General features: G+C 43.7%; 1 protein-coding gene across 1 annotated transcript; it reads left to right on the top strand.

Annotated features, from left to right (window-relative positions):
* Positions 1 to 33,016: 33,016 nt before the first annotated feature.
* ZNF608 (zinc finger protein 608) lies at positions 33,017 to 139,690 on the top strand. Its single transcript, XM_027605920.2, is given in 18 exon segments — positions 33,017 to 33,149; positions 34,169 to 35,268; positions 82,985 to 83,240; positions 130,040 to 130,127; positions 130,632 to 130,888; positions 130,891 to 130,956; positions 130,959 to 131,003; positions 131,006 to 131,281; positions 131,284 to 131,340; positions 131,343 to 131,389; positions 131,391 to 131,472; positions 131,475 to 131,608; positions 131,611 to 132,264; positions 132,266 to 133,090; positions 134,957 to 135,374; positions 135,985 to 136,157; positions 137,521 to 137,674; positions 139,605 to 139,690. Coding segments are annotated over 17 exon segments (4,533 nt in total). The 5' UTR covers positions 33,017 to 33,149; positions 34,169 to 34,353.
* The last annotated feature ends 4,489 nt before the right edge of the window (positions 139,691 to 144,179 follow it).

The following is a 144,179-nucleotide window of genomic DNA, read 5'->3' as shown; positions in this document are numbered from 1 at the left end:
CAAGCAAAGAACTCCCCTTTGATTTTACAAACTCCTCCAAATATGGTGTTCCAGTTCCCTCTTCCCTCTCAGAACCAGACTTCCTCAGAACATTATCTGATCTCGTGATTTCCATTTTCTCACTTCATATTCACTCTGACACCGTGGAAACCTCTTTTGGCAAGTTCCCCAATGGTTTTCTTAGTGCCAAGTTCAAAGGTCGTTCCTTGGACTTCTTCTATCTCTCTACCACGTTAAGAATGTCTTCTTAAAATGCTTTTCTTCTGTTAGTTTCCAAGATACCATGCTCTTTTATGCTTTGCCTCCACATTCACCCATTGCCTCTTATTCTCTTTTGCTGAGTACCCCCCCCCAATTCTTGATGCCAGAGTGCTTTGGGGCTTGGTTCCAGACTTTCTCATTCTCTTTCTAGGTGAACTTACCTGGTATCATGGTTTTACATACCATGCTTTCCACATGTGTACCTATCAGCCAAGACCTCTCTCCTGAACTTTTGACATAAATGCAAGTAGAATTCCAGTATCCACATTGGGTATCTTTCAATCATCTCAGAGCTCAATCTCTACTTATCATCTTAATCCTTGCTCTCTCCTAGTTATCTCTGTGGTAGGAAGAAGTCTGGCCCTCTCAAATATGTGCACATACGGGGCACTTGGGTGGCTCAGTCGGTTAAGCGTCTGCCTTTGGCTCAGGTCATGATCTCAGGGTCCCGGGATCGAGCCCCACGTCGGGCTCCCTGCTCAGCAGGAAGCCTGCTTCTCTCTCTCCTCCCTGCTAATGGTATCTCTGTCTCTCTCTCTTAAGTAAACAAATAAAATCTTAAAAAAAAAAAAAGTATGCATATTACTACTGCCTGGAACCTGTGGATATGTTACCTTCTGTGGTAAAAGGAAATTTGCAGATGTGATTAAGATTGAGGACCTGGAGATGGGAAGATGATCTGGGATTATCTGGAGAGCCCCTACGTGATCACAAGGGTCCTTAAAAGTGGAAGAAGGAGGCAGAAGAGAGGACCTGTGACAATGGAAAAGAAAACTAGAGATAACAACTGTATGATTATCCACATGGGCCCAATTTAATCCTTAAAAGCCAAGAACTTTTCCCAGCTACGGACAGAGGGAGATGAAAAGATAGAAGAAAGCTCAAAGAGATGACATGCAGAAGAAACTGGATGAGATGAGCCAAGAAATGGCAAGGAAATAGATTTTCCCCTAGAGCCTCCCGAAAGGGACACAGTGCTGCCAACACTTGATGTTAGCCCCCTGAGACTCCTGTCAGACGTCTGACCCATAGAACTCTAAGATCATAAATTTGTGTTGTTAGAAGCTGCTACATTTATGATCAGTTGTGACAGCGACATTAGAAACAGAATATGGTCCTCATCTCTGGAAGTGGTACCCGAATCCACCCAGTTGTCCAGACCAAATTGGTGTCATCCCTGAGCTTTCCTTTGGTCTACCTTCTACCCACCTAATCCAGCACACATACTGACAGTTCTACCTTCAAGGTAGATCCTGCATCTGTCCATTTCTCTCTGTCTTCTCTTCCCACAGCCTGGTCCAGGCTGCCATGATCTACAGCAGCCTGCTAGTGGTCCCGTTGTTTCTATACCACCCTGCCCCTCCCGTTGGTTAATTTGTTATGCATAATGATCTTTTGAAAAATGCATGTCCCTTCTCTGCTCGACCCTCTTCAGTACCTTCCCAACACGATTGGAGTAAAATCTAAGTTTCTGAGCATGACCTACAAGATCCTACATACACTGGATCCTGCTTACTTCTTGGATTTTACCTTGTACATTTACCCTAACTCATTTTGGTTACTAGTGGGATTCATTTCTATTCCTGACAAAGGACAAACTCAAGTCTTTGTATCTGTTATTCTCTGCTCCAGTAATTTGCTTCCCCAAGACTGAACTCAAATATGATCCACTTAGAAAGGCCTTCAGTAAGCCCTCCAGCTAAAGCACCCATACCCCTGACTTAGGCACTCCTGGTCAGATAAGCCTGTTCGTAACAGTTGCTTGCTTGTTTGCCCCTCAGTGAACACAAGCTCCCTGAGGCTTGCCTAGCTGATTCAATACGACATCCCCAGGCCCTACCACATTGCCTGACACGTAATCGATGGTAAATAGATGCTCCTTGAAGTCATAAATGAATGAGTCAAGGGAGTGAGTAAATAATGCAATCACAATTTTTTTTTCATCGAGGTAAAGTGCACAAAACATAAAATTAACAATTTTAAAGTGAATAATGCAGTGGCGTGTAGTACATTCACAATGTTGCTTAGCCACCATCTCTAGCTAGTTCTAAAACATTTTCATGGCTCCAAATTCATTCCCGGTACCCACTAAACAGTTACATCCCAGTCTCTCTTCCCCCAGCCTCTGAAAACCACCTGTTTGCTTTCTGTGTCTGTGGATTGACCCCTCCTGTCTATTTCATGTAAATGGAATCCTAAAGTACATGACCTTTCCTGTCTGGCTCTTTTCCCTTAGCATGTTCTTGAGATTTATTGTAACACGGATCAGTACTTTTTTTTTGGATGACTGAGTAATATTCCATCGTGTGTGTGTGTGTGTGTGTGTGTGTGTGTATCCAATTTGTTTATCCATTCATCTGTTGATGGACATTTGGGTTGTTTCCACTTTTTAGCTATTGTGCATAATGCTGCTATGAACATTCACAGACATTTGTCTTTATTTGTTTTTAAAGATTTCATACTTATTTGAGAGAGAGGGTGTGTGCGGGAACGGGAGGAGGGCCAGAGGGGAGAGGGAGAGGGACAAGCAGACTCCACGCTGAGCGCACAGCCCCCTGTGGGGCTTGGTCCCACAACCCCCCCAAGATCATGACGTGAGCCACAACCAAGAGTGGGAGGCTCAACCATCTGAGCCACCCTGGACATTTGTTTCTAATGGTTTGAAACTCCCATTTTGAAATTTAGGATAAAGGCAATGATTTCTAAAGCCTAAGCCTTATTCAGTTCTCCCCTGTTTCTGATTTTCTACATATTTCTCATGCTGCAGGATTTCTCAGAGTCATTGAGAATAGCTTTCTGATCATATCTGCTTAATCATCATAGAATTCTTAATCACATTGTTTATTGTATGGATTAATACAGCAGGTTCCGAGTTAACAGAAGTGGGGTGGGTGGGAAAAGATTAAGGAGAAGAGTGGTAGGTGTACTTATAATGATGACTTTTTAAAAAGATGCACATTACAAGATAATCAACTTATTCAACCAGTAATGAACTCTGTTTCCCTCAGAAATGTTAGTAGCTGCCAATGTTTTCTGAATTAGGTACTTGGAATCCCTTGGTGGTACGTTCAGTGCCATCTCTAGTGTTCAAAAGTTTTAATCTGCAATTAGATATATATTAAGCCATTAAAATATCATTGCATTTTAATGATTTGAATCTATGAAAGTATGTAAATTAGTAATGGCTTATTAAACTTTATAGTTTTGGGTTACTGCACGAGAAAGATCTGTACATATGAAATGTTAGGGGGGAAAAGCCTTTTGTGTATTTTATGACATCATTCTTCAGTGAGGATGACAACAATGAAAATGTTCATGCAATTAATAATTTTCCAAAAGAAATACATCCGCTCTCACAAATGGAAACTCTTTCGATGCAAGCTGAGTACAAACAGTTGTTTGGGTCTAAGCACTTTATCCTGGTCCCTGGCACTCTGTTTTGTGCTTTGGAAAGCTCTACTCAATTCCAAACATAGATTTGGAAAAGGCTTCCTCCCTGGAATCCTCTGAAAGCCTGTAGTTATGGTGGTGACTTAAATATTATTTCCATAGCTACACTGGCTTCCAGCCACATCTGAAATGCATATCAACAAGCCTGGTGTGAAAATGGGAAGGGAGGGGAATTAAAAAAAAAAAAGAGAGAGAGAGAGACAGAGGACACTAATTTTCCTTCTTTGGAGTAGGAGGTATAATGTCTTTATAAAGTAATAATTAAAAGAAAAACAATTACTGGAACCTTATCTGGACCATGCAGCTGTGTTCGCATTAGCAGTGTTTCTAAGGTTATGACAAACCATGAAAATTGCATCTTTAGAGGAGTTTTATTCCTTTTCCTATGATTTGATTGAAACAGACAGCTACATTTTGTGTATATATAATTAGGCAGTAAAATAGGCTTTGAAGGCAGGTTTCCATTTAGTATGTGAGTCACACGCATAGGAGCCTTTCATTCACCAGCCAGAGACTGATCTTTTTAATGCCTCAACTGGCTCGACATGTCTTCCGAATGCAACATCTTGCACCGAGGCGGGGGGGGGGGACAGGGGAGGGGGGAAAATCAGCTTTTAGCCCATATTTCTTTCTTTTTTCATCTCCCTTCCAAAGGAAACAACAATCTGAAAAGCCAATCTTAGAAAGTCTTTGGTGATTTAACCTCACGACAAACTGATTTTTATCGTCCTTTTTCCAGATTGTCGTGGGGACGCCGGGGAACGCCGCACCAGCTCGCGGCCGTATCTAATCCTGCTCATAAAAGGCCATTGTGGCCATAAAACTGAGACCAATAGCTTTTCCATTCTCCACCTCTCAGCTCTCCAAAGTAATGGCACTGGGTCTCCTCATCTTGTTTTTCTTTTCAAATGCATAGTTTCTCCCTTTAACAAGGTTTAAAAAAAGGTGGGGGGGGAGGAGGGAGGGTAAGGGGGGAATCCAATCCCATTTTCTCAGTGCAGTCCCCTTATGTGGTGCTAAGTGATTTCTTCTCCGCCCTCCCCCCCGAACTTAAATGAGGAAGAGCATTTGAGATACAGCCTTTTTTTATGAAAGAGATTTTTCTCTGCGATTTTGAGTACAATGAGAACAACCCCGGGTGTATTTTTTCTTTTCCTCGTAACAGAAAAGCAGGCCTATCTACTGTACATCATCAGGCCTTATCTGATTATAAAGCAGCCAGTCCCCTATTAATCTCTGTCCGTTCATCTCATGTATGCCATTTGCTATCTCCTGTGCTATTCAGGCCAACCCAATGACCGAGAGAAATAATATCAAGCTCCTTGGCTGATTTATGCAAGTGATAGTTTGTGTTTGTAAAATGCCTTTCATCTGAGGACCTCAAAGGGCTTTGGGAACATTATCACATTGACGGGGCCCAGCTCCAACATCAACGGCACAGAATGGCCATAGTCATGTAAATCTCCGGTTTTGGAGTGATTAGTACCCTGGTATCCAAGAGAGATGAACTAGGTTCTCATTTTTGATGTGAAACGCAATGTCCATGCAGGAATTTCCATTTCCAATGCAGGCCGCATCACCAGATCAACCACTCAGTATTCAATTTACCTCCTGGGATGTCCCCCTGGGGAGTCGGCTCCCCAAGATGAAGGGCTTTCCAGGACAGGCAGGTGTATATATTTCTTCAATTGGCCTAATCTAATAAAGCTGGACATGATTTATATGTGCAAAATGTTGCCGTGTTAAATAATTCAGAATGAAACTGCCTTTCCTAGTTGTGCTACAAATAGATGTCAATCTGCATTTGATGGGGCCCAGGTCCCACCGGGGCTTTGGATCGACGGAAAGAAAATCCATTCCTTGGGCTGCATCTGAGGAAACACACCGGGGACAGTTCCCCTGACTGAGCCTCTGTGGTCTGGGTAAAAACTCTGCGAGGTGTCTCAAAGTGGACTGTCCTTGCTGGTACTGTTGTTGTGAGCAAAGCGGCTTCCAGCGAAGGCGGGGGTTGACCTGATACCTGGACTTGCCTTGTAAGAAATGCATAGAGAGCACGAGAGGGAAGAGGGTCAGAGGGAGAAGCAGACTCCCCGCCGAGCAGGGATCCCGGGACTCCAGGATCATGAGCTGAGCCGAAGGCAGTCGCTTAACCAACTGAGCCACCCAGATGCCCCACACTGTGCATTTTTAATTAAATTATTTATTTATTTATTTATTTATTAAAGATTTTATTTATTTACCTGAGATAGAGCAAGAGTGAGAAGAGAGAGGGCGCCTGGGTGGCTCAGATGGTTAAGCGTCTGCCTTCGGCTCAGGTCATGATCCCGGGGTCCTGGGATTGAGTCCTGCATCGGGCTCCCTGCTTGGCGGGGAGTCTGCTTCTCCCTCTGCCTCTCTCTCTCTCTGTCTCTCATGAATAAATAAATAAAATCTTTAAAAAAAAAAGAATGAGAGAGAGAGCACAAGGAGGGGGAGAAGCAGAGGGAGAAGCAGACTCCCCGCTGAGCAGGGAGCCCAATGCGGGGCTCAATCCCGGGACCCTAAGGTCATGACCTGAGCCAAAGGCAGACGCTTCACCAACTGAGCCCCCCAGGCGCCTCTACACGGCAGATTTTTTTTAAAGCTTTTTTTTCATGGAAACAGGATCTTGAACCCAATTTTTATTGCAGCTTATTTCACATCAAGTTACCAGTCATCATTTTGCCTTCATTGTTTCCCTACCGACCACAGGGATGCACGGGGGGGGGCGGGGTGGGGGCGCTGAGTTTGTGAAAACAAGGTCTCCACGTTTTCGTAGCGTTATTCCTCTGAACCGGAGCGATGGTTTGCATTCACATGACTCAGCCTAACTGGCCTTATCTCCCCCACTGGAGCCTCGCTGCCTATGGAAAGGAGATGCCAATGTTATGAACATGACCCAGCCCGCATCGAGAGTTTGTTGATGATTTCAGAATGCCAGTTCGCTGTTAACAGCTTAGCCTAATTTTATCTGATGGGTATGATAAGACAAAGGAAATGTATGTCCTGTGTCTTAATTTGGAGCTAACCAGTCCACAGCAGTCAGGTATGTCTTCTGTCTTTAACAGCAGATTGGAATTCCAACGTTGTGTCGCCCCAAAGAGGCTGCAGCAAATGGCCAGTGATGGAGTGGAAAATGCCAAGGTAGCCTTACTCCTGCGCATCCCTTGGTCACACAGAACCAAGACGTGGTTTTCCTGGGGCTGGTTCTCTTTCAAATGGGCAGTGCTTAGTTAATATTCCCTTTACTGCAAGTGTATTTTTGGTGCCAATTTTAAACTCGGTACATCGTCTTTGTTTAGGAAAGATCTTTCTTGGTTTTTAAGGAAGGGGTTGGGGGCATCATGTTCCCTCCTATCGTTTTCTTCTGTTTTCTTCATAACATTGCCGACGGGCTGGCTCAATCGGTAGAACATGTGACTCTTGATCTGGGGGCTGTAGGTAAGAGCCCCGCAGTGAGTGTAGAGATTACTTCAAAATAAAATCTTTTTTTAAAAAGATTTTATTTATTTATTTGTCAGAGAGAATGAGAGAGTGAGAGAGGCAGGCTGAGGGAAAAGCAGGCTCCCTGCTGAGCAGGGAGCCCGACACAGGACTCGATCCCAGGGCCCCGGGATCGTGACCTTAGCCGAAGGCAGACGCCTAACTGACTGAGCCGCCCAGGCATCCCCAAAATAAAGTCTTTTAAAAATATGTTCTTACTATCTGAAATTATCACGTGTATTTACGTATTTACTTTCTTGTTATTTCTCAGCTTCACTAGAATACACATTCCATGGCAGCAGGTACGTTGCTAAATGTAACAGATATACCTGCTGCCTATAACAGAGCTCGACTCACAAGAGACGCTCAATAAAGATTTGTTGAAAGATTGAAGGAATGAATAGATGTGGGTAATATGATAGATGCCCAGAAATAGCTTCTCCTAAAAAGATATATCAACAATTGATACATTTCTGGTTCTGTAATCCTATAAATATTTAACTAGTGTAGAAATGATCTGATGATTTTGATTGTTGTTTGGTGCACATCTTAGTCTACTAGGATTAATTGCGAGCCTATGTCTACCTGCACTTTACATCCACTTTATCGTGTCTACGCTAAAATGAAAAATCATAGACATCGGCATAACACCACATCAGTGCAGGACGCAAATGTGAAATGAGAATTTTGAGACAAAGTTTTGATGTAGGTTCTGGGGAATTTATTGTATTCGGATCCACTGATAGTTTGTGGAAGCCAGACGCTGCAGCCCTACAAGCTAATTTAGGAGTCAAGGACTGGTATTGCTAAACCCAACACATGTTCTCTCACTGTCCTTCCCTTTTTTTTGGAGGTCATGGACCACTGTGGTTGAGCATGTGGATTTTGGACTAATGCAAGCCAGGCTTCAGCTCTCCCACTCTGCCATTTCTTCCTCCCCAAAATGGGATAATGCTTCCTTTTGCAATTTTGTGTGTATGTGTAAGATTTTAAAAAGAGAATTATGTTAAAAAAAAAAAAAAAAAGCTTAAGGGCGCTTGGGTGGCTCAGTCATTAAGCATCTGCCTTCGGCTCAGGTCATGATCCCAGAGTCCTGGGATGGAGCCCCGCGTCGGGCTCCCTGCTCAGCGGGGAGCCTGCTTCTCCCGCTCCCTCTGCCCCCCCCCCAGGTGCGCTCGCTCTCTCTGTCTCTCGCTCTGCTCTTTCTCTCAAATAAATAAAAATTTTTAAAAAAGCATTAAAGTTAGCCATAAGGAGCAGTAGTAGCTGTAGTAATAATACAGTGGTAACAGTATTATCATTATTCTCTTATTGTTAGTTTTCCCAAGTGCATTTTGGGTAGCCAGTCTGAACTTGTAGAATCTATTCCTCATGTCTATATTGTCTCCAGCCCAGGGTCTCTCTTCGGGTAGCTTGTTTCTCCTCTAGAATTTGTTTGACCCACTTTCTCTTCTGTGCTAGAATGAATCATTCAACAAATCTGCCTTCGCTCATGGCTGTCCCTGAGTTTTATGTAGTCTCTTAGACCAATCACACTGGCAATATCCATTTTACCCATTTCTGAAATCCCAGATTCTTAATCTGCTCCCCCTTTGAGCCAGTCTCCCACCTTGGACTTGGAAAATGGTTTCAGAGATAGCTCTGAGTAACCAGGATGTTAGAATAATCTTGCCACTGTCTCAGCTGTGTGGTCTTGGACAAAACACACACAGGCTGAGTTCCATGTTTTCAGCTGCAAAATTAAGGGAGTTGGATTAGAATATTCTCTAAGGTCTTCTCCAACTAAAAATACTTGATTCTAATTATGTGGCATTTCCTTTCATACATGTTCGGGTTAAAACTTCAAATCCTTTCTACTGTCGCAAAACACTCAACATCACTATTGCGTTATCAAGCGTTAAACTAACTGATCTAGATGGTCTGTTTGTTGTTAAGTCTTTATCTCAGCATCTCCTATAGCCACCAGTCTCTGGTATATCTGTTTGTAACACAGTCTTAAGCTTATACGTATAAAACTTTTTGTCAGTTCATACTGAAAATGAGCTTAACACTGGAAATATAGTTTCAGTACATAATATTAGCAGATGTATTTTACCTGTTTGTATGACCCACAATAGTCGAGGTGGAGTATCGTCCAGCCACGGGTTTATTTGATAGTTTCACCAGTCAACATAGAAAATGAAAATGCATCGCGTTGACAGAGGGCTTTATCTTTTAAAAGTACATTCATACACATTAACTCCTATGACCCTCGCCACAAACTAATGAGGTAAGTAGAGCACGCCTTATTGTCCCAATTTATAACAAGAAAAACTAGGGCACAGCAGAAAACTGAAGTGGCTTGCCCTAGGCACCACAGTTGATTAGTGACATCTAGGACAAGAACTCAGGATTCTAACTCTGAATCCAGGATTCTAACTCTTTCCATGGTGCCTGCCCCCATTCTCAGCCAGCTTACTCATTCCACTAATAGCAAATCCCCAAATCCTCTTCTGCCGTTAGAGATCTCTCCTACCCACGGACCATATTGCTTTTTGGGGGTAGAATTAGTCAAGGAATTATTGCCTAAAAATAGGAAAGTATATGGCTGCACTTAACATACATGTGAAAAGCTGATATAGGTAGTTCTGGTTTTCAATTTTAAGATGTGATAGGCTGCTTGAGATAAAAATTCTGGCCATGCTTGGCTTATTGCCTATTGCCTCTCCTGGTATGGATCCTGGTGTACAGATCATTGACTAATCAACTAAAAATAACAAGCAAACTCTAGGATTCTAGTGAAGAAGGAATAGCATTGCTGGTTATGGAAAGCAGCGAAAAAGGCTTACCATTTGAACTGTGGGGTCGTTTCTGTTTACAGCCCTGAATGAACTGTTAGGTCAGATGTTTACTCTTGCTGACTTACATTCACCTTCCCAATTTCATTCCTGTAACGTCAGGGGCATCGGTTTGAATCTCTTTCAGCTTCACAAAGCCTCGATATGTTCATTTTTTATTTTTATTTTTGTAAGATTTATTTATTTTCGAGAGAGTGCACACGAGTTGGGGGAGGAGCAGAGGGAGAGAGAGAATCTCAAGCAGACTCTCCACTGAACGTGGAGCCTGATGTGGGGCTCGATTCCAGGACCCCGAGATCATGACCTGAGCTGAAACCAAGTTACTTAGCGGACTGAGCCACGCAGGTGCTCCAAGCATCAGCACGTTCAAATGTTGCCCTTACCAGCTTCTCCCGCTCTCCTCTTTCCCACTGGTGAGGCTTCCCAGTTGCCCTTCCATGTCTTCTGATTTGCAAATTTTGTAAAACCAGGTTCCATTTGTGTATTGCTCAGTCTACCACATGTCTAGTCACAGCCTAAGCCCTGTAAAAGAAACATGAAAGAAGTAGAAAGTACTGTCTGTCCACGTGAAGTCTAGAAAGATGAGGTACATTCAAGAAGGCACTAGAGAAAAAAACGGATGACAACTTTTGGAAAGCGAGATCACGTAGAACACAGTGCAAAGAAATAATGAAATCAGAGAAGGAAAAAATTAGTTAAAATTAAGCATACCTCTGTGAGCTGAAACCCTGGTGGGTTTTGGTTTACTTTTTTAAAAAAGAATTTTTTTTTTAAGATTTTACTTTTAAGTAATCTCTACAACCAACATGGGGCTCAAACTCAACAACCCTGAGATCAAGAGTTGCATGTTCTACCGACTGAGCCAGTCAGGTGCCTCTCAGTTTACTTTTTTAACCTTGGAAGAGTTATAGGATCTGGATTGCGGAAACCAGTGAAAGAAACAGTGAATTATAGGTACAGTCGCATGTTGTTGGTTGTGGAGTCATTTTAAAAAGGGTGGGGAGGAGGGGCTTTGGCCTCATGTGGACTGCGATTCAAATTCAAACCTGGTATCTTTCTCGCTATGATAATAGTAGCTACCATTTAAATGCCCCGTTTTGTGCCAAGTATCATGTTACATGCATGATTTCATTTAATTCTCCAAACATCCTCGCTACTCAGTGCCTGAGAGCCTTCCTGGCACATAGTAAGAACTTGATAAATATTTGTTAATTATTTAAGGCTACAGCCTGTTCCTTATTTTCTTTACAAGGATACCAAGGCTCAAAGAAGTTATGTTATTTGCACAGAGCCACACAGCTAACAAAGAATAAAACTGGTATTTGAACAGAATCTGTCCAATTTAAAAATGGGGGTAATAATTTTCTGGGTGTTATGGGTTCAGTGAAATCCTCTGGCTAAAGGTTTTAGTAGAATGCCTGGCACCCAGAGAACACTTAAATAAATATTAGGACAAAACATCTCACAGAAGTAAGCTGATCTGGGTTGAATAGGAACAATGAGGAGAACAGTAGCACAACGATTTTTGGATTCCAACAGTTTAAGGCAATATGTTCAGAGTTGATAGAACTTCAAATGACCCGTGTAAAGCAAATATTTGATGAGACGTTTGCCTTCATGCTCAGCCATGGCCACTGTAACTTAGTATTTTCTGTCTAATAATTTTAATCCCAAGCATAAGAGAGACAACTAAATGGCTTTTCCTGGAATGGTGTCCATTTTCCATATTTAATAGTGGTTTCAGAATATTTTCTATAGTGATAGAAAATGTTATTTGATACTCTCGTTTCAGATAATACCTTGCTAACTCTTTGAGGGGTTGAAATCAAAACATAAGCTCTCTGGAAAGATCTAACTATCTGTTCTTATTCTTTTTTTTTTTTTAAGATTTTATTTATTTATTCATGAGAGACAGAGAGAGAGAGAGAGAGAGAGAAGCAGAGGGAGAAGCAGGCTCCCAAGGAGCAGGGAGCCTGATGCGGGACTCGATCCCAGGACCCTGGGATCATGACCTGAGCTGGAGGCAGACGCCCAACCATCTGAGCCACCCAGGCGCCCCCTATCTGTTCTTATTCTGTCCAGGCTGCTATCACAAAATTTCATAGACTGAGTCGCTTTAAAACAAGAGAAATTATTTCCCACAGTTCTGGAGGCTAGAAGTCCAAGATAAAGGCACCACCTGATTCAGTGTCTGGTGAGAGCGAGCCCACGTCCTCCCTGAAGTTCTTCCTCACTGATAGCTGTATTCTCACTGCGTCTTCACAGGGTGGAAGGGGTAAGCTAGCTCTCTGGGGTTTGTCTTCCGAGGACATTAATCCCATTCATGAGGGCTCCACCCTCCTGCCTGACCTAAGTGCCTTCCAAAAGTCACGTCTCCAGATACCATCACATTAGACATCAGGATTTCGATATAGCAGTTTTTGAAGGCACATAAATCTTCAGTCCATGACATCCATCAATTGGAGCACTGACATAATAAATGACAGTATTTTCATGCTAAAGATATTTTGCAGCCATAAAAAGAACGAGGTTTTTTATACCTACTGACTAGGGCAAATATTTATCATTTATTTTTTAAATGAAAAAGTCATTGGGGTGCCCTGCTGGCTCAGTAGGAAGAGCAAGCAACTCTTGATCTCAGGGTCATGAGTTTGAGCCCCATGTTCGGCGTAGAGATTACTTAAATAAATAAAACTTTAAAAAAGAAGTTTCTTTTTTTTTTAAATTTTATTTATTTGAGAGAGAGAGAGAGAGCACATGAGACGGGGGAGGGTCAGAGGGAGAAGCAGACTCTCCGCCGAGCAGGGAGCCTGATGTGGGACTCGATCCCGGGACTCCAGGATCATGACCTGAGCCGAAGGCAGTCGCCCAACCAACTGAGCCACCCAGGCGCCCCCCAAAAAAAGAAGTTTCTACTAGAGAAGGGAGTGTGGTCAAGAGGACATTGACAGGAAGCATATGCCTTTTTGCTTTATATACGTAGGTATTTTATGCTTTAAAAAAAAAAAACTTTTAAGATGAGCATGATTATTTTTATTTCTTCCATTTAAAATTAACAGGGATTATATCACGACGGAGGCCTAAGCCTACCTCTTTCACTCCCCTTACACCCAAAACTCCCCTGAAATGACAGAAAATAACCTTTAGGGGTGCCGTGAAACAACGAGAGTTACCAAGAGAGGCCATAGATTTTGAGAAATTCCTGGAAAATAGACACCAGTAGAGAAAAACATGGATAGAAGAAAGCCACTAAACCTGTCAGATCATTGGGGCCGTACCATCAGTCCCGACAGTGACCTAACCTGCACAAGGGCCCACAGGGGTCCCAGCAGGATCCTCAGGGCACCTGAAGAACCACATTTGAAAAAGCTATACAAGTAGGGTCTAACTCCTTGCTCCTTTGCCTCATGAACTGGACAGTAGGAAACAATGGCTTTCTACTTCGAGATTATTACCCTAACTGCTTTTGAAACAGAATTAGAAAAGGATGGTGACGGTTTCAATAAGGAGTTCAAGCAGGAGCGAAGCCCTGTGTAACCCAAGGTCTACTGAGGTGGGAAATACATGCTGCATTCAATTGCTCTCCTTTCCTTTTATGTAGCTTTGCTATTAGGATCAAACCTTGAGCCGGGGTCCCTGAAGTGGGAGTTCTTACAGGTACATGCTGGAGGTTGCACCCCGGTAACTTACAGACACCAAGAGGAGGCCCCAGCCCAGAAGACAAGGCAGCGGTACCCTCCAATGGCGAGATATCACCAACACATGAAGAAAATCACTTTGAAAAAGAGGCTCCGAATTCAGGAAGCAGAACTCAGTCCTGAGGGAAAATTCTCAAATAATAGAAGCACCTTTTTAAACTAGAAAAAAAAATAAATCTATTGTGAAAGATTCAAGAGAACGTTGCATCCATGAAAGAATAGGAAGATCCGAAAAAGAAACATTGGGATTTTTGGAAATAAGAATGATGTTTATTGAAATTAAAATCCTCAATAAGAGAAATAGCCGAATGGATGTGCTATGATCCAGTGAAGAAGCAGGAAAATTGAGCCCAGGGTTTCTATCAGAACACAGGGCAAAACGACAGTGTGATGAGTCCGATCTGTGTCCCCCTAAAATTCTTGTTTAACTCTAACCCCCAGTACCTCAGAATGTGACTCTCTTTGGAGGAAGGGCCTTAAAGGAGGTAATTAAGGTTAAATTAGGTCATTTAAGTGGACCCTAATGAAAACTGACTGGTGTCTTCATACCAAGAGGAAATTTGGACACACAAACAGAAAACCAGGGATACATTCCCACAGAGGAAAAGCCATCTGGGGACACAGCAAGAAGGCAGCCATCTGCAGGCCAAGGAGAGAGGCCTTGATCTTGGACTTCCAGTCTCCATAACTGTGAGAAAATAAATTTCTGTTGTTAAGCCACCCAGTCTGTGGTATTTTCTTATGGCAGCCCTAGCTAACTAATCCGGACAGAAACATGGCAAGTATGAGAGAAAGTAGTTACAAAACACAGAAGATACACCCAGAAGTTTTAACATTTATTCAATAAGCCCACCAGATGGGTAGAACAGAGATAATGGATGGCTGGCTCAGTTGGAAGAGCAGGTGACGCTTGGTCTTGGGGTTATGAGTTTGAGCTCCATGTTGAATAAAGAGATTACTTAAAGAAGACTTTTTAAAAAGGGGGAGGGAGGGGCGCCTGGTGGCTCAGTTGTTAAGCGTCTGCCTTCGGCTCAGGTCATGATCCCAGGGTCCTGGGATCGAGCCCCGCATCGGGCTCCCTGCTCCGCGGGAAGCCTGCTTCTCCCTCTCCCACTCCCCCTGCTTGTGTTCCTGCTCTCGCTGTGTCTCTCTCTGTCAAATAAATAAATAAAATCTTAAAAAAAGGGGGGGGGAGGGAGCACCTGGCTGGCTTTGTCGGTAGAGCATGCAACACTTGAACTCAGGGTTGTGAGTTTGAGCCCCATGTTGGGTGTAGAGATTCCTCAAAAATAAAATTAAAAAATAAATAAGTAAAAAGAAAGGAAAGAGAGAGAGAAAGGAAGGAAGGAAGGAAGAAAAAATAGTCAAAAAGATTACCAGAAATGAAGACAAATAAAAATCTGCTAATTAAAAGAGTTTCAGGTTTGCTGAGCAAAAGTCATTAAAAAATGACCCACAACTACACAGACTGAAATTTAATAAATGAATCAGAAGAAAAAGTGATGCGAGGTTCTCTTTGAATACAGTCATCTATATGCAACCTAGATGTACCAACAGTGAGTTCAGTACACCCCAAGCAGAGTTCTTGATGCCTTTTCTGTTTCCCATTGATAGAATCAAAGTTTAGAGATAGATCAAAGTTTAGAAGTTGCTTTCTACAAATCTCTTATGTCTTTGCAATAAGGAAATTGAGTCAGAGAGATTAACTGGCTGGGTATTTTTATTTTATTTTACTTATTTATTTATTTACTGGAGAGGGGGAGAGAGAGGGTGTGGTGGAGGGGCAGAGAGAGAGGGAGAGAGAGAATTTAAGCAGGCTCCACGCCCAGCCTAGAGGTTGATCTCACGACCCCGAGATCATGACCTGAGCTGAAAGCAAGAGTTGGACACTTACCCAACTGAGCCACCCAGGCGCTCCTGGCTGGGTGTTTCTAAAAACACAGTTTCAAATTCTTTGACATTCTCTCATAGACCTCCCCAGAGGTCTGTGTCCCCTCCCCTGAAATCTAGGTGTGACCCCTTGACTGATACAGTATGGCGCTAGGGTGACCAAATGTTCTGGGTTTCCTGGGACTTGGTTTCAGCACTGCAAGTGTCCCAGCAAAGTCCTCACAAGCAGACAAACCAGGATGGTCCGTCACCAGACAAGTGACCTATGTACGTTTCAAGGTTGGATCATAAAACGCCAGGCAGCTACCACTTCTTTTACTAGAACAGCTTCTCTTGGAGCCTTAAGGTGCCAAGTAAGGGATAGAACTATCCTGAAATGATCAGGCTGGAATGGCCATATATAGACACTAAAGTTGACAGTCCCTCCAGGCACTGCCTCAGGGTGCCAGAAATGTGAGTCAAGCTGTCTTAGACCCTTTAGAGCAGCCCATGCTCCAGCTGAGTACCACCAATGAGCCTCACCGACGCCACACGGAGCAGAAGATTTATCATCAAGTCCTGCCCTTATTGCTGATCCTCAAAATGATGAAATACATGAAATTGGTTATTTTAAGCTGCTATGCTTGGATATTGCTTGCTACATAGCTTTAGATAATTAGAACAGTGGCTGAAGTTTCCAAGATTCTCAGGTCCTTTCAGTTCTGGTCCAGTGTTTGGTCTGCTATAACTCAGCCTTGTGATTTGTTTGCTTGTTTGTTTTTTTCCCTTTGGAAATTAGTGTAGATTCTCTTAAGCCATAGCTTTTCAACAATTAGACGTACTTATTGGTCCATAGTAAGTGGATGTTAAGCTCTCTGTTGATATGGGAATAAAGATTCTTTTAAAAAACAGATATTTGGGGGTGCCGGGGTAGCTCAGTTGTTAAGCATCTGCCTTTGGTTTGGGTCATGATCTCAGGGTCCTGGGATCAAGCCCCGCATCGGGCTCCCTGCTCCGCGGGAAGCCTGCTTCTCCCTCTCCCACTCCCTGCTGTTCTGCCTGTTTGTGCTCTCTCTCTCTCTGTCAAATACATACATAAATAAATAAATATTTAAAAAATAAAATAAAAATAAAAAGCAGATATTTCTGGCTCATGTTATACTTTTATCAGTTTGCATCTAATCAGAGAGAGAAATCAGATAGTCATTTGAACAGGGAAAATTTAATATAAGTGATCATTAAGTATAACGGGATTGTAGTAAGTATAACTTATTTATTAAGTAATAAGGGACTGGCTACTAAGAAGTTAAGAGAATTCTAAAGAATATAAGAATCACAATATGTAATATCATATCAGATCATATCAGAAGTAATACTATATATATACACGTATATATACATATATATATATAACCACCATCCTCAGTGCTGAGATAAAGCACCCAAAGAAGAGTTCTCTCTCCCCACACGCCCAGGGCTGAGATCCAGACCTTTTTGGAGACAACATGGCCTTGGGTCATTGGATGGCAAAGAAGTCATTGTGAAGACAGGCCAGCAGACCTTTCAGGAAATCCACGCCCTAGGAGGTTGGAGAAAGCTCCACACAAGAAGTTCTCTCTTAAGAGGTTTTTAGCTACTAGACTGGCCATGGGGGTGCCTTGGAAGATGCTGGTCCTTGTACGCTGCAGAAGCAGACCATTAGGCTCTAGGATCTTGAAGAAGCCACTCCTGCCATGGGAGCCTGCCAAGTAGATATGCTAGAACGGGGATGCAAAACCCTTTTCTTCTGCGGTGTCTTTCTAGCACCTTCTACTAACAAGGCTTTACATTGTGCAATTGGCAAGGAAAAGTATTTCAAGGGCTCAGATCCACTTTTACAAAGTGGGCAGAAGGGAGGAATTCAGAGCTGAGTGGCCTTAAAAAAAAAGATAACTGTCATAATTATTATAAGCTCTACATCGGGAGTTTACTTTATCATACCTTGAACTTCTCCTATCAAGTTCTGTAAAGGATTATCCAGATGTTTCCAGAAGGTGAATGTTTTAGATGGTAAGGGTCATAGGTTTTAATATCAAACTCATTTTCCAATCATGACTTTTATGTGAATACCATTTTGTAGAGTACCAAATCATTAAATGTTTTTCTGAAATTGTTATTAAAAACCCCATTAGTGGGGCACCTGGGTGGCTCAGTCAGTTAAGTGTCTGCCTTCGGCTCAGGTCATGATCCCAGAGTCTTGGGATCAAGTTCCGCCTTCAACTCCCTGCTCAGTGGGGAGTCTGCTTCTCCCTCTCCCTGTGCCCCTCCCTTCCCTCCTTTCTCTCTCTCTTTCTCTCAAATAAATAAATGAAAAATCTTAAAAAAAAAAAAAAACATTAGTGACTATAAATAGGCATAAGGTTTCTCTTTAGGGTGATGGGAATATTCTAAAATTATGAGGGTGATGGTTGCAAAATTCTGTAAATATACTAAAATTCATTGAATTATATGCTTAAAATGGTAAATCTTATGGCACGTAAATTATATCTAAATAAAGTTGTTTTTAAAAAATAATCAGACACTAGTTATATGCCAAATTTTTCACATGAAAAAATAGAAGTGAGATATATTTAAAGATATGAAAAACCCTAGGTAACCTGTTTTTCCATGGCTAATTCATTTAATGGTTTTAGTACTATTATCAGATATTACATGCATATCCAGTTCGTACATTTTTCTTTTGTATCGTATTTTTCCAGAATGATAATATTTCATGACTTCCATAAATCTTTTCTGATTCCTCTTGAGAGTGATATGTCATTTCCAATTATTTTTTTCCATTAGAGTATATTTGAATGTTTGGGGAAAGATTTTTAGAATATTTGTATAATCATTTTTAATTATATACATTGATTCTTCTGGCCTCAAAATGATCTTTAACATTCTAGGAACTTTGCTCTTTCTAAACTATTCTCTTGAATTTATCTATCTATTTATTTTTTAAAGATTTTATTTATTTATTTGACAGAGAAAGAGCTCGAGTGGGGGGGTGGGGGCAAAGGCAGAGAGAGAAGCAGGCTCCCCACTGAGCAGTTAGCCTGACATGGGGCTCAATCTGAGGACCCTGGGATCATGACCTGCCTAAGGTCTGAGGCTCTGACTGAGCCACCCAGGCACCCCTAGAATTTACATATTTTTAAAGATTTATTTGTTTGAGAGAGAGAGTGCATGTGCACACGGAGGGAAGGACAGAGGGAGGGAATCTTCAAGCAGACTCCCTGCTGAGCACGGAGCCCACCACGGGGCTCACCTCAAGACCCCGAGATCATGACCTGGGCTGAAATCAAGAGTCAGCCACTCAACGGACTGAACCACCCAGGTGCCCCCATTATACTGAATTTGAATTAATTTTCTGAGATGGCTACAGAGGTTATAGGTATTTCTATTTTGTTTTCTTCTTGAAACAGCCTCCTGTTGTGTTTTGTATTGTTTGTGTTTGTGACCTGGTCTTACTTGAAGTTTTGACAAGCTCAGTTCTGGAACTAGACATCCGGTGCCCTGTTTTCTGATACTGACCTCTGTTTCCACTAAGGGATGCAGGGAGTCCACTCATTCATTTCTTGTTTCTGGAGTGCAAAGCTTCATGACTTTGTAGAGTTATGTTCATCCCTAAGAGACCATCCAACTTAAAAAATATATATATTTGAAAATAAAATATTAAAAAACGGGTCCTTTTCAAGAATTAACCCATAAAGTATTTTGTTTTGTTTTGTTTTTATCAAGTCTAGCATAGCATATGGAATATAGTTGGTGCTTAATAAAGGATATTTAAGTAGATGAATAAAAGAGCAATATAAAATAAACTGGTGAGATTTTTATGTGAGCAGCTTCACTTTGCATTGAGGCAAGTCCCTCATATGTGGATCGATGACAGACCTCACTTTTGCCTTGACTGTAGCTGTCCAGGGCCATACAGAAGCCTTTCACTTTAGACGGTAGGATATAAAGTTGGAGTGTAAAGTAAAGCCCTAAAGTTCCTTCTTATTTTTGTCAGCGAGACCGTGTTAAAAATGGAGAGACTAATTTAAGACAATACATGTTAAATTTTTTATACTTTGACAAGACAGATTTGTTATAATAGCCCAAATGAAGTTTCTTTTCCCCTTAACTCATCAGCTTCCCAGAACATTACTGGATATACTGAATTATTAAGAGCTTTAGGTGTCCAAATAAAAAAAAAATTCTAATTATTTCAGTGTCTATTCATATTAGTTATTTCACCTCTGCTGCCTTGCTGGGACTGTTCGGGGCTCCACCAATGTCCTTATGCTCCTGGTGCATGAGGGGCAGCTGTCTTGTTGAAGCAGCTCCCAAGGTCTCCACTTTGTCCCCCCATTTCCGGTTTCCTGTGCTAGACATCCTGGCTCGCTTGGTCATGACTGATTGTCTCGCGGTAGGCAAAACTGAGTTGTCTCCTCCCCTTCCTCTTCTTCCTCAGCTAGGACCATCAATGCACTTCTGAAACTTCAAATTATTCTCTCTACTGACTCTTTTCTTTCAAGATGGATGTTGAAGGCTGTTTCATACTAGAAAAATACAAAACAACAACAATGAAAGTCTCCCCACTCCAACCCCACTCTGTCTTCAAACTCTCCTTCTCTATTCCCCTTCAACAGCAAGCTCCTGAAAAGAGTGGGCTTCGTTTGATCTCTCCATTTGTCCCCTCAGTTTCAGTCGTGAAGCCATTGGTTTTTGCTACCCATCTATTTACATGGCTGCTTCTAAGATCACGAAGTCCTTCCCCCAAATAAAAGGCAGTGGAGGCTTTTCGTCTTAAACTTACTTGATTTCCCTGATGCATTTGGAATTGTTGGTCATGCTCTTCTCAGAGGTATCCCTTACCTAGTTGGATTTGTGTGTGTGTTGTGGGGGGGGCTGGTTTTAATCTCTCTGCTCACTCACACTCATTCATCATCCAAGCAGTTGTATTTTCTCCTCCAAACTTAGATGTTGGTGTTCCCCAGAGATTCCATTTTTGACCTTATGTTCTTCTTGTTGACATAACTTGTGCTTCAGTCGACATGTTTTCATTCATAAAGACTTATCTTTCAACAATTTTTCACTCATAAAGACCCCTCCCTGCTCTAGTTGGTTGATTTAATGTGGCTGTAGAGTATTCTTATAGAACTTGTACTTTCTAAGCTGACCGTTTCTAAATTCAGAGCTGGCTTATTACATGTTTATCATTCTTGTTTGTCCACTGAATATACTCGCTGGCTGAAATATTATCTGACTAGACCTTGAGGTGCTTGTTTACCTTTAATGTCCCCTACATTTCTGGGGAATCTTTTCTATTCTTGCATATAGAAGTTCATTCTAAGTTCATTAGTTTAAAAAACATTTTTGAACATTGCACTTTCCAAGACCTTAGCCAGGCCTGGGTAGTATAATTCATTCACTACCTCCTGGACCTTTTCTGACTACCAAGCCTTTATATTTGTATGACTGTCAATTAATTTATAAGAGATTTGTGGGTTTTCCATAGTCCTACTAGAGTTAGGCCATCCATTGACTTGTGATAAACTCACTCTTCTTCTTCCAACCGAGTCTGGCTGAGAGTATTTTTCAGTACATTATAAAAGGCTGCCCTTTTTAGGCTGACACAGCACAGAGCATATAGTGGGGTGAGCAGAGCATGAGTTGGATGTCAGCTTCCATTGCTCCCTCACCAAAACACCTTTGTGCGCGTTCATAATGGCCCAATCTACAGCAAGGCTTCAACTTATAGCTTAACCACCATTCCTTCCCTTCAGGATCCCTAAGATCTGGTTAAGCTGGACCGACATGGCTCTCCTATTCTTTTTTGCTATGTTCATCGCATTCCTCTGCTTGGCATGACCGTCCTCTGTCTCCATCCTAATACGGCATAATGACTTGGCCCTACTCCTTCCCAGGCACCTATACCGGTTCCTTAGGTGAAGTTAGCTTTTCTTCTTCCCCAAAGTGATACATTGGTACTTTTTATCACAAATCCTTTTTGGAGTTTGGCAAGTGTCTTTTTTTTTTTTTTTAAGATTTTATTTATTTATTTATTTGAGAGAGCGAGAATGAGAGAGAGAGAGAGAGAGAGAGAGAGTGAGCACATGAGGGGGGAGGGTCAGAGGGAGAAGCAGACTCCCCGCTGAGCAGGGAGCCCGATGCGGGACTCGATCCCGGGACTCCAGGATCATGACCTGAGCCGAAGGCAGTCGCCCAACCAACTGAGCCACCCAGGCGCCCCAAGTTTGGCAAGTGTCTTATCTCAGCTTTGAAACTGGAAGCATTGTAAGAGCAGAGATGATGTCTTATTCCTTTTTGTATCTTCTGTGAGCCTGTATAACACAATAGAGGTTTTTTTGAATGAATATCTCAAACTTCATCACAGGAAATGAGTTTATATTGGTAACATGCATAGCATAGTGTCTTTCACATAGTGAAATAAGGGTGCCGTACAGGTGTTTGTTAAAAAATGAAAGGTTGATAGGACACATTTGGATTAGAGAAGACGATTGTTATTATAATCAATGATAATTGTGTCCATAATTTATTAATAGGCCCCAAAATACTTTTTTATCACTAGGCTTTTAGTAATGTGGAACCATGGATAGAAACATTGCTTTCTTTTTATATTCTATTCTTTTTTCTAATTACATATCATTTCTCTCGCGGTGATGGTTAAATCTCATTATATGTAATGATTTATCCATTTTCTTCTGTAACAGTTTTATCAGTGACTCCTTGTGTTATAATCTCATTATTTCACAGAATTATATCCTATTTGTTAAGAATAGGAACTGTTACCATGATTTCATCTTCTTCAATGCTCTTTTTAATCTCAATGTCATAGTCTTCTTTGTGAAAAGATTAAACAGTTTTTCTCTTCATTTAGTCTAATTCTGTTCAATGTTGCTTATATTATTTACTTTTTTTTCACTCTATGTTGCTATTTGATTTAAAGAGTTAAATTCTATGACTAAACCATTGGTTTAATTTTTACAATTCTATTTCTTTCAGTAAGATGGGAAGCATTGTAGAAATCGAAAATTACCATTTCTTTCTTTCTTCCAATGTATAATATGCCTATAGTGAAATATTGAAACTTTATTCCTTAATTTCTGTTGAATATATTTCTATATGGGATTGATTATTTTCCTTCTTGATTGAAATACGGTTTAAGAAAGTTATAAAGTGTTGAACTGCATCTCCTAAGTGCATGTATAAACAGAACATTACAGATCTTCTCCATAGATGGCCCAGCAAGTGAATTGGACCTAAAACAAGCAAACAAATAAACAAAAACCTGAGGAAGCAAATGGTAGGAAGCAAATATAATCTGCTGTTTGTTTGTACACTTAACAACGTCATTTGAGACAATTTCACCCTACTGGATTCATGCCAAAAATATTCCAAGGGATAAACTGTTTCTGAATCTCTTCTTCCTTCTCCCAGATGTAGCTTATTTTCCTTTTGGTTTTTAATACAGAAACATCCAAATGTATGTGTATATTACATAAAGAATAATTATGATCTTAGTGTATGTACCACCAGTTTCAGTAATGATCAGTCTCATGCCATTTTTTAACCTCGCTCTGCCACCCATTATGGTAATTTTTTTTAGGTTTAAAATTTTTCAGTTGAGTAATAACAAGAAACTGTTATTATTTTTTTAAAATGCTGAGTCCTAGGTGTCATGTCTGCTGCTTGGCATAATATCGATCCCTGGTAGAAAAATGACCACAGGGGCTTTTCTTTGAATTTTTCTTTAAATTCATTATTCTTCTAGGAAGAGAAGTCACCGGCCACCTGCGAATGTTTCCACAGTCAGCAAAATGGGTGGAAGCCATATTTTGGTGGCCATCCAGAACAGTCTCTAAGTATCCAGATCCAGGGTAGGCTTTCTACATTCAGTCATGGCTTCACCAAGATTTGGCTGTGATACGTGAGAAATCTGCTTATCATTTCTGCCCACCATCTCATCTGATGATAATATTACCTGGCACTGCTAGGAACGTAGATTAAGTGAATTAATATGTATGAAAAGTTAAGAAACATTTCTGGACCATGTATGGTAAGGCACACATATATTGACCATTATTATTCAGTTTTTTGAATTATAAACCTCTTTTAAGTTTGAAAGAATTGTGCATCCTTAAGACATTTGGGGGTCTTTGGGGATAACAATGAAAAATTTTAAAACACTTTAAAATTATAGATAATGGGGCGCCTGGGTGGCTCAGTTGGTTAAGCGGCTGCCTTCAGCTCAGGTCATGATCCCAGGGTCCTGGGATCGAGCCCTGCATCGATGATCCCTGCTCAGTGGGGAGCCTGCTTCTCCCTCTCCCTCTGCTGCTCCCCCTGCTTGTGCTCTCTCTCTCTCTCTGTCAAATAAATAAATAAAATCTTTAAAAAAATAAAATTATAGATAATGTCTTAGCTATTAATACATTGTTTCCTTTGCTCTTAAAAATGGTCTGACAGGACTACTTTTCAGTATTCAATTAACAGTGTTTTAATTTAATATTTCAAATTTTACAAATCTCAGAGAAATTTCTAGTCAGGACAGATAATGAGAAGAATATATAAATTAAAGAATACGCTAGAACAATGTGTTGTTTTAAGTTTTGTGGGAGTCCTCTAAAATCCAAGGAAACACCGTTAAGAACCCAAAGAAACAGAAAACATTAAAATATGATTAGAATAAATGTCCTCATACCTTAAATTCTATTCCTAGCAGTTCCTCGGGATGATCATTACAATTTAAAGGTGTTTTTAAAAAAATAAAAGGTGATTCCCTAGATGAGGTGAAGAAGCTGAAGAAAAGAAGACAGAAGAAGAGAAAGGAAAGGAAAAGAGCAGGAGAAAAGAAAAAAGCAGGGAAAAGAGTAAGTGATTAAAATATTTTTGGAAGAAGAGTGTCCACAGAGCAGGCTGGCTTGCAGTGTACGTTGAGCTGTAGAAACCTGAACATCCCGGCCCAGGAGTCAGCCAATTACGAGGCTGAGAAACACATTTCCATAATGATGATTGGCTGGTGGCCTGGAGGCTCCACTGAGCTGTGAAGATGGGTGGGAAATGCTCTGCTGAAGGAAATAGCAAAACAACTTTCTGGCTTTCTGTTGTTTATTGCATGGTCTCCAAACGATTTTAGTGATTTATCCTTTAGGAAAGCTTGTTTGGAAAACAAAAGAGGCACAGTTGTTCACAACAAAAGTGATACTCAGCAGCCAAAGAGCTGAATATAATGGTACTCTCGATTTTTCTTAAAATCAACTTTGGTCTCCTGATTTTTCGAACCAAATACATTAAGACTTCTTAGGAGATGCGTCAGGGTTTGATTTAAATTAAAATCAGACAGAGGTTACTATTTCTGATAAGCGTCTTTGCTTTAGTCGTCCGTCAGCTCTGTGAAACACGCACAAATGGAATGTACTTCGTAAAGTGTGGAGAAATCTTTGAATTCCAGCGCCAAAAGTACATGAAATACGTTCACGATTAAGGGGATTCTGTTACTGTTTCCAAGAAGAAGCTGTATTGGGAACATTTTTTCTTGCAGTCATATATGTGTGAAATGTAGCGTTACGTTTGCCAATGTATTTTGTATTACTCTCACAAAATTCTACACATATTAAAAACCCACTGTCATTAAGTCCTAGAGATTTTTAAAAATGGCAGGAAGGGGAGCTGAGAAAGCGAAGCAAGGGACAAAGATGCAGTAGAACAGAATGGCTGTATCTTGGCCGTTTTTTGGCCCTTTCCTGTGTGGTGGTATTGTCTTTTGTTGGAGTTGTTGTTTTCGATTCGAATAGAGCAGTGACCACATCTCACCTACAAGGTTTTACATTGAGTTTAACCATCATTCTTTCCACAGACCATCTTTCTGGAAATGAGAATAATTCTATAATGCAGATTAAGCAGAAGTATTTTTCAGTCTCTCCCAGTGACCATTCCTTGGCTAGCTAACAGACCAGCCATTCAGAAGCAATTTTCTTCAGGCTGAAATTATGTGCTGACCGTAGCAGAACACTTTCCATAATAACCCTTCCCCCACCCAACGCTAAATACAATCTGTCTCCTACTCACTGTAATAATGTGCAAATGACTGTAATTTTGCAGACAAGAAACAGCCCAAAGTGAAACGTGTCTAAACAGAGGTCGATTTGAAAAATCAGGGCTATTACCTAAATCTGAAAAATACATATTGTAATAAAACCAGCAACAGCAATCTCCAATAAGTAGTTTTAAAAAAACTGTTGCTTGTGTTTTGATCTTCTTTATGGGCCCAGTCTCCGCTGGCATAAAAGAGAAATCCTTTTCCAGAAATGGTTTCATTACATGCGATGTAAATTGTCTTCCTTTGCTAACTGATCCGCAAACCTTGCTTGGGCACGGGTTCAGATATAGTAGCTCGCCCCACACCGCAACGGCCTGCGCCAAGCGGAGGTAAGATTTCAGACACTTAACACTGACCTACATTGCTGTTCTCTCAATGTGAGCTGTGTACAAATGTTTTCCTTTAGAAGAATGCACTGTTTTTGCCATATTTGCTAGTTTCTCTAGAACTGCAGGGCATAAAAGGGACAAGATTTGCTGTTTTTTCTTTTTTAAGTTTGAATATTGGGAGAAGAAGGAACAGGGGAAATATATACACCTACAGAAGGAAACATCTTCTTTAACTTTCTATTTCTTTACTATTAAACTTCACTGGAGTCTGAAATCAGAGCATGGAAATTTTGCTTTATATCATTTCAGTTTGTTTCAACAAAACTGTGAAGACAGCCATTCATCCCTTTCCCTTCAACATAGGGTCCCTTTGTTATACTCTCAGGACTTTAAATTGAAGGTGAACTAATAATATATAGAAGTGACCTGAAAAGTTAAGACAGCTGTGTTACACAATATGTGTAAATGTCCATTTTCACGAAATGTGTATCAGAATGACCCCAAGTCTTCTGGGGCGGGGTGAACACCATCAGGGTCTTTCCTCTGTAAATCCCACCCCATCCCACCCCGCCCCACGCCACCCTGCCGCTTGTCCCCAGGAAAGGACCTGAAATGTTTCTGTGTACAGGTCCCCTCTCTCCACTGGACATCTGCTTCTTGTCACTTTATTTTGGTCTGGTAGTATTTCAGGATATTGCGAAAACGTCAAATCTTTAACGGAGAATACTGCTCATCTCTTTTTGGTGACAGTTGTCTAGAGATGGATATTGTTAAAAATACTCCACAGAAACTTGAGTTGGGTTTAGTAAGCATTTATAAAAAGGCAGAGAAAGGGTTTTCTCTAATAAAAGACCTTTTGCAAGTGAAAAGCTAGGATGTTACCCAGAGGTAAAAAGAGTGAAGACCTTCTAGTGTTTGTGTGGGTGTTTAAATCACCAACTCTACATTCCCTAGAAACCAGGGCAGGTCACCTGCCCGCTGCCTTGAGGCAGGTCTGTTCATAAATAACCTCAAACAGATAAGAATCTTTTTCCACAGTCTTCTTGGGCAGCCGCAGAGTTTCTCATTATGTCTAAATTAAGTTCCCTTTCCCATAAATTAAGCCCACTTCCAGGTAGGTTTTATTTTTTATAACTTTGCTTTCCACTTTTGCACTTGGTCCCGAGTACATCTCAAGTGTCAACGTTGGCAGAGATTTAGAAAAACGAGGACCAGGTACATACTCCCTTCCAAATAAACAACAGCTCAAGAATTTTTTTCTGATCCCCTAATCACATCCCACCATTCAGAGGCAAGAGGTACCAAAGACAGACTACTTTGGTTTTTTTCTGTGTTACTGCTTGAAGACCCTGGCCTCCTCAGCCTTGGGCTCTTTTGCCTTTAAAAAAAGGTGGGAAAGTTCGTGTCAGGATCTTCTGATCACCTTGTAATCAGTGCAGAATGTCCTGCGGCAGGGCTGTTGGTGATGGTGACTGGAGAAGGGTAACACTCTTGAACAGCCCCTTTGACATTGTCCCCTCGCTTGCTTCCATCCCCTTCATTCCTTCTAGACTCCTTTCTGGCTGGCTCCTCCCCTCTACCACAGCTCTGAGGAGACAGGCACTAAAATGTAAAATTATAAAGTGCACATATTATCCGATAGTGTACCAGTGTTATCCAGTTTGTGCGTGTGGATGTTAGTGTGGAGACCAGTGTGTTCCTGGTATCCCAGAAGAGAAAAAGATAAAATTTTCTTCTCCCAAATCGAGAACCTCCCAATTTTGTGAGGGGAATAGCTCTGATTTTCTAAAGCGGGTAGTTAATTATCTTAGTTTCACTCATCAATTAGCTGATAGCCCTCTGATGTCTCTTGATTGCCCCCTTTGTCAAACAAAACAAAACAAACACACGCAAAGCCAGCATAACAACTCCGGCTTATTCAAATCTTCGGGAAGAATGTGGAGGGCAGGCGATGGGGGTGGGGTGCAAATGGAGTGTGGCGCTCTTGGAATGGGAGGAAAATGGTTTGGGTTAAATATGTTGACTGAGTTTGGCAGAAGCCTCTATCTTTAGCCAGTGGGGCTTCCTTAACAAAAAAGTTTTAGATTTAGGATTAGGTGTTAATGTTAGGGTTAGATCAGATTATTTGAGTGTTAGGAAGCCTGAGCTTTGGTTTTAGTTATACTCAAATCTATGCTGCAGGCCGTGTGATTTGCTTTTTACCAAGGGAGTGTGTTGGAGGAATGCTTGTACCCTTTCCAAGTTCAGAGCTTATTTTCTGCGCTTTTTGAAGTCCAGTTGTTATAAGAGCTGGCAATTGATTTTTCCAAGGCGATATAATATATGGGGTAGCCATGGTCTTCCAAAGCCTGAAATGGAGTGGATACCTCGGAGACCCTGGAGTGCCCAAGAGTGATCTATAGGTTTGAGGAACCACTCTTCCAAAGGAAGAAAAGTTTAAAAAAAAAAAAAATCACCATATGGTGCCGTGTTATTATCAATGGGACATAAAAAAATTGTAAACTCTGTACATTCAAAAATATAAAACAAATATCAAAGCTAAAATGGAGGGTACATGAATATCAGGTGGCTAATTTGCCCCATTTCATTTGTTGATGTACAGTATTGATTTGCATACAGATCTATTTAGGGAGACCTAAGGACTATCCTAGATTGCATTCCTCTAGTTTATAGACCTCAGGAAAGGGTGGAAACTGCTGTTTATTACTGTTTGCAGCATCATATTGAGTTCATCATGGGTAGTGAAACAACTAATTGGAGGCTTTTTTTTTTTAAGAACTAGATATATTGAAAGCTCAAACAAGAGTCAATAGACATTACTTAAAACATGTGACATAAATATTTTTATTGACCCACAAAGTCATCACTGAATATTTACATCATAAGCCGTCTTTTGCTAGCACTAATCCACTTTATATGTCCATTTGACTCAGTGAAGACACATTCCCACATTGCAGTTGTCAGGTGGAAATTACAGTAGTGCTGGATCTTTAACGCTTGGGATCATGATGCTTTCAGTGAAACTCAGATCACACTTTGATTTTAAAATCTCCACATTGTAGCTCCTAAAAGGAATGGCAAATAACAGTGAAAAATTAAAAATAAAAGTGTTTTAAAGGCTTAATATAGATAAATACAGTACTTTAAGTATATTAGCTGTTACAATACTTGTTATTTTATATAACGTCTTATCCTGCGACCTCAGAGTCCCATTAACTTGGTTGTTGGCATTCGTCCTATAATAAACTCTAAAACGTTTCCGTATTCCTGGTGGATTGAGCCGTGTAGCAGTCATAGAAGACTTTGACCACCCCCCTCTTCCCTAAGATAGGGTTAAAGATTTGGGGGGATGGGGAACTCTGACAACCTTTCTGTTTAAAAATGCTCACTGGGACTGTTCAACGGGTTAATCTTTCTAGTGTATTTATCTCCCACAAATCGATTTTGTAAAAAATGAGGCTGGACCGAGGTGTGAAATATGGTTGGCTGGGACGTTCTTTTATTTTTTATTTATTTATTTATTTTTTGGAGCAGCCTAGGACCAGGTGGAAAAGATTTGTTACAAATTCCAGGGAAGAACTGTTCCCGTAGTGGTGGTTAAATGGTTGCCAGTGTTCACACTTCAGTGCTTGTAGACCAGAAGACTGGAAACAAAAGGGTTACTTGTTTCCCCACCACCGCCTTTACCCCCGGATCGATTTTTCTTATTTAATCAGGGAGTAAAAAGAGAGACAACGGGGGTGAAAAAAAAAAAAAATTGGAAGAAGGGCAAAGTGGTGGGGGAGGGTTGAAAGCCAGAAGCTGCAGGACAGAAAATCAGTCTTGGGAGTTCGCGCTGCCGAGTCCTTGCAACAAGGAAGGGAAGCGAGCAAAAACCGCTCTCAGTCATTTCCACACAGCCAGCCTCCCCTTTTCTCCTCGCTACACGCTAGTGGCTCATTTGGCTTCCCTCTGCCATCGAGCGATCACATACATTATTTCCCCCAAGATAACACAATCAAACTTGTATTTACCGACATCCTTTCCTCGCAGCCTGTTTGAGATTTGTTTTAATAAATAAGTGTTTTATGTGAATGATGTAGTCATTGAAACGGGCGCACCATTTTCCCCCCCTTCCTTACTGCAGGAGGTTCCTCAACCCCAATCTGGTTGGAAAATAAAACGCTTTGTCTCCACAACCACCCCCCACCGCACCCCCACCCGCTCTCAGTGTGTTTTATACGTGTGTGTATCTCAACCCCCTACAGTAGCCAAGAGAAAGCAGCTAGCCAATGAGAGAGCCCAGTTTCATAAAAGCTGCTCTCTGATTGGCCCGATGCGAAAGGGCAATGGGAACAAAGAAAAGTCCCTTTCAGGTATAGAGGCTGAGAGCTCCTTTTGCTCCACTCCCCCTGTGTGTGTGTTGTGTTTCAGTCCTGATTTCAGTGTTGCAGAACAAGCTTGTGGTGTGTGTGCACCAGGGGGATTTTTCTTTTCTTTTTTTTTAATTTTAATTTTTGCTTTTATAAAAAATACACAGGACGGTCTGTGACATTTGATGGTCCATCTTCTTTAATAATAAATTTGTTGAAGAGATTATAATTTCCAAAATAAAGCGGCTGCAACCAAACACATTCAATGCAGTTAGAAGGAAAAGGTCAACTCGATCCAATACAGACCGTAAGTACGGTTGCGTGGTGTGTCTCTATATAGCACTTAGCGGGGACTTCATGCAGGGGAATGTGCGAGTTTTATGCATTAAAATGAGGAACTAGTTACAGGGTTTGGCTTTTGCATTGAGAACAACAACCCAAGAAGGGTGAATTTTATTCAGTGGAGGGTGAAGCATTTGTAACTTCTTCACACAAATTAAGCTTGACTGGGCACTCGGGGTAACTTAGAGTAAATTACCTTTTGGGCTGTAACCCAAGGAGAATAAAAGTGACACAGTTACATATACTGATCTGCAGTGTCCATTCCCTAGTTCACCTCGCCCCCTCCCTTTCCTATCCTAGCTGGGCAAGACCCTCTTCCAAACCGAGCCAGGAAAATGGGGGCAAGGGCAGAACAAGCCGATTTCTGTCTCTTGCCACATCCTAGTGCCCAATAATTTAATATTAAACAAGGGAATAGTCACCCATTACATGTAATGGTTGTAATTACCATTTTCCACCTCCTTAAAAAAGCAAAGCAGCAAAAACACCATTAAGGGGGGAAAAAAAGCCCCACCCAACCCAAACAAACCCACAAATAGAGTAACAATGGTGTGTTTATTACAGGACCTGGCTTGGGAACTAGCAAAATGTTTTTCTTTGTTTAAGACATGAGGGGGTCCCTAAAACCCAAGTAGCTTGGAGGTGCCCTCCCCCCCTCTTCTGGGCGTCCCCATCCCTGGCCCCTCGGGAAAGCCGACAAATTGGAGATAAGTTGAGGAAAGGTTTATAAGGTGTTTCTTTAAAACATCTGCTTTGCTCTTGTGCTCATTACGTTTCACTCCTTCGAACTTCCAAGAGCCTAGATCTGCGAGAAATGTTTCACATTCATAACTTGTAGCTGCGCCCACCGCAGGGGGGTGGGGGCGCGGGGAGGAGGCGGCGGCGGCGGCGGCGGCGGCGGCGGCGGCGGCGGCGGCGGCGGGGGGGGGGAGTGTGTGCAGGGGGAGGGGAGAGACCTTCAGCTTTTTTTTAAAGACCAGATCAGTATTTTCTTGATACGCTTGTCACCATTTTTGTTCTCACGACAACCAATTGAGCCCTTGATCCTCACGTGATGTGAAAGGCTTGCACTGTAACAAAATCGCTCCTTTTAGATGGTTGGTTGTTGCTAACTCGCCCATCCCCCTCTCCCAGCCCCGACATTTCCAGCAAAGCGACTCTCCACTTCCAATCCATCAACAATTCATTACTGCTTTTAGCTTCCAAACGCCAGCTAATTAAAAATACTAAGCCAAGCTCCGGGGCCATCTGACTAAACACAGGAGGGGGTGGGCGTGGGAGGAGGAGAGAAAAATAAATAAAAGGGAGACGCACCGTTTGCTGCGACTATCAATGGGAAAAACTGTCCCGAAAAAGGTCGCCTTAAAAAAAAAAATCTTTTTTTTTTTGACTCTAATTATTGAATTACCACATGACTGATTGGCTTGAGCGACAGCGGATTTCCCCCCTCCCCCCACCCCCGGGGACTATACTAGGAACTCGGTTCCTTTTTCTTAAAACAACATAAAACAGGAAAACAGCACATCCTTTGGGTTTCGAAGACTGAACCAATTTTGAACGCCGTTATTTCCCTCACCCCGCCGCCCACCGCCCCCCGCCCCGAGCGAATGCTGTTATAACTGGTTTATCAGCTCACTGAATCATCTGCTCCCCTCCCCCTCCACACCTTTCTTTTTCTCCTCTTGCTGGGCTTCTCATCCTACCCTTTCTTCCTCCCCCTCCCCCTCCTTTCCTCTCCCCCTCCCCCCTCGCCTTCCCCCTCCTTTCCTCTTAAGTTAGTTCAAGAAATCAAATCTGTCAGGACGGGCGGAAAAATGCCACTTCCCGACTAACAGGCGGAATCCAGCCCAGATTTTCAGTCGTTTCTTCTTATTCTTTCTTCCCTTTCACTAATTTATCCCGATGTTAGCACATTCTGTCTTGTTACTAGCGGACGCCTGTAGGTTTGCTACATGGGATCATTACTTACTGATCACGGTGACTCTGAAGTCTGGAACTGAAGGCGGAATGAGAAGTTGGGAAAACTTTTTTCTCTAAGCTCTCTCTCTCTCTCTCTTTTTTTAAACCTATTATTCTCGATGCTTGTTAAGAGGAAAAAAAAACCTTTGGTACTTCTGTTGTGAATGTGAAACATTATCTTCCAGCTGTACAGTGACACATTTTTTTAAGGAGAAAAGGACTCCTGATCCGCTTGCCAAAAGGGGGGTGGGGAGGTGGAATAATGTTATCGAGTGATTATTCTGGCTGAGATGTGTTATTTGGTTTCTTCCTTCTTGATCATTTGGTGTTTAAGTAAAATGAGGCACAGGCTTGTTTGCCGAGTGGAGTGGGAAAGGCATTTTGATTTGCTGGCCTAATTAAAAAATGATAAAGGATTAAAGGTAAGCAATGTCTGTGTGTGTGTGTGTGTGTGTGTGTGTGTGTGTGTATGTATATTTATTTATTTTTCTCGACAACTGTTAAAAGGGGCTGATCCCTTTAAAAACCGTTTTAACTGATCTTTGTCAAACACACACTCATTTGCGGTCATTGAGGCCACCTTGGCGCAGACTACTTAAAGTGCATGTCTTAATCAGTTTCCCCGTCCAGTCAGTAGCACCATATTTAACAAATTGAGCAAGTCTGTGACCTAGGAATATGGTAGAATTGTTTATATGTAATTTTTTTCCCCTCAAAAGGCAGGTATTCAGCCTTTTATTTTAGCACTGTCATTTTTATAGAAAAACGCTCTTAAAGACATTTGTGTGTGTCTTTCAAAAATAAAATGGTATAAACTGTTGGGGAAGAGAGAGTATGTGTTTGGGGGGGGTGGTTATCGTTGTTTTTCCTGTTCCTTACTGGGAACAAAAAACAGATTGCCCAGACGATTTGTAAAAAGAAGTAATAAAATTAGAAATAAGGAAAATTTAGAAACATCATTCTGAAACTAGCCCCAGAGAACTTCCAGGGTCTGGTCTTTGAAACTGCACGATCTAGGACATGTTTGGGGATGTTTAAAGCTGTGTTCCTCCCTCTTGTCTGAGTGTTTAGGCTGTGTTTCTGGGGTTGAGATATCACATGTATGAGGAAAAAAAAAATCCTAACTTTTTTTTTTTAATCTTCCTGGACTTGACACAGATCTTTAAGATATCTTAATGCCTTTTTAAAAAAGTGCTTATCCTTATGCTGTTGATAAAGGGAATTTTTTTTTTTTTTTTTAAAGCTACTGTTAAGATGCTCACTGTCGTGGGTAAGTTTTTTGGGTTTGGTTATTTTCCTTTAAACCCGACTGTGGAGACAATATATGAGCCACCTTGCTGTCCATCCTTCCCTGTACCCCTTACTGACTCCCCAGTATTAATCGTTTTTTATTCTGGTAACACCCAGACAAGAAATATTCGACTTTTCCCCCCCTTCACAGGAAAAGGTGGACCTGGACTGAAGGGTGTAAAATCTCTGGACACATTCCTGGGGCAGGAAAAAGAAGAGGAAGATTAGAAGATTTTTTTTTTTTTTTAAGAGAAAGCCCAGCGGAGCTAAACGAATGTCCCCTCATCTCCAAAGGAAAGTTCATCGGATTTTTATTCTAGAGAGCTCATCTTCAGGATGTCAGTGAACATTTCTACTGCAGGAAAAGGTGTGGATCCAAATACGGTTGATACTTATGACAGTGGTGATGATTGGGAAATCGGGGTTGGAAATTTAATAATTGATTTGGACGCTGATTTGGAGAAGGACAGACAGAAATTTGAGATGAATAATTCCACCAACACCACTAGCAGCTGCAACTCGAAGGATTGTGGAGGTCTGGCCTCCAGTGGGGCCGGTGCTACGGCCGCCTTAGCTGATGGCCTAAAATTTGCTTCTGTTCAGCCCTCTGCTCCCCAGGGGAATTCACACAAAGAGACCAGCAAATCAAAAGTGAAAAGGAGTAAAACTTCTAAGGATGCTAATAAATCTCTGCCTTCGGCTGCCTTGTATGGGATTCCCGAGATCAGCGGCACTGGCAAGAGGCAGGAAGTCCAAGGGCGCCCTGGAGAGGCCACTGGCATGAATTCAGCGCTGGGTCAAAGTGTGAGCGGCGGCGGCGGCGGCGGCGGCGGCAACCCCAACGGCAGCAGTCCGGGCACGGGGCCCTCCGCTGCCACCGCGGGGGCGGCCTCCTGTGGGAAAAGCAAAGAGGAGAAGCCAGGTAAAAGCCAGAGCAGCCGAGGCGCCAAGCGGGATAAGGATGCGGGGAAATCCAGGAAGGACAAGCACGACCTGCTTCAGGGCCACCAGAATGGCAGTGGCAGCCAGGCCCCTTCCGGGGGGCACCTCTATGGCTTTGGGGCCAAGAGCAATGGAGGTGGCGCGAGCCCCTTCCACTGCGGGGGCACTGGGAGTGGCAGCGTCGCGGCTGCTGGGGAAGTTAGCAAAAGTGCCCCGGATTCAGGGCTCATGGGAAACTCTATGTTGGTAAAGAAGGAAGAGGAGGAGGAGGAGAGCCACAGGCGAATCAAGAAACTGAAAACCGAGAAGGTAGGATCAAGTCGCCTTCCTAGATTTCCCACTTTCCTCTTTGTGTGCATCTGTGTGGGTGTGTGTTGTTTGGGGGGGGGGGGTGTGCCTCTGTGTGCCTCACACTTCTTCGTGCTTCCTGGTTCTTTGTGAGGTTTCTGTTGTGTGCATCCTTTCCGTGGAAATTTGGAATGGGGGAGCTGAGTTGGGTGCACTGCTTTTAGCTCTTGCTTCTGCTGTTGCGGCGGCCAGGGGCCGTGCTCAGTGTCTGGGGTCCCCAGGTGGGAGGGCCTGGGTGTTCCAAGGGCCTTTTGCCCTGCCCCGGGGCTCCTGGCCAGTCGGCCGGTGGTGGTGTGCTTTTAATAGCAGACCTGCTCATGTACCCGCTTGACTCATGTCCTGGTTTCTCGCCTAAGGAGAGCTGTCTTAGGTTTTAATATGCCCGCCCTAGTATTTCTGGTAATGTGTCCTTAGCTGCGGGGTTCACGTTCCCTCCCTGGAAGAGGTTAGGTCGAGGATTCTCATTTACCCTCTTCCTTCAACCTGTTTCTTTTTTCGGGACTTTCTCCAACAAATAGTTCTGTCAAAGGGTATCCTCCTTGGATGGGTGGGTTCCTCTTACAGGTCCTGAATTTAAACCCCAGCCTTGGCGTCCTGGGGTCATTGGTTTCCTAACTGCGTGGAAAGACTGGAATGGTTTGGGTGGTTTCTAGGACTCTCTACCCTGGTTCCCTCACCCGGTTCTTAGCTGGAGATTTCAGGATGTTATCACTTGAATTTCTAGCTTGCCTAGGGAATGAAGAGGTTGGTAAGAAAAGTGAAAGACACTGGGCTGATTGGGGTTCCTGAGATGGGGCAACAGCTAGAGGGGACGAGAATCTTGGGTGGCGTTTGAGTAATGGGGGATCCTCAATTTAAGCAACGTGGACCCTTCCTGCCATCGCTGTCATTGTCTCAAGGTCTAGAGACTGCCTTTGAAAAAGTGCCCCTTGGGGGCTGTGCCATTTGGGGCTGGAGGCCTGTGACTTACTGGTCTGGTGACGGTCCTGCGTTGAATAGTGTCCCAGGATGGAAGGGGCTCTGTCCACCCGGCACTTTGGGAGTGAGCTGGGGGTGTGAGTCATATTTTTATGAAATCAGCCTTTAGATTAATCCTGCAGGTTGTGCTTCGCAGAAGCAAAACTCATCCTGTGGTTTATGGCATGGTTGTTTGGAAATCTGCTTATCAAATACTTTGATTCCCCCCCCCCCAATGTCTAACTTGATCAGAACTGTCAGATGGCTTTGGGTGATTATTTCTGTGGCCAGTTATTCACTGCTCTCTCTTCAGACCTTTCCATTTTCGCATTCGTGGGTTCAAGATTTAAGTGGGAGCGCAGGAAGAAAGTTCTGATTTTCTGGTTTTAAGAGGTTGTGGAAGGTCCATTAAAGTGTGGATGATGCCAAAATCACCAAAAGCCTCCGGACGCTTCTTTTATTCATATACCTTGGGTCAGACAGCTTTTTACACTGACAAATTGAAATGCATTTTTAAAAAATCCCAGGTTTCGATTCTTACATTTCATGGTGTAGTTGCACACAATTTCTGCTAAAAGGCATTCTGAAATCTTCTTATTACTTAGTACAGTAGGGCATTTACTTTTGTTGCCAATAGTCTTCAAATTGCACTTCTAATCTGCTCTAACTATCTAGATGAATTGCCCTAATCCAGTGCTCACAATGGCTGTGGTTAAGGAGTCAGAAGCATTTGATTGGATTCACTGCTGCCTGGAATGTGGGAGGTACTGCCCTTTTGCATTCCCCTTAGCCTTTTAATCTTCCAGCCAAATGTTCACATTCAACAATTTTGTTTAGCTGGCAATCGGAACATTTCTGTATCTCAAAGGCTGCTGTCATGGCAACTGAGATTAGAGCCTGGTGTCGGTTCTCCAGTTTTTGTGTTCTTTTCACTTTCCAGTCACAGAGGAAACTGGATAAAGAATGGAGGAATTAAATTATTCATATACATGCAACTCATCTTCAGTCAGAGCAGTATAAATGTGATAATACGAATTACATAAATGAAGAGCAAACAAGTCGTGATGGGGCCGGGCCGGGGTGGAGGAGGGGAGGAGAGAGCTCAGCGCATTTAGATGCAGCCCACCGCCCTCCGCCAACTGTAGCCGCTGGTGTTGGCACAGGGGCCCTTCAGGGATGGCTCCAAGGGGCTTGAATCCTGCAGCGCTGGCCATTCTCGGTCAAGCAGGGGGGTGCTGGCTCAGGAACGCTGTTCCTTAGGCTCTCCTCCCCACCCTCTCCCCGCCCCTCCTCTCCCCCCACTCCTGGCCTCCTTTGCCACCCCAAGATGGCACTCCCTCGCACACATGCCACCCCGGGAAAGTCACTCTAATTCCACTAATGCACGGATGGGAAAATGAGACCTCAATTTAGGGACTGCTTCCTAACGAGAGGAGGCTACCTTTTTTAAGGAGGTATAAGCAGGACGCGCTTTACCTGGTAAAGTATCTCCACACTGAGGCATCTTTTGAGAGGTTTTTTTTTGACGTTTTGTATAATGTTTTAATTTCCGCCTTGCTTGATATTCTGGGTCGGTGAAGAGTAAGTGTCTCAAAAGTGAAGATGATTAATTTTCAGCAATCAGATGTGGCTCGTGAGGGGCCCAAATGTGAAAACCCAAGGTGGGGGGGTGGATGTGTGTGCCCTTTTCTTCTGGGTCCCCCCCCCCCCCCCCCGTTGAGAGGTTTCACGGGAGATTCATAAGACTTGCTGTCACCGGTTAATTTTCACAGCATGCTTAAATGTCTATTTTTGGTCTGTTTATTCTGTTTCTACACTACACAAAGTCATGTAAAACATGATAAATTGGACCTTATGAAACCTAATTAAATCAGTGAGTGTTCTACTCCTTTATGTGGAAACCACAAGTATGTTGTAAAAGTCGCCACTCCCTTAATACGTGAACAAAATCAAAACATGCCATAATTCTAAGATGTTTGAGCTATATTTCTGTAGCCCATTTTGTGGTTAAGCCACCAGTGACATGTCTGAATAAGGAGATTTGACGGGTTGGCTTCGGGTTGTTAAAAACCTGCTTCTCCACCTTCCCCCTCCTTTCTTTTTAAAGCATAATAGCCTGTATGGAGGCCCTCCTTAATGTCTTACAGTTTTGACTTAGCAGACACAGGCACTCGGGCCAGGCTAAATAGGGTACATGGTTTTATTTGATCGCCGGAAAATTCTCAACTACATAGGAGAATTCTTAAAAACACCTAATACTTAAATAGACATGAAAGGCACAGGAGGGCTTACAGTTGGGTCTCAGGGTTCTGACTACTCAGGACATATTCAGGAAAGAGAATTACTTCCCTGCTATCATATTGCTTTCATTAAGCCAGGCCTTAACAGCCTAAAGGTGGTGTCTACAAATGGACCTGTCTATAAGGGATATCATTCATTTTATTTTATTCTCTTGGAGAAGCCTTTTACACTTCACTAGGGAATTCTGCCACATTTTCTAAGTGAGTGTGAGCTGTTTAAGAACATATTTTGATTAATGAGTTTTGTGGACAATATGCCTGCCTCCCCCTCTCCGCGCCGCCCCCCCCCCCCCCCCCCCCCCCGGTCTGGTGTCCCCTACAAATTCTGCTTAGAGAGTGCAGTTTATCTACTGTGAAATAAAAGGGCAGAAAGGTCACTTGCTATAATTAAAGAACAAAGTCCATTGTTGTTGGACAGCAAACTGTTTTGAAAGCTACATAAGGGATTTAGCGGTTAAAAACGTTGGTAACTAAGGCTGGCTCCCAATCAGCGTTGATCCCGCTCCTTACTTTTCAATAAGCTGCCTGGGAGGGTGACAGGGCTTTTTGAGGTGGATGCAGAGGCCATCCTTTCCCTGATCAAGTTTTCTGTGAGAACCCAAGGAACTTGGGAGGATTTGTGTGCCCAGGCGTATCGCTGAGTCCTGAGCATAGTATTTGAAACGTAGCGGGTGTGCTGGAGAGATGAAAACAAAAACAAAAACAACACACACACACACACACACACACACACACACACACACACACACGATCAAGATTATGCTAAAAGGAGATGAGTAATGTTTAACAACTTTTAATAACTTTGCAAATAGTCTGGAAAAAAAAAGGGAGTGGGGTGCGGAGTCATTGTCCAAATGTCACCAGGTTAAGAATGCTCTTCAAGTGAAATTGCTTGGCTGCAAGATGGTTTTAATTAGAGTGTTATAAAGACTTATTTTTCCTAAGCAGCATTTTATAGTTAGTAAATGAAATGTATGCCGAAAGTGCTAAGCAGAAATCTCCCTAACCACAGAGGTGTTCAATAACCAGATTCAAACAACATGGAAAGTACCATCTGTTCTTCGTTTTCAGCTTGAAAAACAAGGATTGAATGGCTGAGATTTGCTTCAATTTTGACTGTGTCTGTGCGTGTGTGTGTTTTTTTAATTTAAAAAAGTTCACCTGGTACTTCATAGAAACTTGAAATTGCAGTAATATGAGCAACACTGTGAAAACACATGTTCCTACATTTATTTTAACCAGTTCCACTTTTCTTTAAAAGATTTCCAGAAGCCCAGCCATTGAGCACTTTATAATGGTTATTCAGTTCCTGCAGGCAATCACAATGAGGGGTCAGTTCTTCAAAGACCACACTATTTAGTAGGTACCTGAAGGCTCTCCCAGGCTAACTCTGGTCAGCGTTTATCGGGTAATCTAATTGTACGTGATAGCACATTGGACTGGTGTTGACCCTCCGTAGCTCTCGCTCTCCTTCAGAGCTGCATCTAGGATGGTTGATAATGAGGAAAATATTCTCTTCACGATGATAACTTTTGAGTCCTTGACTTTTTAGACACTAAGCTTGGTTCTGGGTTTAGTGAGAGCCCTGGGTGAAACAGTATCCGGCCTTTGTTTGAGGTCTTTTATAGAAGCTAATGACTGGGCTTGTGCCTCCTGAGATAAATGACAGTATCTCTGAGTGGGCTGACAGGAAACAGACATGTTAATGGTGAAGCTGCGGGGAAGATCTGTTCGGGTTCTGACAAAAGAGTCAAGAAGGGACCCCTGGTTGTGGTCATTAACACATAATGCATTCTTGCTCTTCCTAAGAGGCCCTTGATAATTGGAAAGCTATTTTAGCCACAAGCACTTAAATCATAAATCTACTACTCCTAGTTCCTTTGCATTTTTAAAAGTCGCAAAGTAATGTGTTTTTTGTTAACAAGTGTGTGATCTGGTTTTTTTTTTAAATGGTGGCAGTTCTAGGCTGGGCGTCCCAGGACGTCTGGGAGAGCCGCCCTTGGAACTGGCTTTATCAGATGGGAATCTCTCTTTGTCTTTCATCGTGGCTCCGTCCTCCCTCTGTTTTAATGAAGCAAAAAATAAAGTGGGTCCAGGAGCTAAAAAGCAATCGTTTTTATACATGAAGGGGTCTCGTGGGAGAGGGATAAAAATCTATTTTTTATAAGTTGGGGAAAAGATTTTGTTCAGCGATTTGAATGTGATGAAACCTGCCTTTTGAAGTGTTATGTTTAAAAAGTCATGGGTATAATTGAGTTTCAGTGCATTTTAAACTCTGCTTCTTGAACGGAGATAATTGCCATGTTGAACACACTCTAGAGGTGTAGAAAAGGTGGAAGGATCATGTTATTCTATTCTTTAATATTAAGCGCTGAAAAGTTTTTCATAGTAATTACTGTAGCCCAACATAGTTTTGATTGCCAGCACTCTGAACTTGCCAGTGATCTGAACATCAAGGGTTTTGCTTGAATACTAAACAGTTTGTTCCTAAGTTACTTGTAGAGCATTGTTCTAGAACATGGAAGCCAGAAACTAAGGAAATACTGGGCAATTTCTAGCAATATCACAGTGGAAATCACCCTTCTTCCCTAGGATTGTTGACCAGTAAATCATACTCTCTTAATCTGTACAGCTTAGAGATGGGCAAGAGAACAGGTGAAAACTTTGCCTCAGGAATGACGTTGGTCGTCATTAGAGGCTAATATATGGATCACGTCGGTGCCCTGTAACTCGTGTTTCTTAGGTGTGTGGATCATTATTCAACAGCTAAATTCAGCTGAGTAAATTAAGAGATCAAATTGGCTTTAATCAAGGATTCATGAATGGAGCACATCTCATCTAGGAAGTAGAAAGGAGCTCTGAAGAGCTGTAGGAAAGAGGAGAGGTTTTGAAAGGTGGAGAGGGGGCTGGAGAAGGAAGTTTATTAGCAGAGCACCTTCCTAAGGAGGCTGGAAGGGACCTTTTGGTTTTCTGACTAGTGCTGACCAGGTAATCCCATAATGACGGGTTAAAGGCTACATTCCTGGGAGAGGCTGAAACTGCAGTTAGTTTTAAGTCTTGGTTTACTGACAAGGAGTTAGCACGAGTGACTCCATTTTGGACCAGTTGTTTTTTGTTTGTTTGTTTTTGTTTTTAACAGTTCCCCCCTTTGATCAGACTTAGCTGAACTGAGAGATGTGATCAAACTTTAAAGCATGAGCACCACTCCCCACGGACCCTCTGAAGTTCTTCCAGTTCTTGATCCTTCCAGTGGGATTCACAGGTCATGACCTCAGGCTCACCGGTTTTTAGTTGGTCATTTTCTTCCTTCCTTTTCTGGCGCTTCAGTCTTAGGGAACTCATTTGCTGGTGGATAGCGGTTGCGAACACGCCTTTAAAACTTCTGAGATGACTATGATTATTATAAGTAAGATAATTCCCAATGCCTGGAGTGCATTTGAAGCCATGCTCCCAACACCCAAACCAATCAAAGTTAGGTAAGTCAGAGAAAGACTCTGCTAAAGGAGTCACTCTGTAAGCTAAGTGGCTTGCTCAGTGATCTTCAGTAACTGATTTTCGACTTCCTGAGAAAAGTTTTATCCAGGTGCAGCAGGTGGCGTTGGTTACAGCATAGACACCTCCTTGTTCAGCTAAGAGATAAGCAAGGGCTGTCCTCTTATCAAGAATAACTTTGGCCAGAGAGTCTCGGATGTTTTGGGGACAGCTTTTGCATTAGCAGTGGGTTCTGTAATATTTTCAAGAGTTAAGGATGGGTTCCTGATCATAGCCTCATGTTTATTCCTAACCCTGGAAATCGAGACCTGCCAAAGGGAGCTAATTTTAATCATGAGAGTGTCCTGGTACAACCATGGAGGCCAATAAAATTTAAAGGTTTCTAGACTATACAGATGGTTTTATTCTGGTGACTCTTGACTTGTAATCCTTTCTTTGCAGCCACCCTGAGTGCAGAGTTCCCTGGGTTTTGGGGTATTAACCAGAGACGTGGAAACGGACCCTTATGGTTAGGGAGTCGGATAAAATGGGGGAGGGGCTGAGTTTGAGAGAAACTGAGGCAGGAGCATAGTGGCAAGTCCAACAGTTGTTTGGAGGTGGATTTCCCTCCTTTGCAGTGTCCTGGGAGATATGAATGATGGTATTATCTTTTCCAGCCAGTGCCAGAGTAAAGGAAGGAAAGAGAAGAAGAAAATTTTAGGTTTAAAGTATGAAGTCTTTGTCCCACATCATAGAAAGAAGCAGTGAACCTCAATATTGGCTACTTGTCTTCCTAGTCAATTTGATTTTGAGGTTTGCAGCTGGAGTAGAGGACCTGTCAGGTGGAGACTTCTTCAGCTATGAGATAACATTGTGTAACCGAGGTTCAAGTCTCTGAGGTTTGGCTGCCACCCAGGTAGGGAGGGGAACCTCATATATCCTTCTGAGGATACTGATGGGCACTCTTTGTTCTTAGGGATTCCAAATCAGTAGGGTTGGGAGAAAATTGGAAACACTAGTTGGAGTTGTAGCCAGATATTTTAAGGAACCAGAGGAATTCAGGGCCCAGTCCAGTTACAGGTAAATAACAAAATCTCCAAGGCAATTAATAGGATTAGAATCTAATATAGAGATAAATCTAATATAGAGATAAATGCAAACTTTTTTTTTCTCTCTACAGTTATTTCCCTTTTGTACCCGAAACAGTCATAGTAAAAGTAATTTGTTTGCTTTAAACTTGGCCTGATTATTTGCATAAGTGCAGCAAGAATAGTGATTGACCAAAAATGCTCTTTTTAAGCCTGCTTTGCTGGAGCCTTGTAAGCAAGGTAGCATGCCAGTTTTTCCAAGGGGCTTTATTGGCTCCATAAAGTCAACCTCAGTTTTTAAAAAACACTCTGGTCCTGGGTCTATGCACATTTCTCTCAATTACAAAGTTCCAGTAACAGTCTTGGTAATATTACCAGTGTTTCCAGTTGTGTCCTGTTACAAAGAGAATGGATTCTCATTGAATTTATGTAAATAACTATTTTGGCATAAAAAGGATACTCAAGAGTTTCCAAATTCTGAAGACATCAGAGAAAAAAAGGAACTGTTTCATCTTTGGTATACTACACCAAATTATTGTAAGTCATAAATAGCTTAAGGGAAAAGGTTTCCTCAAATCTGGAAAAATAACATTGAAGAACTAGTGATATTTCACATAAGACATCATAAAAATTATAATCCTCCTCCTCAGTTCATTCAGTCCCATGTTATTAATTTTTGTTCTGCTTGAATCCACATTTTCCATTAGTTCTGGAAATTCTTAACTGGTTCACTTTTATGATCTTAAAGGTATCAGAAACCTGTGTTTGCCAGAGTCCTTATTTTGAAGCCTGGAAGAGGACGTACCTTTGTAGGAACATGTTTGTGAAAACATCTGGGTGAAACAATAACTGTCTGAAAGTGAAAAGACTTAAAAAATGTCCATTGTTAAAGATCAGATGAGAGCTCATGATAAGGGAATTGACAAGGAAATTTGGTTATTTCTGTCACAGATGTTTTAAGATGATACCTGGAATTATGACAATATTATTATACCAGGACATATTGGACTTTAGGAATTTTATACAGTTTAACAACATAAAGAAGTCTTTTTTTTAAAAAAGATTTTATTTATTTATTTGAGAGAGAGAGAATGAGAGAGAGAGCATGAGAGGGAAGAGGGTCAGAGGGAGAAGCAGACTCCCTGCTGAGCAGGGAGCCCGATGTGGGACTCGATCCCGGGACTCCAGGATCATGACCTGAGCCGAAGGTAGTCGCTTAACCAACTGAGCCACCCAGGCGTCCCAACATAAAGAAGTCTTGGTTTTGGTTGCAGGGGGGAAGGGGGAAAAAAGAAGTGAATTTTATACAGTTTAACAACATAAAGAAGTCTTGGTTTTGGTTGGGGGGAAGGGGAAAAAAAGAAGTGTTAGTATTATTTTTTGACGGTGCTTCCCATGTAATTCAGCATAGCACAAGGAGAGAAGACGAATCTTTTCAGATAGTGTGGGGACCCTCTGAAAAATCTCAAAGTTTTAGTTCTTAGTCAAAAAGACTTCATTTAGGATTTAATTTTGGGAAGTTTGTCAAAAATGTTGAAAGTTTTAAAATATTGGTCAAATAAGATTTTAGGTCACGGTGAAACAATGTGGTTAAACATCTATTTAAACACAGGGGCCGATAAAGAGTTCACAGGTTAGGGGCGCCTGGCTGGCTCAGTCAGTAGATCATGTGACTCTTGATCTCAGGGTCTGGAGTTCCAAGCCTCACGTTGGGCATAGAGCTCACTTAAAAAATAAGTAAAATAAAGACTTTACAGGCAAATACAGAAAGTTAAATAGTTGTACAATGTCTTACAGTCCAATAATCTAAGAAAACTCAGCAGATGAAAGAAATAATTGAGGTTTAGTTCTATATAAATATACTACCGACATTAGAGCTTATTTGTAAAATGCTTCTAACAAATTTTAATCTTACTCAGCTTGATCATGCATAACATTCTTTTCCCCCAATTTTTTATTTCATGAACTTTCTTTTTTCCATTCAGATATTGTCATCTGTTTTTCCTTTTTCATCCTGAAATAGCCACCCTCGCTTTAGGACAAAAGCACTTTTCTGTCAACAAAATGCATCTCCATTTCTTTTACCTTTTTTTTTTGTTTTTGTTTATTTGACAGAGACAGAGACAACTAAAGAGGGAACACAGGCAGGGGGAGTGGGAGAGGGAGAAGCAGGCTCCTGGCCTAGCAGGAAGCCTGATGCGGGGCTCCATGCCAGGACGCAGGGATCATGACCTGAGCCGAAGGCGGACCAGATGCTTAACGACTGAGCCACCCAGGCACCCTCCCCCCTTTTTTTTAACCACATCCTACTTTCTTTGCATACAGAGATGTTTCCATTATTGTTTCTAGTAGCTTTAATTACATACATTAGAATTTTCAGCCCTTAAAAACTTTACCTTCTCATGAAAATTAAGAAGTAAACAATCGTGCACTGTTACTGTAGCATTCTGTGGCTTGGCAAGTTTATAAATACCTATCAGAATTTCTAGAAATAAATGTTTCCTCATAGTAAATTCATTGTGGCACAAAGCACGTTTACTATTGGAGCCAAATATCTTTAGTTCCTCTCTAAAAGAAGCCCAAAGTGGATAAACCTATTTTGACTAATGTGTCTGTGTTTTTGTTTTGTTGGGAGATGATCTAGATACTTATTCAGTGGCCTTGACTTAATTTGTCATTTAACTTGACTTAGCAGAAGTTTGTTTCAAGTAGCCAAAAAAGTTTGGAGACAGGTTGCTGAGAAGTTGACAGAGAAACGTTATCTCCTTTGCATCTATTTAAATCATTTGTTCCTAACAATTACATTCAATTACCTATGAAAATTTCATTAGATATGAGACAAAGTCAGTCATCGTCCCATCGCCCCAAGTAGCAGAGATAACATGAACTTACTTGATTAGTAAACCCAGGTAGAAGAAAACTTGTACATCTGCATTATATTCAATGTTGATAACTCTGAAGACGTGCCTATGTTAATTAAGCCAACAACCTCAATCAAGTCATTAGAAAAGATTATTTTATTATTAAGTTTTTTTTTTTTTTTTTTTTTTTAGATCACATGAACTTGAAAAAAGAATTGGGGTTTTTATATTTTTTAAGAGTTTTAGGAATCCTTCTGCAAAGACTTTAGAAGGCTATTTTTTCCCTCTGGGTACAGTTTTATTTTAGTTCAGAGGAGAAGGCTTAAAAACATCCTATCATGCTCTGAATAATAGCATCCAATTTGGCCATCTACTGAAAAAAAAAATCCTATAAAATACTTTAAACAAACTGAGTGTTGCTGGAGTGGTGGGGGGTGAGAGGGATGGGGTGGCTGGGTGATAGACATTGGGTAGGGTATGTGCTATGGTGAGCGCTGTGAATTGTACAAGACTGTTGAATCACAGATCTGTACTTCTGAAACAAATAATGCAACATATGTTAAGAAAAAAGAAAAAGAAGAAGATAGCAGGAGGGGAAGAATGAAGGGGAGTAAGTCAGAGGGGGAGACGAACCATGAGAGATGATGGACTCTGAAAAACAAACTGAGGGTTCTAGAGGGGAGGGGGGTGGGGGGATGGGTTAGCCTGGTGATGGGTATTAAAGAGGGCACATTCTGCATGGAGCACTGGGTGTTATGCACAAACAATGAATCATGGAACACTACATCAAAAACTAATGATGTAATGTATGGTGATTAACATAACAATAAAAAATAAAAAAAAATCCTATAAAATACTTTGTCAGTTTTCACCTGGGACAAACAGTAAATATTTCTGGCAATCTTGAACACCCCCTTGGACACAAGAGGTGTCCCCAAAGAGGGTGCAAAAGATATTTTATTCTCTCTCTACTGGGTGCCAAAGAGATTTGGGAGAGCTGACTCTGGTAAGAATTTTCATCTTAGCTGGCTTTTGCTAGTTTTTCCAGGATCCCGTCTGTAGGCTTTAGTCGGGTTTAAAGCATGCACCAGAATTTGGCACGGCTCTTCATTAATTTTAATTTTTGTTTCCCCTTGGCTTATAAAGGGAATAACACAGCAGACAACCAGAAAATTCCTGAGCCCATATGGTGTCCTCCAAGAGTAGATAAGAGGTTGTCTGTAAGACAATTTGGCAGATTTGGTTTACTGTCATGTTCCATAGTCTTTTCAAAGTGTTCATCTGTTATGACATCATTCTATTTTCTGCCTTTTTTTAATTCATTAATCTTAGAAGATTATCTACAGAAACTTTTGAGGCGGTCCCCTTGGATTTAGGACATTTTGAAACTATGGCCCTTAGTTTGGCCTTTTGCCAAGAGTGAAAGATACCTGAACAGGATTACCTGGAGCCTTGGCGGTCTTATTTTAAAACTGTTTACTAGTCTTTTCAGAGTGAAAAGTGGATTTAGATAAAGGATCAATAGATTGGGTACTCAAAGGGTGGAGGAGAGCAGTGGGAGTTACGTCTGGCTTCAAGTTTGTTTTTTTCTTTTAAAGATTTTATTTATTTATTTGACAGAGAGGGAGCTAGCGAGAGCAGGAACACAAGCAGGGGGAGTGGCAGAGGGAGAAGCCGGCTTCCTGCCCAGCAGGGAGCCTGATGAGGGGCTCGATCCCAGGACCTGGGATCATGACCTGAGCCAAAGGCAGAAGCTTAACCGACTGAGCCACCCAGGTGCCCCAAGCTTCAAGTTTTTTGTTTTAGGTACCGTTTGTACTTTTTTAATTTTTCATTGACCCATTACAGTGAATCTTTCAACCTAGCTATTTTGGAATTTTGAGGACTTCAGAGGCTTAAACTAGGTAACCCATTCTGTTTGATTTGGGAATACTTGCTTTTTAAGCCCACTTCTTCAATTATCTTATCTAATTGGAGCATTCTGATAATGGTCATTTTAAGTCCCCTGAGGGTTGGCAGCAGTTGGGTAGGACCCTAGCCACAAATGGAGTTTAACCCACATTTGTGTCTGGCCATATTTTGGAGCCCCCAAACCTTATAGTTACCTAGCCAAGTTCTTAGGACAGAAAACAAGCTCAGTAAGGTTTTTGCCATTTTTTTTTTTAATTGATCTATAGCTTCTGGGACCATAGTTCTTAGACACCAAATAAGTAGGTATTCCAGAAGGTGGTGCACATAACTCTTTGGGTTTTGAGTTTTTGTTTTTGTTTTTGATAAGTCTTTGGTTGTCTTTAGAGCCAAACGAATACCTAAGAGGGATGTGTCACTGGGTGGGAGATCGTGTGGTGTTTTACACTGTACCTTGTTGCATGGAAATTTTCTTGAGGTTGGCAGGTGACCTAGTGTCAATCTTACCCTCTTCCATCAACTTACCCTAACATGGAAGTCTCTGAGTTAGGTGGTGAGCGCTGTAACAGCTTTTAAGTGCTTGACCCATGCCATCGGTTTTCTGGCTTTTTGTGTTTCGTTTTTGTTTTTTTGGTCTTTCAAGATTCCCATGAACAATATAGCTTTTACTTAAAACAAAATTTTATTCACCCAAGGCCTTTCGCTGGACCCAGGACAGCTTAAGTCAGGCAAAGTCCAGCTTAAATCAGACCCAGTCCAGTCCTGGGCCCAGTCTGTTTTTTCAAGCTGGACTCAGTCTAGTAACGATGAGCATTACCCAGTATGGAATCTGGGAGCACTGGGGAGAGAATCTGGGGAGGGATTCCAGTCAAATGAGGAACCGTGGAAGCTAGTTAGATCAAAAGCTCTGTGCCAAGAGAGTGGACCTCAGAACCGAGAGGAACTCATTCACAGCCCTCCCCTTGGAAATGGTGAGAAACACAACTCAAAAGTTTTCTCGGATACCATGCCTGCCTTTCTCCTTCCTCGTCCCCAGTGACCTTGGAAGTCTCCTTCCGATGTTGCTACTGCCACCGAATCTGTGAAACAGCAAAACGCAGCTGAGTCACTTTCGAAATCAAATTAGCTTTATTGAAGGATTTGTGAATCGGGCAGCATCCTGTCTAGAAAATGGAAAGGAGCTCTGGAGAGCCATAGAAAAGGAAAGGTTTTTAAAGGCAGAAAGGTCGCAGGAAAAGGACCTTTATTATTAACACAGGGCCTTGTTTCAGGCAGGGTTGCCTTCCCGTGGGGGACAGAAGGGGTCTCCTAGACAGATTTTCTCACTTGGCGCCGATCAGGTAATCCCAGATCACCTAGTTAAAGATTACATTCCTGGAAGAGGCTAAAACTGCAGTTAGATGATGCAGTGTTTTTTTGCTGATGTGGGGCTTGGCATAAGTGACTCCATTTTGGGTCTGTTGTCTCTTTTTTAGCAGTATGTTATAATTGCATAAATAGATGTTGGATTGGGAGTAGACTGGAAGTATCTAGTTGGTGTGGGCTTTATTTTAAAGTAAGTGTCATCATTGATTTTATGTTCCACTCAGCTGCAGGAAAAATGGGGCACCCAGTGCCCAGGCCCCTCCCGTGCTCAATTCTCTGTCCACACTGAAGTTCCACCAGGTGCCTTCTTGCTGTCTGTTGTAAGTTCTTTTTACTTTAAACTAAAGGTTTTTGGCAATCGGAACAAAGCTTTTGCAACTGAATGGAAGGTTGTTAAACTGTTCATAGTCTTGTTGACCCCCAGTTGGGCTGTTCGTAATGTTTTTTTTTTTTGAGAACTCAAAGGATCTTCAAGAGGGTAGGGTTGGCACATTACTGCCCTTGCTGAATTCTGCGTATGTGCTAAATTTTGGTTAGAGATACCTTTGGTCGTGAATTAAAGGAGATGATGGGTTTCGCCTGAAGAACTGAAATGATCACAAAGCAAATATGTTTTGATAGGTCAGTGGGCCTTGAAGTACCATGGATCGCACTTGGTATTCAGAAAGGATATCCCTCCACAATGAAGCTAAATGAAGATTTAAAAATTCGTATTATAGCTGTAAGAGAGAACTCAAAGGGAAGGGTGTTTTGGTAAAACAAATGAGTTTGAAGTGATTAATAAATACGACTGCTAATTTTTCAAAGCTGCTCTCCTTTTCATCCCTACACCCTCCTTCTCAGTTTGATTATTCTTCACTGTGACTATTCTAGTTCAACCACTGAGCTTTTTTGCCTCCTGGGAATCCTCATTGTCAGCTAGCACTGTAAGAAAAATGTGCCTACAGGGGCATGTAGGCCTATTCCAATAATGCCATATGAATGCAGCTTTTACAGTTTCAAAATGTATTGATTATATTTTGTGTTGTATATAATGATTTTAGAAAGCAGATATTTAGGTTGTGGAATTGGCTTATTATGTTAACCAGAGAGCAGATGGCATGGTGCCACAGACGTATAATTTTACTTAAAGGGACTTTTAAGGTTTTGATGTGTTTTCTTTTCCTCTTATTTCCCTGATGGCTTCTTTTTATTGAAGGGTAACTTAAGGAGACCTGGTAGCAATTTTACTGCCTTCCCCTGACAGTTTGAAATAATAGCATGGTCTTTGGTTGCACTGATCTTCCACCAGTCAACTTGATTCTGGTTTTTGTCATGTGGCAGTGAATTTAAAAAAAAAAGTGTTTGTAGTATGTTTTAAGAAATGGACTCTTTTATATGCTTCAATTAGCAACAGACGACAAAGTTCCAATTGGTCACACTTTCATAAACTTCTAGAAGTCACAGTTCGTCCTTTTGATTAAAGAAAACTGGTTTGGTTTCTTAGGAAAAGCACATCTGGCCCTCTGGTTCCTTTAGGTACACCTTTTTGTCATTCTTTCGCCTTTAGTCACTGAAGGTTCAAAGGTCGTGTCTGAGTTGTTCCTAGTTAGGTTAGCAAGCTTTCCCCTTTCTGGAAGGCTGTACTTTTTGTGTTGCTACACCCACTGCGTGTTGGAATTCACTTGGCCTAAAAATACCATTTATTTCTCTGCCTAGATTTTACAGTTTGACCCATTCTTCTTGTAGAACATCATCAGGATGAGTTGGAAAGCATCTCCTCACTTTTGTTTTGCAAAGTGTGCGAAGCCAGACCAGATGACTTTTGGATTTCCTGTCACCTCCTTGGCTGATTTTTATGGATGGCTCATGTTAAAAGCAACAGTAATGTTTGAATTGGAAGGCTTGAAGCCTTGGGTTTTCATTCTTCATGGAGAACTGTTTATTTGTGTGTGGTTCACCGCAGTACATGGATAATGCTATCAAATCTGTGCTTTATTATAGGCTTAAGACTAGTACAGCAGCACTTCAGTTCTGTTTTCTGTGTTTTTGTTCCTTGCCAATTCTTTTGTGATGGAAATGAAATTAGAACTGAATCTCTGCAACCAAGGGGAAAATAGGCACAACAAACAGAAACTGTCCCACGAGCCAGTTTAGAAGCAAGCAGCGGTGATGGAAGAATATATGTTCAATTTTTTTTTTTTTTTGAAGTATAGGAAAGTACTTAAGTTTCACTTTTCCGTGAAGATCTCTGGCCAGTGAGCCCAGCACTTTGACAAACGAAGGGCTTTCCCCCCTTTATGCTGTTTCCCATCTTCAGTAACTGATTGGAAAGCGATTCACATTCCCAAAACTTCACACTGCTTTGAAGGTGGAATCCGAGTTAAGTAATATTGTTTTCTTCTGCTCCCCAAAGGGAACAACCTGATTTAAAAACAGCAATCGAGCCTTTCCGCATCAAACTCCATTTGGCCACTTGTCTCCATTTACATTCCTTGCCCAAATCCTTCACCAGCCTTTCCATGATGCCGCAGCAGATGCCAGACACTGAAGGAGAAAGCGAGCAGCTGTTTCCATTACTCCATTGCTGGATTATCCTCCACAATCTGCTTGCTTTCTTCCCCCGCTCCCCCCCCCCCCACTTTAAGGAAAAAAAAAAAAGAAAGAAACCTTCTGGTCCGCCGACTTTTTGCATGCTCCATTTTATCAGGCTGCAGGTTTTTTATCTTATCAGTACCACTGCTTTGCTCGAAAAGACCGGTTTATTGTTCAAGACTGCGGCAGATGGGAGCGCCCGGGCCCGGGGGCGTGGCTGCGCGCGCCGCTGTGTGTGTGTGTGTGTTTGTGTGTGTGTGTGTGTGTGCGCGCGCGTGTGTGTGCGTGTGTGCGCGTGCGCGCGCGCGCGCGCTCCCGGCGGGATGGGGGTGGCGGGGACGCGCCGCCCGGGGCGCGCCTTCCTTCCCACCCGGCACCCGTTTATAGCCCTGAGCGCTGTAAATCTGTCAGCTCTTCGCGACGCCCTCACCTCTTTCTTCATTTGCTCCAGCTTCTAGTTTGACAACGTTCCCCCGAGGCGGAATTCTAATCTGCTTCCAATTAGTTGCAAAATGTGACTGAAATTTCCACATTACGACTGTTGTTTTACTTGCACGCACACATCGCGAAACAAATTAATGCTCTTGAATATTTATTTTTTGAGCCCTTGGATTTACTTTAAGAGGAAGAGTTCCCAACTGTTTGGAATGGCTTCCAGGATTTGCTTTTTTTGTTGTTGTTCCCCCTCCAAGCCTCCTGTATTGGGTTTATTTAAAAAAAAAAAAACAAAAAAACAAAAACACAACAACTATGGTGGGGTCTCTTCACCTCTTAATAAGCCTTTTCCATCTTTTCAAGATTTCTCCAGATGTATTACATATGTTTGTTATGCAAATAAATTTTGTAGCATTTCTAAAATAAACAAAACAAGGTTGTTGGCCTAAGTTTAATGGAGGGGTCCCGTTGTGGTGTTTTAATACAACACAGGTACGCACAAATTCACTTCCACATTTAGCTTAAGTCTATTTGGCCAAAACCCTAAGGACTTGTTACACACTTTTAATTTTTTTCATTTGATACTCAAAAGTTAGGAACCCCAGATAAATGAATTGGGTGATTGATTAACTGACTTAGCAAATACAGGGCCAGCATTAAAGATGTCACCTTGGGCGGTAATGTTATCTGGCAAGTTTGTGCCTAGATCCCGAGCCTGCCCTGGAAGCTGATGGAACTTTCGGGCTGCAGTAGGCATAGTCAATAAGGCTTCTTGTGAGTTTAGTACCCTTTCTCCGTGCACATAATCCACTGTGAGACCATATGCTGGACTCCGGGCTCTGGGATTGTTCTCCTTTGAAGGGAGATCATTACTCCCAACCCCATTTACTCCTTTTCAGTGTTTTTTTTGTTTGTTTGTTTGTTTTTTAAAACAAAGACATCGACTCCCCTGATTATATGTAAATATTGGAGGTGTTTAGATCTTGGTTGCCGAGAAGGTCAAATTTAGCCTCATTTATTATTTGCCTTACAAGCTACTTCCTCATATACTGATGAATTAGTACCCAGGCAGTGGGTCTCTGGCTCTGTATTTACAGAAAGATGGTACTTTTAAGCAGTGTAAACTGGTGTATTTTATAGTCCTCAGCATCTTGGCAGATTGATGTCAACAATAATAATGAGTTTTGAAGTGTGCAGAATTTTATTGATGGTAAAGTGGTTATGTTGATCACATTACTTTGTGTTAGTTTTAAATAACACCGTCACATGCAACTAGATCACATCATTGTCACGTATAATCATAAAAGCCCTACATTAATTTATCGTGTCCTTTGGGTACATACTGTTCTCTATCTCTGTAATCCGGTGGTGGGGCATTAATTTCACTTTGTCTAAAACAAAATTTATTTTTAACATTTACTATATATGGAGTATATGTAAGTTATTTTATATAAAAACTTTTAGCTATGGCAGAATTGCACACAAGAAGGAGGATCGCTCTTTGTATTGCTTCTTTTCTTCCTGCTCTGGCTGGTTGTTGAAAACATAGCCAGATTGAAATCCTTAAAAATTTAAAATGTGGGCCTTTCAGACTGTAGAGACCTCCTGGGTTAAAAAAAAAGAAAAGAAATTAGTGGCCCCATAGTGAAATGCTCACAATAGGCACGATTGTGCTAGCCCCTCAAGTCCTGGGGTTCACTAATTACCCATTAATGAGGTCAGTCTGCCCAGGCTTTTTCCCTACCTTGGGAGGAAAAGCACACAAGACAGTTGGAGTTCAAGTGGATCTTGCTGTATTTGCAACTTAGCATAAATGCTTTGAAGGCCCCCAGGGTGCTTAATTGGGGCTGGACATTTTTGTTTTGGGGGAGACTACACACAGCTCCCCATTGTGCATGTACAAGCCACTGTGCATCTTGGAAGCATTACATGCTTTTGTTGATGGTGCATAGGTTTATAAACTCCAAATGAGCTTATTGCCTTTTAACCATTGGGAGCACTAAATAATGGAGGAACCTAGAAGTCTCTGGATTGGGTAGCCGCCAAGCAGTTTAAAAAAATAAAAAAAAGAATGAATGGTTTAATTGTAGAGCAAACCATTTGTTTACAGATTAAGATTTATTAGGTCACCAAATCCTATGGACCAGGAGGTGAAAGAATGAGGCTGTAAGGTATAGGGCTTGAATGCCCAGTGTTCTGTATTGTGATCTTGCTCAGCTGTTTTTACCCCTGTTTTTCTCAAAAGAAGAATGAATTGTTGAAGGGTGAGAACTGCCTGGCCAAGTGTACTTTTTAGCTAGAGAGAGAGAGAGAGAGAGAGAGAGGCGGCAGGGAGAGGGAGGTTATTTCTTTGCTGTCTTGTTCAGAAGCTAAAAACTTAAGGTTCTTCCAACCGAGAGAGAGGGACAGTGGCTCTTGGTGAATTTTCCTGTTTGCTCTGATGAGGAGGAATGGTGGTGGTCTTGGCGGTGGTGGAGGAGGAAGGGGGTATAAAGTGGAAAGAAGGTATGTGGCAAAGCAGGTGGTGATTGGAAAACCTTTGTGAAAACAGCCCTAGACAATGCATTCTCTTGAATAATTGGGACCGGTTACAGAGATTCCCTACTATTTCTTTCCTTAGTGGCCATGGTACTCAATAGAGGGGAACTCTCTAGCAACGGCAGTGAAGTGGTATGGGAATTTTGGGGGGACACGCTGTTTGCCCGGCAACCAGAATGTTAGGATGTCTTGTTTTTAGGACTGGATTATATTTAACAGTAGAAGACCAGAAATCATGGTGTTTGTTCCCATTGTGGTTGCAGATTGTCCTCCTAATCCTTTTATGAATCATAGGCTTAAGGAAATCACTAGTAAAGTGTTGTTTTCTGAAAGTATCATTTTGAACTTCAACTCCTAGCTGCACTGTTTTTATTTTTGCATTCATTTTCTTGGGAGTGAAACCCTTTTATCTCAAAGTGCTCTTTTGTATATAAACTGTCAACTTAATAACGACTCAACGATACTTACAAGTATTGTTGCTACATGATGTCTTTGTGTTCTGTTTGGCCATGAAAAACTGCATTCCTTCTAGAACGTGAAAGTTATTTGTTATTTGATGCATTTTTGAAAAATTGAACTTTAAATACACTAACTTGGCTTCGTGTGATCTTGGGGCTTTTTTTGTTTGTTTGTTTTGTTTTTTCATTTTTCTCCTTACTAAGTTCTGGTGCTACTACTTTGGTATCGTGATCACTTTATTTTTTTAATTTTTATTTTTTAAAGATTTTATTTATTTGAGATAGAGAGTGAGAGCTGGGAGACAGGCAGAGGGAGAAGCAGATTCCCTGCTGAGCAGGGCAGCCCAATGTGGGACTTGATCCCAGGACTCTGGGATCATGACCTGAGTTGGCAGATGCTGAACCAACTCTGCCACCCAGTCGTCCCATCATGGTCACTTTATTTTTTTAAAAAGATTTATTTATTTATTTATGTGAAAGAGAGACAATGAGAGAGAGAGCACATGAGAGGGGGGAGGGTCAGAGGGAGAAGCAGACTCCCCGCCGAGCAGGGAGCCCGATGTGGGACTCGATCCCGGGACTCCAGGATCATGACCTGAGCCGAAGGCAGTCGCTTAACCAACTGAGCCACCCAGACGCCCTAATAATCAATATGCCAAAGTGGCACTTTTTTTTTTTTTTAAGATTTTTTATTTATTTATTTGACAGAGATAGACAGAAGAGCACAAGCAGAGGGAATGGCAGAGGGGGAGGGAGAAGCAGGCTCTGCACCGAGCAGGGAGCCTGATGCGGGACTCGATCCCAGGACCCTGGGATCATGACCTGAGCCGGAGGCAGACACTCAACCATCTGAGCCACCCAGGCACCCCCATCATGGTCACTTTAAAAAGGCTTGATTTTTGAGTCAAAATCATGGCTGAAGGCTTCATTTTACAGATCTTTCTCCTTCGGGGCGGGGGTGGTGGTGGTGGTGAGCAACAGGGGGAAAAGAGGGTAAAAGGTCGAAGTGGTTTCAGTCTTGTCAAACTGGTGACTTTTCACTGTGCTGTTGTTCATTCCGGATGCTTTTCTATTAATATTTTCTATACTAGCGAGCCTGGATTTTACTTCTTGGAGCATCCCACATAATTTTTAAAACTTTAAACTTTGAAATCAAGTAAGTTACCACTGTCACAGTCACCAAGTGGATTACATTTGTGTAAAGATGTTTTTTAAACAGTAATGCAAAAAAAAAAAAAATACGTTTTACTAAAGCGGTAAATCCCTGCAAATGCTCCCCTAAATTTGATTTCTTTGGGTGTTGTTTGACTGTGAAGATGTGCTCCACCTGAATTTACTTAGCAAACCAAAACAAAAGTGCAAAGATAAAAAAAAAAAAAATCCCAACATCGCTCACGTGAATATTTATGACAGCCTAGAGACCTCGCATACTTGAAGTCTCTTCACAGTTTTAATCCCTCCTGGAAAGAAAGACTTTTACCAAATTGTCAGTGCCTGCCCAATGGGAATGCTTGTGAGGGTTTTAAAAACCACCGGAACATCCTGGGTATTTCAGGGAGTTCAGCCCACGCTCACATGGACTTAAAGAACATAAAGAACGGGGAGTGGTGCTCAGCTTCCTGCATACTCATGAGAGTTTCCCTTGTCTCTGCTTCATCCTTGCTGACCTGTTCTGTGGATGCTTTTTGTTGCGCATTACAACTGAAAGGAAGAGTGCTAACCTTTTTAAGATGCTCTGAAAAGGATTTTGATGCCAAAGTCTAGTCCTTTCTGTCTTAGCTTATATTAAAGGCTCACGTAAAGTCTCCTTGGAAAGGCCAGCTAGCATATGACTCCAGAAGCCCACTCTAAATTCCTGTACCTTCTTTCCTTGTAAAAGCCAGTGTTTTCCACTTCCCTGGAGCTAGTACCTCTGCAGAGTTCCATCTGGGAGACAGGCCTGTGCAGGATGAGATGGACGGGGGTTCTGTTTTACCTACAGCTCTTTACCAACGATGGAATGACAACATGCAATCCCTTGCAATTTTTGGATCTCAGCTAATAAGTACATGGAAGCTTAAACCCATCGAATTTTCCTTTTTCTGACACTTTCAGGGAAACCTCAAGAGGTTCGAAGACTTTCGTTCTTGGAAAAAAATCCAGGAAATGCCCAGTTGTCTTCAAGTCTCATTTTTAGTGGAGTTCCCCTCCTTAGCTATATGGATCTTTTCAGAGCACCTCTGAGTTGGATGAGCAGCTTGTTGGCACCCACTGTTTTATCTTTTGTCTGTAAAAAAAATTCTGACAGGTTTTTAGAGACTTGCGTGTTGTAACTCACTTCGAGAGCTGAGGGGTAATCCCGACTGTGCGAATATTCTGTGCAATGAGGTGTAGTTGCCTCCGTGCTATTTGAGTCTGAATGTGCGTGCATAATTGGAGAGATTATTGCAGACTGTTTTGCCGTGGTAGATGTGGTTTAGATCCTAGCACTGAGTGCAGCATTTACTTTCTCAGCTTACCCACAAAATCTGTGACTAATTTAGTGAATGTGAAGATTTGAGTCCAGATGGTTAGGTTTAATTGTAAAAACTGGAAAGCTTTCAAAGTACCCTTTGCGGGGGAAGCACAGGAAACAACAACTGAACAACAAAAGGAATGAAGAGTAACTGGGAGTCACTAAATATAGCATATTTGTATATTTTAGACTTTTAAACATATATGCATACCTATGGGTCTATGGTCCGGGACAAGCTTGAAGAATTTACTGTAGCAGTCACTATACACAGGGAGGATCAAGAAGGGGTTTTTAATGTGTAATGGTGTAGGATGTTCTGTGTCAAGCATTTGTTCACATGTGTATGTTTGGCCTTTCCTGGGCTCAAAATAGGCTTCCTGTCAAGTGTGTGGGAAGAGGTGGCTTCCCTGTCACTCTTGACTCTTGGTTAAAGAGCAATGGCAGTTACCTCATAAAACCTGAGGAAAATGGTGCGCTTGCCTGGCGGGTGTCCCCTCGCTGTGGTGCTCTCTGAGGCCCGGGCCTGCCTGTTCTTCCAAAACCGGCCCCGTGAAGCTCACAGAGGGAGTCCAGTGCTGTGGAAGGATGCATCTCCTTGTCTGCATCCGTTTGTCCTTCACTGTTGCTGGCCATGACCAAGTGAGTCCAAGAATTAGAGTGGATGCTTTTAAAGCGACTGAAGACCTTCTATCTGGTTGCTTCAGATCTGAGCTTAAAGGATAGAAATAGGCTCTTCCCTTAGTTGTCGTTGGGATACCACTGACCTAAATTAGCTTTGAAGTTGGTAGGCTGCTGCGGCTCTGTGGAGAACTTTATTTATGTTACCTGGCATCATAAGGAGAGATAGAGACAAGGAGAGTAAACCTATCACAGACAGAAGGTTAGACCGTGGGGCTACTGGTACGTTCTACTTTGTTCCAGTGGAATGCCTAGGGTTTATGGCATGGTGATCTCTAAGGCAAGCGGGGGGACACATTTCTGTCACAGGAATGGAAGTATGCCCACATATTTGTAGTTAAACATTTCATAATATTCAGAAGATGTGGAGAAATGAGGCAATTTATATGTGTTGCAGTTACCATATAGCTGTTGTTTTAACCTTTAATTGTTGAGCCCAGAGCGTTTTAAAATGGCACAAGGAATGAGCATGAGGTTGTCTTCCGTGTGAGGAGGGTAAGCAGAAAACCAGCTGTGTAGGGCCAGTGATTTCAGATTATGTGAAGTCTATGAAATAGAGGCCAAGAGAAGGTGCTTCCCAAGGAGGAGTGAGTGTAGATCTTTGAGGCTCTTATCAGTGGTCGCATGGAGAGCAAGATAAACAAAAGGTCAGCTGCCCCAAAGCAGAAGTGGTCTTTGCCTTGATTCCCTTGGCAAAATTCCTTCTAAAAACATCCTTCTTTTTGGGGCTCCTGGTGGCTCAGTCAGTTGAACATCTGCCTTCGGCTCCAGTCATGATCTCGGGGTTGTGGGATCGAGCCCCTTGCTTGCTCCTCCCTCTCCCTATACTCTTTACCTCCATCCCCAGCTCATGTTCTCTCGCTCTCGAATAAATAAAATCTTAAAAAAAAAAAAAAATCCTTTTACCTTCTCCTGTCTCCCTGTCTGCTTAGAGCCTAATTTTTCTCCATTTCTCAATAGTTTTGCACTCTGCTAGCCATCTGTTGAATGGCCGTTAAGGTGATTTTAAGATGGTGCCACTCGTCATTGTGAGTAGACTTTTGAAGGCTCAAGGGATGAAATTCTCCTGTAGGGACCGGACCGTCTGGTAGGAGAGGCAGGAGAGCTTTCCCGATGTCTTAATCACATCATGTCTTTGGGGCAGGCATCTTTTCTGCCCCCAAAGCTGGTTTTTGGCAAAACTGGTTTTGGACAGAGCCTCTTCTGTAGCTGTTTCTTAGTATGTTTGAAGCCGGCAGCAAGGTGTAAGTGATGAGGCTGAAGCAGGGTCTGACATGGCTCCCTGCCCTGCCCCCCTACCCCCTTGATTTCACAATGGATATTTTTATGGGGAGTTTTATAACTAATGTAAGGAGGGTGTCTCCAACAGGAACCTGATAGGCATAGGAGATCCTGAGGATTGATACCACCATTAAGTTATGGAGCGAGTCACAGACTGAAGAGTAGGATAAATGTCATGTATTTCTGTTTCCTGTATTAATATATTTTTTATATATACACTTTTTATAAGCTGTATTTTCTTAGTCTGTATCTTTCTAATATGTCTGATGAATTTGATTCGAGGCATAGAAATGTGCGTAACTGAAGAGGTCTGTGGCTGTACAAGGTCAAGGGTACTGGAATTCTTGGGACCCAGGTCAGAAAGGTAATGGGACATAAACTCACCAGGGTACCTCTCAGCTCCTCTCGATTCCCCACAGAACAGAGGCCCTCATAGGTTGTGCAGGCAGTGAGTGGTACCTCTGAAGCTTTGACTTGGAAATACGCAGTTATGTATTCTTGCCATTGGAAATCCTGTAGGACACAGTGGAGAAGAGATTCACTGGAAGAAGGGAGTAGAAGATTTGCCTCCTCGTGGAGAACCTCTTCTGTTGACATTTCTTTACCATCTTTGACTTTGACGATGGGCACCGTGTATTTAAGAGGTGAGGTTGAAGCAGCTGTGATGCAAAATGGTTTGCAGCCCAATTATAGGGTAGAGTGCTAGGTCAAGTACAAACTTGAGGCGGGAGAGAAGGAACCGATTCAGCGCCTGACGACGACTTGGAGGGGGAACCGAGGCCTGTTTGTTCTCCGAGTGATTGGATGTTTGCACTTTTTTTTCTGGATGTGCTTCCTGGTCTCTTGGCTGACTCGCGCTGTGAAATCCACCCAGATAATAACACATGGAGTGCGTTGCAGGCAGACCATGCCCAGATTGGATTAGGAGTTGGGCACAGGCCAGATCAGGCAGGGCTTTGTAGGTCATGGTGAAGAGTTGGGATTTTCGTTTGAATACAATGAGGAACCTTTATAGAATTTTGAGCAAGGGAGAGGGACATGATTTGGTTTGTTCCTGAAAACTTGATTTGACTGCTGTGTGGAAAACTGACTCTGGAGAGGCGAGAAGAGAAATAGGGGGAATCCGTTGCAAGGCTTTTTTTCAGGGGTCCTGGCGAGACAGGAGGGGACAGACTTGGTCATGGAGGTGGTGAGAAGCGTTCACGTTGTCTAAGGTAATGAGGAAGGTCTCGGATGGGAGCGCGAGAGGATGATACTTAGGAATAACATGTAGAATTTGGGGGGTGGGTGGGGTCAAGAGCTGGGACACACTTTGGTTGTACTGCATGGCCGTCAAGTGCCGATACGCAATGGGATGGCCAGTGCTGGAGGCCCAGGTTGGGAGAAGTAGGTAGCATATAGGTGGGCTTTACCATTGGGGGCCTGGAAGAGGCCACCTAGCAAGGATAGCTGGGAAAGTTGAGGCCAGGGCCGCGCCATGGAGCATCAGGGGGAGCCAGCCCTGCGTCCATGGAGGAGCAAGAGAACCCATCCAGTCTGGTGCTTCTTGAAAGCCAGTGAAGACGTTCTAGCAAGAAGGATGTAATCAGATGTGTCAACGGCTGCCAAGCAGTCAGGTTAAGATGAGACTCCGAAGTGACGACTGCCTTTGGAAAGATGACTGTTGCTGGTGATCTTAATATAAGTGGTCCTGGGCGAGAGGTGGGGGTGGGCATGGAGGGAATACAAATTCTGATCGGAGGGCTTGGACTTTGGGTATGAGGTGAGGAAAACAGAACATGGTGAGTATAGCACACTTTTTCTGTAAGGGACAGCATGGGGTCAGGGAATATTTATATCTGTCGTTTTTAAAAGTAGGGCTCTCTGCTAAATAGCTTGTTTGTGTGCCTATGGGAGTGACGCAGGGGAAATAGGAGAGCTGATCTCCCGGAAGAGTGGGCATGAGGTGCCCTGGAATCGGGGTGGGGATGGCAGTGGGAAAGATCTGGTGCCTGGGTGCATCCGTGGCCTCTTGGAGACGGGACAGGTCCTCCACTCCAACAGGACAAAAGTCAGAAAATACATACAGATGTGGGGGGGGGGTTGGTAGGTTTTGTGGGGCAAAAATTAGGAAGGTTTGTTTTTATAATTTGTGCAGGATATCGTTGCTATGTTAAGGAGTTCTTTTAAATACAGATATTATGGACAACTGAATATTGAATTTTCATGCCCTGCTTCATCCTATAATCGGGGAGCTTTGACTGTTTTGTGTTCTGATGGTAGAAGTATTAGAAAGGGCAGAAGTGTCCATGCAGATCTCTGTTTATTCTTTTAATTCGGTCATTCATTCCTTCACTCAGCAAACCCTTTTTGCATGTTGATTGTATGCCAAGCCCAGTCTGGGTCCTGGAGATACAGTAGTGAACAAGCAAAGTTTCTGCCTTCATGAAGCTTATATTCTAGTTTATTCTGGACAATTAAATGTATTTCAGTAGGTGTTAGGTGCTTCAGGAAGGAATCGAGAGGGAGAAGGTGGTGGAGAGGGCTGGTGGGAAAGGAGAGTTTTTATTTTTTTGTGTTTGAGTAGAGACCTGATACGCAGTGAGGAGGAGCCATTTGACCCCCTGGGGAGAGAACCATCTAGGCAAGGGAAAGGCCTGTTCACAAGCCCTGGAGGAGGGAGTGTGTGTGGTTGTTCTAGGAGACTCTAGGGTGGCTGGAGCTGAATAGGGGAAAGAGGAGCCCGCTTGGAGATGAAGTTCCGGAAGGAGTCTGACACCAGGCTCCAGGGAGCCCTGAGGAACCAAGTAAGAATCAGAGGGGGAGGGGTGGGGCTTTTTGAGTGGGGGGAGGGCTGCACTGTGACGTATGTTCCAGGAAGTTCTCCGGGTTTGGGAAGCTACTCTCTAAGCTTGATTGCTGCCTCCGTTCCTCAGGCAAGATCATAAATACAAAGTGGTTTTTTTTTTTTTTTTTTTCTTCAGAGAGTGGACAAAATGGTACCTCATTAAAAAGCAGCCGTTACTTTCCCCAGAGCGAATGTTTTCCAGGTGTCTCCAGTTGTGTGTGTAACACACACACAGTCTTCCCCCTCTCCATGTGTCATTGTATTAATATAGCCGATCATTGCTAAAATTACAGATAATACAATTCTAAAATGATGGGGTGAGAGTATAAATAGAAATCCTCATGTTTTTTCTTGCACCTCCAGCGGGATACCTCTTGCATCCCTACTGGCTATTTAATGTGCCTCTGATTTGGGAGACTGGTCTAGAACCTTGAGACACTGGTTGAATTTATTCAGATGTCTTTTAATTGACTTTTTTTTTTTTAAATCAAGAAAGCAGTACCTGAATCTGTAAATGTTTAAACTGTACTAAAATAATATTATATAATGGAAAGTAGATTTTACTCCCCCCCAAGACCTGCTCCCCAGAGCCAACTACTTTGAACAGTTTTACGTGTCGTTCCTGAAACAGTCTCCATATGTTCAAGCATATATATATTTATATTTCTTGTCTCCTTATACAGATCCGAGCACATTTAAGAAACGGATCTGCACCTTGCTCTTTTTGTATAACTAAGGATATCTTGGATATCCTATTTTCGCTTTCTACCTTTGATTCCATAATTTAGCTGATTCTCTACTAATAGCATGTAGGTGTTTATAGTCTTTTTCAGTTACAGAATGCTCTAGTGGACATCTTCATACACATATATCTCAGAGTTTGCCTCCCAACTTGATGGCATGACTTGCCTTCCCACCAACAATGGCACATGAGGTGTCTGTATTTCTGTAAGTGAACAAATACTGTGAATTATAATTATTTGGCTTTCAGTTGTGCTAATCTGACGGTAACCTGTTATTTTAATTTCCCCTTTTCATGTTTACAAGCCATTGTATCTCTTTATTTTCCTACATATTAACAGTTTATAACCTCTGACTTATATCCTAGTGAGTTGTTGGCCATTTTTTATTGATTTAAAGTATTTCAGTGTATATTAATTAAATACACTTTTTTTTTTTACGTTTTGCAAATTTTCGCCTGTGTTGCAGATTTTTCCCCCCATCTCCTCATTTGCCTTTTGATTCTGTGTATGTTAGTTTTTTTTCATTCTTTTCCTTCTGTGTAAATATCTTAAATTGTGCAGTCAGGTTTATTACTCATTTCCTTTTGTGGCTTCTGGGTTTTGTATTGGTGTGAGAAGGCCTTTTTTTCTGAGATTATTAAAAATGTTTTCTTGTACTGCCCTGGTGGTAGTTGACTATCTTTGTAGTCTTCAACTGGAATGTGAGCATGAACTTTTTTTTTTTTAAGATTTTATTAATTTGGGAGAGCAAGAGAACGCAAGCTTGAGTGGGGTTGAGGGGCAGAGGGAGAAGCAGGGAGCCCAACATGGGGCTTGGCCAACATGGACCCAGGACCCTGAGATCATGACCTGAGCTGAAGGCAGACGCTTAACCGACTGAGCCACTCGGGCGCCCCATGAGCATGATTTTTATCTTATTGGCTTTTGGGATCATATTGGCTTTTATAATAAAATATTAATCTTCTATAATAAGTAATAAAAGATAAATAATGTTTGATCAAATATCCAGAATCCTTGAATCTTTAATTTAAGTCAGTGTTTCTTAATCAGAGCTGTACATCTGAATCACCCAAAGAGTGCTTAATTTTTTTCCTTTCCCCAAACACTCACTCAGTTCCAGGTCCCTTCCCTCTGTTCTGACTCCCTAGCTCTACAAGGGGGCTCCTCTGTATGCATTTAGAAGAAGCTTCAGATAGCTTATTGGAAGATGTCTTTTCTTTTTCTCTCTCTCAAAAGCAAATGTTAGGATTGGTTATTAGAATCTCTTTTTTTTTTTCTTTTATGGTTCTTTATAAAAATATCCCCACACTATTGCTTTAAATATAACTTCAGGAAGTGTTTAGCGGGTGGTTAATTAGTGTACTTGGTCAAAGGGGAGGTAGAGGAAGAGAGCACTAAGGATTTGCAGCACCAGCCCTAGGAATATTCACAGCCAGGTAAATATCCTCCCCAGTGTTTCCTTAGGTCCTGGAGTGGAGACATCCTGAACAACGCACACGGCTTAAGCAGGAAAGATAAACCCTGGTTTTGCTGAGTAAGCCATTTTGGTTTAGGAGCCTGTAGATAGTTGCCATGCAGGGGGAAAGGTTTGGGGAGCGTGTAAAGCCTGCAGTGGTATTCCTGCTGTAGGTCTGATCTATGGGGGTCATCTCTTCTAGTCAGCTTAGCTTTAGAAAATTGCGTTTGTTTTCTTGCCCTCTTAGCCAGCAGAGCACAGCCAGTAAATCCTGCTGATGGTGGCCACAAGCGGCCTTCAGGAAGAGTGTTGTCTGCAGCAGGGCCCTTTACTCCCATTGCTGCCTGGGTCCTGATCCAAGGGGAGAAGCTTTGGAATGGGAGTTGCGAGACTGGGTCCCACTTGATGCGTTGGCTTTGACTTTTATGATCCTGGTAAATGTCACTATATCTATCTGTGGGCCTTAGTTTCTTCTTGGAGTATATCTTCTGAATGTCCTTACAGTTCCAAAGAGAATTGCCATGTCTCCCACTCCTAGCTGTTGGACCAGACACCATCCGTGTCTCTGACTCGAGCCTCTCAGTCTGTTGCTGTGGCGTGTGCATGTACGTTTCCCCTGCCTGCCTGAGACCTTTGAGCGGATGGACACCATCTTACTTTCATCTTGATCTCCGCAGCACCGAGCACTCTGCCTGACTGTAGGGAATGCTCCATTAATGTTGGCTGAACTGGATCTGCTTTTGGTAGGGTTGCAGACACAGGAGGGCCTCAAGGCTGGCTCCACTGGGTCTACACCTTTTGTCTTTCTTCCATGTAGAGATCACAGGCAAAACTCTTGCTGGGAATTATCTGGATCTTTTCATATCTCACATTCATGTGGCGTTTTTAATTCTTTAATGAACTGCCATCTATAAAGTTGGTTATATTGCACCTGGCTTCCTGGGTCTGGTAGAGCATGTCTGTTGAATTTTAAAGAATAAAGATAAAGGTGCTTTACCCAGAAGGGTTATGCTGTGTCAGAATAACAGATTGCAGTGGCATCCTGTTGGCTGGCTGATTTTTGTCTGATGATTTTTTTTGTCACCCACAGAACCCTCAGGGCTACAATGGAAGGCTACTCTTACGGGGGTGGGGGGGAAGGTCATTATTCAAGTTAGAGAGAAGTGCCAATTATAGCTAAAAGTTTAGGTGTGACCATGGGAAAATTGTTTAAACCAAGTTAACAATCTAATTTGGAAAAAAAAAAAAGGCCAGCCCAGGAGTTTGGAGTATAAGATCTTAGGAGCTCAGGGATGAATTTGGCCACTTTACCTTTGGTGAAATTTGTATAAGAACTTGGATCATGGCCCATTTGGACAGTTTTGGTGTATAATCATTGATTACAATGTTGGGTCATTAATAGTCATAACTCGTTAAATGGAACAGTGGTTTGGTTTTTACCTTGAAGTTGGCCATTTAAACTCAACATATTATTAAAAATATTTTTCAAAAAAATACACTTGCCAATATAATTTAATAGATTGAAACTACACATGTTTATTGTGAGAGTCTTTTTCACCCGAACGAGTTCCGATGTTGCTGTGTTCTGTGGCCAGGGGCACGCCTATGGTTCTTCGAGTACCCACTGAGTTGTGTGCTTTTCTGACGGCAAGAGAGCTTTTGCTGGCAAAGAAATCTTATAATCAGATGTATTATAAGATGTTGATGATGATGCCCATTTGTGAGAACTCAGCATCTTTTGGAGTTTCTTTCTTTGTTTTTCAAAAGATTTTATTTATTTATTTGAGAGAGAGAGAGCACAAGCAGGGGGAGGGGCAGAGGGAGAGGGAGAAGTAGACTCCCTGCCAAGGAGGGAGCCTGATGCGGGATGCGATCCCAGGAGCCCGGGATCATAACCAGAGCCAAAGGCAGACGCTTAACCTACTGAGCCACCCAGGTGCCCCTGGAGTGAGTTTCTAGTATAGCATCAACAAAGCCTGGGAATAGTTTCCTTTTGAGGCCCCCCTCCCCCAACTAAGTAAGTTTCTCAGATAAATTATTTACTCGGAAGGCTCTATCCTTCCTAATATCAAAAATGCAATCAGTAATTATTCATCTTTGGACAGCCACTAGCATCTAGATGCCCCAGGAATGTTTGTTGAATTCAGTAATGCCTTAAATGATGTTTAAGTACTTCTCAAGCCGTTTCCTCTTGGTTTTTACGATGGTCTTCGAGGTTGTTAGAGAGCATGTTAGCACTCTGGTTGAACAGGTGAAGAAGCCAGGCTGAAGACTGATACACTTGAGCAGACGTGTGTAGAGTGTGCACTATAATGAAAAGGGAAGCGTTGCTCTTGTCGCTGACTTTATCAACACTAGCTCAGTGCTTCTTAAGTATATTTTGGGTTACAGTTTTATTGAGCACCTATGAGCTCTCTCTCCTGGGGGAAGGGAAAAAAAGCAAGTGCACCAGTGTGTATGAACACACAGACCTTCGCTTCTATAATTACATGGTGTCTCAGACTCCACCAAGTGTTTGAACCCTAGGTAAAGAGTCTTTGATTTAATAGTTGCTTGTCAGCAAGCCCTTGAATTAAATGACTTAGTTAGGGGCCAAACAGCTTGACGACTGAGAAACAACAGAAACCCCATGCTTCTTTTTCCTCCCCTAATGGGTTTCCCACTATGCCATGCTGATTTTGAAACGATGAACGACAATTGAAATATTAGGAAAACACCCCGTGAATGCAGAGTGTTCCACAAATAAAAATAGCAAACCGATTTCGTTGTGGCAAGGGAGACCCAGGCCATGCGTTTTGTAGTGTGGCTTATGTTCGTCTATTAGGGAGCCTGCTGGAACCCCGCTAAACTGTGAGTTTCCAGCAGTTTGATTTAATCTGATCATTTGTAAAAATACAGCCATCCTCACTGGTGTGTATGTTAAATACTGATATCACAGAAATAAGTGCTATGCCCATGGCATGTATTTTTGCAAATGCTTTTGGTGTCTTGGTTGGGAGAGCTGGTTTTAATGCTAATTGCAGACATTTCGGTGGGATTTACATCTGTCTTCCTGAGATAGTTAGAAAGAAGACATTTAAGTCCTCAAAGTTAGAGGCCACATATTTTGATTTTCGTCCTACTTGGGGAAGAAGCATCCATGTTCATTCGAGGGAACTCAGGAAATGTGCCGGTTGGTACTAATTGTTTCTTGTAGTGAATTACATTTTGGTGAATGGTGGAAATACAGCAAATCTATGAGGTTTTCCAACATTCTTTGATTTTGAGGGTAGAGAAAAAGCAAGTGGGTGTTTCTCCTATGCATATTAATTTAGGAATGAGTCAATAATGATTGCCCTAGTTTCATTTCAGCATGAAAAAAGGGACATGGAGAAGGCCTGCCTGTCTTTCTTCACCAAATAGCAGTTTTGCAGACCCTTACAAGTTCCCATATGTTAGTCAAAAACATTTTCCAAGAAATTGGCAGCATCGTACTTTGTAGCTGATGCCAGCTTCCTCCTTGGGCCAATTCAACAGAGAGGAGAGGGGGAAAATGCCTTGTGTTAGTGGCTGAATTACTCTGACAAGCTTTCACATTGCCCCTCCTCTTATTAATATTCTTTTTGATGTGAGCTTGTAAAACAGAGGATTGGCTGTTAATCTCCAAGATCTCAAGGGCTTTTGGCAGTGGCCCATAATTGATGTGTTCACATGGCTGTTGTCTGACTACTAATGATTAGACAGCAGTGTTATCTACCAGCTACATCAGTGTTGCTTATAAATCACATTTGATAAACTGCAGTTTCATTTCTTCAAAGAGTCCGTACATGTCTACATACTTTGATAGAACTGCCAGAGGCATTTCATGATGCTCTGACAGCTTAGATTAGGTTTATTTTTCATTTCTGTTTGACAAAATATTAGACTTCCTAACGCATGTGAAAGAGACTTTTTTGTTCCTCTAACAAGGCACTTGGAGAATGATAGGCAGAGAAAGATTACCTGCTCTCTCTGGGAAGATGCACCAGTGGAGGTGGTAGGGTCTATTTTCTTTTCTTTTTTTTTTTTTTTTTTGCCTCTTGGGGCCAAGCCTCTCTTCCAGAAGAAAAGATGCCACGGGGTAGGCGGTTGTCAGAATGTGGGCTCATACTCAGATTGGACATGGCTGGGCTAGGCCATCTAGAATTGTGAGATTGTCCTCATTGTTGAATCATAGTATGTACTGAACCCAGGAGTCAAGGTATGACTCTGTTGTTGAGAAGGGCAAGAAAAAGCAGGAATGTGTTACTAGAGGCAGAGGTAGCAGCCACAGAAATCATGTCTGTTTCTCTCCTTCACTGCCCAGGTGGGGATACTGGGCACTGCAGAAATGCAACCATTGCACATGGTGGGCTTTGACTAGGAACCTTAGCAGAGCCTTGGCCTTTATCCTACTATAAACTCTTGTGTCTTTGAGCCAACTTTCTTTATCTGTAAAACTTAAGAAAAAAAAACAAAAGCACTTTAAATAATTGCCAAGATCCTTTTGCTCTTCTCTTTCTGTACTTTTACATATACTTGGGCCGTGTTATTCCAGAGCCCCTCAAAGTCTTTTTGCTAACATTAGTGAATTCATCTTTACTGGGGTTTTTTTTTTGGATCGGGTATTAGATTTCAAAGAAGTGGTGCTGTCATGATTATTTGATTTTTAACAAATAGAATTCTGTTTACAGAGCTTAAAGTCACATTGCATTTAAGAGCTGTCTGTATTGTTTTAAGGTGTGACAAAAGTTAAATATTTTATCAAAATGGCTAACTTGTACTCAATAGAATTATGTGGCAGAGATTGGGAGTAAGGGTTTTGTTAATAAGTTGTTTACAGTTTAAAGAGTTACTAGAGCTCTAGAACGTGAGAATGCAGTTAACACCAGAGCTATACCTGAAACACATTTCCCATAGCAAACCCAAACAAAACAAAACAGAAGAGAAGTTTGCTGAGATCTCCAAGTGCTTCAGAGTTATTATTAAAGATACTTAAAATTGTTAGTTAAATGCTCGACAGATGTGTCTTTTGTATATTATTTGGCATTTTTACATAGATGAAACTGTTTTCTCCAATTTTGTTTCTACCTTGTGTACTCACTTCCAGGTGCCACATTTAATCTTGAACTGCCTGGGAGTGGCTTTGACCTGAGCACTCCTTTGCCCTAGTAAATTTTAGGCCTGTAATTAAAATAAGCACTGTTGTCGAAGAATAATGTTTATTGATTAGCACTGAAAAATAAAAATACTTAACTAGGCTTATCTTAAATTGATTTGTAGTTGAAGGGAATTACGCCTATCCTCCCTTTTTTATTAAAGAAAACAATGTAAATATAAATTGTTTGGGTTATGGTTTACATTATTTGATTTTAACACACTGTGGAAAAAATACTCATGATTAACTTAGAGAAGATAGTCTCTCAGTGATGTAAATAGGTTCTTCATTGAATTTTGATACATAAAGTAGCTGTATTGGAGTTCCTGATATAGCTGTAAAGTATGAAAAAAATCAATTGAAGGATGGAATATGTTTTTTTTTGAATATGGTTTTGATAGTATAAAATATGTACTCATATGTAAGGGCTGGATGGTAATATTAAAGATAAAGATAATTGGAGTATTTTAAAATAAAGTTTTTTTTTGCCATCTTTAAATAATGTTTTCTTTAAAAAAGTAGTGTGTCTATCTATATCTGTGTGAGTTTTATGAGGTGTATTACAATTATGGCAAAAATAAGTATGCATTCTTTAATTTTAAAAAGATACCAGTTCTTCTTGACTGATGATTTAAATCATGATTCAAATTAACTTGATTTAAATTTAGCTTAGTCTCCTGCTAACACTGTCTGCAGGTGTTTATTGACTGACTGGAAATTACTGTAATATTAAGGGGGAGCATAATAGAAATACACATTTTAATATAAATATGAAAGGCCCAATCGCCCACAGGGTTTGGTATTAGTATATGGAGTCTGTCCACCGTTTTCTGCTCTTTTGTGGGGGGAGGGGAGGCCACCATTATATAAAATGTCTTATTCATTGGTTAAGAAGTCTTGGATGGGATATAGTGTCCACTTTAAAAGTTGTAGTCATCTATTTATTTTTGGACCTGATCATCTTAAGGTTTTATATGACCAAGATTTATTTATTTATTTTTGTAAAAAAGATTTTATTTATTTGAGAGAGAGAATGAGAGAGAGAGAGAGAGCATGGAGGGGGGGTCAGAGGGAGAAGCAGACTCCCCGCTGAGCAGGGAGCCCGATGCGGGACTTGATCCCAGGACTCCAGGATCATGACCTGAGCCGAAGGCAGTCGCTTAACCAACTGAGCCACCCAGGCGCCCTATATGACCAAGATTTAGAGCAGGTATTATTTGATAGGTATGAGTTTGGGTCATTTACCCTAAAATTTGTCTTAATAATTTGTTATAGTCATCTAAAATCTGTTCTGAAATAAAACACTTGTAAGATTAGGTATTCTGGAAATATGAATGCTAAGGTACTGTGACCCTGTCTCCTACCCCCCTACCCCCTCATTAGCCCTTGTTCCTTTTCGAGGAAATAACTAAATGGATTAGCAGGCGGTGTTTGACCCACCGGGCTTCGTTTGCTGACCGTAGTATAGACGGTGGACTGATGGCCCAAGCAGGGTAAAATGCCCTTGATACACTTCCTCTGCAGAGGCTCCTTGCTTCAAGAAGGGAAGGTATTTGCATTGGGATTTGTAGCTGGGGGGGGGGGTGGGAACATAGGAAACGAGGGAACATATTTCTAATAAGGCACCGAGAGTTGGAAGAGAGTTTTTTTCTGTCTTGGGAGGGGCAGTGATTCTCAAGGGGAGGTCCCTTGGATGCTTCAGGGCATCTCTCAGGGAGGGGCAGGATCAGGTGAGGGCAGTTTGGAAAAAAACATACTCAGGATATGCATTGGTTTTGTGATAAAGCCTCCTGGAGTGAAGGTCTCATAATCTTCTTGGCTGCCAGGGACATGGAAAGATGGCGGGAGATGGCATTTGGGGTTCTCAAAGGTCAGAATCATCTGATGGAAAAGAGGTGGCTGCCGCCGTGGTGTTGAATCATTATTTTCTCTTAACCTTAAAACTAAAACTACCAGTTATTTTACCAGCAAAAAATGGGATTATTTGGGAATAGCCGAGAATTGCAACCTAGGACAGGCAAGCTACAGCAAAAATCCCAGGCAACTCTGGAGAAGGAAGGAGGGGACAGCTCTTTTCTAGAAGATGGGGGAAGTGGGAGGGCTGTTGTAAACAAAGAGCCTATTGGAGTACACTGGGAGCTCAAGTATGGTGCCCTTCTCATTGGCTGAGTCGTGATTGTCTCTGATTGGCTGGGCTGTTGCTGGGGGAGGAGGAAAGCCTTTCTTCCTTCTGGGGTGGTAAAGCAGTATCCACGTGCAAGGGCCTCTCTTCCTGTTGGGTCAGCAGTTGATGACGAGTGACAGCTCCTGAGAACCTCCCCCTACTGAATTTCCCAACTTCCTTTTATTAATTTTCATAGTTTCTTCAGCTGGATTGAAACGGAAGTTTCCAAGGAGGCATTGGGGCCATACTATGTGGCGGCCAGTTGCATTAAATGGAAATTAAGAGCTCCGTTAAGAGTCACTGGCCTTTAAAAAAACTAGTAGTCTTGCTCTTCTGGCAGGGGTGGGGATCGGGTCGGGGCCAAGTCCTCAGGGGTGAGCACGGACTTCTCTTGCCTGCTCCCCGGTGTTGGGTCACCATACCTCCCCACTACTCTGATCTTAGAGCCCTACTCCCACCTTGGGGGGCACTGCCTGCCCTCCCCTCCCCACCATGGCCCTCACCTCTTAACCTGGACTACTGTCATGGCTTCCTAACTGCCCTCCTTCCTCGAGCTTCCCCTCTTCTCTCTTCCCTGCACAGTGTCCCGTGTGCTTTTTACCAGAGGAACAATCTGAGCCTCCCGTGCCCCTACTTTACAGCCTGAGAACTGGCTTCCAACTCTGCTGTAACCCCCAAATTCTGAGGCTGATCCAGGGTCATCATGAGCTGCCTGCTTCTCCTGCTTCGACGCTTGTCTTTCTGACGCCCCTGTGCTTCAAACCCCTTCACTGACGGTTGTGTCTAGAATGGCCCGGCTCGGTCCCTGTCTCCTGTCGTCCCCCACCCCCCACCAGGCTCCGCCCTGCACTTAAGATCCATCTTCCAGGTGCTCTACCCTGTTCTGTGGGGCTGCCCCAGTATGCCACCTCAGCCCTACCCACTTGCTGCTGGCCTCCGCCATGGCCTTGGTGCCCCTCCAGGGCTCCTGCAGCCTGCTGAGTACATAGTGGTTCCCTGGCAAAAACTTGTAGGATGAAGGAACGACTTCCCTGAGAAGGAGGTGGGTTTAGTAAGCAGCAGCTTTCATAAAGGGGAGGACATGGGCTCAATACACGGTCCTCCTGTCGCACAAACGAAGACCTTATACCACCCTTGGCTCGTTGATCTCAGGACCTCTGCATTGGCATTTGCTTACTTTTATCCTAAAGTAGAATGGCTTGACCTTTTTTAATTAAAAGGTTAGATTTTAAAAAAAATTATGAACATCCTACCAGTTCGTGTTAAAATTCATGCAGTAGGCTATCAAATAAAAAGGGAACCCCCCCCCCCCCCACATGTTTTTATGTGGATAACATTTCTGGAAGGATGCATAAGAAACTGTTAGAAGAAAGGTTCTCCCTTGAGAGTGACCTGTTGGCTTCTAGAATCTTTGTTCTCAGGAGGGAAAACAGAATTCTGGTCGTGGGAGCAGCTCTTTTTGTGTGGGGCTTTGTGAGAAGAAACTTTCAAAAGTTGTAGTTTGGGTACAGAACTTGTAGAGGCCACGGCGGCCCTCCTTGGGATAGCCCACGGCCTCTGGTTGGGCTCCTGACCCTGAGAAGTAACTTATCTCTTAAGACTTCAGATGAGAAGGTAGAACCTTAACAAGATTAAATGTGAATGTCTCTGAGGTGTCCTTCAGAGTGGGTGTGTAGATGACCGTAGGAGCTTCTTTCTCTCTCTCATCATTCCATCTCTGATAGAGCATAGAGAGCTTTCCCGAGTCATTTATTGTGATTCAGTATGAAATTAAAATCTCAAAGCTTTCATTCATTTATTGCAGTTGATAATTATTTTGGATCAGCATTTGGGAGATATGGAGGAAAGGGAGATAAGATATTCATGCTGTGCCTCTTAGGTCTGTGATAAAGAATTTAAGTGAGCAGGTCACCTGGGCGGCTCAGTTGATTAAGTGTCTGCTTTCAGCTCAGGTCATGATCCCAGGGTCCTGGGATCCAGTCCCGCATTGGGCTCCCTGCTCGGTGGGGAGCCTGCTTCTTTCTCCCTCTCCCTCTGCCCCGCCCCCCATGCTCTCACTGTCTCTCTCTGTCAAATAAATACATAAAATCTTGAAGAAAAAGAAAAGAATTTAAGTGAGCAGTGTTTGATTTTGCATTGAGGAGAGTGAATGGTACCAAGGCAGTGTCATGGGCATGGAGTCAAAATTGTCCCCTTCTGTGGCTGACCTGCCATGCTTTGGAGAAGCAGGTTTTTGACCCATGCTAAGGCGCTGTCTTATATCTCACCTCTACAGTGTGACTCAGGCACTTCCTTATTCTTGAATTTGTTGTGATGAGCATGTATTGCATGTAGAATTCAAATGTCTAGAATTTTCATTGAAAATACTCTGTTTAGCAGGTTGCAGGTGAGCTTTCCCTAACACAAGGCAAAGAAAAGAATTGCTGTTAGTTAAAAAGAGGAATAAGGTGATTTTTTTTCCCAAATAGGCCTTTTCTTCCCTTTTTCTACACCTTCCTTTTCCCCTTAAAATTATGTCTGTGTCAAGTAGGCTGAAAGGCGGGGCGCCTGGGTGGTGTCGTCAGTTAAGGGTCCCACTCTTGGTTTCAGATCAGGTCATGATCTCAGGCTGGTGAGATAGAGCCCTGCGTTGGACTCTTGTCTCTGCGAGGAGTCTGCTTGAGTTTCTCTCTCCTTCTGCTCCTCACACTCATGATCTTTCTCTTAAATAAATAAATCTTAAAAAAAATAAAAGTAGGATGAAAGACCTGTGACCTTTCCCTAATTTCAGCCTAATTTCACGGAGCTACTAGAGTTATGCAGAGATGGGCACTGGAAGGCTGGTTAGTGTCTGCTAAGATAGTCATTATTCAGGTGTTTTGAAATTTATTGGTTTAGTACTGTAGGCGCACCCATGGGCTGCCAAATCCAGAGTTAAAAATCCGGAGTTTTATCCCTGAGCTGTTTTCACTCCTAGGGGTTTGGGAACCAGGTCTAACTGACGTACATGGGATTCGTGTGGAAATTTTCAGGAATGCAACTTTCCTCAAAGTCAGGGAACTCGTGAAAAGGATTAGCGAAAGAAGATAGACGTTCTCTCTCTCTTTTTTGTAGTACTTTTCTGATGGTCTCCTTTCTTTGTGGCTTAATTTTTGTGGTCCGAGTAACTCTGGAAATGGGCAGGATGAGAGACAACCAGAGAACCCTCATGGACGAGATGTGAACACACCGGTCCCTTAGTGCCACTCTGTAGAGCACAGCAGTGGAAAATGTCAGCGGCACTTTTAAAGCAGAAGGAGAATCTGGCTCAGCAGTCGGGCAGGTTTTTTGCAGAGAACACGGAGGAAGTTGAGTGTGTGACACCTGACATGGTCTGGTGGAGTCGGTTCTCCAGGACAGAGTGCTCGTGTCCCCTGCACCTGCCTGGGCATCACGGTGCTGAAACTCTACACAGTTGAGGGCCTTCTGGCGGAGAATTCTATTTGGCTTCAAACCAGAAACAAACACAAGACGCTGAATCGAGTAGTTTAATTATACTCTATCTTTGTGTACTCTGGTACCTTCTGTTTTGCTTGGAAAACCGTTATGGCTAGAGAATGACATTAAAGACACTTGCTGTTTTTTTTAAGTCAGTTTTATACGTGTTGCTGGCCTTGATGTGTCTCTGCTTTGCCATCTGCTCAAGGGCTACTTCTGGGGTGACACCCTCCAGTCATCTCCTCCTGGTGCTGCCTCCCACCACCCAGGCGGCACCATATAGAGACACTGGATTGGCCTTCTATGATTTTGGCGTGGTTGGAAATGGAAGCAGCTGTCTGGGGGCTGGAGCCTTGGTCCGTCCCTCAGTCAGATCCTACCAGGTCCGTGGCTGAGTCTTTAAAAGCACGTTAGCAGGTGAACCTTGTGGCCTTTTATTGAGGGCAGCCTCTGATCTTCTTCACACCTGGAAATGAGAAAGTGAAAGTAGTGGTATAATTCCCAGCCATTGTATGTGGTTGTAGCTTTTAGAATTGGATGATTTCAAATAATAACACCACCAAACCTGAGCTTTGGGTTCAGGGAGTTTTCTGGAAGGGATTGCAGTATTTGCCTGGATGCCCCAAGAGGCACCATTCTGAGCTATGTGCAATGAAAGGTGATTCAGGCGTGTGGCTTCCCACACACAGAGAAGGGTCTGAAATTACCTTGGGAGGAAGGCCTCTTTCCATCTTGTGTTGTAGTTTATATTTGGAAGAGTTTACTTTTTTCTCTTACCCTCCTGTGGGTTCAAGTGCTCGGCCACCACCGCTGAGGGACCTTTTACAGTTACTTACTTTCCCCAGATTTCCTTTTCCTCATCTGTAAATACTTCCCTTCACAGTCTTGCGAAGATGGACTGAGAATACGTACAGTGTAAGTCCTTCCTATGTGATAGGAGTTAAACAGTGGCTGTCCTGTTCGTATTTTTACATGAACTTTGAAATCAGAGAAGTTTGGTCTTGAATACATTGTCCGTCCTCTGAGATCTTCAGTGTCCACCTCCGTAAAATGGGGATGTCAAGCCTTAAAGGAGATGGAGAGTGTCTGATGTCTCGTACCCAGTAGACCCTTACCAAGAACTCACCTGTGTTGTTTAAGAAACAAGATGTAAGAGAGAAGTTGGTTTGATCTTGATTCCAAAAGGAAAAGTCTCTACCACGTTTAGGAAAACCAGAATTAGGAGTGACCGACCTACATCTGTTCATGTTTCTCTGTCAGGGATGGGAATTCAGCCTTGACACCTCATTTTGGAGAACAGATCCGTGCAGAAGGAAAACGGGTTTGTAAGCTTCCCTTGCTTTGCTAAGGAAGCAGCAGGGATGTCAGGCACCAAGGGTGGTGAAAATGCAAAGGGACAGACTGTGGCAGTCTGTGGAGAACCTCGTGAGCATTAAGTAATTGTTTCCCAGTGCGCTCGCAAGAACGTAAAAATATTTACTGAGCAAAATAAAAACACCATGGCCACTCTGGTGGTTGTTGATCTGAAAATCCCAGGATTGAGGCGGGGGGTGGTGGTGGTGGTCGTTAGTAGCCAGATGAGTGTGGAGGAAACCCCAGGGCAAGGCCCCGCGCCTGCAGGGTGTGGACTGGGCCCCAGCGCGTGGGAGGGCCATCTTAACCATTGAGATGGGTCCATCCCTGGTCCTGGCTGGCCCTTCTCCCTCTGCGCTGCATCCCGCTGCACATCACCTGCCTGTCTCTTTTGCTGGACCTGAGGGGCGCAGGAGTGCCCGCCAGGGCGGCCCCACCCAGCCCTGCCCTGGCGACCCTGCCTCTTTGGCTGTCACTTTCCCAGTCCTGGAGCCCATCACCGGCTGACACAATCGGTGCTGGAGTGAAGCGAAGCGGCTGCCACCCTCACTCCCCGCTTTGGAGCCTTCCTGGCTCATCAGCCCTCAGGAAGCCCTTGAAATAAGGTGAACTGAGAAAATATTGCCAGAATCTCTCTGCAGATTTTTCCCCCCAGCCCTCTGATTACACACACACTAAGTGCCGCTATCTGTGTAAATAACCTTTTCTTCCCTGCCTCTCTCTACCTCCCCTACTCCCCCACTCCCATGCTCTTAGGCTCTCTCGAGTGATAAATAGCCAGGCTACCGCTCAGCGTGCACCAACACCTGGGAATAATCATGCAAAAATAACAGTGAGAGACTGCCGCGCGTCTGTTCTTGACATTAACTTTCCTCAGTTTGACAGGCTGCCACCACCAGCTGTTAGACTTATAGGTCCCCCCGCCTCCCCAACTGGAGATAGCTGCTTTCCTGCTTCTCTTTTTTGGGGCTGTAATAGGTTACATCAGTGTCCCATCAAGATGACAGAAAAGAGCTTTGACAAAGGAACCGTTGCTCAAACTGGCTGGTTCTCTATTACGATCTTGTATTCTGGATGTTAGTAGTAGTAGACTAATAATTCCCCACTGATTTTTTTTTTTAACATGGAATATCTGATGAGTACTAGTTTAGCGTTCTCCGCTCACCGCGCTCCCCCCCCCCCCCCCCGCCACCAGGGTATTCATAATTATCTCCCGTGAATTGCCTTTAAATGTAGCAAATCCTGGTATTTGGCCTTGAAGGGCCAAATCACCTATTGATTTCTTTTTAGTTCAGGTCTCATGTATATTTGTAATCACAATAATCATATTGACAACAGTACTAGCTCTTATTTTGTTGAGTGCTGCTCGGTACCGGGAGCTGAGTGTGGGTTGTTTGTCTGATTTCATTATTTCCATTTTACAGATGAAGCCAGGGAGTCCCAGACAGACAGGTCAGGTGACTCGCCCAAAGGTCTTGTAGCTGAAGGTAGAGCTGGGATTCCAGTTTTGAGGACTGACGCCCCGTACCTCCCTGTCTTCCACCACATGCTGTGTTTTGCACTCAGGCCCTACGGACGGCCCCTTTGTATAGTTTGGCTGTATTTGTAGGATTATTTGATGAGTGCCCCAGTCTTGCTGACGAGGCAGGAAGTCCAGGAAAGCGGGGGACCTGCTTGGCTTTGACCTGCTCTTGGTGTGTGAGCAGGCTGCCCAGTGCCTGGCACACAGCAGGTGTGTGGTTACTCTTTATTGGGTGGATAATATTGGTTGCTCATGTTGAGGCAACTCAGAGGGGGCTTTTGAGGGAGCAGCAGTGCATGAAAAAAAGAGGTGCAACTAGAGATTAGTCAAAGGAGATTTTGTAGAGGTGTAGGACTCATCAGGATGTGCTATAACATTGGGGGGCGGTGAGTTGTGGGGTGGATTAAGCTGGGTCGACTGCTGCAGACGCCCATTTATGAAAGGAGGAGAATTTCCCCGGGTTGAGCTGCTCAGGGTTAAGCCCTTTTTGCTTATACTTTTAACACACTTTAACTGCACTTAACCATGCATTTGGAGGGGATTATAGATTTATGTTAAATATAGTAGGATATAAAAAGGAGCTTTGTAAGGTTGCAGGCAGGGTTAGAGAACTGTAGTATCAGACCAGGGACTTTTTTTTTTTCCCCTCCCCTTTCTCAAAGCCAGCATTTACTGAGCTAAGCACTTTGCTGAGCCTTCACTTTGTATGCGTTACCTCACTGAGTGTTCCCTCTGACCCACTGGGGGTCATTGTTGGTCTTACAACAATTTCTTAGGCCCAAACAGTGAGCCTCAGAGTAGCCAGGTAACTTGCTCAGGGGGCCCCCACAACAAGTACCAGGGAGGTCAGGATTTGAACCTGAGATCCACCGCTACCACGTACAAGTGTTTGCCACTTGGAGGGAGTCCTCCTGGGGACTGTTGCCACCCTTGGTCTCAGCGCGCCTCATTGGTTGAAGAAGTTACGGTTCCATCTGCGGATCAGTGACCTGGAAATCGGGGTGCAGTGGAGTTGATCTTTTGTATGAGGTAAAAACACTACTGAAAATCCCTCCAGGTCCCTGCTTTGCATATGTACGGTGCATGTGGCTTTGTGTTAGACGCCGTAAGATTCACAAGAGAACTGAAACCTCCTGTAGGGGGGCATTCGCTGGCAGAAAGAATTAGTGACACTGAATTATCTTCCTTCCAGCCCTCTTTTGCCCCCAGTGTGTGTATTTGAACTCCTACTGTCACGTTTCTGCTTTTAGGAAGCTACTGCTTTCACACTCACTTGGGCTGCCACCACAGAGAGCTTCTTGCCCTGGTGCAGATATGGGCCACATTTCTCTTTAGCAGGAGGAGGTTGGGCTAGGTGGTCTTCGAGGTAAAACATTCTGTCATTGTCTCGGGGGAAAGCTAGAAATGCAGAGTCAGCTGCCTGCAGCTGGGCAGCTCACCGCCGGGCCGAACGGAGGCTCAGCCCTGTCGGTTGATGCCATGAGGCTTGGGGGCCTAGCCCAGCACATTATCTAATTATTATTTTAAGAGATAGTAGACATTCAGACTTCTCCCTCATTTTTTTGTGTTTGCAAAAAATCATCATGTTTTAGGAAGTAGCATACCTACCGAATAAAACACGTCTGGGGATGGCTGTAATTCCTTACCCTCCTCCGTGGTTGGTGACCTCTGGGGAGGAGGGGTTTCCAGTACATCACATGGGTAGTACTACTCTTTGTTCTTCACTCCAAATTCTCCCAAGGGAGAAGAGTTCCCCTTTCTTGTCTCACTGGTAGTGACATTCCGGTACCTAGCTATAGGAGTGGCAGCTTGTGAGTTCTCTTGAAGCCAGTGTCATGGAAAAACCAAGAAGTTCACTGTCTAAGTCAAAGAATTGAACAGCTTCACCGTGTTACCTATTGAGTTTTCCTATGGAGTTTAAGGGTTTTAGCCTTATATTGCATTGGGGAGACTGTGTCTGATTAGTTCATATTTATAGTCAAATTCTCTGAACCTTAGCTTCTCGTTTTAATGCTGTCAACCAGGCTCTTAACATTGCATTTGGATTGTGTGGATAGAAACAAACACAGTTCACTTGCTGGTAGGCCCCGGATACCATGGCCTTTCCCCTCAAGCCTTCTATCTTTAGAAATTTGATGTTTGGATTCTCTTAAATATCCCAAATGGTAGGGGTGTGTGTGTGTGTGTGTGTCTGTATGCAGATATAATTCATAATTGGAGTTATATTGAAATAGAGATTTAATCCAGAAATTCTGTTGTGATAGGATTTGTCATCAGTAGGAAGCTGGAGATTACGTTTTCCAGTTGAGGAAAAATGATGTTCAGCGGAGGTTAAGTGTCTCCGCAAAGTCACAAGCTAATTAGTGTCAGAGTTGGGGCCAAAATCCCAGTGCCCAGTGCCCTGTCCTCATAACTTGGTGTTGTACGCTTTGCCTCACTGTATCCTGGTCTCCCAAATCTGGGAATTAATGCCCTCTTGGATGCCTTACCTCCTTTTATTTCATCCCATTTTGTTGTTTATCCAACTGAAGCCGTGTTTATTCTCTTGGAATTCATGTAGGCTGTCGATCAAGGGATATAAAGAGTATTTCGAGAATATTGTTCTGTTTTGTCTTTTCAGTTTATATATGTAGCAACCAATTATAGTCAATTTACATCTAACTATATAAATTAAAAAATTGTTGGCAAACATGCAAAAAAAAAACCCACAACTACAGTACCCGGTTTAATCATTTTCCTTGTCACCCCCCCCCCCCTTTTAAATTCTGGAAAGCAGTTCTTATCTCACACAGTCTTTTAGCTATAGTAAAGACTACAAGGTAGCATTGGATTCCCCGCCCCCCACTTGAATTTCCTCCCTCAGTACCTCTTTCTTCATTTGTCAGCTCAGTTTTAAAATAGGAACTATCAGTGTGAACTCTGATCCGCATTAAGCTGTGTTTACGCGAAAGCATAAATCACCAGATCTGGGGTTTGGGGGCCGTTACATGCTTTTCTTTCTTGGGCTCTGTGATCAAGAATGCAGAACAATACAAAGCGTGGGGCAGAAGAAGTTTTATGGCGGCTCTGAGAGCAGGAAATTAAGTTTCTTTACCGTGCAGATGGGTGAAGGGCTGTTCTCTTACGTCTTGGATCAGTCAGGCAAGTGAACGTCAGTTTATCATTTTAGTGAAAGGCAAACTGTAGAAATAGTTCCTACAGTCATATGAACAAGGAGCCCACACAGATGACTGCTTCAGCTGTTGAACCAGGAGCATACTTCCTCATATAATTTATCTTGAAATATATTCTGTGTGTGTGTGTTTAAACAACAAAGACTATGTTCTAGAACATCTGTAGCCAAGTGTTGATTTCTTACAAAGGTCAATTGGGAGTATGGGAACCACAGACTAAGATGGCGTTTTGCTGGAAAAACCTTCTGTGTGCCCCTTTTTACACATACAACTTGTTAGCTCAGCTGATAGCCTGTGCAGGGGGTCATCCCTTAGAGGTAGGCAATATCTGTGTGTCACATGAGGACATAGGGAATGTGGAGTCACGGTGCAGATGGGCTTTGCATTTGGCTCTTCCGCATTTGACCACCTGCGAGCAGGGCCCCAGCTATGCTGTAACAGTCCTAACAGTGGTTAAAATGGGTCTGACGAACGAATGGGTTGGCTGGTGATTTACCTACTTAGTATGTGCATAGCCTTTGGTTTCGTTATGGCCAGGCTCCTGGATGTTTTGTGGTGAAGATTTCCTTGCCTGCTCTCTAGGATTGGGGTGCAAAGGAGATACCGTTGCACTGGAAGCTCTTCTATTGGCTGTCATTTCTGTTTCCCGGGATTTAGAGGGAGGGGTCCCAGGACTCGGTCACATTCATCAGGGATCTTTCCCAGCCGGCCCACTAAAGGACATGTGCGTTGGAGAAACTCCAGTTCTGTTGATGTTGGGCACAGACGTTTATTACCCCATTTATATGAATTCTGCTAAACTTTGCCGTAGAAAACTTAATTAGGAGTTGATGCTTAATACATGCTAATAATATCCAGTTTATGTGTTTGAGTGTGTATAATCAAGTTTATGTATTTTATATATTCAGCGGAGTAAGTTAATGTATTTTTGTGGTGATTTAATTCATTATGGTTTATAAAGTACTTTGAACACAATTTTAGTCCATCTCCTGTGCTTAACTGTCCAAATGATGCATCTGCAGTGTTTATTGGAATTCCATCCTTGGAAAATATTGTAGTTTTGGGAAGTACGATTTCATTACAGGTGGGAAAGAGCCTGAATTTTGCAGAGTGTATTTCACGCTTTTTTGACTGAGGCTGACCGGTTTGACCATCAGTGACCTGAGGACACCGAAGTCCTGCCTCTCGTTCCAGAAGCAAGAGCCCCCGATGTTGACCTTGTTTGGCATGGGGCGGGGGGGAATCAAATGCTCATTTCCCTTCGACTTTTATCTTTTGGCACCATGCAAACCCTCGAAGCGTATTATAATTGCAAATGGAATTTGGAATGGTGATGTATTCTAGAAGTGATGTAAACAGATTGCATTGCAAACCGTGCCGAGAATACAGCACCACTGCAGTAAGCCTGTCTGTCTTTCAGGTTGACCCCCTGTTTACAGTGCCAGCACCACCACCACCGATTTCCAGCAGCCTCACGCCTCAGATTCTGCCCTCCTACTTTCCCCCATCTTCATCCAATATTGCAGCACCGGTCGAGCAGCTTTTGGTTCGGACTCGTTCTGTGGGTGTCAATACATGTGAAGTTGGAGTAGTGACAGAGCCAGAGTGTCTGGGGCCCTGTGAACCTGGCACCAGTGTGAATTTGGAAGGGATCGTGTGGCATGAAACAGAAGAAGGTAAATACACTTTACTTTTCTCTATTTCCCCGTACCCTCTTCCCCAGGCTGTTAACTTGATTTACATCCACTCGCGAGGGGACTTTGGCAGTACGTGGAGAGGAAGAAGAAGGGTTTTTATACTGTCTGGATTGCTGTTGAAAGACTGGGAAGCAGGGTGAGGGTTCCCCTTTGCCCTAAGAGGGATCGTGGAAATTAGGAAGACAGACCGGTCTCAGGCTCACTTTCTTCTCGGTGTGCCAACCGGTCTGTCTGTCCGGACATGATTGTTTTGTTTGTCCAGACATGGGTTGTGGCATATACCACACCTACCGTGGATCCAGACCCTGGCTGGCCACATCGCGTAGCACGCGATCACCTGGTCCGGTGTGTTTCAGATGTCGTTGACCTTAGAGGCCCACAGGTAATTAAAAACGAAATACCAAGGAGAGCGCTGCGTTGCTCCACTGGGGAACGAGAGAAGTAGAAAAAATGAGGAAGAAATGAGCCCCAGGCGAACGAAGCAAAGTGAAGAACTCGTTCTTTCCCTCCAAGCTATGTTGGTCAAGGGTAAGGGAGAGGACAGGTGTCAGTATCATGGCCAGTTGGGGAAGGAGTGAGGGCAAGGAGGACGGTAACGAGGCTCAGAACCACTGTGTAGGTCCCTCTGTGTCAAGGGGAGACATTGAGGGCTGCAGCTCACGGGCGAGAAAGTAAAATATATAAAAAAGGATGAAAATCAGATGACGGGTTGTCTCAGCCTAATTGTCGGAAGGGCGGAAAACAGCGCACGCTGTCTCAGGGTAGAAAAGCTAAAAACCGTAGGAAAATCTTTGAATTCTGCATATTGCGTTAAGTATACTGTGGAAGGATATATTTTGTATCTGGATACAAAGATTTTGTAGATAGCATCAGTAAGGAAAAATCATTATAGATGAAGGGACCAGAGAAGGTGAATGAAAGCAGCAGATAGGAAGAGTTCTCTTGTGTGCTCAACCAAAAGTGATAGCTCAACGTTCGCTTTTGGCTTTAGAAATGTCCGGTGTTTGGGGTGGGGGTGGGGGTGCGTCCTCTTTGTACTTTTAACAGCGCTCTGCAGCCCGATTGAGAGGAATTGGGGGAAGAGGAGCTGCAATTCACATTTTCGTCTCTTGCTTGTCTGTTGAGACGCCCTCCAGTGCAAGAGGTGGGTCCCATGTGGGGAGCAAGCTTCTGTCCTATTGCCTCTCCTTGGGTTGTACACACTTGGCCTTCTCAGACTTTTCCCGAGAGCAGAAGCGGTAGCTGAGGCTGTCCGACTGGTATCTTGGGGGAGAAAAGTATAGATAGAGACGGCATCGAGACAGTAATAAGGTCGTAGGTCATTGGCTTAGGTACTGATGATTGAGGAACAGAAAAAGATTTCGAAAGGCTAAGATTGAATTTCCATCAACTCGAAAGGAAGAGTTTCTGGCACTTGAATCGCGTGCTCCTTTGGGTGAAGTGGCGCCTTGCACTTCTGTTTCAGCTATGACTTAGCGCCCGTCGATTTATTGCTTGTCACGATTTTACTTATTCCTGTGTGGGACAGGACCGGGTTCCTGCAGTATGACCTCACTGGGTGGCAGATGTTGTAAAATTAGCTACAAACTTTCTGGAACGCCTGTTAGTCTTGGGCTATTTTTCATTTCGCTTGGAAGACCGCTTGGTTTTGACGTGAACCTGAGCTTTGAATAAAAGACAGCGTTACTTAAGAAAAAGAAATGTTGTATTCAGAAACTGTAGTAACTCTGGGCAAACGGTTAAAGAGCTCTGTGGTATTAATCAGGATTACTATTATGCTTTTTTCTTATTTCTGTTTGGTCCCCCGAGTTGCACCGTGTTCTCTGAGCGGTCCGCCTCCCGAGTCCGTGTACCTGCCTCTGTGTGCCGTGATCCCCCCCATCCCGTGCATGTGTCCCCCACCCTCATGTGGGGCACTGATGGCTTTCGGCGCTCTGCAGACGCAGGACTGGAGCCTTCTGCAGCTCCTGCCTCCTTTTGACTGCCTCACATTTTCCAGGATTTGGAATGTGTGGATGTTGACTGTGGTGACAAGAAGGAGCCCGGAGCTCTTAATAGAGTTATTCTTGCTGAATAAACTCAACTCCCGACCTCCACAGAATTCGAGAACCCGCCTTCGTAAAGGCGCGGCTCGTAAGATGTGTGTTTAATGTGCAACCATTTTCAAGAGCGTTCCATTTGCATTTTTTTCCCCCAGTACAGTGTGTTTAAAGCTCTTGTACCAATTTAAAAATTAAACCCACTTGACCATTAATTTTTCCCTTTGGGGAAAAACAAAGAGAGAAACAGAACAAACACATTTGGAGCCAGTTATTTGGCAGAGCTAAAAGGGATGAGTTTGGGGAGAAGGGAGGGGAAGGAGGGAAGCCACAACAGTTTTCTACTGTGGGGTTGCGCTAACGACAAGCTTCAAGTCGGGCACTTAGGAAAAAGTACCAGTTGCCTGTGATTAGCTTCCTGGAGATGGACTTGAAAAAAAAAATCTCTTCCCTGGTATTTTCATTTTGAGGTGATTGTATACCTGGTAGCGGTTTTCACAAACCCAATTTGTTACGTGCATTCATAGGGAGGGTGTGTGTGTGTGTGTGTGTGTGTGTGTGTGTGTGTGTGTGTGTGTGTGTGTGTGTGTGTGTGTGTGTGTGTGTGCATTCATAGGGAGGGTGTGTGTGTGTGTGTGTGTGTGTGTGTGTGTGTGTGTGTATTAAGATCCTAGACATCTCAGGAGCTCCCATCTGCAGTCTTTGGGGGAATATTGAGTGTTCTCGGGATTTGCTTTGAAAGGCAGTGGGCACCAGCAAGACGGCAATATGAAATCCCCACTAAATACTAATTGCTTCTTGTGCTTGGGATTCCTCATGTGAGGAGGGTTCTCTCAGTCACAGACTTTGCCTTTAGTGTCGCTGCCAGGACGCGGAGTCCTGGTTGCCTGAGGGCCAAACTGTCTGTCTTCAGGAGTAACGTGTTGCGAGAGAAGTTCCCTCTGGAAATAATTAGTGGGTTTCAGAGCGTGCTTTATAGGAGAGAAAAACTATTATTGCATTTGGATGTTTAGTTAATCTGCTCTGATCTTTCTTCTTTAAGGTGAGTGCATAGGAGCAATGACGTCTTGGACAAAATTGCTCTCACATGTTGGAAAGAATCTCCTTAGCTTTTCATTCTTGACATTTGGGATGCACATGCCTTTGTATAGTTATTTGTTTGGAAATTTGCTCTTTTTGGGGAGTGGGGGTGGGGAGGGGACCAAACCGGAAAAAACATGGTGTGTACAGCAGAGTGTGTAAATACATACATGCTGGACTTGGCTTTTTAGCTCTTACGAATGTGTTTTCCTTTGGAGTTTTATTAAATCATATTTCTAATTGGGCACCCCCCCTTTTTTTTTTTTTGCCTTACCGGAGAACATACTTCATTGTTACAGCTGTCATTTACTTTGGCCTTTAGAACATGTATAGGTTATAGGACTGGGGTTCTCAGCTCTGGGCCTTTGAGTCACCTGGAGGTTTTTAAAAACATGCCCGGGCACCACTTGCAGGCATTTCCTTGGTCTGGGATGGCAGTTTGGTCTGGTTGGGTGACCTGGCATTGGTGTTTTTTTCCAAAGCTCCCCAGGAGATTCTGATGTGCAAACAAGATTGAGAACCACGGTCTCAGGGGAAAGAGGGGATGTCCTAACCCTCTGCAAGCTGCTTGACCTTTTCCCTTTAAGGAAGTCATTGTGTTGTTGCCTCATTTTCTTGGGCATAAAATGGGAAGACACCGCTGCCCTATTTACCTCCCAGGATAGATAGTGTCTGTCCAAAAGCTCTAGTGTGGCAGGTGAGCGTCGTGGAATCACCGTCCCTGTGAGAAAGAGGGTCCAGCGTTTGATCCTGAACCTGGACTTGACAGAGGGTTTGGGGCTTAATGAAGAACTAACTGGTACCACTCTTCCTAATTTATTAATATGACGGGGTGGACCTTACTTGTCTGTTTCTTCCCTGAGCCAGAAGTGGTAGCTTCATTTCATTTCCCTGTGGTCTCTGCTGAACTATTTTTGAAATAGTCCAGAAACCCAGAGTATTAAAGAAAGTTAATAAAGTAACAAATAAAAAAGACTGTACTCGCAGCATTACTGGGAGCTTTCAGAGGGGATGGTGAAAATGCAAATGGCAGCTTATGAAAGTAAGTGTGGTTTTTTAGAGAAGACTTACCACCTGGTGTAAGAGGAAGAATGGTTCTTTGTATGAGGTTCTTCATCTGAGGTTCTGTGTGTTTTCCAAGAACGGAGATCTTGGGAATTAATGTTTTAAAGGTAATTAATTGGGGGAAGCAAATGATTCTCTTTAAACCACCGGAGATGCTCTTAAATTCTTCTGCTTCTCCTGTATCTCCAGAGTCATAGAGAGGATAGTGTTTCAACGTGCAGTATAGGGGGTTTCAGGTTCATTCATTAAAAGGCAAATGATCCTCTATAAATTCGATGGATCTGACATACGGTATTGTTACTCCTATGCTGTGGTATTGACTTGCCGAACTTATTACTGGAAATAGAACTTTCATTTTCAATTTTGATTTGAGAAGAGATTAAATATGAATCCAGGCTCACTTTGTGTTTTCAGTTTCTGAGCATGGAATTGGTGCAATACTTTTTTTTTTTTTTACTAAGTGAAATGTTATTACTTACTGAGGTATTTCCCAGTGATTTGATAAATTCAGCCTTGACTTACAAGGCGAGTAAGATGTCCACTTTCGCTTCTGCATTTCATTACCCGCCACAACAGTCATGGTTGTAACTCAGCAGTCAGGGGGAACTTGAAGATTGCTAAGGAGCATGCTCCTCCTATCAGTAATGTGCTAAATGGAGGTAAATCAGCCCCCGGTCTGTGAGTTTGGAAGGTGAGCATAGTCGGTTAATCAGTGTGCTAGTAAGAAAGAGCATCCGGCCTTGATCTTCATTGTGAACTCACAAAGATTTAGAGCTCTGGAAGAACTACTCTAGTTAGTGCCGCTCCGTATCTTGGCCATAAACTTGACCCTCCCCGTCCTGGGCAATCTTGCAGTGGTGGTTGCCCATGAAAAGTTGAGATTCATCACCATTGGTGGCAGAACAGCTCAAAGTGCACAAGAACCGCCAATTTTTACATGCAGAAGTCAGCCCAAATAGAAAACCATATTTGTGTATTTGCTGGACCGTATATCATCTCGGTTACCTCTGATTATTCTGGGTACAATGGTGAAGGTTTTTTTTTCTTTAATAAAATAAACTTGGTTTAGGGGTGTATATTACACATAATTATAAACATATCAGAGTATTTGGTTTTTTAAGATTATGGAAACTCATGTTACCAGTTTCACAGAAAAGTCACAAAAACCGAGGCCAGGTATTCATAGGGTACAGTCCATAAAGATCTGTATAAGGAAGGCACCAAGGGAGGGCTTGTCTGAGCCGTCTTCCTGGGTTGGCTTTCCCCTTGGACCTACCAGTTGTATGCTTTCCTGATGGGGCCACCATGTGCATATGATGAGTGATGGTGTGTTTTGCTGGAAAGCAATACCATCGTCTCATCACCGCCTGTCAGTGTGAAATAAATAAGCTGCTCTTCGGTAGGATTCAGCTTCATGTTTTTAGACCAAACATTTTTCTTTTGTGTCATGTGTGTGTATATTTTGGTGGTGACCTTAGGTGTTAAGAAATGAAGCAGTCAGCTTTAAACTCACTGTGTTAAGGCGTTTTGTTGTTACCCCTTTTGGTTGGTTGATATTGTAGCTCAACTTCTGTGTCAATACAGAATGTGAGGCGTGTAAAACTAAACTTTTCTTCAGACTTGAGTTTGGTGAAAGATGTAAGAAGTTGTCTTATAAGATGTGTGTATAGCATTGCCCCCCCTTGCTTATCTTTTCCCTATGAAGAGGTTGGTAAGAAAATCTTGAAAATGTCTTAATATTACAGTGACCTTGAACTGAAGATATATTTTCTAATTACAAAATGGAGATACTCATTGTTGCAAAGTATAGCTTTTGGCCCACCTTGGCATATTGACTGAAAGTATTTCATTGACTTTTTAAGTAGAATTTTTACAGCAGCTTTCTTGAGATATAATTCATGCAGCATGCAGTCCATCCATTTAAAGTGTATAATTCCGTGGGTATTTTTTAATGTATGAAGAGTCCTCCAACCATCACCACAATTAATTTTAGAACATTTTTATGATCCAGAGGAAACCCTGTCCCCCTTAGCGGTCACTACCGCTTACCGCAATCCCCATTTCATTGACCCAATGCATCGTTCTCTTTGATGCTTCATTGTTTTTATGTGTATTTTATGGATGAGAGAAGGGGTTGATTTGTTGATGTTTGTGCCAGGCATTGTGCTGGACATGCTTTTCAGGTAGTAATTTCCTTTAATCGTTAGAACACAATCCAAAGTAAACTGTTACTGTCCATATTTTTATGAAGGAGACTTAGAAAGGGATTTACCCTTCTGTGCAGGACAGCACACCTGGTAGGACGTGGGGAGCCCTCGCTCTTCACACCTAGCCCTGGGATTTCTGCTCTACCCACGTTCCCACGTGTTTCACAAAGTGCGCCTTGGAAAGAGGGAGTCCGATGAGACATAATAATTGGAGTTTTTATTTTATTTCCTTTTTAAGCACAGAATGATAGAAACATTCTTTATAGTGCTCGCATCTGATTTTGGCAAGAGTAACTGAATCAGCTTCAGCTGGGTTGATGTATACAAACCATCCCTTTCTGCCCCACTAAGCTGGAAGCTTCTTTAGTCCGCAGATCCCATCTGTTTTGTTCACTGTTGGATCCCCAGCGCCTGGCACAGAGTCAGTGTGCCATACATATTTGTTGAATGTTGAATAAATTTGTGGAACAAAGTGATATGGTCTTGATACCTGTTTAAGTTTGTATGGTATAGTCTTCTAGTCAAGAATATGTTACTTTTGAATTAAGTTTGGCCTAGACAATCTGGAAAATATTGCTCCAGAAATCTACTTTGTCACTGATTTTTTTTTTGCGGGGAGGGGGAAGCCATTATCAAATCTGATTACACTGTATTAAAATTCACCTCCCAACCTTACTCTTCTTAGACCAGTCTCCAAAAAAGGGGGAAACAAAATTATTTGGTTTGTTTTTTTTTTTCCCTTCTGCCATTCATATCCTCGTTATGGTTTTAATTTTCTAACGATAGAAGGAATACCTACCTGGCCATTTGAGGATATCTGCGGGGCAGAAAACACCCAAATGGTAGAAGAAAAAAAAATCACCTATAATCTCACTATTCAGGCATCCACTTTAATTTGTTGGTTTACTCCCTTTTTTTTGCTTTTTAAATACACTTTTTTTTTAAACGTAGTTGAGATCATTTGGTAGAGTTTTGAATACTGCTTTCTCTTTTAAACGTAACATTAAAATATAAGCATTTCTGATGTTATTAAAACATTTTCTAAGATGTATTTTCTGTTGATAGAAAACATTTTATGGAATGGACACAAAATTTGATTCAAATTCCTGTAAGGCTGGATATTTACATTGCCCTCCGCTTCTTTAATAACATCACACTGCGTAGTCTGTCTTTGTGCTGGAAGTATTTGTACTGTTTTATGAATTTGCAGTTATTATTCTGGGGTCAGCTTTCAAGAAACAATCACCTAGTCAAAGGGCACAAACATTTTTTTTTAAATTTTATTTTATTATGTTATGTTAATCACCATACATTACATCATTATTTTTTGATGTATTGTTCCATGATTCATTGCGTATAGGGCACAAACATTTTTAACGCACTGGAATACCTTTTGATGGCTTCACTGCTTTCCCAAAAGGCAATCCTGGTAAATTGTACCAGTTTCCATGGCCTTGGTTGAGAACTCTCTTCTCTCTTAACCTCCCCAACCACTTTGGGCTCATTGACATTTTCGTGACCAAAGGGATGGGGTTGTAAGTCAAAGGCATAGTCTCCAGTGCCCACATCCGGGGTCCTACCCTAGACGGAGAGGGAATGCGACCTTCTTACCCTTGTATAAAAATCTCAGTGGGCCAGCCAGGGAAAGCAGGTGTGCCAGTGAGGGTCTCCAGACAACATGTAGCCAGCGCCCTGTCCTGGGAAGGCGTTGCTCTGGATGATACAGAGGTTCTGATATCACTTCTGCTTGTGTCTATGGTGCCATTTTACAGCTTTTCTCCCCCAAGTGAAAGAAGTTAAAAAAGGCTTTCAGACCTGAGGCATTCAAACACTGAGGGGCAAAAAAAATGGGTCTGTCAAGGCTCCATTCTGAATGGGGAGCAGTCTCAGCCAACTCCTGTTTCTGTCTCTGCAAACGTCTTCTTTTGGGTTCTACTCCTTCAGAATAAGGATGGACTAAGGAGGGATCTTTACAGAAAACCTTTGCACCTTGTGATTTGTTGATAATATATCATTTGTCACTTGACTGACTCAAGCTGTTTGCGGATTTTTCCCTGGCACACCTTAGCTCTGTCTTGCCCCCTCCCTCCCCTCCAACATTCATTTCCCTTTTCCCCTAGTCTCTTCCCTCGGCTTCTGCCCTGTAGAGCTGCAGCAGCAAGAACTGTCCAGGTCGTTTTAAAAATAGTATCTACTAAAGCGTTCTCACATGTACCCTTCCCCAGCCATTCTGTCCTCAAATGCGATTGGCTAACAGTTTTCTGGCCAAAGGAAAGTAAGTAGTAATACAGGGGAGGTCTATCAGAGGTTGCAAGGAAGCATTCTCAGCAAAGAAGGTTGCAGGAATTAGGCTCATAGGCACAATTGCAGAGTATGGAGCCAAGTCTGGTGTGACACCATCGGAGAAGACCCAAGACGGGTAGGGTTCAAAGCGATGGGAGTTAGGCAAGCCCCTTGCCGCCCATTTGATAATTGCTTGTAACTGAAGAGGAAATGGGACAGTTATAAACGTGCCACACCCCTGTTATGGCCTTCATTTCAAATGAAGCCTTCTGACTCCAGTACATCTCAAACACTTGTGTAGGATTTTCATTCCTTGGGCTGCTTTCTTGACACGACACATGACACATGTGGTGTGTCTGAACAGTTGAACACCCTTGCCTGGGGAGCTCTAGTGGCTCTGCCAACACCATCTAACTATTAGCATCTTCGTGTTTATGTGGAAGACTCCCGTTGCGAGCCCTGTTACTCTCAGGGAGAAACTGAGGCACAGGCGGCCTGAATAAAATGGCTGTGTGTCCTTTCTGGATTTCCGGTGTGTACCTCCCATGATCAGCCTTTCCTAGTTTTTAAGTCTGTGTGTGTGTGTGTGTGTGTGTGTGTGTGTGTGTGTGCGCGCGCGCGCGCACGTGCCTGTATGCATATAACCAATTATTTTAAAAATTCGCTAAAAGGCAAATAAACATTTGCTTGTCAGTTTGAGGCTTTGACTGAAATGTGGGAACTTAATTCGGCTTATAGAGTGAGATGTTTTTTAAAATTTAATAGTCACCAAAATATTGTCACAAAAATACCCAAAATGCGTTGGTCTCCTACCAACTCTTCACGGACTCACTTGTACCTCTGCACCCTGTGTATGTTGTCATGTCGGTATCTTCTTGATCCCCATGTTGACAGACAACTTTTTTTTTTTTAAAGATTTTATTTATTTATTTGAGATAGAGAGAGAGAGAGACAGCATGAGCTGGGGGGAGGGGAGAGGGAAAAGCAGACTCCCTGCCGAGCAGAGAGCCTGATGCGGGACTCGATCCCAGGACCCTGGGATCCTGACCTGAGCCGGAGGCAGACAGAGCCGCCCACACGCCCCGTCAGACAACTTTTGAAGGAAGTCACGCTGAGAGAGCTGAGAACATTGAATGTGTCTCACTTCGCTCGAGGAGTGGCAGAGGCCATTTGTTTAGAGAGAACCCAGCAAGACCGCTTTCCACTGAGTTCCTCAGCTTCCGGAGAATACCTCGGAGCTTTCCAGAATATGAGAAGCCAAGTCTGTCCCAGGCAGTCCTCACAGTGAGCTGCCTCTGACTCGCATCTGGAGCGGACACCTCTAACGTGATATCTTACCCGCACATACCGGAAGCACAGAAGAACCGTAAATTGGGTTGGAGGCCTTGGCTTTGTGCTCTGAGCCTGGAACCAAGCTGGTTGCAGTCATTGGGCACTGAGAGGCGCTTCGAGTTCAGTGAGTCTTTATACCCAAGGGCAGACAAGTTAGCCAGGCCATAGACGGGAATGATGCCAGGCTTCCTTACATTGAACTTGTCTCTTCCATAAAACCTCTACTTGGTAGGGTGACCAGAAGGCAGTATCACGTTCCCAGGGAGTTCTAAAAAAAAAAAAAAAGGGATAAGGTCTAAGTTGATAGTGGGACACATGACCCCAGGAGGATTAGGGGAACGAACAGAGGGTCAACTTTCAAAGAAGGAGAAGGCAGTGAGCTACTTGCCGTCATGTTGACTGCACATTCCTCTTGAGTGATTCAGAAGGAGAGTGCTGACCGCAGAATCCTCAGTTACTAGAGAATCCAAAGTGTATGGCCTCTAGGACATCTCCCTTTATATCTGACTTTTGAATTAAATATCTTCTTGAAATAAATATCATCTGTCCTACCGGTCTTCCTGAGATTGCAATTTCTTGCAGTAGCACATTTCCAAGGGTGGAATTTCAACCAAGTGTGACATGTTGAGTGTGACTGCTGAGTATTTGAGGCCGTGGTTAGCGTCTCCATCTTCATTTTGTCAAAGGGAGGAAAATGAAGTGTGGGGAATTTATGACTCGAGTGGAAATCGAGACAGGGTCTAAAGGAGGAGAATCAAGGATCACAGAGCTCTAGTAGCTTCAGTGATGGCTTGGGAAGGGTCTAGTGAGCCACGTAGGCTTACGTCATGGTTTCAGAAGAAGGTGGGCTGGACCACACCGGGTTCCTTTTCTGGAGAATGATTCAGGTCTGGCAGCTAACCCATATCCCCTGAGCTCTTGGTTCTGACTCATGCATAAGTTACCCCCCCCCATTTGACTCCCACCTGGACCACTCCTGATCAGTAGATCCAGGCTTTACACTATACTTTACCCAAGAAAGATGCAGATACTCTGCCATGGACCATTGCTCAGTGTAAATTGTTGCATATTTTGGAAAGTAGGAAAAGTCGTTCCATGTTCACAAGGGAATATTAGGGGATTGTCAGGGAGTCTAAATTGGTGGTGTTCTCTCCACAAACTCTGGCAGCTTCAGCTTTATGGTTCAGTGTTTGGTGTCATTGCCCTATTTATTTCATTCTGATAATTAACGAAAAGTGATAAAGAGGGTAGTAGGAGTGCCAGGCCAGTTGGTAAGCATCATATGCTTGATTAGAACCCAGAACATTAAAATTGCTTGGAGGCGGCCAAAGCCTTTCTTCTGTGCACATGATGGTAACTTGATTAGTGAAAAGCCTCTTGAGTGATGGCACTTGATTTAGAAAGCACACGCGAAGCTACACGCCTTGATCATCCCCCATGAGAAGTCAGTAAGAGGAGCATTTGGTTATTTCATACAAAATCCTGTGTGGATTCAGATCTTCTGGAAGAGCATGAGCGCATACAGCGAGGAACACCTATAATTTTTTGGATTAAGAATTCTTTATCTTTTTGGCTGCAGTGTTCTAAATTTATCCATTTAGCAGATTAAAAAAAAAAAAAAAAAAAAAGACTATTGCAGAATCCTCCGGAGTTCTCGGTACTGCAGTTGTAACTGCTGCTAGCAAAACTAAGGGAAGACAAGTGGCTAAAGCAGGAGAAAAAACCAAATTAAGACAAAATGATGTGATTGCTCTAACTTTGCGGTTACGAGAGTGTATTGGTCTCCAGGGAAAAGGGAGGCTAGGTGAAAGGAAAAGGGAGAAAGGTAGTCAGTCGCCTAATGTTGGTCACTCCTGCTTTCCGCTGTCCCCATGTATCATAAAAAGACATGTGTATACAGGGGCGCCCGGGTGGCTCAGATGGTTACGCGTCTGACTTCGGCCTAGGTCATGATCTCCAGGTCCTGGGATTGAGTCCCACATCGAGTCCCACATTGGGCTCCTGGCTCAGCAGGGAGTCTGTTTCTCCCTCTCCCTCTGCTTGTGCTCTCTCTCAAATAAATAAATCTTTAAAAAAATGCATGTATATATAATGACCGCGTGAGGCTCTGTGAGAGTGTTCCTGCTGCTTCCCTTGGCTTTTACAGACACTATCCCTTGCCCACTGGGAAAGCTAGGTACATTTCTTTGGCTCTGGGCATCATTTTCCTCATGTGTAAAATGGGAGGGTTTAGAATTCATAATCCCTTGATGGTACCTGAGCTTTGGGGCACAAGGGGGTGTGAATCCCATAGAATGTTCTTGCCAGAATCATTTCAGACAGAGGATTCCGAAGAAAATTCTTAGGAAATGGTCAGCCTCTATGGGGTTACCCTTAAATCATCCTCTGGGTTCATGCCAAGTCCTGTTGAACCTGCTGTTGAACAGCAGGTAGCCATGCCTTGAGTGTCCCAAAGTGGGTCTATTTTTGGAACACTTTATTTACTGAAGCCATTTTATTGAATTATTAGCAGTTGTGCAGGTAAAGTGGAATCTGGTCTGAGTAGGCTGACATTTATTTTATGCTCTGGTACACTCCACGGAAGAATGAGCACACGGAAGACATTATCTGAAAAGATTCCTAAAAGGTACCATCATTAGTTTCATTAGCCGATTCTCGAACCCCTGCTCTAAATCGCCTGCACAAGCTCCACCTCCTTCTGTGTTACTCCATCTACACCTTGTGTTAGGAATCCTCAGAGTATCCAGGGGTGCCAGACTGGCTCCGTTGGTGGAGCGTGAGACTCTTGATCTCGGGTTTGTAAGTTTGAGCCCCATGTTGGGTGGAGAGATTACTTAAAAATAAAATCTAAAAATAATAATAATAAAAATCCTTAGTGTCCAAAAGACGGCTGCCAAATAGAAAGTTTATTGGATGCACGAGTGAACAGTTAATGTGGTATAATTTTCTTTTTTATTCAGTTTACACGTGGTTTTACAGTTCAAAAAGCCAGAGTTCCTACTAGGACTGTAACAGCAGAAAAACCCCATCTTTCCCTTCACCCTGTCACGCTTGCCAGAGGCAGTTAACTACTTTAAACCGTTGTAGCTGGTATTTTCTTTATTTTGAAAACACATATTTCTATAGCTATTTCATGATGTAATTTTGTAGATTTAGGCTTTTTGAAGGTGGAGGGTGGTATTTCACGCACGTTCTCCTCCCCCAACACAACTATATATGACTGCCGCCCATCCTCCCGATGTAGTTGAGTCACCCATTATTGCGTAACAAATGACTCTAAAACAGTACCTTAAAACGGGAAACATTGATTATCTCGTGCTTTCTGTCAGGAATCTGGGCTTCTCACAACATAGTACGTTGCTTCCCCAGCAAGATCCAAGAGACACTGAGCCCAAGATGGACTCCAGAGTGTTTGTATAACCTCATGTTAGAGAGAACAACCTATTGCTTTTGCCACTTAATCTGTTCCTTAGAAGTCAGTAAGTCCAGCCCAGGCTCAAGGAGGGGAGGGTATCACATAAGGGTGTCAGTACCGAGAAGCAGGAATTATTTGGGACCTTCCAGGAGGCTGCCTACCACAAGCAATTTTTCCTCAGGTCAGTATTCAGTGTTTACATTACTGACTATGTATATATTATTCACAGCACAGCCGTGTACTATGATTACTTTTCTTTTCTCACCCAACTTTCTCCCTGGAGTTAATAGTGGCCTTTTTTTTTTTTTTTTTAAATTTTCTTAGTGTTCTATACACCCCTCACTAATTCACCATGAACCATCATGCCAGAATTATAAATTGCTTCTCAATTTGTTGAAACACCCCCAGCAATCTATGCATTTTATCTTTTGGAGTAGTCTCTCCACAGTCTTTCCATCTGCTCCAATCCGGTATTTTAGAGGTTAGGCAGAGGCCTCATGAAATGGTTGTAAAAACTGAGCTCTCTGTACACCATCCTGAAGCTTCCATTCTTGGGTTGGCTACTCTGTTTCCTGAATCGATGTATGCTTCGTTCTTGTTTCTGTCTTTCATTTTGGTGAAGCCCATCTTCCAATAGCTTTCTAAGAAAGGGTTCATGGGGAGTAAAAGTTTTGAAATCTTGGATGTTTCCACATGTTTTCCTTCACCCCCATACTGGACGAATGAAGGGGCTAGCTGAGGAATTGGTAAAAATCATTTTCTGTCAGACTTGAAGGCTTTGCTCCAGCTCTGAGCTCTCCCCAGTGTTGTCCTTGAGAAGTTCAACGCCATCCCAGTTTGAGATCTTGAGTGTGATGGCTGTCCCCGTCTGCCAAGCCTTCATCTCTTCTTTGTCCCCAGCATTCTGATATATCTTAGTGACATCCTTTGTCATGAGTCTTTTTTAATCTCTCTCGCTGAGCTTGGTCTGCATGTGGAAACTCAGGCCCTGTCATGTTAGAAATTTTATAGATGTCTTTCTTTGGTGGGGATGCAATTTCCATGTTCTCTCTGGAGCTGCTTTTAGTTAGATGTATTGGTCTTCTACTTTCCTTTTTATTTTATTTTTTTTTTTTAAAGATTTATTTATTAGAGTTGGGGAGAGAGAAAGAGAGAATCTCAAGCAGACTCCCTGCTGAGCATGGAGCCTGACAGGGGCTCAAAGGAGCTCAATCCCACGACCCTGATATCACAACTTGAGCTGAAATCAAGAATCGGATGCTTAGCTGACTGTGCCACCCAGGCACCCCTTGGTCTTCTACTTTTCTGATCTTTTCTCTCCTTTTTCCAACCTCTGGCATATAGTTTTTAACATATTTTCTGATTTGGGGAGTTTTCTCATTCTTTATCTTTAAATAGTTTCATTGAAAAAAAATCTGTTCTCATATATTTTTCATTTTTTTTAAAGATTTTATTTATGTATTTGAGAGAAAGAGAGAATGAGAGATAGAGAGCACGAGAGGGAAGAGGGTCAGAGGGAGAAGCAGACTCCCTGCTGAGCAGGGATCCCGATGCGGGGCTCGATCCCAGGACTCCAGGATCATGACCTGAGCCGAAGGCTGTCGCTTAACCAACTGAGCCACCTAGGCGCCCTATTTTTCATTTCTGAAAGCTCCTTTTTGTTGTTGTTGTTACAGGGATTAATAGTTCTAGTTTCATGAATGCAGTGACACCGTTCCCTGAGGACTGACTTCCCTCCCTCCCTCCCTCCCTCCCTCCCTCCCTCCCTCCCTTCCTTCCTTCCTTCCTTCCTTCCTTCCTTCCTTCCTTCCTTCCTTCCACCTCATTTCTAAGTTCCTTTGTATGTTTGTCCTCCTTTATCCTCAGTCTTTCCTGTTGGAGACTTTCCTCAAGTGCCTGATAATCCTTGGCTGTCCTCGTGGGGATGATAGGCTCAGAAGCTGGTTTGAAGTCCCACATGTGTGGGAGGGCAATTTTGATGGTATAGGAAGATCTGAGTGGATTATCTCTTTAGGGGATCTCCCAGCTGGGGGTTTCCATATGCCTTTTTTCTTGTTTTGATCAGGTTCTCCAGAAAAGCGTTCTCTGATTTCCTGGTCAGACTTTTTTGGTGTCAATTTCAGGAAAGAGGGTGAAGGTGTTACTCCCCATTGTGTAAAAACTGAATCTTACTGTTTTTGTTTGTTTAGTAACTATAGTATTATCCACATTATACAGATGAGAAAACTCTTAAAGAGCCTTAAGTTCCTTTGCTGAGTTTTCTTGGTAGCTACAATTTATTTCATGACCTGAAATTGAGATAGTTTTAGTCAGCTTGGAATGTGCCATCATAATGACCACTTAACTTCTATAGGGAGATCAAGTTATTCAATTTTTACTTGCCCACGCCCCTACCTCCCAATGTGGCTTTAGTTAGGCTTCGTTTCCAGACAGACTCTAAGTTTGGGAACTTAAAACAGGCATATAAATGAAACAACAAACTGCCTTTTTTGGTTGTTGTTTGCCTATTGGTTATCTAAACAACAAAAAAATGTAGTAGCTTTTGAAACTCTCCCAATCCCATCCCTCCCTACTGCCCTCATGGGTCCTGGCCAGATCATTACTTTGGGCTTGAGCTCTGTTCTTTTTATCTGTATTTAGCAACACAACTTGTTCACCAAACTGCTCTTTCACAGATTCCTTGACATGTCTTAGCAGAAGTCTCGTTCCCTTGTTTGTTGACCAACCCTTAACACCTCCACCTCTAAGACACTGAGTTGAGAGAGGTCTCCTAGCTCTTCCTTCTACAAAGGACAGATGCAATGAAGACACCTCATAAAAACCAAGGTCCCTTCCTTGGCGGACTTCTACGGTGGACCCAGGCCCTGGGGGTAGGCTGTGTCTGGGAACACTCTGCTCACTTACCAAAGCACTTGCAATTACTTGTATTCTCAGGTTTTTCTTCTCAGCCTAGAAAGGGGCTTTTTTTTTTTTTTTTTCATTTAGCGCCCCTACTTTCTTTTTTATAAAGATTTTATTTAGGTGTTTATTTGTCAGAGAGGGAAAACAACAGGAGGGGGAGTGTCGGGGGAGAGGGAGAAGCAGACTCCCTGCTGAGCAGGGAGCCCGATGCGGGGCTCGATCCCAGGACCCTGGGATCATGACCTGAGCCTAAGGCAGATGCTTAACTGACTGAGCCACCCAGGCGTCCCAGCCCCCCTACTTTAGCATAACAGAAGGCCCTTCCTTGTTGAGTAGAATGGCTATGAAAGGTGATTGTAAATATCACATTGCTATCTTCCGAGGTGTTCTTATTTGCCTCTTATTTGCCGGTCTGGTTCACGCACATGTCCCTGGTGCCCAAACCTGGGCAGCCGCCAACACCTAGGTGTCGTCTGAACGAATGAGTAAGTGAATGGATGGTGAGGAGGGAGGTGGTCAGGTCAGGCTTAAAAAGCCAGCCGCTCTCCCTCCTCCCTTCTCCCCTTGTGGTCGAGCCCATGGTGGCGCTCAGAGGGAATGTGTGTGGGTTTCGTGCTTCTGTCAGTCGAGCCAGTAGGTGACAGGCAGTAAGCCGAAGGGAACGTTTTTGTATCCTTAACAGTGTTATCTTTGGGGCGCCTGGGTGGCTCAGTCGTTAAGTGTCTGCCTTCAGCTCAGGTCATGATCCCACGGTCCTGGGATCGAGTCCCACATCGGGCTCCCTGCTCAGCGGGAAGCCTGCTTCTCCCTCTCCCACTCCCCCTGCTTGTGTTCCCTCTCTCACTGTGTCTCTCTCTGTCAAATAAATAAATAAATAAAATCTTAAAAAAAAAAAAAAAGTGTTATCTTTGAGGAGCAGTTTGTAATGCCAGAGTGGAAAGAAAGAAGCCTCTTTCAGATGGCCGGCTTGATGCAGGCAAAGCTGCTAATTTGTTTTCAGCTTGGAGGAGATTTAGAGCCTTGGCCTCCCTGGCAGTCACCTGCTCACTGTGGAATTGTTTTCCTGCTCCTTTCTCTGAGTCTCCTGCCCTGGAGCGGGAGAAGCTGGATGTTTGCAGAACCGGGAGCACCAGGGTAGAGTCTTCTTTTGCAGACAGGCACGGAGATTGGTGGCCGGGGACTTTTCTGACTTAATGGCGTGCTCTTGAGAAAATACACCAACCCCTTTACATATCTGAGGGCAACCACAGGATCATGACCTGAGCCGAAGGCAGACGCTTAACCAACTGAGCCACCCAGGCGTCCCAGCCCCCCTACTTTAGCATAACAGAAGGTCCTTCCTTGTTGAGTAGAACGGCTATAAAAGGTGATTGTAAATATCACATTGCTGGGAAGGTGACCTGGAGTCCAGTCACTTAACCATTACGGGAAGGGCAGCGTCAGAGCGAAAGTTCTTGCCCGCTCTCCTGGGCATAGCCCTGCCTGAGGTAGACTGCATGCAGAGAAAATGCACATGGCACCTACCACGTAGCCTCCAGAAATGTCGGATTCACAGCTGCAGCAGGCCCTTAGCCCTGGCTTTGCCCACCAGTTCGAGATGGGATCACGGGAACCAAGATGGCAGCCCACTGTGGTGGGGATGGCGGTCCCAGGATGTACTTTCCGGTCTCTGGTTAGGCGCCCCGCCTGTGTAGGCCACATTTATGGGAACTTGCCAGTGGCGACTTGTAGGGGGAATATAGAAAAAGAAACTCTAGTAGGTGGGTTGTTTGTGTGCTCTGGGTCAGAACTTTCATTATTATGTGAATTTCCACAGTGAATCAGATTAATTTTTGTCTTTTACAGTTCACTGAGATTTTGTCCCAAAGTGGAGGCGTTTGGGTACTGAGAGCTGGAGTTCTAAAATTTCTTGGTAATGCCTGGATCAACACTCTAGGAATTGCTTCTTTGCCAGCTTTCTTCCTTTTTGGCAATGGCAAATGCATGAATAATGCCTTCTTTGAAGCTTTAAGGCACACAATAGGCTAAGAACTCTCTAATTGAACTTTACAAGCTGAAGGGGCTGACTTATGTGCAGCATTTGAGCAAACTTCTAGTCACCGCAGTTTAGTAAGGGTTAGCTGCCAAAAGCCATGTAAGGCTTTATTTGATCCATTTATGAATAAAGAGCCTGCAGTAAATTAATTACCATATATTGGGGCTAATAAAATCTAGCAGGATGAGAACAGCCTTTGGGTTCATCTATAGAGGGGAATCAGGACAGAGCTGATTCCTGGTTTCGGAGCGTTTCCTGGCCCCAGGGCCTTCCGCGGTGCTGGGGGAAGGATAGTGTTCATGTTCCATGTCCATCCAAGAGTCATTTGAGCCAGCTTTTGGCTCTGCAACTGCTGGAAGGCTTTGCTTTATTGATCATAATAAGCTGTTCTGTCTTATTAAAGTTGCATCATGGAGTCTGGTTTTTAGGAGCCCTATTGAGAATTAGTTGCAGAAGAAGTGATTCGCTTGTATTTTCTGACAGTTAACAGGCCAAGCAGATGGGGGAGCAGACCTGGGCTAGCTGGGTTGGCTGCCTGCCACTCTTCCATGAATTTTTATTTTCATGGATAGGTAATAGTTTTTTGTTCCTCCTTTTTGGAAGTTCTTGCCTGTGAGCCTCGAGAAAAGGAATCCTTGGTTTCCTGTCGAATGCCCCCTTGTAAGTGGACGTCGCTGCAGGACGTCTCACGGACCCTGTGTTGTGTGCGTTAGATCGGGATCCCATAGACTCCACATTGGGTGCAAGAGGACAGTACCAGCTCTTTAGCAAAAACGGATTTCATCTGCACTCTGCCTTGCATTTTCAGGTGCTGCTCTTTTTCTAGGCTGTGGTCATCAACATACTGAATGAATACACAGAAGAAAGTGTGTTCAGCTTCTGTTTTGAAAAAGGCATTTGTATAGAAATGTAAAATACGCCAGAGCAGCATTTGGGTGAAGAAGGTCTGAGTTCCTCTTCAAAGTCTGTTCCAAAAACTTGTTTTATTAAATATATGTAAGATGCAAAAAGACAAAGACAAAAACAAAATAAACCCTATATGCAAAAATGCTGTTTCAAATGTGTATGTGGTAGAAAGGACAACGTGGAAGCGAATGTGTATTTCCTACCACCTCCGTGAAGAAATAGAACATGTCCATTTCAGGACCCTTGAAAACCCCTAGTGTGCCCCTGCCTTCATCCCACTCTGCTGCTTACGCTCTCTGTGAAACCACTAACCTGCATTTTGTGGGTTTTTTTGTTTCCATGTGTTACTGCATCCCTCTGAGTCCCTACGTAAGCGCCTTGTTAGTTTTGCATGTTTTGAACTTCATATAAATGCAGTCATATATGGTACTTCTCTCAACTCGGTGTTTTCCCTCAGCACTGAGCTCTGGTTCATTTTCCCTGCTGGGTCAGGGTGTTTGAATATACCATGATGATTTATCCATTCTTGTGCCTGTGGACTTTCGGATCACGGCCAATTCTTTGCAATTTCATACACTTGTCCCTGCCTGTGAACATTCTTGTAACAGGTCTCCCGGTGTCTAAGGCAGCGTTTAAACAAACCAATCTACTTTAAACACTATGCTGGCATATTTTTGTTTTGTTTTGTTTGAAGATTTATTTTGCCAAGAGGGCATGCCGCAAAATATTTCAGGTATCATCGATGGTAAGATGACCCTTTATTACCCACTTCAAAGAAAGGCCCGTATTTACCCAGCAGTGTGAAGGAACAGTAGATTTGTGTCTCTGCTCTTACTCGTGGTCCAGAGAAAAGTGCTGGTTGCCACGAAATGCGTTTCATTAATGTTTGTTGAAACGACAGCTTCAAGAGTCAAATGGAATGTTATGATCGAAAAGATACGCGAGAAGTGCCTGCTTTGTCTCCACGGGCTGCCTTCACCTCTCCTCCCTGAGTTGATGGAGTGTTGCTTGTTTGCACGGGCTGCTAGGTGTTCTGGCTGCTTCTTCCATGGTGTTCCCCAGCGGCCTTGCACGGCATGTCTTCAACTTCATGTAAAGCCGAGAACACACTCCAGAATGGAGCACCGGTCTTCAAACGTGTCTTCTAGGAGAAGGCGTGTTGAATAAGTAGAACCGAATGTGTCTTCTGTAGCCTTGCGTTGCTTTTCTCTCCGCGCTGAGCCCTGCGTGCTCACGGCTTTGCGGTCTTGGCTCAGTTCTTTCCTCCCCAGAAAGACATTCTTTGACTCCCATCCCCAGACTAGCTTTTCTCCCATCACTTTCCTAGCCCTTATACTGCTTTATTTATTTTTTCAGGGACTTAGTACCTAAAATTATAGTTGCTTCCTTGGCTGTGACCCTTTTTTTTTTTTAAGATTTTATTTATATGAGAGAGAGAGAACGCACAAGCAGGGGGAGCATCAGGCTGAGCAGGGAGCCTGATGCAGGGCTCGATCCCAGGACCCTGGGATCATGACCTGAGCCAAAGGCAGATGCTTAACCGACCGAGCCACCCAGGCGCTCCGGCTGTTACCTGTTTTATCCCATGTGTCATGCGAGCCCAGAGTCTGTCTATTTCTCAGAAAGGGGGAAAATGGATTGAGGAAAGGATTTTTTCTTAAATAATGGATAGATTAAGGATATTTCTTTTGTTGTTGTTGTTCTTTTTTTTTTTTTAAGATTTTATCCATTTATTTGAGAGAGGGAGAAGCAGAGTCCAGGGCAGGACTCTATCCCAGGACCCGGGGATCATGACCTGAGCCAAAGACAGACGCTTAACCGACTGAGCCACCCAGGCACCCCAGATTAAGGATATTTCTAAATAAAAGATGGCTGTAGTCTTTATATGTATGCTGCTAGAGACTTTTAAGTAAGTCATCAAACTCTTTCGGCCTTGTTATTTTTCCCCTCTGTGAAATGAGGTTATGGATGTAGTAAGTATAAAACATTAGTAGACATAAAATTCCTTTTTAAGCAAGGGGAAAGATGTGTTGCTGACATTACATAAACTGCCCCAGACTGTGTAATCGCCCCAAAGGTACTTGAAGGGAACTCGGTTTGAAAAGCTTTCAGAATTTTCCTGTAGGAAAACAACAGTCTTCAAAGATGAAAGTACCAGTCGGGTTGGAAGGCTCCAGAAGACTTTATTTCTCTCCGACCTATGACTCCCAAGTCAGCTTCAGTAATTTCACATGGAGAATCTACACACTTTTGAATGCTAGGTGCACCTAGCTGACATGCACTGGAAACTTACTAAAAGCATTTTTAGTTTCCTCTCTACTGGTAGGTATTCAGTTTTATAAATTTTACCCCTGCTGATACTTTGTAATCTCCTATTATTCTGTCTAGGTATAATTAGTCATCTGACCAGCTGAGTTGCAGTATCCTTCAGAGGAGGGACTGTTTTGTTTAGTGATTTGTGATTGTATTGGACAGTCATGTGCCAGGCAGAGAAAGGGTGTTTGGATAAAAGCTTACTAAGTCGTTTAAATACTTTGTATTAACCTCCGAGTCTACTAGACCCTTTCTCCTCAACCCAGACTGCACCTTAAAATCATCTTAGGAACTTGGGGGGAAAATGCCATGCATGGCTCAGGCCCCACATCCAAATAGTCCAATTCATTTGGTTTAGGTTAGAGTCTAGCACTGTTTTTTTATGTGTGTTAGTTTCTTTGTGACTCTTGAGGTTATTCTGATCAGCAGGGAGCGTGGAGAACCACTTGAAGAGACGATTTGTTTACAGACATAGCTGTGTCCAGGAATCACCCTGGGAAGTGAGGACACACTGATGCTTGGCGCCCACTCTCAATCGTTCAAGTTTGAAGTAGGATGGGCCTCAGGATTTTGACAGTTTCCTCCCGTGATGCTAATGCGGCCCAGTTTTTGAACCATTGCGCTCAACTGTGGGCAGCTTGAACCCAGAGCCGACACAGAAAGGCCTGCATAGTTTTGCCTGTTGGTACAACTTATCTGGAGTGCTTCCTAAAATGCAGATTCTGGGCCCCACTCCACAATCTCCAGAGGAATGGTTGGGGAACCCCATACTCCACCAGTGTGATCTTTTTATGATCGTGCACATTTGGGAGGCCTGGCCCAAGCCCAGTCAGTTTTGCTTTTTCCTATATAATGGTTGTGGGTGAATTTTCTCATAATGTGCTTGGTTTGCCTCTGAGCAAAGAAGCCAGTTAAAACAAAAGCCTTTCAGATTTAGGAGAATATATACAAACAGCAAAATGTATCAGTTAATGACGTTTCAGGGGACAGTTATAATTGCTTTTTTTCTGTAGTTAAATGATACTAAAGTACAGGCTGCATAAATCCTTGAAATAAAAAAAGCCTGTTCAGAGATAAACATTTGATCATAGGTGTATGGCAAAGCGTCACCTATTTATTATAACATGTAGGGATATCATAGGTAATTAAAAGTCAAAACCAATGAAAAAAAAGTCTTCTTGTACTTGAAGATCTTCTTCTCTTCCCTGCACCCAGACTTTTTTTTAAATTTTTTTTTTAATTTGGGGCTGTTACCTGGTTTGTGTTTTGCTCTGTTTTCGTGATTTTAGTCTTGTGGAGATACTCAAGTGTAGCATTCTATTAAAATAGGTCTAGCATAGGTGAAAAGACAAGAGCTATTTGGACAGTATTGATTGGATTCAATTATGTGTCTAGCGTTTTCTGAGCCACTAGGAAAGAGATTAAAAGTACCAGATTGTGCCTTGTGCTTTGTGGATTAAATAGGCATGTTTTGCAGTGTCTGAATAATGTACAACCTGTGTAATCTACCAACTGGTTTATCACTTGCGATCATGAAGAGTAACAGCTGTGTGTAATACTCTACATTGTACTATCCGGTGTTTCTAGTCATTTTTAAGAGGGTTTCCATCATTTGTAGGCAAATGATCCCCGTCCCCTCCTGTGAGTTAAGAGTTGGGAGCTTAATGAGGCCAACTTCATGCCGAATCCGCTGGAAAGAGCTTGAAAGGGTGAACGCAGTGTGCTCAACGGTGCCCGGCGAGCACAGTTGGGGAGGTGTCATGACTTCCGGGGGTGGTGGTCAGGTCCCCGTCACTGGATGGCGGCTCCAGAAATTTATTAGTTGCATATGCCCACTCTCTCATGTTCTGTTTTTTCCGTTGTGTGTGAGAAGGCAGCTCATTACACTTCCCCTTTCTTCTTAGTTTCTTCTCAGAGAGTCACTGAAATTTAGTGGGACCTTATTGCTGTACTAACTACAAGCCCATGATAAACAACTGGGTTTCCTACTTGTTTCTGATGAAAGAACTTTTAGGAGATGGGTTTGTTTTCTCTGGGTTGGAAAACAATGAACAATGTTTAAGATCTGAGATTTTTTTTTTTTTTTTGCCTTTTAGCATTGGAGATGCTAACATCAAAAGGCTGTTCCTTCAAAGAAGTTCATGTTGCTATTTAAATGGTAATTACTTTTCTCCTGGGTTAGCTCTGGGCTTGGTGAATTTAACTGGTTCAAGTATTTTTATTTTATATTGTTGGTCCGATAAGATGAGGGTCTGAATCAAAAAAGAACCCACTAAATTCTGATTAGGAGGACAGTTGAATACCTAGATTGAGCATTTGTTCCAGTGTTACTTGGGAAAAATCATAAACTATGCTCCATTTTAAATAAGTGAATGATCCTTTCCCTTTCTATTATTGTCTGTTTTGCACACGTTTCCTTTAGTACCTAGAGACCATGTTCCCAGTGAATAGAGCCTACTGATATAACTAAGTGCAGTTTGATTCATTCTTTAGAGAGTTATTTTCATGGAGGAAGAGTATTAAAATCATGTTTTTAAAAAAGTGCTAGGAAACTGAATCACAATATTTAGGGATCAGGGCATGACACGGTTATTTAAAAAACCAAAAAGCCTTTTCCCCGTATTTCTGATGTGCACCAGGATTGGGAACCATGGACACAGACCAATTCTGCATTTCATTTTTGGTGAGAAAGAAAGAAATCAATGAATTTATTTATTTATTTATTATTATTTTTTAGATTTTTATTAATTTGAGAGAGAGAGAATGAAGAGAAAGAGAGCATGAGAGAGGGGGGAGGGTGAGAGGGAGAAGCAGACTCCCCGCCGAGCAGGGAGCCCGATGCGGGACTCGATCCTGGGACTCCAGGATCATGACCTGAGCCGAATGCAGTCGCTTAACCAACTAAGCCACCCAGGCGCCCTCAACGATTTTATTTAATGAGGTGCCTTTTAATATTTTATGCTTTATTTCTCTGTAGAGTTTTTAGGGAGAGAAAGTGCCTTTTAATAATTTTGCTGGGTAATTTCTTGACTGATTATCTGATCCGTTCTTTCTCTATAGAATTGGGTCCCGGCTAAGACCCATTACCTATTCTGTGCCTGGGTACAATACGATGCATCTGTTTCTTAACAACAAAAATAAAACCCGACTTCTGTCTCCTTATAAATTGCTGTTGGTTAAGGAAAAAGATAAATCTGACTCTGGAGGGACTGGGTGGAGACACTGAGGTTGAACATTGAACATTGAAGGTTGGAAATGGGTTGTGTTGTGTTCCCCACGTGCCATAGCCCTTATTAGAAACTTAATGTGGGATGGGATTTGTTTTTGTGGTTTCAAATGACTCTTTGGTTATGGCAAGTTATTTAAAACCCCAGGCGGCAAGGTGCACCGTGGCACATCACCAATCTCAGAATTGATGGTGAGACGTACAGGCAGAAAAAGACTGACATTCCTGGGCTTCTCTTTATATTGCATTTTTCTCCGTCCCGCCCCACCCCCACCGACCCTTTAGTTAGAGCTCCCTTTGAATATTTTATTATCTACTTGGTTTATAATCAAGACCACCCACCTGATTTTAGCCTGCTGACTTCTTTCCCTGCCTTTTTATTCCTTCAAGCCCACAGTGCATGTGTATTCATGTTTTTGCTCTCCATTCACGGAGATCTCCAGCTGGGAAAATATAGTGTGTACAATACTGTCTGCCTTCAGCTGACATTGCTCATAAATTGCAACAGAAACACTGCTATCAGCAGCTTAATAGCAGGTAGAATACGGCTCTACATATCAAGTCTCAGCAGGATACAGAAACTATGGTTACCAAATTTCCAAAGGAGAAGGAGGGGGGGGGGTAGAAAGTTTTCTCTCTAAGAATAACCGAAACAACACTGAAAATTGATTGACTGAAAGCAGCTTTTTGAAGAGGGCTCATAAGGGCTGACTCAGTGGTTACTCTGCTGTCACTTTTTGCTGAATTGTTATTTTTGAAACCTCACAAGAGGTTTTTGCGGGAGAGCAGTGTGGAAGAGGCTGGCTTCTTTGCTTCTCTTTCTGGCTGTCCATCTTTCTTTTTGTTATCCTTTTAAAAGAAAAGGCCTGCGATAAACCTAATGAAAAGCCCTGGTTACCTCTAATTCTACTGTAGGGTGATGAGGTGGAGTTAGAAATGACCCTGAGACACACACACACCCTCACCAATGCCCGTGTCCCTGGCAGAAGAATCCTGCCTAGAACACTGGGAAAGCTAGCCTCGCCATTATTCTTGGCTCTGAGCTACGATTTATTGTATCTTGCCTGGTGACCTGTCCAATTATTTGACTTCTGGTAAAAGAGCGCACAATTACATAGCATATCAAGATGTTAATATTTTAGGCTGTGATGTGAAAATGGGCACTCTTACTTATAGATCCGTTCTGTTAAAAGAAGGAGGAAAAAATAAAGAGGCAAGGAAAATAGATAGCAGCTCCAGTGTGAGAATTTCCAGTGCCTTAGCACATCGCTTTATCTTAATAAGTGAGATTATATTAATATGTTGAAAAGCCCCCAATTCCCCTCTACGAAGAAAGGATTGCCAGGCTCCATCATCTTTTGTGAGTTGCCGTAGCAGAGTCCCGCCTCTTGCCAGGAGAGATTAGTGAGGATGGTGAAATAATTCTTTCTTTTAAACCAAGTTAAGCTGTTGTATTAATGCTACTGTCCACGGGCTCAGGCAGATGAAAAGTTCTCAGCGTCATTCCAGGCTCCTTGGTGACTTTTCCTAAAGGAATAGCCTAATGCTTCCTATTCCTACCTGCAGCCCCATCCCCCAGAATGTTGGAAAGCAATTAATCAAAAGCCTTCTTCCCCATTTCTGTCCTTGAAAAACTCAACATGGTTTATGTATATCTTACTTTGTGTGATGCCCATTTTCCTTTAAAGTCTGTGAGCCTAGTTGCTCTGATAAGAATCACCTTAGATGTTTGGAGTAGAGCTAAGAATCAGTATTTTTAATAAGCACTCAAGAGGATTTTTATCACCCAGGGAGTTGGGGAAAACATTAGAGTCAGGTAGGCCTGGGTTTGAAACCCATATGTGCCATCTTCTAGGGGTGTGTGTGCCTCTGTGTGTGTGTGTGTGTGTATGTTTGAGTGAGAGAAGAGATTCACAGATTTCTCTGTAGTTCGGCCAGGAACCCACATCTGGAAATCTGCTCTGTATTTTCAAAAATGGAACCCTGATTCTTAACATTTAGAAAATGCCAGAGCCTCGAAGCCCGTGGATTTTGCTGTCAGTAATGCTGCATTTGGATTGAGTATTGCTTGTTACCCACTCACTCCTGCCAGGTCCCTTGGCCATGGAACATGTCCATTAGGCCAGAAGGGTGTGGGTGACCCATTGCCATTCTGAGAACCCCTCCTCTTCCAAAGCAAAGACAGAGAACCCCTGGGAATGCAGCCCCTGCCTTTCAGGCATCCCACGGCTCCTTTTTGAGCTTTGTGATACAATGAAGCCAGTAGAACAAGAGGCTCTCAGTGCAAGTTTAGATAGACCTTATTTTGTCACATGATTTCCGACAGTGCAGAGATGCGTTCCATTGGCAGGCGCTGTTGTAGGCAGTCTGGGGGTGGCGGGGTTCGGGGGGGGTAGGAGTCACTAGACTCCTCCTCTGCCACTTGTTACCTCTCTTCTTAGCAGGGTGCTGTCCCAGGAAGCCTGTGGTCAGATTCACTGAAGGCAAATGGGTAGAGCTTTGTCTGACTTCTCTCTTCCCCATTCTCAGTACACTAAATGTGGCAATAAATGAATTATGTTTTACCACTTTGCCCTTTGCAGCAACAAGGAGTCTTCTGATTCTGTTTAATCCTTTTCTGTGCCATAAATGTGAGACACTCATCTTCAGCTGCCTTCCTAATTGGGCCAAGAAATTTAGGATTGATTAAATGAAAAGGCCGAGTCCCTGGTTCCTGTGTTACCTACCACAGGGCTTGGGTTATTGCTCAGTGCTCTGGCTCCTTCTTTATCCAGACCTCAAAGAAGCCTTTTCTTGACCACCCTCTCTTCTCCAGAGCCACTTTTTATCACTTGGGTGTGTGTTAGTCTCATTGGGGCAAAGTTCTGCAATGGCCCCGGGCTCTGTGACCGGCTTTTAAGGGAGCCTCTTGGTCGCTGGAGAAGCATCGAGAGCCCATTGTGACTGCCATCCTAGCTGCTACCTACCTACCAGCTGGGTGCTGCTGTCTGGACCCCCAGGATCCCTGGAAGAGAAGAAAGTGAGAGACCTAGCTGTGGTTTCGGCTCTCTCCTCCCTTGTCGGGGGACCTGGGATCCACCATTTAATCTCTGGGCTTCAGTTACTTCTTCCTGAAGGGAGCACGTTTTGAATAGGTGATCGCTAAGGTTCTTTTGTGCTTGAAAATAACATGATTTGTTTGTTTCTTTGGTTTGGAGGGAATTCAGGACATGATATGATGTTTATTTTGTCAGTTGTGTACCTTGTCATTTAAATTTGGCAGCCTGACCAATTAGTGCAAGAGGAGAACCCCTTGCATTGAGGGCCAGGTGTGTATGCCCCGGTGTGTTCTACCTGGGGACACTGGGTAATTGTCACAGACTGGAGCCAGGTCCCCTTGGGTTCCACTGTAGTGTCACAGCTTCCTGCCCTTGTGACCTTGGGATATAACTTATTGCCTCTTATGCATCAGCCCATCATTTGTAAAACGGGGAGAATATGGTACCCTCCTCATTGGGGTGTTAGAAAGCCTATTATAAGACATTTCAGATAGTGCCTAACACCCAGCACTGAATGCACCTCTCAATGGACACACATACCCAAGTGCCATTCCTAGTGTTGTAGAATTTTTTTCTAGGCAAAAACAGGAACGCTCTTCATTAGCCCGCCAACACGTTCTCTATAATTTGGGATTCCAGTCTACAAGATGGGCAGACCCTCCTACTAGGAGATATTCCCCCAGTTATTCACAGCGTGTTAACACTGACATGGGCATCCTCTCTGACAGCCACATCAAGCTAGCAGCTGTCTGGGCTGCAGGTCCTTCCAGCAAAGGTGACATGAGGGGAGGGGGAAGCCATGGTCAGACAGGGACCACGTCTCTCGGGATCTGCAGTGAACAAACTCTCCTTCCCCAGGAGCCCAGTTTCCCTGCTGGTCAGAAGCAGCTCTCCTCTGGGGTCACCCAGAATGTAAACAACAGGAAGAGGTGATGGGGAACAGTGCTTCATGTGTAAATGCTTTGTGAAAAATATTTATTGCCTCCTCCCCAGCCCCCAAACCCATCTTCGTAAATTTCTTTCTTTTATTTCCTTTGTATAATGACTGTGGTTAAGTGCATTTTAAGTAGAAGTTATTTTGAAGGATTGATCCTCTATACCTCATGCATTCAGGGATCAGGCAATTCATTTTTGCTTTCAATTGAATTGCTAATTTATAATAAGTAAGTGGAAATTTGCATCTTTTATAATCTCCTGTTCCAGAGGACACACGCTGCATCTGTATTAACCGTATTTACCCATGTATGGATGGCTGGCATTTACAGTGTTGCCATTATGGCCCAATTTTTTTTTTTTTTTCTTAGCATGACTATTTAAAAAAAAAAAATTTTTTTTAGTGTTCTTTTGTTCTACTTTGTAGAATATTTACGTGCAAACTGTGATTTACACGTATTTACCAAGTTTCTTTGTTTAAAAGAAAATGCCTTAACGTAAAACTAGACTGACCTAATTCACTGGAATAACAGTTTGTTATACAGATTAAAACGCATACAGCACAGGGCTCCTGGGTTGCTCAGTGGGTTCGGCGTCTGCCTTCGGCTCAGGTCACGATCCCAGGGTCCTGGGATGGAGCCCCGCGTCAGGCTCCTTGCTCAGCAGAGAGCCTGCTTCTCCCTCTCCCTCTGCTGCTCCCCTTGCTTGTGCTCATTCTCTCTGTGTCAAATAAATAAATAAAGTCTTAAAAAAAAAAAAAAAAAAACGAGTTACCAGGCTTCTGGGAGAAAAAAGTGCCTCTTGTCTACATTGTGAAGGCAACCATATTGAAATAGTGTCCTTTTCCTCTGGCTGAGGAGCCTGGCAGCCTGAAGATCTATGACGCTTTTTAAAATCAGCTCATCTATCTGTATTATGGGGAGAGCATGAGATGCTGAAAAGCACACTGGCAAAGACAGTTCTGTGTCTGGCACTAGGAAAGCCCTATTAAACGTCACGGGCCACGTGTTGAGGACCAGTGACTCCTACTTCAGTTAGAACTAGTTTCCAGTCCCAGCACCACTTCCAGGAGCGCCTACCCGGAAGGCAGGTGGGATAATCCCCCGCCAGCAAGGATCGCAACAGAAAAACAGCACTTGGAACATCACCGGAGTTTTCCACTGTTCGTTGTCATGAACGCGTAACGTGGGATTTGCATTGCTGAGCAATCAGTGAAATAATTTTCTATCTCCTTGAAATCAATTTCTGATGATCACACATGCAGATGGGAAAACCATGGTTTTGAAGATTTACATTCAGCAAATAAAATTTACGTTCCCTGAAAGGCAAAGAAGGCTGTCATTTCATGCTTCCTAAGCTTCATTGTCTATTTCCCTTTGGTACACCGCCCCCCCCACACACACACACACATGCACACACGCACACACACATGGCCCGGGATGCTCTGTCAACTTTGTTTTATAAAAGCTCTGGTTTTTTTTTTTTTATTGCCTTTATCTATTACATCTGTAAAATTTATTTAAGCAATGACAGATCTGTCTTTGGGGCCCCAGAGTCTGGGAGAATCACTTCCAGCAGCCCATTGGGAGGAGATTTGTGGGATATGACTGTTCATTAAATTGCAAGGAGTAGTGGGAGAGGCCAATGGTCTGCATCTACCGTGGCTGGGCGGTTATGGTCTGTGTTTAGAGCTTCTACATCAGGTGAGCAACAAATGTACCTCATCAATTGCTTTCGTAATAGTTCAATAAAAGTCGATGGCTTTTGAAATTCTAGAGGAAGGTTCCGGGCTCCTTTAACTTGTAAGAGTGCTTACTTCACAAAAATCTCCAATAAAAAATAGAAGATAACTCAAAACCAGATTGTTCACATTTATGTTATTACCAGTTACTTTGAAAATGGCAAGAATCGGGACGCCTGGGTGGCTCAGCCGGTTAAGCGTCTGCCTTTGGCTCAGGTCATGATCTCAGGGTCCTGGGATCGAGCCCCGCGTCGGGCTCCCTGCTCAGTGGGGAGTCTGCTTCTCCCTCTCCCTCTGCCGCTCCCTCTGCTTGTGCTCTCTCTCTGTGTCTCTCTCTCTCTCTGACAAATAAATAAATAAAATCTTTAAAAAAAAAAAAAACAGCAAGAATCGACTCAGATGGGCTCCCACTTGGGAGGGATTGGAATCAGGTGACAGATAATCGTCACCATTGCAATTTCACTTCTGTCTTTTGATTTGTGTACATAACAATAACACAGGGGCTCTTCTACACTTTTATTCATTTCAATATTTCATTTGCCTAAAAAAAAAAAAAAGACATCTATTAGCACCTGCTCTTTGCCAGGCACTTTGAAAGACGTGGTGCAGAGTCTCCTACCGAGGCTGACAGGTAGAAATCCGGCATCCTGAATGTCACGTACGTCCTGCAGTAGAGGTATCCACAGGAGCAGTCAGGCTTTCTCAGGTTCTGACCAGAACTCAGACTCCAAAGCATAAGGCAGGCCCGGTTCTCCCTGCAGAAGGCAGTAGGAAAGCATGAAGCCTGAAGTAGCCTGTTGGGTGCAGGGTACATTGAAAGTCACTCTGAGGTGTTGTGAGGCGGAGGAAGGGTGAGTGGTAATGATGGAAAGGTAACCAGGGCCTGACTGTGGATGAAGAGGAGGGGATGGAGGTAGGAATTTTAGTGGGAGTCCAAAGAGTCACATCTTGGTGACCAGTTCGGTGTGAATGCTTAAACAGAAGGAGAGGTCTGGGATTATGAATTGTGACCCCCTTGAAACAACATCAGAAATGGTAAGTTAGAACTGTAGTCTATGGCGAATTCTAGAATTATCCCTCAGTTTCGTGCTTCAGATTCCAGGTGCCCTGCTTTCCCCAGACCCCTATTTTCTCTGACATGTCACATTATGGGAAAGAAGAACAGCATTTCCACAAATTAAGGTCTATAACCTTAGACCTTTAGAGTGCTGGTAAATTGTTAACACCCGATTCTGGGGTGTGGGGTGTTGGGGGGGGGAACCCGGATTTGTAGTGTTTGCTGTTTTCTGTGGTGTTTATATTCTCACCGTGGTCAGCTCTGAGCTTCTGATGTGAGGTCTCTGACGGTGGTACCAAGAAGAGATGTGCCATCCACAGCACGTAACTCCAGGCACACCACTGGCCTTCACCTAGCCGGCCTTGCTTACCTCAAGGGCCCCCATCCACAAACATGCAGTGCCTTCGTGAAATTGTCTTACCTGTAAACTTAGGTTTAGGTAACCTTACACAATGCATTTAGGAGCATGGTATCAGAAGTCAGACCGCCTGCGTTCAAATCTCTTGACTTTCCAACCCAGGCAAGTCCGTCAGTTAAGCCATCTTGCGGTTACTTTGCTCATCAGTAAAATAGTAATAATCATGAACCTGGAAGGCGCCTGAGAGGTAAATGAGGTCATCTGTGTCAAAACACTCTCCTTGTGACCTACAGGAAATCATGCTCTCAGGGGCACCTGGGTGGCTTAACTGACTGCCTTTGGCTCAGGTCATGATCTTGGGGTTCTGGGATCGAGTCCCACATCGAGCTCCTTGTTCAGCGGGGGGTCTGCTCCTCCAACTCTCCCTCTGCCCCTTCTCCCTGCTTGTGCCCTCTCTCTGTCAAATAAGTAAATAAAATTAACTTTAAAAAGAAAATCAAGCACTCAATCAGTATTCCTTACATTTATTTTCTGTCTTTACTCCCTGGGGACAGTAACACACATGTTAACTACCTGTGGTGTAAAATTTATTAGTTTTGAATTGCCGCCTTTGAAGCTTTAGAGGGGCCTCCTGTTCTACTCTATCAAGATTCATTCAGTCTAGAGTTGAGTTTGTCCACAGGTTGAAACGTTTTAGTGGAGCCCTATTTTGTCCTCTAGCAGATTCCATCTTCATTGACTTGAGACTTAACCTTTGTAATCTGTCTTAACGTACGGCAGTTAGTTGCTGGCATACTGTAGTTGGTTTTCTCCACGTCTTTTCTGAACTTATTTCTGGGCTATACGAAGTAGGAATACACGAGGAAGTTCTTTTATATACGAACAGGCTACACATTCAGTTTTGTCTTTAATGGTCCACACAAATTCTTTGGCCATGATAGTGCACGATATTTAGGAGTTTAATGTGCTTTGGTGGTGCATTCTTATTGAATTAGAAAATTCTGATTTTCCTTAATATTAAAGTTGAGTTGAACCGAATGAAACCAGAAAATGTAGTCCTTTGCAGCAAGACACTTTATCAGGACTGAAAGCACAGTTTGCTCTCTTTAACTACCACCTTTTCAGAAAGCTGATCAAATCTGGTATTACATTCATATATCTTGGAGTTAGTATACCGTCAAACACACAAATGGAGCAGAATGTAATTGAAAAATGGCTTTCTAGTCACTCATTTGGAAAAGTATGTACTAATTTATACGTACTAATTCAGATATGGGGATTACTAAATAAAATAGCATAATCAATCTCTTGGCTAAATGTGGTAGGATTTTGTAGCTGAAAATTTCTTTTTTTTTTTTTTAAGATTTTATTTATCTGTCAGAGAGAAAGTGTACAAGCAGGGTGTAGGAGCAGAGGCAGAGGGAGAAGCAGACTCGCCACTGAGCAAGGAGCCAGTGTGGGGCTCGATCCCAGGACCCCGGGATCATGACCTGAGCTGAAGGCAGATGCTTAACCGACTGAACCACCCAGGCATCCTTTCTTAAGCAAAAAATGCTCAGTGAGAACCTAAGCCATTTGGTTTCTGTGTTTTTTTCCCCCAGGATCCATGAAATAGGGCTTCCAAAAAGTCATCACGTGATCTCTCCTTCAGCATGTTCAGTTTGTAGCCTGTTGTTCAAAACTTTCAACAAGTGTTGTGGGGCCCTTGCTGTGGGGCTGGCCTGTCTGGTCACCCATCGCCCGGGCCCGTTGACAAGCAGATGTAGTGCTCCGATGTTTCACCTCTGCCTGGCCCCCACCCCACCCCACCCCCCTCCTGAGAGGCCTGTTTGGGTAAGAAGAGATAATGTTTTGTCCGGTTTTTCTCTCAAAGGAAACCAGAAGGCCTTTGGACCCAGTCATTCTGCAACGCCTTTAGAGTGCTGCATTCTTCACACGAACCCCGTGAGCCACTGTGCCCAGTCCCTGCCCCCGCCACGCATTCAGTGGCTGGCCCCTCACAAACCCAGCTACCAGTTTCAGAGGAAAAAGGTCATTAGTTATTTCAGGCAGAGGACCTCAGAAGGAAATAAGATGTTTCTACCTAATTTCTCCAGCAGGCGTTCTCCTGCCCCTCATCCCTACAGACATTTGCCATGAAGAAAATGGTTAACGCACCGTAGGCCAACTCCCGAATGTTCTCATTGTCCAGCCCAACATTCCGTGTTCACATTGGTATTCAGTGTAGCAACCCAGGGACCGTGATGGGTACAAACCAGATTTTTGTCCAGTGTGTGTGAGTGTGAGAATGTGTGTGTGTGTGTTTAACTCTTGAGAGAATTACAAGGCAACCTGAAAGGATGTTGAAATGTTTAGTCAGGTCTTCTCTCATTGAAAAGAGGTGTAAAAAACATACCGGTGATGATGAGTACCAATTAACAGTGCATTACTTTCTGGAAGAGACTTCATGCTGGCTGCCCTGCAGGTCGGAGTCAATAAAGACTGAGTTACTAAAAATAGCCTTTCTCTGTCCCCGAAGCCTTGGACTTAACCGTAACTTCATCAGACCAAAGAAGAGGATCATGCAAACAATAGGCATCTTGGAGGTTGACTTGGGCCTAAAGCTCAGAGGCCGCAAAAGCTGTCAGGAGCTTGATTGATTGGTTCTCACGCCTTAGTCCCCAATGCAAAGCACTAATGTTCCAGCCTATTCGGAGAGGGGGGGCGTGCCACCTGGGGTCAGAACCTGCGGGGCTAATGTTTCAGATGAGTCCAAAGTGCAGTCAATAATTTATACGGAAATTTGTGCTTTGAGTCACAACAGAAAGCCAAAGTTTTGACTTGAATTCCTGTCCATTCCGAAGAGAAGTCCAGGTCAACTTCGGGTCTCCCTGCTAACACCGTTGCTGCGTGCATTCGTAACACTGAAGACACAACTGTAATTGCAGAACAGGATGGGAGCCATCCTGGAAGGCACGCTGAGCCAGATTTCAGGAGTTTCCGAGTTGAGAAGTAAAACGAGGGAAAAGAAACCCCAGCCCCTTGGAATTTATTAAAAAACAAATGTAAATCACCCCTCGAATGTAATAACTAGGTCAGGTGAAATCGTAGTGACTTCGGAAACTATTAAGTGTCCGTGGGGAGCGTCGGCTTACATAGGTTCTGAAACTGAGGTTCCCGGTACGGACAGCTTGGAGAGAAATGTTAGGTACTACCAAGGACTGGAAGGGACACGAGTATCAGGGAGCAGTGCCCTGAAGACTGCAGAGCAGTGTCACCCCAAGTTAGCTTGGTGGCTGCACGTGACCGGGCATGTGGGAGTGTGTGTGTGTGTGTGTATAGAACATCTCTGCGTCTACATAAACACACGTATTTATACGCACAGTATATAGAAATAGCCAAGCCGAAACACCAAGCAAGGCTGGTCAATCAATAACCAGCTAAGTTTTGTTCTGCTCCAGCAAAACGATGACTTGCTCCAGTAAGTGCTAACAAAGGCCCCTTTCCCTTGCTCTGCTCACGGAGAGCGCTATTAGTCACGCTTCATTAGGCTTGTTTACAGAAAAGAGCTGGTCTCTAAGCACATTATTGAAATACTTGTAACTCTGCTGGGCTTTTTTCTTCGCTGAAAAGATAGGGCCTTCAGAATGGGGGAGGGGGCGAGGGGGCCTCTAACCATTGTCCAGACATCTAGTCTGTTCAGATGGTAATTTGAAAGATGAGTTTGCCTTTAACGCTCTCTAAGTCCCCAGAGCCTTGCTGCAGGGGCTCATCTCTGCCGTCAAGGTCCTGGGGACCTTTAATTTTGCCTGTTGTCGCTTAGACAGATGCCAGGCATTCCGTTGCGATTGTTCTTCCTGGAAACTGGATGTGAGGTCTCCGGACCCCACATCCCGAGAGGAGGCTTCAGGGGTTTAGAAGTGCATGTCCAGAGTGGTGGGGAGGAGGAGGAGATAGATGTTTGCTTTCCACAGTGGGTGTGTCAGGAAGGAGCGCCTTCTGGGGGTTGCAGTTGGTGCTAGGTGTAGAAAGAACACAAGTCCTTCATGTTGGAATTTGTAGCTCGGGAGATGCTACGAGACAGATGTGCCACATGTCCAACAGCCTGGAACCCAGGAATCTGGGATAATTTGCATGGATGCCTCCATCCGAGGGTGCTTTATCTGGAAGAAGCACAGGGGGGCTTGCTGCTGGCTGTTTTTCTCAGTGTGCAATTCCTTGTATTTTGGTGTCTCCCTCCATTTCTCCCCTGGGTCCCAGGGGAGTTTAAAGATGAGGAAGCCAAAGTCCATTTGCCGAGTGACTCTTTGGGGCCGGCGCCCATGTGTTCGATGCTTTACAGAAACCACGCCTTACCTGACATCGGTATCGTCCCTGTTTTATAGATGGCAAAACCGAGGGGCAGAGAGGTTGAGTTTGGGGTGAAGCCCCAGCTGCAGAGCGGGCTGAGAGTCAGGTGGGTCTGTCTCCAGCCACCCATCTTTTCGGGTGCTTGGGATGCTGCATGGGATTACCAAACACTCTCTCATTCTTTCTTTCTCCCCAGTCTTCAGAATAAAATTGGCTGCAGACTGAGCTTGATTGGAGTTAATTCCTTCCGCTTTCCTTATTACATTCTGAACCTGAGCCATAATGATGTGGCCTCCCTAGGAAAGTGTGTGAGCTCCGTGCCGCACTGCCCACAGGGCTTGGCTGCCTCCAGGTGAGAACAGGGAGGTTTACCAACGACACGGACCTTACTCACCCCATTGCCTTTCATTGTGAGGGTGCTGACCTGGTTCTTCTGACAGGCACGTCCCTTGTTTCCTTTTCGGATTGGCAGAGTTGCTGACTCTTAGGTGACACACAAAATGTGCCCCTCTGTGTGTCATAGACACGCAGAGCCTTGCTGTACACACACACACACACACACACACACACACATATTCAGTTCCCTGGTTTTCAGCTGCTGTTGTAAATTGCTGTTTTAAATTTCAGCAAGTGGAATAATAGCAGAATGATCATCTCCAGTAAATGCTGTTGGTCTTTGTAAAGAATGGCTTGTTCAGAGGATTTGTGATTTATGGGGGACACAGCTGGTGGCCAGCAGAGCTCTAGGAATGTGTGCTCTCCTGGGCCCGGGGAGAGCTCGAGATGAAAAAGGCCCAGAGCTGGTACAAAAGCAAATAAGTGCTCTGACTTTAAATAAAGCATCATAATTTTATGAAGCCTGGTTCTGGGGTCCCAGTGAGATGCATGCATCAGTAGCAGCTTTTTGATGTGAGCATAATTGTCAATTGGTTCCCACTGTCTCCCTGTATCTTAAGGACGGGGGATGGTAAGAAAGTACTTGAAAATGCAGTCCTGTAATCTCTAGTGGTATTACACATATTTTGACAAGCAGTTCACTAGCATTTAAACCTGAAACTCTGCTAATCACCTACCTGGATTGATCCACAAGAGGTTTGCGAGAAAGGCGAGGAGAAAGATCCCTCCCTCTTCCTTTTTTTTTTTTTTCCTGAGTCTTCTCCCCTTCTCCAAAGTATATGAGTTTTTTCATTCTTAGGTTTTATGTCCCTGGCATCTTGCAGTTTCGTGCATCTCAATGATGATTGCCTACGTAGGGGGGGAAAGTGGAGAGAGCAGTGGGCCGGAAACGGGCTGCACCTGGAACTCGGGAAGTTGCAGATACCTGGTGAGCAACTTTCCAAATCCCAGCATCTCACACCCTTCTTCCCGCTTTTGGCCTCAGAGCGCTCTATTCTAGGGGCAGTGGCGTGGAGCTGGGGTTTTGACCTGGGGGGTGGTTTATCTTTTGTCTGGTCTTACCGTTCTCTTCACCTCTTCTTGAAGTTGAGCTGACGACATTGTAGAGAGCCTGGCTGTAGAGTTGTAAGCGGAAAAGATACTGCGGTTAATATTAAGTGCGCAGAAATGAAAGGCCCGCTTAACTTCCATGGCAGGCGGGTCTGAACGTGGGATTGTGTTGAGGCTGTGTCCCTTTCGTTTCGGTGGGGGGGGCAGGGCGGGAGCCTGGTTATGTGCTGTGGGCCTGGGCCCCCTGTACACGGCTGCCTCCTAAAATAACACTCTTAAAGGAACAACATGTTAGGTGGTCCTAGAGTCAGAACCGTATCGTGACCGTGGCTCAGAGTAAAAGCCTACTTCAGTAAATACTTACTAGATACCTTTCCCCAACTTTTGAATGCTTTTATATTATGAAGACAGGGAGGAGACGGAAGAGAAATCCAGAAGGAAATGGTGCCCTAAAAAAGGAGAGGGTTTGAGGATCTAGAAATCATTCATCGACACTCCTCCGCTTTCTCCTGCAAAGGAGCAGGAGAAAATTCAGGCTTGGAACTTTGCACCAGAAATCGGAGTGGGTCCGTAGCTTATCTCTGTGCCAGCCAGCCGCAAGGCATGACTTACTGGAAGTTTGATCAAAGACAAGAAATGAAACCTCTTTAAACAAGTGTATACCTACATACATAGGCCATAGATGCTGTATGTGTACACGGTTTCTTTGTGCATTGAAATTCTTCCAAATGTCTCCAAAGACCTTGTGTATTTTTTCTGTCCTGCCTCCCCTCTCTTTTTCCCTCCGCCTCCCCCGCTCCTCTTTCCTCTTTTTTATCTTTTCCTTGAGCGTATCACTTCATTTTACTGTGTGTTGGCTGAGCCTTGATAGAGCGCGGGCTGAAGAGCATCCCCTTGGGGGTGCAGGGGTAGCTTTTGATGCAGCCTGCCTAAGTGTGACTTGCTGTCCTGCTTGTTTCCCCCCACTGTGTTCTCAACATTGTCACCTGAAACCTGTCCTCCTGCCTATCCCCAGGTGGGGGGAGGGGGGCAGCTCCTGGCACCTAAGCAATATTATGGTGTGAATGGTTGCAGTATATATGTGTTTCAGGAGTAGCCTCAAGCTATCAAGGATAATGTTTCCTTAGGATGCGTACGTCTACCTAACGTAAAATCAAGCGTCGTCTTGTTCTCATCATGTGTAAAATTGCTTTGTAAAGATCTCCCTGTGATTTTTTTTTTCCCTCCCATTCTGCTCTTTGTTCCCTGAAACGTCCATAATGACACTTAGGACATCTTATAATTATGAAACTTACTGAAACTTATGTACTGATTGTTTAAAAAAAAAAAAAAGGAAAGCATCTCTTTCTGAAATTAACACTAAGTTCTAGGCATCTGTTTGAGTTTGATAGATTTTTGAAAGTTCTGTCTTGGGCTATCCAAGTTTTCATGAAGGCTTCCACTCGTGTAACACTTGGTCAGTGAAAATCTTGTCACCAGCCACAGGTGCCGTGCAGGTTCCCAGACATTCCAGATGTCTGGGATAGCAGTTCAGCGTTCCCGGAGGTACCTTACAAAAGCCTTGTTTCTGCTCCCTCTTCTTCCCCACAAGACTTTTTAACAGGCCATTTTGTTTTCTAGAAGTGGGAAAGGATAATGTTACTAGGGAAGCAAGAAAAGAAAAGCAGTGAGAGCTTCTTTTAGCTGACCAGTCAACTGGATATTGACCACCTGTCTTCATGGGAAAGAAATAGATGGCAGTGAATAAGCGAGAGTCTAGTTTTCCAAGAAGCTCAATGATTTTCCCAAATCAATACAGCTCATCAGGCCTCAGAACAAAGGCTGCGGGGGAGGTGACAGTGATGGAAGTAGCTGTGTGTTCTTTTGTGTATTAAACCATATGGCCCATGGGGAAACAAGGTTTCTTTAGCTATGGGTTTTTTCGCCCCCCCTCCTCCCCTCTTAGGGCTTATTCAATGTAGTTGGGGGCGGGGGAGGACTTATTCAATGTAGTTGGGGGAGGGATGACTTATTCAATGTAGTTGGGGGGATGACTTATTCAATGTAGTTGGGAGGGGGGAAATCCTTTCAGGTTTTTTTTTGTTTTTTTTTTAAATAAGATTTTCATAGATGGTATCCCAATGATCAAATGTACTTTTGAAAGAGAGAAGCTCAGTCCAGGAAGAATACCATCTTTTAAAGTGGAGATTAGAACACCAATTCTGCCATTGCCTTTTGCCCTCTGGTGTTGGCTTAGCCAATTTGTTTGGATTTCATGTGGGTATTTTTTTTCTTGTGATTGATGGATAGGGTTTGGCGGAACCAAAAAGCAGTGTCTTGGTGTTCAGATGAACCTCTGGCAAATAAAGAATCATTACGATCCTCCCATAAATGAACCTTGTTCCCGATGCCCTGAAAATAACACCGAACCCTAAAAGGAATGCTGAATCGCCATCTGAGAGGTTATAATTAACGTAGATAGAGCGGAGCCAACAGAGTCCAGCCGCCAACAGAGAACATCTATCCAAACCAGCAATTTTTAGCCTGTCAGTCCTTTAATCTTTAAGCTCACTGTGCTTTCATAAAGTAGTACATTAACACCAGAGCAGAGTGTGTCTGGGGTTTATGACTGGGGTGGCGGCACACTAGGGCATAAAGTGTTACATTACACTCCCCTTTGTTAGTGCTGCCCTATCTCCCAAACTCCATTGCCGTACACTATTTGTTCAGATAAAGCCCAATGTTCAGGGTGACTAATCGCAGCACTGTGTTCCAGATGGTTTGATTACAGGATGTGGTTAAAGTGACTCTTCAAACATTCAGCTCGGCAGTAGGACTCTTTAAAAAAAAATACTGCATTTTCTGGTCATGTGACAACACTTTTCTTGTAGTGCTCCAGAGATACTTGGCATGGGGAAATAGGCAAGTCCCTCTGCTCTTTGGCCATCGGGGATTTCATTGGCAGCCTTGGTTGTCAATTAAGCATTTCCCCCAAAGAGTTGGAAACTCAACTTTGTCCTTTGAAGAAAGATCTTTCCAAAGGTTAGATGCTCTGAAGCCAGAAAAACGAACAAGTGTACTATACAAGACTCAACCTTTTTCAGAAAGTCCCAGCATTGGATACAGCAAAACCACAACAGTAAAATGTGGGAGGGGAGGGAGTTGGAGTACAAAGGAGTGGTGATAAATCATACCTTGTAGAACGGTCATGTTGTATAAAAATGTAGGGTAATATGATACTCGAAATGTATGAACTTTATCCTGGACGCACGAAACCAGCATATTGTGGCCTTTTTATTGTCACTAATGTTTCCACTAGAAAAAATATATAAAAGGAAAGAAATGTGTAAACTTCAAAAAAAAGGGGGGGTTGTGGCATAACTGGGTTACATTTCGGTGTTATTAGAGTGAGGTTTCTGTTTTCTGCATGAGTGCACGCCAAGTCCATCCAGATGTGGTAGTCTGAATAGGAGTTCAAAAAAAAAAAAAACCCGACGTCTGATTCCAAATTCAGCATTTGCAGTGCTTGGCAGAGACTTCTGTCCCAGGGATGAGGCGCTTTAAAGACTCTGAAACGGTCTTTAAACTGTAATACAAACAGAGTTATGCTGATCCACTGGGAAATCAGGCCTTTGCCCAGTTCTTGAGGAAACATCTTCACGAATACCAGAAAACAGTAATTCATAAACCATATTGATCACATCTTTGGAGCACAGCCTCTCCATAGGGAATTTCTATCATCTCCACACTTGTGGGAGATTATGCTTATTGAAGAAGTATGGTAACGGGTGAAAAGAAGGATTCAAATCTAGATTCCCTTCTGTCACCATGTCATAGTTCCCAGGGGTTGAGTGCACTCTCTGTGCGTGCTGGGCACTGTGCTCACCGGTGGGGCAGGTGTAGACACTGCTCTTGTGTTCTGGTTGGAGGAGAGGCATCCTGTGTCTATGACAGGAGTAGCATGGGAAGGGACAGTGTATTAGGGTAAGACAGATAGTCTCCGTAGTGTTCAAACATGGGAGGAGTTTACTTGCTGCATCCCTGATAGACTTGAGTTTGGTATTCCTTTGGTGGGGATTCCTTTGGTGGGTTTTCCTTATCATTCAGGGTCCCAGATGCAGGAGACCCTGCCATCCTCTGGTGGCCTTCAAGGTCACTGTGGTCTCCATGCCAGCCAGCCAGAAAGAGGAAGAAGTTAGGACATGCACGGGGGGATTGCTGTGGGCCAGGCCTGTAAATGGCACACATCCGGTCCCTCACTTAGCTGTCACAGACCCGAGTGTGCTGCCACAGACCTGCATCTAATCAGGCGGGAGGCTGAGAAGTGTCTAGCTGTGGACTTAGAGGCAAGCATGGATTCTGTTGAGCGTCCATTAGTCAGAGGACTGTGTGTGGAGCGCCATGGGGGACTCAGGAGGGGGTGGCCGTGTTTTGGTGTCATGCACCATCAATGTGGGAGTGGAGAGCATTCAGAGAAGAGGGAACATTTGCCTTTGTCTCTCTTGGGTGCCAATTCATTAGGAACTTTCCTTGGAAATTTGGCCTAGAATGTCTTAGGGGGATTAAAATTGTGACATAAACAGTGGTTGCAGATGCTCGTTTAGGCTGGAGGGGGGCGGATAAAAGAGAGAGCCAGTTGTAGGTGAGAATGTTACCATGGTCGTTGTCCTTGCCTGGGTGAAAGGCTGTCCACTGGATGATGGGTAGACTTTCCCTGCAGGGTATCTCAAGAGGGCACCTCTGGGAGCAAGGGATTCAAAGACAGATTTAAATTGAGAATCAGGAGCAACTTTTTAACAAGATGGCTGGAGAATAATGGGGCAGTCCTGGGTGCTGGTGAGCCCTGTCGCTGGTGAAGAGGAGGAAAAAGGGACGCACACACAGGTACAGAGGGCCCTGCACCCATTGGCTTCCTCATCTCCTAGCTCTTGCATCCTTGGGGCTTTGGCCCACTGTAGTCCTCTCAGCCTCTAGTGCCTTGTGACCTTGAGATTTCTGTTTATATTATCGCTTTTCCTTGTGACTAATTCCAATTCCCAAAATAAGTCCCTGTTTGGCTGCCTCAGCTTTAGGCGCCCATTGCTGGAACCATCCGGTGAGGCCAGGGTTAGGATTACTGTTTCAGGAGCCTAGTTGCCTAAGACTGCCCTCTGAGCAGGGACTGTGGGCAGGATAAGCCCTAGGAACATCTCATCCAGGGTCTAGTTTAATGTGATGGATTAAGGGAGCTGCTGTCTAGGTATGGGTAATCCATAAGCTATCCTTCCTTTTCTGGGTGACAGGGTGTGCCTGTGTTGGTTCTATTACAAGTTTGCAAACTCTTGCAGAATAGGGTTTTGATAGAGGTCCAGCGAGACCGTGGCTGATTCCAGAGGACCAAAAAAGTACCTAGTGTATACCCTCAAGATGCACAATAAATGCTTAATGGGCCTGATCATCTCTCTGGGAGTACTTCAGTGCTGAGTATTGACAAGAGCAGCTCATAGAACCCTGTGACTGTGGAATTCTTAAGAGATCTCAGGGCTCTTTTGGCTTGTAGAGGTAACAGGCTTCAGTTATAGAACACAGAGCACATTCTTCTAAGTGTCCTGTTGATATTACATGTTTTTTGGGCCAGGGGCTTAGATTCTGTATCAGTATCCAAGACAGAGCCCTAATATAAATAGGAAAACCCTGTGTGGTGAGCACACTCAAACCATCCATTGCTGTCTTCACCTGTATTCATACTTAGTTGGCAATAGACCTCAGATCTTTTTCAAATGTAAAATGTTGCGGGGCAGGTATTATTAGCGCTTTGAGAAAGACTGTTCCCTGGGTGGGAGAGGACAATAAACCTAGAGGGATACTGGAAAATATAAAGATGAAAAAGGCTGGTGTAGAGCGTCCCCAGCGCCTGGGTCACAGGCGAGGCGTTTGGAAGAATAAATGTGCATTCAAACAGATACCAAATCCATTTGGAATACATGTATATTTATTTCCAGTGTATATAAGATAAATGAGAAACACAACTGCGCCCAGATTTATGAAATTCAAAGAACTTTTAAAGGACTGATTTTCCTTTCGGTTATTTCAAAAGGAGAGTCCACTTTACATGCCCATGGGTTCCAGAGTGTTCAAGCTGTTGAGACTTCAGCAAAACAAACAAACAAACAAACAAACAGAAGAAAAAACAAACGATAAACCATTTGCATGTTTGAGAGCTGAAACACAACCACCTTTCCACTTGGCCCCTCACAACGGGATGTTGTCTAAACACAGACTTCCTTCCAAAGAAACAATACACTTTGTAGTTTATACGAGAGGCATTCCTTAAGCCTTCTTTCCAGCTTGGCTGTGTAAACATGTGCGTGTGTATACTCGCACGTGAATGCTGGGCAGATAGAAATACTCGGTGGCAGAAAGAAAAATAGACACGAGCACACGTATTTAATTAGCCCCGCTTGATGGAGACTCTTCAAAATCTCCCCAGGAGCAGAGCATTTATTTTGAGCATTTCAAACACCGAGGGCTTCTAGGAAAAACCAGGCTGGCCGATGGAGGCCCTTTTGAAGTTGAGAATGGACTTGATGGGATTTTTTTTTTTTCTTTCTTTTTTCCCTCCCCACCGAGTGCCGATAATGGTGATACTAGCAGTCCCGCTAGCGCTTCCCCACGAGGTCTGCCGGTGTGGCTTCTGGAAGCAGCATCCGGGGGTGGGAACGGTTTTACGGTGTGCAAGCCGCAGCGTGAGCTCAGCCTTTGTGACAGCTTCCCGCGGTAGCCCCACAGCAGCGGCGGCTGACTGCCGGTTCGGGGTCCCCACGGGTCCCCGTGGGGGTCCTGGCCGGGGAAGCGCCGACCACTCGGCCCCGGGGGCTGCAAGCGGGCGTGCGCGGCGCCCCGAGCGCCACGGCGGCCCCTGCCCTCTGCCGAGCCCCTTTATCCCCGGCCGCCGCCTCGCGGCTCCGGGCGGCCGCCATCGGCGCAGCCCAATCAGACGCGAGCGTTCCCAGCAGGCGCCGGCCAATCGGCGGCCCGCGTTGCTGGAAACGCGAAACCCTTAGGGGAAAAGCAGTACAAAAGCCTTTCACTGCAGACAAATGTTAAGTGTCTGTGCAGACTTTTCCTGTTTTTAATTTTATTACTGCAAGAATGGAGGGTTTGTTGTTTCTTTCATGTTTCCTTTCAAGCAGTTTTAATTATACATTTGTGCTACATCAGGGACTCTGGAACGCAGAGATTCAGCCTATTGCGTCTAAAGCTAAAATGTAGTAACCTTCTGGCAATACAGATATATTCCTGCACTGTAAATATAGCTGACATGCTAAAGAATTTTAAGCAGCTGCAAAGGTCTTTGACACCACACACAGTGCCCCAGAGAGCACATGATGAGAAAACCGTCTTCCCCTTCCCCTTCGCCTCCCTCTCACCCCCTCCCTTTTCCTGGAGGGATGTGCTCATAAAGAATCCTTTCCTCCAATTGTTCTGTCTTGTGCAGATTTTGACCAAATGCCTAATTACCATTGATTCTCATCTCAATGTGAATTTTTTATACTCAGTGGTTTAAAAAAAAAAAAAACCTCCCCAGGGAATTAGAATGGAATCAACCGTGATTTGAGGAAATCCTTGCTTTGCTTCATTCCCGTCTCCCTCCCACCCCCCCACCATGGCTACAGTGAGTAAATTCAGCTGTCACCTAATAGCAACAGAGACCATATGGGAAACCATTTTTAAATCTCCTTCGGAGACTTTTGAAAGAAATCCTTCCTTCCCCACTACCTGAGTTCCAATGATTCAAATATTTTTACCTGCTGTTAAAACGTTCCCAAGGAAATTAGTCTTACCTTGTGAGGTGTCCCTTACCGTAAAGGAGTGCAATACAGGTTTCTATACAATTCAAAATGGCAGTGAGCAATGTGAGCGAACCAGCTAGAGTAGACTTTGAGTAGTGTCCCTTGGTATTTCCAAGATGGAATGGATTATAGTAGGTACAGAAGAGAAAACAAAGGCCCACTTAAATGTTTCATTACTTACCCTAATATTTTAGGTATGTCTCAATATCTAGGTCCTTTTATTGTACATTTTAAGGAGTGAATAAAAAATATATGGTCCTTGCCCTCTAGAGAAATAAAGAGGATGTTCTATTTTGTTTTTCCTGTGACATTTGGTGTACTAAGTGCACTTAAGTTTAGTAATTCACAGATGTAGTGCTAAATTAAATTGTCTGTCTGCAAAGCAGTTGGGAAAAGCAGAATGGCTTGCAGGAAACAAGTGTGTTGGTTTTGAGATTTTTCTTCTAATCCTCTGTGGCAAATGCTTACTAAAGTTGATTCTAAAGATAACCCCAAGAGCAAACCTATTGTGCACATTTATTTTCTTAAGAGGGCTATTTTAGGAGTCCTTAATATGAAACAAGACCAAACAGTGAAACAGATACCATACCACGGCTGATGCTTGTCTCACAAAGCCAGAGAGGGGAGGATTAGGAAGGAGAAGTCATAGCTGATTGTCTGCTCTCTGGACTCTTAAGCGCTCCCCCCCCCCCCCCCCACCGCTCTCCCCTTCTACACCTATTTTTGTGCCCCCCTTATAATCTTTGTCTAAATAAAAATCACGATTTTATATTGTTGAATGGGAAACAAAGCCCATGCCTTTCAGTCACCTTCTAGTTTAAGCACTGGTAACTGGCGCTTAGTTTTCGTTGGCTGCTTGCCAAACGAAAGCAATTATGTGTAATAATAGAAAAATTAAGAGGTGAGTGTTGCTGTTTTACAGCAGGACATGGCAAAAACCATTTCCTTCTGTCAGCAGTATCTTGATTACACTCTTACACACAGTATTACCCTTTTGTACCGCATGCGCACAGGCATGATTTTACACACACACACGCACACACACACACACACACACACACACTCACACAATTTCCTGTGGGTTTTCACTTGAGGTCACTGAAACCAGAAAGAGGAAGAATGCAAACCACAGCTTTTGAAAGCAAATGAGAACAGAACTTTGCTGGTAAAATCATCATCATCATCATCATCATCATCATCATCATCTGGAAATAGAGGTATCAGTGCTAACCGTGGTCCTTCTTCATTACCCCGTTCCTGCAGGTGTTCTAGTGGTCAATGTCACGTGGAGGAACAAAACTTACGTAGGGACCCTACTGGACTGCACCAAGCACGACTGGGCCCCTCCCAGGTATGCACAGGGCCTTTTATCTCAGGCTCTGTTTTTCTCTCCTTCCTCTTCCCCTCACCTTCCCCCCATCCTCTCTTGCAATGAAACCCGAGAGATAGATTAATAATGCATAAAAGTCTGCCCGTAATTGAAACCAGGCAGAAGAGAAATGAGCAATTCAGGATTGCACACAGTGAAATGCAGATGGGGGATTTCTTTTCAGTCACAGAGAACTCTCCTCCCTGCCCATTTTCCCTCTCTCCTTTGTTTCCTTCTCTTCTTAAAATGGGAATTTGAACTGGATTTGAAGCTAGCTGTCCCAGCCGTTTAAATATACACCCTCCCTAGCCGGTTCCTTTGCAGGGATTGAAATTGTCAGCGGAAGGCTAGGGTGTGTTTTCCTTCCCTGGGCGCAGCCCTCACGCTGCGGGGCTGTTGGCTGCTCGTGCCTGAATTGTGTGCCTCGTGTTTTCACCTGGCTCTTTTGGGAGTGCTCATTTTGACGAATGTCTCTTGCTTCCCTAGGTTCTGTGAGTCCCCGACCAGCGACCTGGAGATGAGAGGGGGCCGGGGCCGAGGGAAGAGAGCCAGGTCTGTCGCGGCGGCTCCGGGCTCGGAGGCCAGCTTCACCGAGTCCAGAGGGCTGCAGAACAAGAACAGAGGGGGGGCCAATGGGAAGGGGAGGCGGGGCAGCCTCAACGCCAGCGGGCGAAGGACACCCCCAAATTGCTCCGCCGAGGACATCAAAGCCAGCCCCTCCTCCACCAACAAAAGGAAAAACAAGCCCCGATGGAGCTTGACCTGAATTCAGGCTCCGAGGACAATAAGCCCGGGAAGCGTGTCCGCACGAATTCAGAAGCACTCCGACCACTCCTCAAGGGAAACCAGAGACTACTTTTTTGACCAAGGCTGCTCCTCTCCAGTGTTAATCGACTGCCCCCACCCCAACTGCAACAAAAAGTACAAGCACATTAACGGCCTGAGGTACCACCAGGCTCACGCACACTTAGACCCAGAGAACAAGCTGGAGTTTGAGCCGGACAGTGAGGACAAGATCTCGGACTGTGAGGAGGCGTTGAGTCACGTGGCGCTCGAGTGCAGCGAGCCCAGCACAAGCCTTTCGGCTTACGAGCAGGTGAAGGCGCCCGTGTCGCCTGGCTCCGGGCACCCCCCTGGCACCCCAAAGGGAAGAGAGAGCTGATGAGCAATGGTCCGGGTTCTGTCGTCGGCTCTAAAGCGGCAAGAACTCTGGCAAAAAGAAGGGCCTTCACAGTGAGCTGAACATACCTCCCGGTGATCTCCAACATGACGGCGGCCCTGGACAGTTGCTCGACGGCAGACGGCAGCTTGGCCACGGAGATGCCCAAACTGAAGCGGAAGGCTTGATCGACAAGAAGAATGCGGGCGACAAAGAAAAGAGCAAGAAAGCCAACAACTGCAAAATGGACAAAAACCTCTCTAAACTTAAAACTGCCCGGCCCATTGCCCCCCCCCCCCGCGCCTGCCCCCCCGCCCCCCGCAACTCATCGCCATACCCACTGCAGCCTTTACGAGCACCACCACGGGGACCATCCCCGGACTGCCCTCCCTCACCACGACTGTTGTGCAGGCCACACCAAAGAGCCCTCCGTTGAAACCCATTCAGCCAAAGCCCACGATTATGGGGGAGCCCATCACCGTGAACCCAGCTCTTGTGTCCCTCAAAGACAAAAAGAAGAAGGAGAAGCGGAAGCTTAAGGACAAAGAAGGGAAGGAGTCGGGGAGCCCTAAGCTGGATGCCAAGCTGGGCAAACTCGAGGACGCCAAGGGGGCGGGGAAAGATTTATCTGGGCATTTTTTAAAGGACCACCTCGGCAAGAGTGAAGGGCTGGCCAACGGACTGTCGGAGTCTCAGGAGAGCCGGATGGCCAGCATCAAAGCCGAGGCTGATAAGGTTTACACTTTTACGGACAACGCCCCCAGCCCGTCCATAGGCAGCGCCTCGAGGATGGAGTGCAGCACTTTGGTGAACGGCCAGGCGCCCATGGCCCCACTGCACGTGCTCACCCAGAACGGCGCGGAGACATCCGCGGCCAAGACCAGCAGCCCCGCCTATTCGGACATTTCCGATGCGGCGGACGATGGTGGTTCCGACAGCCGGTCAGAGGGCATGCGGTCCCAAGGCCAGTTCCCCGTCAGACATCATTTCCAGTAAGGAGGGTGTTGTCAAAGGGCATCCTTCGGCTACAGCACAATCATCTCAGATGAAAGAGTCCCATTCCCCCTACTACCATGGCTACGACCCTTACTATTCCCCGAGTTACATGCACCCCGGGCAGGTCGGAGCCCCTGCCGCTGGGAACGGCGGGAGCACGCAGGCCATGAAGATCAAGAAGGAGTCCGAGGAGGACGCAGAAAAGAAAGACAAGGCGGAGCAGCTGGATGCCAAGAAGGTGGACCATTCCTCGGCACCCTTACAGCCTCAGCACCAGTCGGTGATCACACAGAGGCACCCTGCCTGGCGCAAGTCCCTTTACTACGGCCAGTACGCCTACGGGCTCTATATGGACCAGAAGTCCCTGATGGCCAGCAGCCCTGCCTATAGACAGCAGTACGAGAAGTACTATGAGGACCAGAGGCTGGCAGAGCAGAAAATGGCGCAGGCTGGCAGAGGAGATTGCGACAGGAAGAACGAGCTCCCCTTGAAAGAGCTGGGCAAGGAGGACAGTAAACAGAAAAATCTGCCATCTGCCACAATCTCAAAAGCTCCCTCTACCCCGGAGCCTAACAAAACCCATTCTAAACTAGGGCCGCCAGTGCCTAATAAAACTGAGGAGACAGGTAAATCACAGCTTCTCCCCAGTCACCAGCAGCACCTTCAGGCCGACAGCTTCAAAGCTAAGCAGATGGAAAACCACCAGCTTATTAAGGAGGCTGTAGAAATGAAATCTGTCATGGACTCTATGAAGCAGACAGGTGTAGACCCAACCTCGAGATTTAAACAAGTAAGATTGTGGAGCGTGGCCCCCACAGGGAGAGAGCGAGTCTGAGACTTGGACGTGTCTGGGCTTGATCTGGTTAGACGTCTTCACAGGAAATAAGCCAAGGGTTCATTAGGGCTGGTCCCTCTCCTCCTGAAAAATATTTTGGAAAGGTTCCCTCAGGAGTTGATGGCGGACCTTGCCAGCGTTGCGTTGCTCACGATTGCTGTGTCGTGTTGTGTAGTGAAAGGAACTTCGGACGTGTGCTTTGCAGACCGGTGTTCTCTGCCGTTCACTCGCTGGGAATCTGATGAGGTCCCCTAATTTCTTACTGAGTCCAGAGGGAGGGGATTCTACCACGTGGCCGCTGAGATCCCGAGTCTGGTCTCTACAATGTTTGTTCTATTGTATTTCCAAATTTCTCCTGGCACCTTCAAGGAATATTAAGGCTGGGCCCTTCAGTCCGCATTTTCCACTCATCTCTTTAATAAAACATGGGGCCCAGATGTCTTTCACACGGTGTCCGAGATGCCTAGGTGTCAAGAGCCCCAAAGTGGGGCTCACGGCCCATGGCCTTTGAGGCGAAGGGGAGGGGGGTGTCTGGGTTGCGTGGGCCTCCCGCAGTCCTCCCGGGACCCCCTGGCCAGCCGGCCAGAGGTTCCACGGGCAGGCGCCTGAAAACCAGCCACCATGAAATCACGTATGTGCTGACACTTTCCGTCATGGCGCACACATCCTCACTCACTGTGGTCCCCTGAGAGTTAACTCTGGGGTTTCCCGGTGTCCCGACCCTCTCTCCACTCCCACACTTTTTGTCCCTGGGGCATCAGAGCAATGGACTCCTGTCTTCATGCTCATTACTGCCCAGAAGTTGAGACTTGGGCCCAAGGCTGAATGTTCTCTCGGGCCCTAAATATCCAGTGGGTTTTTGTCATGAATGGGATCGGGGTCGCAGGGGCCCTTTGGGGTCCTCACTTCCCTCATTTCTGGAGGCCTGAACCAGGCCCTGGCTTCACAGGGCTGCATTAGAGCCATATAGTTTGGAGGGGGTTTAGAGGTGCCTTTGTTTTCTAATAGAAAAGCTATAATGTATACTAATTTGAAATTTTGTTTTGATTAAGATGTCTGCACAGGAGACATGAGTCCGTATATTAAGCCTCAGCTGCTGTAGGTGAAGAAAATACGTTAGGAAACCAAGAGTTTCCCCTACTAAATGATGTTAATGGATATGAAGATGGTTTAAATCTACTATGAACTAGCCCGGAGTTGGGAGTTTTTAAAATTCTTTTTGCCTACATGAGATAGTAAAGGGAAAATGAGTTTTTGATTAAATTATGTCTGAGCGTGCTGTTTTAATGTTGAAGGATCCCACAAAGGGCCCAGCTCTGGATTCCCGCAGACCTGAGTTTGCGGCCCAGCTCCACCCTGGGCAAGCCGTGTGACCCCAATGTCCTGGAGCTTTAAAAACTTTGGTTTTGTCTGGTGTAAAAGAGGTGAATAATGATGCCTATGTCAGACGTCATGGCTTTGTGAGAGAGGGAGGGTTAAAGCTCTTGCACAGTGTGAGGGCAGACATACATGTTAACTTAGTATTAGGAGTTAAGAGTAATGCTGTCATGGTGATTAATGAGCTTTGCTTCAAAACTGAAATTTTAAAACAATTTTTTTCCCTTTCTTTCTTTCTTTCTTTCTTTCTTTCTTTCTTTCTTTCTTTCTTTTCTTTCTTTCTTTTCTTTCTTTCTTTCTTTCTTTCTTCTTTCTTTCTTTCTTTCTTTCTTTCTTTCTTTCTTTCTTTCTTTCTTTCTTTCTTTCTTCTTTTTCTTTTCTCTTTCTTTTTCTTTTCTTTTCTTTCTTTTCTTTTCTTTCTTCTTTTTTCTTTTTGTAAATCAGGATCCAGATTCAAGGACATGGCATCATTATGTATACCAGCCCAAATACCTGGATCAGCAAAAGTCAGAAGAGCTTGATAGGGAAAAGAAATTAAAAGAGGATAGTCCCAGGAAGACCCCCACTAAGGAAGGGGGTGTGCCCAGCCTTCCCGTATCACTAACGAGCATTAAAGAGGAGCCCAAAGAGGCCAAGCGTCCTGATTCTCAGTCCCTGGAGGAGAGCAAGCTGAAAAATGATGATGGGAAGACGCCTGTGAACTGGAAGGACTCTCGGGGAGCGAGAGTGGCGGTGTCCTCACCCATGAGTCAGCATCAGTCCTACATACAGTACTTGCATGCTTATCCTTACCCACAGATGTATGACCCCAGCCACCCTGCATACCGGGCTGTCTCTCCCGTCCTAATGCACAGTTACCCTGGTACGTGTTGCGGGTTCTCACTGTATTGGAGGGAACAGGCTGCGTGCAAATATTAGCTGTTTAAAAAACTCAGGATAAACGAGACGCTTCGCCAGTAACCTTTGTTTGCTTGTTTTTAGGCTGTTTCAAGTCCCCAAGGTGAAACTTATTTAATATGAGGTTTCTTGGGGGGGGTTTGTTTCTGTTTTTGTTTTTTTAGCTAAGACGTCAAGCGTCCTCGGCTCTCGTTTGTGTAGACTCTGATGGTCTGCTCTAGCTGTTAGACTGACACATACTTTATTGCCTATGAAAATATTCTAAGCACTTACTGTCATAATCATTATAGTTACTGTTGCTTTCACTTAAGCGGACACATAAATGTATGAAATGGCTGTAAGCTCAATTCTGTTTATAACCTCTGTTCATCAGGATGAATTAACTGGGAGAAGGAAATCGGAGAGCCTGTGTATGGTTTAAACAATGATGTAGCCCACTCTTAATGTCATTCCCTATTTTAAGATCTCCGACTCTTATCCCAAATTCGTGTAACCCGGATGTTTTTTTGGGGTTTTTTTTTTTTTTTTAAAGATGGAGCCCGTAACTTGATGTGGCATTTGTTGTGTATCTGCAGGGGCCTATCTCTCTCCGGGATTTCATTATCCTGTTTATGGGAAGATGTCAGGGAGAGAAGAGGCAGAGAAAGTCAATAGCAGCCCCAGCATCAACACTAAAACGACGACGGAATCGAAAGCCCTGGACTTGCTCCAACAGCACGCCAACCAGTACCGCAGCAAGTCTCCCGCCGTAAGCCGCCTTTTGTTGTTGCTTAAAAGTGCCGTGTTTTGAGGGGAGAGAAGGGGACAAGCTAGGAAACGGTCTTGAAATATAAATGGCTTTCGAGCCCAGCTGTGATTTCAAGATGCTGTTTTATCTTCACACATAAAGCATGGAATGTTCAAACGTAGTAGGACGCTCTCACACAGGAGGAAACAAATGGTCAGAGCGCATGTGTGTGGTGCTGGCAAGCTTTCCTGTTGCAGAATGCACTGTACCTTGACTACCAGGAGGGTGCTTGTGAGGGGGACTTTGAAATTCATAGGAACCAACTTTGGGTACGAGGTATTTTTGAGGCTTTGGTGAAATTTTGATGCTGGTGGCTGCATCTGGTCTGTTTTGGCCTTGACCCCTTGTCATGTCCCCGTAACTTGTGAAGCCATGCGAACAGGTGTCTTTGTCTTTGTGAAAGATGGCTCCACCCTTGCTCCCACTGTCCCACCCCTCACCCCCCAAGAAAAGGGGCATCTGCTAGTTCTAGAGGCTGTTGTGAAGAGAGACAAAGGACGTGGTAGTTCTTGCCTAGAAAAGAGACATTTGGGTTAAAATGTAGGATCTGTGATGTGGATGAGTCCACCAGAGACTGTGTAAGTGAGAAAAGATGATTTATGAGTCTCTTTCTGTGGGTACTCCTTCTAGCGCCAAGATTTTTTTCAAGTGAGAAAAAGAACTTTAGGTGGGCTAAGTTCTGGTGGGTAGAAATGTATAGGAGAGACAGTCCTTAACTGAACTGTGATTTGGGAGAACCAAGAGCTTCTCTATGGAACCTTCAAAAATTGGCAGATTCTGGAACACTTCCAGAGGATAGGGCAACGATTTCCTGTACTCTGTAGTGGCATACAATGCTGAGATGCGTATTTTCACTGGACTAAAACAGAGACAGGCATATATGAAGTTATGAGATAGATTCTCCCCACCCAATGTCAACAACATCCAAGGATAATTAGAAAACTTGACTTAAATCTCCATGACTACCTTTTTTTTTGCCCGTGGATCAAAGTATGAAAGTTGTTTCTGGGAAGCAGTTGGGTAGATTCGAATCTTGAGATTATGAGCAGGCATAAAGAAAAGTCCTCCTGTTTCCACCATCTGAGGAAAACCTTGATGCCCCTTGGTTTACTTGTGGGTGGGAGCATTTCTTTAGTGTTGGCTTAATTCCCGCTGAAACTCGTGCATGCCTTTTGACGTTATCTTGCACTAATAAGGAATGCTAAGTATCTCTGCATTTGCTTTTTAATCATTGACAAATACTGCTCAAGGGACAGAGGTGGTTTAGTAGTCCTACTGGTTTTTCAGAGTTTTAAGAGGGGCCCATCTCTCTTTTCTGTTGCAGCCCGTGGAGAAGGCGACAGCAGAGCGGGAACGGGAGGCAGAAAGGGAGAGGGACCGTCACTCCCCCTTCGGGCAGCGGCACCTGCACACGCACCACCACACCCACGTTGGCATGGGTTACCCGCTAATCCCTGGTCAATATGACCCTTTCCAAGGTCAGCAGCTCCGTCGTTATCGCATGGCTCATTCTGCTTGGGAGAACTGTTTGCCCAAAGTACCCTTCGTGTCTTAAAATAAATATATTGAGCTTTGAATTCACATTAACTCTGGGGAGTAAGGAAGTTCTTAACTCTTATTTCCTAGTGACATAGCGGAGGCGATTGCCCACCCCTTTTGTGTTCTGTTGAGACAGGAGGTGGCTCCCACTTAATAATCGTCACTGGTTGATGTTATCGGCGGCTTACTGTTATGTCACAGACCGAGGGTGGCGGCCAATGTCTGGGGCACCGAATATAACAATCAGAAGATCAGATAGCTACTTGAGGGAAATTGTGGGGGAAAGAAAGGAAGGGATGGTGAGAGGCTTTGGTAAATTGCAATCATTTCTGCAGGCCTTTCCAGTTGCTCTTCTCCCCCCACCCCCTCCGGAAGTAATGGGAGCAATGCCATTGCCACCACGTTTAACACTTTAATCACCTTTAATTCAAGGACTCTTTGCAGCCGTTCACGACTGTGACTTTGAAGACGGAGAAACATTTTGAAAAAGCCATAGAATCGACGTGAGAGAGCCTTCGATTTGTGGTGTTATTAGCCGAGCTGGTGCCCTTTGTCCCAGCTCGGTCACCTTGCGGGGGGTGGGTGCTGGCCCCATGGCTACCAACAGATCCACTGGCCAGGGTCTTGCTGTCTTAGTTAGCTCAGACTGCCAGCATGAAATGTCACAGACTCTGTGGCTTTCAACAGCAGACATTTTCCGCATCGTTCTGGAGGCTGGGAGTCCGAGATCAGGGTACCAGCATGGTTGCTTGGTGGTGAGTGCTCTATTCCTGGCTTGAAGGAAGCTGCCATCTTGCTGTGTACTCATATGACCTCTTTTCTCTCTCTCTCTTTGTGTGTGTGTGTGTGTGTGTGTGTGTGTGTGTGTGTGAGAGAGAGAGAGGAGAGAGAGAGAGAGAGAGCGCGCGCGCCCTACCCTCTGATGTCTCTTCTATAAGGACACTGATCTTGTTAGATTAGGTTGCCATCCTTATGACCTCATTTAACCTTGATTATTTAGGTCCTATCTTCAGATAGTTACATTGGGGGTTAGGGCATCCACATAGGAATTTGGTGTGTTTGGGGGGGCACATTCAATCCATAGCACTTGCCATGTCACCCCTTCTTCTGCTGTGTGAATACAAGAGCACACATATGAAGGTACCTCCCAGATTGGGAAGTGCTCTGCAGATGTGAAGGGTCATTTTTATTTATTCATCTTGTGTTGCTTGCCATCAGCTAGGGGTGTTAAGAACAACAGAGAAGACATAGAAGGAGAGTAATCGAACCTGGGTTTGCACTTGTTTTTTCTGTTTTTTTTTTTTTTTTTTTTTTTAATCACTTCCTATTAGGCAACTTGATGCTATTACGTTCTCATGACTGCCATCTTTCTCTTGCAGGGTGGAAGTTAAGACTATTTCTAAGTTCGATTCACTGATTCCGTGTGAATTCCTTATGGGGTGCATTTTGTTCCTTCGCTGGGGAAATGTTAAAGTGATAAAAGTTATTATGAAAGTATTGTATTCTAAGCAAATAACGTGTTGCTTCTATCATTCACTGTAACTTTTGATTCCCTGTTGTGACCGAGTTCCTATTATTTCTCCCAAGCTTCCAATTCAGGAATGCGCACAAACCATTTAGCTTCATGCAGAGTCTGAGAGATGGAATGCTCTATATTCTCTTTGAATAGCTATTAAGAAAACTGCAGAGTATTGGATAAATGGATGGACGTTGGTTAGACCACGCGGTTTGTGCTCTGTCCTTGCTGCGTGAAACGTACCATGTGTGTGTTTAGGAAAGGACACATTGCTATAGTCCTTCACCCTGGGGGCCTGTACCTGCTCTTATCTTTCCAAATGTCACAGAAACCCTGCATTCTTTCCCCATCAGGCTTGACCTCCGCCGCCCTTGTTGCCTCTCAGCAGGTGGCTGCCCAGGCATCTGCATCAGGAATGTTTCCTGCACAAAGAAGGTAAATATCCTGTACATTTTGAATCCGTTTTCTACATGGAGACAGTGTGATGGGTGGGAGGAAGTTAAGTTTAGGCTTTTTAGACCAAAAACTTAGCTCCTTGGGCGTTTTATATTATTGTAACGAATGCGTTTTTATGTCCCCATTGCTTCCTGTGCAGCTTACCTTCTGGGGACCCTCCTTTCTTTAGCTGTAATGCGGGTTAGCAATCAACAGATCGTGTTTTTTTTAAACAGTTGAGATGGGTTGTCCTCACAGCCTTGTTAAAATCATTCGCCCCGACTCCCTTTGTTTTATCCTGTGTCAAAAACAAAGTCGCAATGGGAGATACTTATTTTCATCATGATGAAGGTCATGTTTGTTCTTCGATAGTTTTAATTACCCCTCCCGTTGTTTGAGAGAGGAAAATAACATCTTCCCCGGTGTGTATCCTTACCCCCGTGCTCGTTCCCTTTCTGTGGAAGTGAATCCCATGAACAGAATAGAATTGAGTTAAGCCTATCAGTATCAGTCTTGGGGTTTTCATATTTTCAGTGTCACTTGTGGCAAGAACCCGCGCTAAGGTCTTCTTTTCTTTTGCAGAGAATAACAAGATTGGAAATGTACGTTGTCATGTGACTGGATCACATGGGGAAGCGCTTTATACAAACATCAGTTCCATGGTGTTAATTTGAAATGCCTTTAATGGCAGGCAAAAACCAGTCATTTCATTTTTGTAAATTACAGATTTTATTGCAGAGTAACAAATGTTGCTGTAATTAGACTTCTGTTTTATATATATATACGTATACATATATGTATATATACATATATATATATATATATTCTTTACTTTTTGTATCAGTAACCAGGCTCGCACACACAGGGTCTGCAAACCACTCAGTAAAGGAAATAAAAAGTGTATCTGTCCTGTTGAAAAGTGTTGGCCGCAGAAGGCTGCTTACTTTCTTTTCCTTTTCCTTTTCGCTTGTAAATAAAAGACGTTCTGTATCCGTGTGCCCGAAACTTGCATATCCTTCCTAGATATCCCGTGAGGCCCTCGGAAAGGCTGGTTGTGATGACGACGCTTGGGTACAATTTAGATGTCTATTTGGTGGCTCCCGTTAAAGACACATCAGTGTGAAATGCTCCTGTAGTCACTGTTTGTACTTGTGTGTTGTGGAAAAAGAAAAAAAGACTTATGGAAAGGCATGGGGTTGCCAGTACCACAAAAACTGTGTTGTATATAATGTAAAGATTAAATTGGGGAAATAATGAGCATCTGTGAATAATGAGGTGTCATTTTTTGATAATCTTGAATGGCAAATAACCCAATAGCCTGCGTACCAGAGACATCGTGATTGTTCTATTACTTGAATAGTCTTGCAGTCCTTTTTTTTTTTTTTTTTTAATGTTTACAATTATCCAGTTTTAGAAGAGAGAGACTTTAACGCCATTGCCTGGTTACTTGTTTTATGCTGTAATCTAGTTTATTTTATGTAAAATGTATATTGAATGCTTTCCTTTTTTATACCTGCCTTAAATAATTTGGCAATCAGAATAAAAAGTTTTTTTTTTTTTTTTACAACGGCCCTCTCGTCTGTCTTGTGTTATTTCTCCATGGCTGATAGTGATTCTCATTTTCAAAGAAAGGTTGCTTGATCTTATGAATGTTCACTTTGAAAGATAAAGTACACATATGACTGCGTTTTTCACGTGAGGCACAGGTGTAACATCCAAGTGGTGTATTTCATTCCGTGGACATGTGCACATTCACTGGGTATTTACTCCAAACACAAATTGGTAGATCCGGGTTTCTCTGCTAGGGAGTGACATTCCAGAGGTGTCCATCTTGTGACATGTGGACAGTAGAAAAGTCAGGCAGCTAGCCATTTATTTGCCTTGTCACTGAGTTGCTTCATTAGCATATTTTATGCCACACGTACAGAATGAACTGCTTCGTTCCTTGCCTCCCTTCCTCCTCCCCTCCCTTCCAGCAAACACTAAGCACCTGCTTTATCCCAGGCACCATGTAAGGATTGGGATATAGCCGTGAACATAGCAGATTAAAACGCTTGTCTTCCTAGAAATCGCGTTTTCTAGTAGGTGTGGTCAGCCCAATAGAACCTCTAAGTCATCATGCAGAGTGTGTTCGGGGGTTGATCAACACTGTGGACAGAGAGTGTGGTGGTGGGCACTGGGAGAACATGAGTGGGAGCCTGTGACTGTAAATAGAATGGTCGGGAAGGCCTCGCTACAGGAGGTGGGAACATGGTCCACGCACGCATCTGGGGGGAAAGCCTTGTAGCCAGATGCAAAAATGAAGCAGAAGCCGTGCAGTGTGAGTGTGCCTCCTGTGTTCAGGCTGCTTCATCTCAGCGCTTCGTTCCATCTGTAAGTTTGTCATTTTACTGTGCCTGCTAATGACTGTTATCCCACTTGGTGTTCTACGAAGTTCTCCAAGTTGACAGACTTGGTCTTGGTATAATGGGGTTAGCTCTCCTCCTTGGGGCCCTTTGCTTCGCAAAAGGATAGATTTCTGCCATCAAATTGTTTTCTCTGCTTTTGGAAAAGGCTTGCAGGTTTGTCTTTGTTCTTAATAGATTTCTCTAGAAGGGTATTTTTCTCTGAATTTTCACTTTGGTTGTCTTTTGCATTTTTCATCCATGTGACTGTTTCTGAAAACCTCGTCGGTGGTGGTTTTTCCCACGCATGAATATTTCACATGTTTTTCACCAATTTTTTTTTAAAGTCATCTAATGTTTTCGGTTCGTAGAGCACATCTTGATGTGTCCATGTCAAGTCGATGTAATTTTTCATTTTTTTTTTTTTTTTGATTCTATTTATTTGACAGACACAGTGAGAGAGGGAACACAAGCAGGGGGGGAGAGAGAGAGAGGGAGAAGCAGGCTTCCCACCGAGCAGGGAACCTGACGCGGGGCTCGATCCCAGGACCCTGGGATCATGACCTGAGCCGAAGGCAGGCACTTAACGACTGAGCCACCAAGGCGCCCCCGATATAATTTTTCTTATGCCATTTCAACAAGTACGTTTCTTCTGTTCCGAATATGGTTTCAAGTATGTCTGCTGATTGCCTCCATGCTGCTGTGGTTCTAGAACAGACCAGACAATTCAGTTGTTCAAGACACCATAGCAGGACTAAGGTCCGCTCGCATCTTGGCGCTGAATCACCGCGTTCCTATGGCAGCGAGGCGATGCTCTGGATTCCGGGATGATTTTCCTGCTTTTAGCAAGAAGCATTTTGTTAAAATTCTATGAAAACCCGTCTTGCCTTTCCACTGCAGAATGACTGGATGCGTGCTTATGGCACACCAGCCTTTTAATCACTACTAGTTAGGTGCCTAAGTGGATAGAGTATAAATAGGTGCATCCGCCCATGCTTTGCTCTGCTACTGTCATAAACAGGAGTGCCGGGAAATGCAGAGAAATATATGACCAAAAGCACAATTGCAATGTGAATAGTCTCTCCCCCTAGGCTTTTACGGGAACATTATTCATGACTGGTTTACATTAATCACTAAATGAAGTTTTGTTTCTTCGCCCGAACTGTTAGAGTGTTGTCTTTGCTTATGACAACATGAATCGCCAAAGGGCAGGGTTTGTTTATATTACGTGTGCGGGTTCTCTGGCTGAGTACATAGTCAGGACTGAATGGTAAATTAAAGATTCCCAAAAGACAAGCCTACTTGGCTCCGTTATATTATTATGATGAATCTGCCATTAATACGGTTCTAATTGTTTTACTTTTATAGACATAAAATCAGTCCCCTTAGTGACTAATAATAGGGTTTATTGATTTTACTAAACATTATTCATTCCAGGCCTGCTCCTATCAGCCTGTCCTGAGCATATGCAAAAACCTCACAGTGCTGACACAGTGCAAATTAACTTCACGGAGAGGTGGGAGTGAAGGCTTGTTTACAGCTGTGACCCCATCGAAGGCAGAATATTCAAAAGAAGGTAATAGGCTCCACGTAGCAACGCCGTGGGTTCCTGGGTGAGGCTCGCAGCTGGCTTCTTCATGGAAACTTGCCATTGGCGTTCGGCGCCGGCCACCAACGCTCACAGAGTTAAGAGCTGGCCTTATCTGTTTTCACTGGCTGTGACCCTGATTTACTGTGGTTTCGGCCCAAGGGTCTGAGAGTCACCAGAATGAATAGCTCTGATGGATACAGGATAAAACAGCAGTTTAAATGATAATTACTGGTCATTTCATTCCCTCCCTGACTGAAAAAGAGACGAGACAGGCAAAGCCATTTATTACTGTTTTTGTCACCAAACCCAGTCATCCATTCCTTGCTTCCTGCAGAAGCCTGAGTCATGAGTGTTGTTTACTTGCCTTCGCTTGAGGAGTGAAGCCCGCCGTTCCACTGGCATGGAATCTTGATTTTTTTCTTAACCAAAGCACTCTCTAAAGCAGGGCTTTCCAGCCTCGGTGCTTAATACTCCTAAAACCCAATTACTGTTCCCAGGGCAGCGCTGAGGACACTGAG

The sequence above is a fragment of the Zalophus californianus genome, chromosome 5 (genome assembly GCF_009762305.2).
Source record: "Zalophus californianus isolate mZalCal1 chromosome 5, mZalCal1.pri.v2, whole genome shotgun sequence".
NCBI lineage: Eukaryota > Metazoa > Chordata > Mammalia > Carnivora > Otariidae > Zalophus > Zalophus californianus.
The sequence above is the reverse complement of the archived record's forward strand: the minus strand, read 5'-3'. Positions and strand labels throughout refer to the sequence as shown.